This window comes from Eretmochelys imbricata, chromosome 18 (assembly GCF_965152235.1).
Source record: "Eretmochelys imbricata isolate rEreImb1 chromosome 18, rEreImb1.hap1, whole genome shotgun sequence".
Classification (NCBI taxonomy): domain Eukaryota; kingdom Metazoa; phylum Chordata; order Testudines; family Cheloniidae; genus Eretmochelys; species Eretmochelys imbricata.
The window spans coordinates 16,236,566-16,358,461 of NC_135589.1; the positions used below are offsets into that span (position 1 = coordinate 16,236,566).

The 121,896-nt window shown below is 47.0% G+C and overlaps 4 protein-coding genes across 16 annotated transcripts; 3 read left to right on the forward strand and 1 right to left on the reverse strand.

Moving 5' to 3' along the window:
* The first annotated feature begins 18,727 nt into the window (after nt 1-18,727).
* Nucleotides 18,728-84,741, forward strand: PUSL1 (pseudouridine synthase like 1). Of its 4 annotated transcripts, none has more exons than XM_077837348.1 (8): nt 18,728-19,019; nt 22,144-22,201; nt 37,646-37,833; nt 51,611-51,760; nt 54,371-54,544; nt 74,060-74,114; nt 82,249-82,411; nt 84,584-84,741. In XM_077837348.1, exons 2-8 carry the CDS (start codon nt 22,151-22,153, stop codon nt 84,613-84,615), a joined length of 813 nt encoding a protein of 270 aa, XP_077693474.1. In that variant the 5' UTR covers nt 18,728-19,019; nt 22,144-22,150; the 3' UTR covers nt 84,616-84,741. The 4 variants fall into 4 exon arrangements, with proteins under 4 accessions (XP_077693474.1, XP_077693472.1, XP_077693471.1 ...); XM_077837346.1 differs by lacking the exon at nt 18,728-19,019 and adding an exon at nt 19,025-19,169; XM_077837345.1 differs by lacking the exon at nt 18,728-19,019 and adding an exon at nt 19,040-19,208.
* A 143-nt stretch (nt 84,742-84,884) lies between these two features.
* Nucleotides 84,885-92,735, forward strand: LOC144276905 (lysophosphatidic acid receptor 6-like). Of its 8 annotated transcripts, none has more exons than XM_077837340.1 (4): nt 84,885-86,543; nt 86,666-86,755; nt 87,622-87,725; nt 90,412-92,735. In XM_077837340.1, exon 4 carries the CDS (start codon nt 90,577-90,579, stop codon nt 91,612-91,614), a length of 1,038 nt encoding a protein of 345 aa, XP_077693466.1. In that variant the 5' UTR covers nt 84,885-86,543; nt 86,666-86,755; nt 87,622-87,725; nt 90,412-90,576; the 3' UTR covers nt 91,615-92,735. The 8 variants fall into 8 exon arrangements, with proteins under 8 accessions (XP_077693466.1, XP_077693467.1, XP_077693461.1 ...); XM_077837341.1 differs by having other exon boundaries at nt 86,669-86,755; XM_077837335.1 differs by having other exon boundaries at nt 84,885-86,755.
* Nucleotides 92,736-92,787: 52 nt separating this feature from the next.
* INTS11 (integrator complex subunit 11) lies at nt 92,788-117,100 on the reverse strand. 3 transcript variants are annotated; one of them, XM_077837334.1, is made up of 18 exons: nt 117,084-117,100; nt 113,142-113,334; nt 111,757-111,854; nt 109,870-109,943; nt 108,382-108,610; nt 107,402-107,500; nt 107,265-107,299; nt 105,550-105,688; nt 103,664-103,728; nt 102,731-102,920; nt 99,655-99,738; nt 98,207-98,296; nt 97,339-97,501; nt 96,195-96,302; nt 95,424-95,485; nt 94,561-94,703; nt 93,994-94,123; nt 92,788-92,971 (listed from the first exon to the last, which is right to left on the reverse strand). In XM_077837334.1, exons 2-18 carry the CDS (start codon nt 113,167-113,169, stop codon nt 92,906-92,908), a joined length of 1,803 nt encoding a protein of 600 aa, XP_077693460.1. In that variant the 5' UTR covers nt 113,170-113,334; nt 117,084-117,100; the 3' UTR covers nt 92,788-92,905. The 3 variants fall into 3 exon arrangements, with proteins under 3 accessions (XP_077693460.1, XP_077693457.1, XP_077693459.1); XM_077837331.1 differs by lacking the exon at nt 117,084-117,100 and adding an exon at nt 116,618-116,686; XM_077837333.1 differs by lacking the exon at nt 117,084-117,100 and adding an exon at nt 116,588-116,605.
* CPTP (ceramide-1-phosphate transfer protein) lies at nt 116,739-121,536 on the forward strand. The gene is made up of 2 exons (XM_077837344.1): nt 116,739-117,109; nt 118,605-121,536. Exons 1-2 carry the CDS (start codon nt 116,739-116,741, stop codon nt 119,116-119,118), a joined length of 885 nt encoding a protein of 294 aa, XP_077693470.1. The 3' UTR covers nt 119,119-121,536.
* Nucleotides 121,537-121,896: the final 360 nt, after the last annotated feature.

The following is a 121,896-nucleotide window of genomic DNA, read 5'->3' on the forward strand; positions in this document are numbered from 1 at the left end:
ACGCACCACAAGCTCCCATGGCAGAGGCTGGAATCAGCCTCTGGAACTCTACTAGCTTCAAGGGAATTTATTCCAGCATTACGCTGGTGTGGTTGTCAGCAGCATCAGACCCACGGTCCTATTTAACCCCGTGAAGCCCACTGGGCTACAGAGAGGCTCTGATTTCAGTGGGAGCAAGAACAAGCCCAAGCTACGCATGAACGATGTTCTGCAAAATGAAGTTTCATTGAACCGTTGCTCTCTGTACACACTTGGCTTTCTGCAGTCCTTTGAGGGACAAAGACTGGAACTCGGAGCCTTTGCACGGTGCCAGGATAATGTGTAAAGTGTAATTATCAAGCCACGGAGCAGCCTCTAAAGCGGGATCACTGAAACACACATGGTTTCAATAGCAGAGATAAGTTAATTTCAGAGTCTCCCAAACTCATCACCTCTGGGTCTGATTAACCTCATCAGCTCTGGTTTTCACTGTTCCTCCTCCTCCTTCTTTTTCTCCCTCTTAGTAATCTCCATCTTCAAACTTGCAACCTGCTTATATTTCCTTGTTGCAGTTAGAAAGCTGGCTAGTTGCAAACTACCCCCACCCCCCCCATCCTGATCTTTGCTTTCTCTGTGGCTTTTGGCCATCCCATAAAACAAAGCTGACAGTTCCCAGATCTGTCACTCTCTGGAAAGCTTTCAGGGAAAGCAACCCAGCCTCATACCCTCAGCTTGCAATAGCCAAAGCTTGCGCTTTACAAAACCTCCTCCTGTGAAATCATTCAAACTGTGCAGCTCCCTCCTTGCACGTACATTACACCATCTGGTGGGACTTAGTTCCAGGGAAAACTAAGGAGAGAAGAATATCCCTGACACAAGAGACTGTCTTTGCTTGCTACATAGCCCAAGTGATCAATTAAATTCACCACATACATCCCAACCCACAGAAAGATATAACTGAGAGGGACAGCTACTAAAAACAAAACCACCCAGCTCCAGCTAACAGGCTGACCCAGAAGGCAACACCCTAGAATTAAGTCCAGTTCACACTTTAAACCTTGCTGATGTCTCCATCAATGTATGTGCTATTGCACACAAAACTCTTATGTTAAAAGAATGTTATTAAGATTGCAAAGTCAAATGTTCCAAAGTTAGGCAACATTAATTGTGGTATTTCCTATGTACCACACCATTAAACCCACAATCCCAGGCTCCCAGGAGAAGAAGTGAGTTTCATAGTTAAAGACCTTGCATTGCAAATGCCCTGCTCCCAGTCCTGGAGAGTTTAATCTCAAGCACTGGGAACAGAAGCCGCCCATGCGGATCTGGAGTGTTGGGATGTATTATGGGGTTCTTAGGTTATACAGGTCCTTGGGTCTAGCATGTTTGGGTACTTAAAATTTCAGAGACTTACAGAGGAAACAGCTTACAGAGCACTCGGGGTGAATCTCCATTTATAGAGCCAAATCCAAAGCTCCCTGCTGAGTTTTCACCCAGTCCTCACTCTAATGTCAATGGGATTTTGATTGAGTAAACACTGAACAAGGACCTCAGGATCTGGCCCATAATAATGTAGACTGAAGGCCTTTGTTTTTCCGGTGCATTCCAGGATGCAAATGGAAACTCTGAGGACAGTGAACCTCAGCAGAGACGAATGCTACCCTCATGTGCCAATGGTGGGGGGACACCACCTGACTGCACCAGATGAGAGTCCCAGTATGATCTATTGCGAATAAAATTCACCTGCCATGAGAACAGCTGAGCTGTGAAACAGCCTTCCTCGGAGAGGAAACCCTGAGGGTGGTGATGTTACATTTACTTTCCACACATCGCATGACCAGCACAAACATTGTAGCTGCCATAGAAGGTGGCAGGTGGAGGGAGACTACACCATTTTAACTAGAGATGGGCCCAAACATTAATGGTGGATCCAGATTCCCCAGGACCCAGAACAACGCTGGTAAAGGCCAGATCCAGGCCTGACTTTTACGACCCAGGTTTGTCTCTGATTCTGACTCCTTTGTAAAAGATCTCATGGAACAACTCTCTCTATAAGGTTGCAAGTCATGAGGCTGCTGGACTGCACCTCCAAGGTGCAACAGAGCCCCAATCCACAGAAGTTACCACTCTGTGGCTTCCAATGACCCCCTGGAAACATCAAGCATACATGCTATCTACGGGGTCCCATAGTATCTGAGTCCATAACAATCTTTAATATATTTATCTGCACAATGTCCCAGTGAGGCAGGGCAGTGCTAGTATCCCCAATCTACAGAGGGGAAACTGAGGCACAGAGAGGTTCTGTGACTTCCCCATGGTCACACAGGAAGCCTGTGTTGGGGCAGGGTTCTCCCAAGTCCCAGGTTAGTGCCCTAAGCACTGGACCATCCTTCATCTCATACCTAGGTAGGGCCAAATTCTATATGCCTGGCATGTACTGAACTTAAGAAATAGGTGTATGTATTTTGGGGCAGAATCTATCCCATAACCTATAACGCATAGATACAGTAACATGCATTGATACATACCTAGAAGTCAGGGCTGCCGAAAGTCCAGGTATTTTCTCTTACATGGCAAAAGTACTTCAGATCCTGAAGCAGTCCCTGCAGACCCTCCATGCACATACACAATTCCCATTAGGGGAACAAGAGTCATGCCCAGGCATCAACACGAGAACACAGGGTTCAGATGCACCACCGCTCCAGATGTGCTGCAAAACTCATTGCCTTGACAGGAGTCTCTCAAGGTTTGCAGCAATTGCTTGAGGTTGTGGAGTACTTTTGTCCTACACGACACCATAAACGTCAAAGACTGTGCAGAAACGTCAGTGAGTGCGGGATGCCCCTGCCCAGCCTCCTTTGCGGGGCTTCCCATAGGGGGCGCACTCTGCCTGTGTCCCAGCCACCGCACCAGCTCCCAGTTATTTTAGTAATGACGTTTCAAGGTGCTGGCTTTAAGTTACATGGTTTGGCTACCAGAGACCCACCTCTCTGTACCTTATCCCAGCAGTTGAGATCAGCTGGGGCACTCAAGTTACAATCCATGGATTTGAAATGCGTGCCGCTCTCCAAGGATTCTGGAATTTGGTCCGACAGAGCTAGCATTTATTGACTGATTGGCCATGCTCTTTACATCGGCTTTCTGGCCTGATGGGTGGAAAGGGGAAAGTTCGGAGGAAGGAGAATTTCTGTAGCTGATATTGTGACATTTTAGATTTTAATCATTTCTCCTGGGAGTTCAGCACCTGCAGCAGCCATAGGATCAGACCTTTCATAGAATCATAGAAAATCAGGGTTGGAAGGGACCTCAGGAGGTCATCTAGTCCAATCCCCTGCTCAAAGCAGGACCATTCCCCAACTAAATCACCTTTGCTTTGCCTTTGTCAATTTACATGCTAAGGGGATCACTGCTTTAGAGATGCAATGATAGCCAGATGGAAGAGAGAGGAGTTTAGATAGCCTCATGCTGCTTGTGTGAGGAAATCTCCTTCCTGAAAATACGCCAGCCAACAATGAAAACTTTATGAATTACACCCTGATTCTGGGTTGAGCTCTGTGCGGTTGGATCTCTTTGCAAGCATGAGCTCGTTGTACAATTGGCGGGCTTGTCTGTATATGAAACCTTGCACTGGTGTAACTCAATTAATTTAAAGTCAATGTAGGTCTTGTCTACAAACACATTTGAACTGCTTTTAGTTAAGCCAGTTTCAAACCCGCTTTGTGGCCCCTCATCTTTTTAAGTCAATTTAAACGAATCCAGAATAAACCTAGTTTAAACTGAAATAAGAGCATCCATGCGGTTTTTGGCGACGGTTTAACTAAACCAGGTGAAAATCATATCTTGAGGGAAATGGCTGTACCATTTACACCAGTGCAAACTCCTAATGTGCGCACACATAAATCGATTTAAACTACACTTATCCCAGTTACTCAAAACTGGTTTAATTTAGTAAATTACAACAGTAAGCGAGATCAGTGTAAGTGCAGTTTAAACCAATGTGCTCTGGTACAAAAAGACCCAGGTGTAGACCAGCCATTAATCTGCAGTAGCTTGCTACAGCGGGAGCTGACAATGATCAGTGCACTTGGGCAAGACTCTGAGATATCTGACCGCATCTTTTGCCTGATTGATTTTAACTCTCCTTTGTTTGGATACTTTTCGATACTTTTTGCAATAACGGTGGTGTTTCTCCTGCATTTGCACGGAGTTGGAGTGAGACGCATGATTCCCTTTTTTCTAAAGAGATCAGCAATAACACCCAGCCATGGCTGCAGACCGCCAAAGGAAACCCCTTAGCTTGTGCCCCAGTGCCATTGCCCGATGGCGCGGCTACTCTGGAGAATGTGCTGGTTTAGGAGCCTTAGCTTCAAAGCCTGCCAATGGATTGCAAAGCTTCAGGGAGGCGGAGAATGGCGTTCCTCAGAGCTGTGTGCATGGCATGGCAGATATGGGTATCCCGTATCCTGTTCTGAAAGAGAGCGCTGTGGCCTTCGTGGAATTTTTTCCCCCTTTCTCCCCAGTGCGGGTCCAGGGATTGGGTGGGTTTGGGGCGGAGTGGGTGGCCAGGGCCGAGGGAGATTGCCTCTTCCCTGTGGGTGAGATCCCCTTTTTAGGGGGTCTCTGGGGTAACTCCAGTGTGTACCGTGTGAGCACCCACTGTCCAGAGCTGCTGAGGAAGCACACCTCCAGCACATTCTCACAGTACCACAGACTAGTCTACAAGGGGGAAACCCTGACAACCCTGGCTAGAAACTACAGGGAACCTCCATCAGGGAACCTTAGATGCCTTGTGGGTCTTTCCTTCCCTGAACCCTCATGGGTTTTGCCCCAGGAAGGAGCAATCCTTCCCCTGGGTTCTTCTGTGGGCCTCCCAAAATTAAGGCCATACTTTGACACCTTTATTCACACTGAGTAGCACCTGGCTCAGCAAGTAGCCCCATTGACCTCGGTGGGATTATTCCCAGAGTAAGGTATTACTCAGCATGAGTAAGAGTGGCAGAATCTGGCCCTTAATACTCCAGCGGGAGTCCTGCCTCAGCAAGGACTGAATAAAGACTTGGTATGAGCCTCAAGATTTGGCAATAGATCTGTAGGTATCAATCCTAAAAAAAAGCCAGATCTGCCCCTTAGATGTGAACCCACAGATTCACAGCAAGCACAGAACTGGTCAGAGATGGTTACTTTATAAACCAGCACGGATGAGGGCGGTAATGGGGGCCTTCATTCATATAATCTCGACCCGGGGCCCATTTCCTCTTGAGCTTCCACTATTGACAGTAACGAGTCAGAAATCTCTTCCTGTATTTCACAGGCTACCGTATTAGTTAAGCAATAAAAGGCTCTGCATGCCAGATAGATGAAAGCGTTAGCATCTATTGGGGATTGCATGCAAATGCACTAAAAACTGGTCTTTCAAGGTAATTATGTTTGTTTACTGGAACTTGAGACTGTGCATGTCTCCACAAGATGCATAACAGGAACAAGGTTTACCCTCCAATCTATAGCTCTGTACATATTTCAGTGGGGGGAAAGCAGCAGCAGCAGCAAAAAGAAAAGTTTTTCCTCCCAGCAGATGGTCCCTATCAAGCATGAGGTGCCGGCCGAATGTTGCATTGAGTTGGTGGTGTGGAGCATTGTGAAGTATAATTGGATTTGATTGCCAAAGGAGGCTGGAAGCAGTTAGAAGCCTTATTATAGGATGCCTCATGATGTGGGTCTGTTCCGCGTACGTAGAGCTTCCAAGCAGCTGTTGTTTCTTCCCCTCATGTATGACCGTGAAAAAGATTTGCAGTGATTTAGGGGTCAGTGTTGAGGGCCATAAACCAGGTATAAAATGGAGCGTAATTGTCAGCAGAACTGGGGAGCAGAAACGTGCTTATGGGGTTAACACTAGGACACTATGGTGATGGTGTCCGGTAGGAACAGAACGATGGTCGTTTGGTTCAGATGCTGGAGTAGGAGACAGGAAATGTGTGTTAAATTCCTCTCTCTGCCACAGAGCCCATGTGTGACCTTGGGCAAGTCACTTAATCTCTCAGTTGCCCTCTCTGTAAAATGGGGATAATAAGCCTAGTTTTTGCCCACACCTTATCTATTTGGACTGTAAGCTTTTTAGCACAGGAGCTGTTTCTTAGGATGTGTTGGTGCAGCACATAGCACAATGGGGCCCGGATCCTCGTTGTATTGTAATACAAATAACGCATACTAGTAATCTAAGGACCTGGTTAGATAAATGGAAGGAGGAGGAAACGTGTCAAGCAGGGACTGTAGTCTAAACCCTAACCGGGTTTGGGGAGGGTTTGTTTCTTTTTACCCCAAGCTTGAGTATGTCACTGTCCTTTTTCATTTACTGAGGGTGACTAGAAGTTTACATCCATCAGTTATTCCCTTCTGGAACTGCAACAGCTCCCTTCCCTCTCCAAACATCTCTCTCTCTCTCTCTCACCCTCTCACTGCAACAAGCAGATTGTGTCCAGCCATGTGGGAAAAGACTTCGTAATTCCATGCTTAAACAACTGGCTCTCGATAAAGGTCCAGCAGGGTAGTCTGAGAGCCATTTTGTTTTTACAGACAGAGGGGAGCGGGCAGCAAGGATGCTGCCTGCATACTAAGAAACCTGGCCGAAAGCCCATACATGTTAAACTCTAAATAAATAAATAAACACATCAATCAGGCTTGACGTCACGCTGGAAAGGGTCACTGCCATGTGGAACAAGACATCTGGCCCATGAAGTCACTGCCCTGGAAAGATGCCACGGAACCATTCACAGGCTCTGCAGCATAATGGGACCCGATGAAAGCCGGAGGGAAAGTCCGCTGGGGTTGATTATTTGATGCTAGGTACATTCAGGTGAGAGGAACGAATCTCCCACGCACACTGCAAAACCTTTCCGTGCTTCTAGCCACACGAAAAACTCCTGAGTGTCGAATGCAAAGTAGGGGAGGGAACAGCACTGCCCCGTCATCTCACATTGGCTCAGGCTATTGCACCGTATGACTTGAGATTGCACGTTAGTAATAGGGTTTGGAACAACCGAGAACAGGGCCTAAACTTTCAGCTACATTTAAACTGTATTGGGGGAAAGAAACCTCTTTGTAAAATCCCCTTGAACACAAGCACACCACAGAACACAGGGAAATTCACACACACACACCCCCCCCCCATATCCATTTCCACACAGAAACACAAGTATTCTGAGCATCCACACCAATGGATTATTGCAGCCATTCTAACGAACCGCACATTCCACTGGGTTTTTTTTAAATGCATTTAAAGGGCAACACTCATTTTCATAAACGAAAAGCCCTTGCACAATGGGATAACTGAGAATCAGCTCCAGTGACTGTCCATCCTAACCCCTTGAGAACCTTGCTGTTTGCAGGCTTATTTCTGCACTAGTGTCCCACCCACCACATATTTGCCATCTATTGTCTTTCCAGGCTTCTGTCAGCACCGAAGTACAGTTTGAGAAGCAGCCGGAGGTTATTAGCCTTGGAGGGTCTGATCTTTCTATTACAACATCTATCCAGGATAGCAAGCTTCTGGTGCAATAGAGCATCAGTATCCATAACCCTGGAACCCTTTCCCCAGCCTGTACAATAGCCTGATTTCATTACAGTAGGACGAGGACGGAGTCTTTTGTTTTGAGAGCCTGGGATTCCTTGTAAGAATCCCCAAAGAGAATGAATTTGATCGGATAGAAAATTATTCCCTGTCTTTGGGATAGCTCCTCAGCAGAGAGAAATCTGCATTGTTCCACTGACACCAGTTTACACCAGCTGCAGCTGGGAGCCTTTCTTTGAATGATACATGCAGGAGGGAGCTAAAGCTTTTTAACAGCACGGGGAAGCAAAACGAACAGGGCAGAATGTACAGAACAAAAATCACCGCCATGGAATTCAGAGCCTAACCCTGCCGTGACAATAGCATTTGGCCATTTATCACCCAGACCTGGGGGCAAAGCTTATAACTAATTGAAAAATCTCATCCATCAGCCCAGCCATTGCCTGATTAAATGGGGCTCCCTATTGCAGATCATTCGGTTGGATTCTGTTAGTATAAATACTGCCGTTTATTTTCACCCTCTTCCAGAACCTTGGGGAGAAGGGCTGACTTCTTTTTTTTTCTTTTGATTGACAGAATTGTTTAGAAATTGTGAACTGGCTGGACCAAAGCCCAGAATAGGGTTATAGTAATTGAATCCTTTATGTGCCTTCTCTTTGTAAACCGTCCCCCCGCCCCCACCACACACACAGCAGACGACCTTGACAGTAAAAAAAAAAAATCATTAAGAAAAAAATGAACGGAAAGGTTTTTGGTTTTGGTTCTGAACTCTGGTTAATTACCTCCCATTGGAGTTACAAGGCTAACCATGCGAGCTGTTCTTTGTCTGACAAAACTGGATTTCCATTGCCCAAGACTTCTATCCAGCCTCGGTTAGGGTCTCTGCCTGGATTTAGCCTGTGGTCAATCACAGAACTTGTCTGTATCGTTGGTGGGTGGACGATCAAAAGGCAACGTCTAGCCACAAGGAATCAGAGCCCTGCTTTGCCTTTGATCACAAGGCAGCTGGAGAGCTGACACGGATGCATCCCCAGATGCAGGGATGCGGAGGGGACCGTGGTCCCGAGGCACGCGTGCATCCCTTAGGGCTTTCTCATCCGCAGCCCCCAGCCATAGGGGCTGGAACTAGGGGTGCTGGAGGTGTGGCAGCACCCCCTGGTTTGAAGTGGTTTCCATTATTTACAGGGTTTACAGTTTGGCTCTCAGCACCCTCACTGTACAAATTGTTCCAGCGTCTATGCCCCCAACCCCCCTGATCTAACCCAGAAGACACCATCCTTACAATAAAGCCAACAATCTGCCTCGCGCTCGAGTCTTGCCCCTTCTCCCCCTCCATGTGCAGATACCCAGACACGCACACCCTCCCCGGATTACACAGGCCACTTTCACCCCCTCTCCCCCTAATGCGATTAGCTTTGCAGCGCCCCTCTGGCAGTCTTTCCGCGTCTCATCCCCCCTCTCCCTCCGCCGGCTGCTCATTTGCAGGGGCTGTGCCAAGGCAGAATGCAGTCTGAGGGAAACACATGGTCCTTATCAGGGTGGAAACGGGGAGTGGGGCTATGAATGACAGGACCCTATTACCTCCCACCCCATCCTCTTTGCAGCGTTTCTGCTGGAGCGCTGGGGAGTCTACGGACGGTCCAATGGGTTCTTTCCCCATCTCTCATTTTCTGCCCTTCCACGATGGCTTGGCTTGGCAAGGCAGGGCAGCATGCATCGCATGTGTGTGCCTGGCATCTGCACGCACCTAGCGCTGGAGATGGAGCCCAGCAGGGTCGAGGGCTGCTCCTCTCCCCTCCAGCCATCACCTTCCCCCCACCCTCCACCCACACACACACTGGGGCGCGGGGGGGGGAGATCCCTTACCGGAATCGGGGCGAATCCTTGATGCACTCCTCAAATTCCACCGTCATTTTCGCAGCTCAGCTCCAGGCACTTTTAATTGAGAAAGTTCATCTCCCGCAAGGAAAAACAACCCCCCCCCCACGCCACACACACACTGGATCCACTCTTCCAGCCACTGGTCGTCCCCCCCGGCTTCCTTCCCCCTGCGCGGCAGGGGCCCCCGGTTTCCTCCTGTCCGCTGCAGTCCAGTGGCTGAGTGGAGCCGGGAACAGGCACATGCAGGCTCCTTCCTCTGGACTCGCCTGTCACTGGCTGTGGAAGGAGGGAGCTCAGCAGCTCCAGCCCTGCTGGCCTGTCACTGCTCAGGGAGCGTTGCCAAACTGCGCAGCTGCAACCAGGCTCCTTCCTCCCCCAGCCTCCGCACAGGGTCGCCAGTTTTGGTTGGACCTGTTTCTGGAGGTTTCATCACATGACATAATCTTTACTTAAAGATGAATCGTTCCTTCCTGGAGACGCCGGGACAATCCTGGAGGGCTGGCAACCCTACCTGCGTATCGCTCCCCCATCCCCCGCATCCTACAGCCTTTGGGGCGCACGCTGAGCCCATGGGGAGCGCTGCGCCCTGGCCTTGCCTCTTGATCGGCATCAGAAACCTGTCTGCAGCCAGTCGCATCGCTCTGCCTCCCGATACTCCCATGCCGCTTGGCTTCTTCGTCGGCAAAGGCATCCAGCCAGGGACGGTCTGTTTGTACAGGACCACCAGAAAACTGCCCCGATGCAGTGGTTCTCAACCTTTTCTCAGTTGCAGACCCCTAGAAAATTTCGAATGGAGATGCAGACCCCTTTGGAAATCGTAGGCACAATTTGCGGACCCCCGGGAGTCCGCGGACCCCCAGTTGAAAACCGTTGTTCTATGGTAATGACAACATTTTTGCGGACCCCTTAGGCATAGTCTGCGGACCCCCAGGAGTTCACAGGTTAAAACAAATGCCTTGATGGATGACGCCACTGGTCCAATGTCTCGGATAGCAGCCTGAACCCCGTGCTTCAGAGGGAGCTGTAATCAGACCCCTCCAGAGAAATGCAGGGCTCCTGGAGCCCCACTTCTTCCCATTTCACTGTTTTTAGACAGCAGTGAAACCATTTGAGGGGCCTCTGGAGCTCCGGACCCCAGTAGCATTGTCCCCACTTTCTCCCCTCTTGTCAGCCCTCAAACACAACGGGCCACAGATCCCTATCAGGGAACCAGGACATCACTGCAATGTGAATATCAAATAATCAGCCTTGCTGTTAATTCACTTCCGTGGATTTACTCCTGATTTTCACCAGTATAACTGAGATCAGACTCTTGCCCTTGTGTTTATGGCAGGTTGGCATTTCTCTTCTCTTCTCAAAATGCTGCAGGGAAATAAAAATGTGACTCAAACAGCAACGGGCACGTTTAATGCATTTGTTATTATTTCTGGGCAGTGAGGGGTGGGAGTTTGAGGAGAAAGCTCAAGAAATATCTTGCTGCCCACCCACACTTTCCCACACGGTTTCTGTTTCCTGGTTCGAAATAAGCAGGGCTAGATTTTCAGAAACCCGGGGTTGCGTTTTGAAAAGGGGATGTGTTTGCAGACTTGCTCATGCAATGATCACCCCTCAGTTCATGTAATCCTGGTAACTGGGTGGTTAAATGACTAGCTGGACGTGTAACTAGCAATCTGCATATACCGTCGCCACCATTCATCTGCACAATAAAATATGCCAGGCCCTGTACAGTATACAAGGTCCACTCCTGCATTACTGATGCCAAAGGTAGCAGGATGAAGCTCAGAATTACTAAATCTAGTCTCTCATTTAAAAAATTCAGGGTTTGATGCTGCTCTCGGCCATCCTGGTGTGAATCAGGAGTAGCTCCAATGACATCAATGGAATTACACAGGCGTAAAGCCAATGAGAGAGCAGAATCAGCCCCGGGAGTCTATATGAATGGATGAAATTTTTCACAGATCAAGTTAATTTAATCTGGCATGGATAAACTGGAATACATGGGGTGTGCTTAATCTTTATCCTCACCCAGTTAAGCAGCACAGACAGCAGAAGCATGGGGAGCCTTTTCTACACAGCAAAGCAGCGAACCGTACAGATTGTGTCATTGTCACATCATGTCACGTTATCCCGATTTCAGATTTTTAAAACAATTACATTGTTTTTAGGTATAAATCTCCATATACCATATAAACAAATGTATCACAGACAATGTGGGCTTGAACCAAAAAACAAGAGCCAAATGACCCAAAGGGCTGGGGAAATTTGGATCCAAATCAAAACTTCATGAACAGGCTTTATCTCAGTAATGGGCCAAACCAAAAACTTGAGGGAATTCCGTCCCAGTTCTGTATGCAAACACTGCAGTGAAAACCTAACTCTAGACCAGTGGTTCCCAAACTGGGGTTCGTGAAATGTTACAGGGGGTTCTCGGGGAAAAAATTCCCTAATGGCAGACAGAGCTATCCCTAGGGACCTCGGACAGCCCAGGGCCAGCAGCCCAGAGCCCCTGGACTTCCAAGAGCTAAGCAGATCAAAGCAAGCATGTCTATCACACTGAGGAGATTTAACCTTCAGGACTCCTTATAAGAAATGGAAAGGGAGGTGGATATTTTTTGCTGTTTTTAAAAATTAAATAGGCAGCTAATATTGTTTTTAAAATTATTATGAAGAACAAGTTTCAGCTTTGTTGTAACGTGTGTTGTTTGCCTGGACTGCTCAAGACCTGAATGCTTGTGTAGGAGGAACTCCTTGAGTTGGCTTCTTAAATCCCTTCATGCTGTTTCACATCTGACACTCCTTGATGAAACATAGGAGCCTTGTCTTATAACAGGCTTATTCAAAGTGATACAAGCTACGAAAGTGAGATCTGGGAAGAGTGTTGCTGTTTTCATAATGTAATAAAAATACTGTAATGATAAATAATAATTAATAATAAATAGTGTGTAATAAGCATGTCATAAAAACAAATTTTATATTTCCAAGATCATTGTTTTTATAATTTATACTCAGGTAAAGGAGCAAATCCCTGGAAATATTCATTTTTAGGAGGGGATTTGCGAAACTTGACATTTTAGTGAAAGGGGTTCACAGGTTGTTAAAGTTTGGGAACGACTGATCTAGACAATGCTCATGTTTCTAACAGGCCTCTAAGACTCCGTTGGTCAGACAGAGGCAGGAGTACTGTACTGTAGGAAAAGGTCTGATTTATGTAACACAATCACTATACATTGCATGATTGCTAAGAGCTCACAGGAAGTTATAAGGCAAATCAAGACTTTTTACATTTTTAAAATTTTCTTTGGTGCATCCAGTGTTGAGAATGGCGGTGAGTGGCTGGTTATTGGGGGCCCCTTTCTAAAAGGGGGATTCATCAGTTTCATTATAACAGAGTCCAGATGCTACCAGTATAGTTGAAAGTTGGGCAGATTTTTCCATTTAAAAACTCTAATCTCAGTTCTGTATAGGAGGGCGATGGATTTGAATTGGTTTTATTTCTCCTACATACAGTCCTTGGTTATTACTGACCCAGGCTGTGGTTTTTACATCTTTTTGTAGTGTATTAATTCTGCACCTAGTTATTCCAGTGTTTGACACTTTAGAAATAGGTGTAATAATAAAAAAAAATAACAAAACCATGAGGACAATGAACACTAGCATGTAATATTTATTACCACCATCTTCTTCTATTTTTATCCACATAGTTATTTATTACGAACAAGTGGTAGCACAGAAGCAATTTATTATTATTTTTTTAAAGAAAGTTTAAAATGTTATTAACCCAGTCCTGCTTGAAATGCCTCTGTTGATTTCAACTGGGATTTTGGGCCCAGATGTGCAGTCAGGATCCATTACTTGAGGCCTGATTCTCAGCTAGACTGCCATACCACTGGAGAATTTACACCAGCTGAGAATTTGGTCTTGGCCTCCCCAGGCTCCCTGCCCCAAAAATTATTCTAAAACCAAACAGCCTCTTTCTGCAAATCCTTACTTATACAAATAGTCTGTTACTCCCATGAGTATCCTCCCTGACGTCAACGGGAATACTCATGTGACTAAAGACTACTCCCATTTGTAAGCATTGCTGCTTTAGCACCTGATCCTACAAACTCTTATGCATATAAATAACTTTTCTGCGAGGCTGCTCCCATGTGTAAAGCTACACTCGGGTTTGGGTGTTTGAAGAATTGGGGTGTTAACTTTTTTGACATCCTAATTTGACTTTAATGGGAGTTGGATTAGGCCCCATCTGAGTTAGGAGTTAGCCCTAAAGTGGACTAATTGCTCTTGTAAGTGAAACAAAGTAAAAAGCCCAACTCAGAGGTATTACTGTATCATGCTCATAAAGTAAATAATAACAACACTTAGCACTTAACGTGTTTTATGAATTTTCATCAGTCACATGCAAAGCAGAAGTCTGGCCTAGTGGATAGAGCACTAGACAGGCACTCAGGAGACCTGCATTCTGTTCCTCTCTCTGCCAAGGTGGGATTTGGGGGCAAATCATTTTGATTCTCTGTGCCTCACTTTCCCTCATTTGTAAAATGGAGATAACAATACTGACCTCCTTTGTAAAACACTTTGAGATCTATGGATGATAAGACCTAGGTAGCAGTAGTATTATGTTTACAATGGCAGGTAAGCATCATTATGTTCACTTAACAGATGGGAAAACTGAGGCACTGAGAATCAAAGTAATATTCCCAAAATTACACCATGGCAGAGACAGGAATAGGACCAGGGTCTCCTGTTTCTCAGCCCTGTGCCTTTATCCATTGGACAAAAGATAAAATCTTTAGCCGATCATGTGTATTACATTTTGTTTCATAAGATATTTTCCAATGTCATAGTGATGCAATTAAATAACACAATGGCATATTCTGCTGATGGCGTTTCTGTATTTCTAGTGATTACACGATTTAAAAAAAGAAAAAGATCATCCATGCCACCACCATTCCAAACATGCAAGGATGTTCACAGAAGAATGATGCCACATATAAGCAGAAGGACAAGCCTACTACCAATCTGGGTCTTTGCGATTAAGGATTACACCTCCATAAACGGGCACTGCAGGCGGTCTCTTTAATGTCACCCAGCTGTGCCCGCAGCACTGGTTTGAGGCTTATAGCTTACCTATGAATTTCCTTGCTTTGTGGGTTTATTATGGGGAAGGTAACAGAAATATAGGTAGCCCTAATGCTGCTCCCATGTGATTGGGGATTGTGATACAGCACTGCATGCATACGATAGTATGTTAATCTATGGTAATCCTTATACAGATATTAAATTGAAAATAGGTGCTAAACGTGTTTGCACTAATTAGAAGGGATTGCAGGGCCTACATTCCATGGAGAAAGGAGGATTCTGGTAATTAAGTTCTAAGTGCCTAAATGGCAGAACCTCAGCCTTGATTAATTCATTAGGGAGCCTAGCAGAGGAGATCATAGCTGATCTGTGTAACCCTGACCAGAAGGCATCACTATGGAAAACAGATATGTGATGTAATGGGTTAATGGAGCAACCATTCATCTCTGGAGAGCAAAAAGAAAGGTGCTCTGAAGTAATGTTAAAATTAGGGCTGTGAAGCGATTAAAAGAATTAATCGCGTGATTAATCTCACGGTTAATAATAGAATACCATTTATTTAAATATTTTTGGATGTTTCCTACATTTTCAAATATACTGATTTCAGTTACAACACAGAGTACAAAGTGTACAGTGCTCACTTTATATTTGTTTTTTATTACAAATATTTGCACTGCAAAAAACAAAAGAAATCGTATTTGTCAATTCACCTTATACAAGTACTGTAGTGCAATCTCTTGATCATGACAGGTTTCAGAGGAGCAGCCGTGTTAGTCTGTATCTGCAAAAAGAACAGGAGGACTTGTGGCACCTTAGAGTTCGTCTCTAAGGTGCCACAGGTACTCCTTTTCTTTTTCTAATGAAAGTTGTAGAATTATGTACAAAAAATATCTGCATTAAAAAATAGAACAATGTAAAACTTTAGATCCTACAAGTCCACTCAGTTCTACTTTTTGTTAAGCCAATTTCTAAGACAGACAAGTTTGTTTACATTTACTGGAGATGCTGCTGATTGCTTCTTATTTACAATGTCACCTGAAAGTGAGAACAGGCGTTCGCATGGCACTGTTGTAGCCGGCATCACAAGATATTTACGTGCCAGATGTGCTAAAGATTCATATGTCCCTTCATGCTTCAACCACTGTTCCAGAAGACATGCATCCATGCTGATGATGGGTTCTGCTCGATAATGATCCAAAGCAGAGCGGACCGACGCATGTTCATTTTCATCATCTGAGTCAAATGCCACCAGCAGGTTGATTTTCTTTTTTGGTGGTTCGGGTTCTGTAGTTTCCGCATCAGAGTGTTGCTCTTTAAAGACATCTGAAAGCATTCTCCACACCTTGTCCCTCTCAGATTTTGCAAGGCACTTCAGATTCTTAAGCCTTGGGTCGAGTGCTGTATCTATTCTCAGAAATCTCACATTGGTACCTTCTTTGCATTTTGTCAAATCTGCAGCGAAAGTGTTGTTAAAACAAACATGTGCTGAGTTATCATCCGAGACTGCTATAACATGAAGTATATGGCAGAATGCAGGTAAAACAGAACAGGAGACACACAGTTCTCCCCCAAGGAGTTCAGTCACAAATTTAATTAACACATTTTTTTAACAAGCATCATCAGCATGGAAGCATGTCCTCTGGAATGGTGGCCAAAGCATGAAGGGGCATATGAATGTTTAGCATATCTGGCATGTAAATACCTTGCAATGCTGGCTACAAAAGTGCCATGTGAACGCCTGCTCTCACTTTCAGGTGTCAATAAGAAGCAGTCAGCAGTATCTCCCGTGAATGTCAACAAACTTGTTTGTCTTCGTAATTGGCTGAACAAAAAGTAGAACTGACTGGACTTGTAGGCTCTAAAGTTTTACTTTGTTTTGTTTTTGAGTGCAGGTATGTAACAAAAAAAATCTACATTTGTAAGTTACACTTTCACAATAAAGAGATTGCTCTACAGTACTTGTATGGGAAGAACTGAAAAATACCATTTCTTTTGTTTCTCATTTTTACAGGGCCAATATTTGTAACAAAAAAGAATACTATAAAGTGAGCACTGTACCCATGGTAGTCTGTGTGGTAATAGAAATCAATGTATTTGAAAATGTAGAAAAACATCCAAAATATTTAATAAATCTCAGTTTGTATTCTATTGTTTAACAGTGCGATTCATTGTGATTATTTTTTTTAATCGCAGTTAATTTCTTGGCTAATCACGTGAGTTAACGGTGATTAATCGACAGCCCTAGTTAAAATCGATGCTGGTTTGAGAGCTGAGCCGTCGTCATGGGCCTGACTCTGCAACCTTTAGGCGGATCCTCAGTTGGTAAAACTGTTATAGCTCTTCCGAAGTCCACGGAGCTAGTGCAATTTACCCCAGCTGAGGATCTGCTCTGCCGAGTAGTTCTTATTCACAGGGGATGTTCCACTGAATTTAACAGAACTACTCACATGAATGGCACTGTGAATAAAGGCTACAGATTCACATCATATATTTTACCTAAATGCTGCTGCAAATCCATTGTGTACAGCTCTGTGAAGCCTGACTCCCTTTAGCTTGGGGTTTCCAGCTTGTATTTTTCATTAGTATTACCAATATATTGCCCTTCGGTAGCACCTCTCACCCAAAGAGCTCATGCTTCCCAAACAGCACAGCTGTGAGCTGGGAACGGTCATAATCTCCATCTTACAAATGGGGAAACTGAGGCGCGGCACTGACATTACTTGCCCACCCATACAGTCTGTCAGTGACAGAAATAGTACCTGCAAGCCCCTTCTCTAATCAATAGACCATGCACCCTTCCCAGAGCTGGGAGCAGAACCCAGGAGTGTATCTGACTCTCCAACCCTGTTCTAATCACTAGACTACACTTCCGTAGTGAGATGACACTGGTCAGTGGCAGATCTAGACGCAGTATAGAATGGTGCTAACAGGGGACCTTGCCAGCATGCAAGGGGAATGACATGTCTGCTCCCCACCCTACGCCCTGTTGAAGCACACTTTGTTGGGACTCTGGGCAGAAGGGGTTCAGTGGAGTTGACGGCATATATAGCAATGTCCCTTGCACAGCCTGGGTGATATTCACTCCTGTGTAGCAGGCCAGCCCAAAGCATGTGCTCTGTCAAGCCCCCAGAAGCCCTGTTTTGAGGACAGATCTGTCACTGGGTGAATTTCATAATTCCCACGGCTCGCCAAGGGGATTCTAGCACCAGGTCGTGCTGCTTTTGACAACACAAATTTCTGCGAGGTCCCGTCCCTGATGAATGCTATATAGTTGGCATAGCCAGGGCAGCCCGGCTCCTTTCGCTTTGGGTTTTAATAATGTATTTTGAGGGGCACGGATTGAAAAATGCACAGCTGGATGACAAATTATTGTTTTCCTGTTGCAGTCCACACTGTAGATTATTGTAAATGAATGGACTTTGAACCTAAAGGGTAACATTTTCAAAAGCTCCCAAGTCACTTGGGAGCCCAAACCTAATTTTTATAAGTGATTTAGGCATCACGGCTGCAGGCTGGATTCTCGAAGGTATGTGGGTGACCAGACAGCAAATGTAAAAAATCCGGACAGGGTGGGGAGTAATAGGGGCCTATATAAGAAAAAGACCCCAAAATCAGGACTGTTCCTATAAAATCGGGACATCTGGTCACCCTAAGCTCACCTCAATATTTTTGAGGATCTGTGCCTTAAATTCCTTTTGAAAGTGGGACTTAGGTGCGAAGTGACTTACCTGCTTTTGAAAATTCTGCCCAGAATTTCTTTCACTGTTTATGCGGTTTGCTTATTGTGTTTTTCACATTATTCCTCTTAGGTGGCGGGGCCATGTTGAGACAGGCTAGTCAGTTTCCCCTTGGGTTACACCAGGGTCCAGTCAATTCCACTTTCAAGCCCCCCCTGCAGCTGCCTGGGGTGCAAACTGCGGGGAAACATGACCCCCCCCCCAACTGGTTTCCCAAGCAAGTAAAATAAGGAATTTCAGCAAGGAAAGGGAGCATTTTTAAATGCACAAAAGCTACAGGCCGGGGCAGGCGAGACCCTTTAAAGGATGAACCTCGCTCGACCTTTAAAAAATAGATTTAAAAAAAAAAAAAATTACAAAGCCATTACACGTTTTATACCAAAGGCAAAACTTTACCTCGCTCCCTACCGCGGATTGCAACTGAGTCTAAAGCTCCTCCTCTTGCTCGGGGAAGGGGGTGGCTCTGGCTCGCCCAAAGTTGCAGGCGGCCGGCGGCGCCAGCGAGCTCTTTAGGCCCCCTGGAAGCTCGCTGCCTCCTGGGCACGTGCGCCCCTGGGGCTCCCCGGGCGCCGCCTGCAAACCGCGTGCCTGGAAAAAAAAAAAACCCCCCTGGAAGGGGCGCGCCCGGGGAGAGGAAGCGAGACTGGGGGGGCGATTCATTGCGGGGCGTCCCCGGGCAGAGCGGGCCGCTGCTCCAGCGGCCTGTGCCGAGGCTGGTTGCCGGAGCCGCCGTCCCGATCCCCCGGGCGAAGAGGAGGCTCGCTCTGAGCTCGCAGGTTTCCCCAGTGGGGCGCGGGGCTGTGTTGCTGAGCGCATTTCAATCCGGGTGGGGTGGGGGTGGGAACAGCTGCTACGCGAGCCTGAACCGAAAGCAGAGCTTTTAAATTAAAGCCTTCGCAAACAGAGATGCATTCCCCCAAAACTCGGTACTTAGTTTTCTTTCAGTACTTTGGGACTAACTATAGGTAGGTGGCGTGGTGGTGGTTTGCCCTTCCGGGGGGTGGGGTGGGGTGGGGAAAACGAATCCGGGATCTGTGCATTCTTAGCGCGGGGTGGAAGACAGCCAGAGGTCCTCATATTAGGGGATTTGTTTTCTGTGCGCAACTATAACCCCAGCCCCTGGGTGGGGTGGAGGGGAAGTGTCCCAGTTTTTCACACTTCCTGTCTGGTCACCATAAAGGGGGGGGAGGGAAGGAAACTACACACCAGTCTCCAAGGTAAATAATTCCTTGTATTTTTGGTAAATATTAATCCCATTATTGAATGCATAGGAATACATCTACTGGGGATTAGAAACTGGAACGAGGACAAATCGTTTGGGGTGGGGGAAATGTTGTCCTGGTTCCTTCCTCCCTCAAAGCCCAACTGGAGTGATGGGGGACGGGCCGACAACTCATTTCTATCCTTGGAGGATAGACGAAAGAGCCAGCTTCTGATCTCAGGTTTCAGAGTAACAGCCGTGTTAGTCTGTATTCGCAAAAAGAAAAGGAGTACTTGTGGCACCTTAGAGACTAACCAATTTATTTGAGCATGAGCTTTCGTGAGCTACATCTGATGAAGTGAGCTGTAGCTCACGAAAGCTCATGCTCAAATAAATTGGTTAGTCTCTAAGGTGCCACAAGTACTCCTTTTCTTCTGATCTCAGACAGGTGTAAATGCAGAGTAACTTCATTTGAATCCCTGGAGGTATTTCGGCCTGAGGCTCTGGTCCAGCAAGGAGCCCTGTGGGGGTTGACTCTGCACCACGAAGAACAGTTTGTAGATTGCATCAGAAGATGTGGGGCTTTTTTTACCCACAAAAGCTTATGACCAAATAAATCTGTTAGTTTTTAAGGTGTCAGTGGACTCCTTGTTGTTTTTGTGGATACAGACTAACACAGCAACCCCCCTGAAGTTTGTAAGTTGGGACTTATAGCAAAGTCACTTGGCCTCAAAGTTTTTGCGGGCCTAGCTTTGGTGGGTAGGAGTGTGACAATAAGAGGTATGCCAGCAGAAGCTCCAGTGGCGGTCAGCAGAAACCTCCTTTTTGCTGGTATGGTTGATTTTGTTTGGGGAACTGGTATACGCTATAAACAAACTCTTTTGCCAGCATTAGCTACAGGCAAACCCTTTCTAGTGTAGACAAGACCTTAATGTTTATAACTTTCAGGCTGTCGTTTCTACTTTGTCTCTAATGCGAGAATCAAAATCACTCACGTGAAGGTCAGTAACTGTTAGAATGACCCCTAGGTTTTGTCCCCTGTTTACTACACTGAGTAGAGTTATTTATTGCAGGGCTCTCGGTTTTCTCAGTGCTGCACAAGGTCCCTGCCTCAAGAAGTTTCTGAGCTGAAGCTCAAGTACTGCAAATGCACGTTCGCACGTGTGAGGTTACGTTCAGTCACACTGCTCACTCGCAATAGCATCTGCGGGGTTGGGACCTTATCCTGAAAGCCTTTACCTTGTGCAAATCGTCCCCAGAACTTCAGTGGGCTTGTCGTTATCATTAATTTTGACTGATGTGCAATTGCTCCAGCTGGGGGCCTTCCAGACACTTAGCAAGGGTGGCCTGTGCACTGTGACCCTGGCTCTTGAAGGTCAGAGCAGGAGAAGGATCTCAAGGAACTGTTATGAGGGCAATTTAGGAGAAACATAAGCGGTAGGAGGGAAAAGTAGCTGAGAATGGGGTTATGTAGAGGCTTAAAGGTGAGGACAGGTAGCTTGAACATGATATGGAAGGCTAGAGGGAAAATTGGGTGAGATTCAGAGAGGGGAGTGATGTGATCAGAACATTGTGGGAGGAAGCAAGGTGACTTTTGGCAGTATTTTGTGTGGACAGGATGGGGGAGCAAAGGTGGAAAAGCAGGAAGACCAAAGAGGAGGAAATCTCAGTAGCTAAGGACGGATCCTTGATGTGGCAGTTCCTATGTAGGTGGGATGAGGGCCTGGCTAGGGAACGAGGAGAAAGGGTGGATTGTGATTTCTGCAGTCTCAAACCTTTTTGAAAAGTAAAATAAATAAATTAAAGCTTTTAAAAATGTGAAGTGCTGAATGTGACCGTTTCCCTTCGTCCTTGAACGATGCAGAGAGAACCAAGGCAGATAAGCTTGTCTTTAGACACAGTAAAGGGGCCATTTAATTTTTGAGGGGAGAGTTTGAATGTTAGATATGCCACGTAATACATTTTGACAGCTGAGATTGCGTTATTTTGCTTTTCCTTTTTTCCCCTTGAGTGAGTCTCTAACTCTCGGCGAGACCTTCTATTAGGCAGACAATGAAAGGAGAATAGAGAAGGAATAACTGAAATAAGATATGCAAATGTCCTCTGTTGTTGAAACCATAGTCATAAATTCGTGTCTGCATCTGCGGCTTAAATATTGTTCTTTGCCTATAATCAGATTAGGCCATTATTATTAATGGGACAATTACTATAGCTAGAAGCCGCAAACTCCATCCTATGTGAATTGTTAAGAAGTCTTTGTAAAACTTTGATTCCTATTCGTGTGGCCTCAATACAGTACAACACTTAACAGCCCTTGAAGTCAGTGGGACATAACCATGTGCTTAATTGCTTTGCTAAATGAGGGCCTGACTAAATTAGCAGCATATAGTGGAAGGAAAACAGATATAATTTTACTTCTGTGTACAGTATTGGTGCCTGATTCGAAGCCCATTAAAGTCAGTGGCAGTCTATCTAAAATAGGTGAAAGGTAGCATTTGATCCTTAGTTAAGTTTTATATAAAGAATTCGCTGGATCTCAATCACAGTCGGTCACTTGACAAAGAAGCTGACGATCCTTATTTTGCTGTAGCCCAGGAACTCAGCCTAAGTGTGATGTTCCATCCTATGTTCAGCCATCGGCTGAAGGTTGGCGTTTACTGACCATTGCTAAGAACTGTTGTCTTTCTTTTGCTCTGCAGTGGTGTCATGGAGACATTGACTGATCAGCCTGTGCTCGGCGTCCAGAATTACTTGGAGGTAGGTACTTGGGGTGGCACTGACAGAAACTGAAAAGCTAAGGTTGCATTGTGGAACTACAGATGTTATAAGGGGGAACACTTGTCCTTGTAACTGACCACTTAGAATAATAATAATACCTGGCTCCTTGTACAGCACTTTTAGTCTGTAGATCTCAAAGCTCTTTACAAAAGAGTTCAGTATTATTATCCCCTTTTTAAAGATGGGGAAACAGAAGCACAGGGGGTGAAGTGTCTTGCCCAAGGTCACCCAGCAATTCAGTGGCATTGTTAAGGATTTGATCCAGGGCAAGTTTTTCATGCCTTTTCTTTGTTTTTTGAGGGGATGTGGGGGCCAGTCCTGCAAGCTGCTCTGCGTGGGCAGGCACTTGTCTAAAGGCAAGTTTCCCTTGGTTTCCCTTGAGATTTGATTTTAAACCGGTTTGGTTAAACTGGTGTCCATGTAGCGCTGGATTAGCTAAACCAGTTTAACCAAATGGGTGAAAGTTTGTGTGTAGACAAAACCTGGCTTATTACAGGACCTTGTGGCAGTCCTCCAGCTTTTTCTGTGCCCAGTTTTCCCGTCTGATAAAAGAGGTATTGAAACACTTTCCTCCCAGGGGCATGAGAGTTTTACTGGAAGGATGTTGGTAAAACATTCTCAGATCCTTGTATGGATGCAAAGCATTGTTATTTCCAAAGCCTGCAAATGCATTTGTTAAACTGGCGCCACATGCCAGAAGTTTTGCTGTGTTCCAAAGCGGTGTATTGAATAGCTTTTTGCTATTAACAAAAACTCAGTTATAACCATGGTACATTAAAATTAATGATTTGTGCTTAATTTGAGTGTAGACACCCGTAAGAATGGTGCACTTCGCCTGTTGTCCCAGAGATGCAATCATGAATGACTGGTTTAATCTTAATGTGTGTTCCTCATGGTCATTATTGTCTCAAAGGGGGCAGCACTGTCACTCAGCCGTTATTTTTCTGTAATTTCTGTTGGGAACATCTGGTTCTTAGATGACTTGTCTAATGTGCAGGAATTTTGTCTGATGTAGAAGAATTTTGCTAATCACCCTTATGTTGTTGAAGTTCATTCCTCTCCAGAGGGTCATATGACTGTCCTATCTAAGCAAAGCCATCAGAAATGTTTAATTAGCAGTGGATTCTTACCTCTCTCCTCCCACTAATTGACAGGTAGCGACAATCTCTCAGTTTCTACACAAGCAAAACCAAATGGCTTCAAATTGTAGAGACTTGGTACTGAGCTGGATTCTTCCTGGTAGAGCTATTAAAAGTGATCCTGTGTGTCTGCCTGTGTACTTACATAGCTCCCCTCACTGTACCTCACAAACGTTGTTAATTTATCCCTGCAAAACACCTGTGCCACAGTGGTGTTTTCCCCACTTTACAGATGGGAAGCTGAGGCCCAGAGAAATTAAGGAACGAATCCTCAAAGGTATTTAAGTACCTAACCTTCATGGATTTTAATGGGAGTTAGGTTCCTAAACACCTGATAATCCGGGTTTATGAGACTTGCCCACGGTCACACAGGGAGTCTGTTGCAGAGGATAGAATTGAATTTCGGGACCCTGAGTCTCGATACGGGGCATTAACCACAAGACAGTCTTCTTCTCTGCCTGGTCAAACTGGAACCAAAAGCTGGGCTTGTAAGAACAACTTTTCATAAAACTTAAAACCAGTAGAAATGGTTCTGAAAATTCCAGTGGAAACAGTTTTTGTTTTTTAAGCTAAACATTCCCCTGCAGAACTGCAATCCAAACATTACAGCATTGTGTTAGTGTGACACCCAAAGGTGAAATTGACTAGTAACTGTAAACAAAGGTGAGACAAGGAGGGAGAGGTAATATCTCTTACTGGCCCAACTTCTGTGGGTGAAAGAGAGAAGCTTTCAAGCTTACATAGAGTTTTTTGCTGTGTAAATGCAAAAGCTTCTCTCTCGCATCAACAGATGTTAGTCTAATAAAAGATTTTACCTCACTCACCTGGTCTTTCTAATATCCTGGGATTAATACAGCTACAGCAACGCTGCATGTAAATAAAAGTGAAATTGACTGGTTCGTTTTCATTGTCAAGATGACAAGAAATGCAAAAATGTAAGAAGGAAATTTGCCGTTAACATTTCTCTCCAGTTTTAATGCTCCGATATAACTATTAACACACATAAAGAAACCTTGCGGGGGTTTTAAATGATTTCTAATCTGAAAGCATCCCTTTTAATACACTGCATATGGGTTTGATCGTACAAACACCGTGAGTAGCGCCTGAGTTGTTCCATTAATTTCCAGGAGACCTCCCAAGGTGGTCAGGACTTCTCTCTGTATCAGTTGTTAACAGGATTGGGCCCTAACTGTGCAGTAGCAGTGAAAAAAGACCCATTCTTATGTCAGCCAGTAGAAAGTGGGTCACTAGTACAGGTTACAGAATGAATGCTCTGCACATCTAGGCATTTTTGTAATGTAATGCTAAGTTAATTACAATTCTGTATTGAGCGGCACATCTCTGAACACTGCTGGTGATTCCCATGTCCCCACGAGTGGCTGTAATTAAAAGGAGACTCTGCTGTCTTAATTTACTTCTTGCAGTCGGGGTAAGTTATAAGCTAAAGTGAAACACATGCCTGTTTATGTAAGAGATGAGATTTGAGCTGTCAGAGGTTACAGTCCAGCCACCTTGTGCTGCAGTGGACTGCGCTTGCTATCCAGAATGAGACTCTCGCACGACTGTTTCTAGTCACTTCTGAAGCAACAGAAATGATGTATGGTTCTCATAAGCTTTACTTCTGGAAAGATTATCCCCTGGCATGTTTCTGGGCTGGGTTTATGCTTGCCAGGAGCAGAGATTAAACCATACGTTTTATTCTAACACATCTAGGTTCTATATGATGTCTCCCCTCACGTTAGGATCTGAGCATAGTATTCTTAGAGCAGCATGTTTTCTTATCATCCCTATGGGTTTTAAGGACGGTGTGCTTGGCTCTGGGATAGTCTTAGCTCTTACCCACTCCTCCGAAGAGGAAAAGCAGGGCATGTTTGGGAGGTGTGTGCAGGATAGGGCTGTGTGCAGTTCAATAGATGGTGTGAACCCTTAGCACTGCATCGGTGCCCGAACATGGTGTCAGGCGGTGATGCACTTTTGGAGGTGCTGTCCTTTTAAGATGAGATGGTAAACGTTTATGGTCGCTGAAAAGAATGACTTGTGGCCATTCAAAGGTCACTCTTCCCATTTTGCATGGGTAGAATTGTGGACCTTGACGTCAGAGTTAAATTCAAGCCAGGTTAAGCAATGCCTACCTAAAAAAAAGACTCTTGGAGCTTCAGCTACCATGAAGTATTCTTTGCTTCCTGGCCAAACTGTTGTGCTGTGTTTCTATGTGCTCCTAAACAGCTGCCGTTTTTCAGAGTGGTCAGAGGCACCTGCATGTCAGTGATGGGTCAGATTACTCCTGGGGGAATTACGCACCACTGCACATGTGCAGAATTTATGTTCCCTGCAGATTTCTTTGCTTCCCCATCAGAAAGTCATTTTTCTGTGGGGAAGCAAAGGGAAGCCACAAGAGTGGTCATGCGACCTTCCCCAGCAGTATGTTTCGGGTTCCCGCGGCAGCTGGCAGAGAGAGAAATCTCTGTAGGGCAGGGGGAGGGACTGGGGAAGACCCGGCTGGTGGCTCCTACCCTGTGCCAGGCTCAGCTGATAGTCCTGGCTGGGCTGGGGAGGACAGGACTTCCTCTTCCCCTGCATGGCATCCGGGGCTGGGTTGCAAACTCCTCCTCCTCTCCCTCGCTTCCTGTACCCACTGCTCCTCACCTGCAGAGGGAGGGATCACTGCGCAGGGAGCTTCTCCCCTGACCACCCTGCATCCAGACCCCCTCATACCCAGACCCTCCCGCTGAGCCTCACACCTGCCACACCCAGAACCCCCCTGAGGAGCCCCACTCCCCTGCACTTGGACCACCCCGATGAGCCCCAACCGGCTGCACCTGGATCGCCACCCCACTGAGCCCCACTCCCCCAGCATCTGTCCCCCCCATGGGACCCCCCAGACCCACTGCCGAGCTCTGTCCCCCCACACTCAGACCTCCCCCATTGAGCCCCCCGCACCCAGACCCCCCAACAAGCCCCTGTGCATCCAGAACCCCAACTCACCTGGATCCCTCACTGAGTCACCCACACTCAGACGGCCCCATACAGAACCCTCTCAATCCACATCTGGATCCTCCTACACTAAGCCCCTCCACACTTGGATCCTGCCGGGCTGAGCCTGCGCACACCTGGATGTATCTGGCACTGAGGGGCAGGGCACTGGGGTGTTTCTGGGGCAGGCCCAGCCCTTGCGCTGTGTCAGGGTTGGGTGCAGCCTCATGGCTGAGTCTGTCCCCAGGGGGGAGCTGTGCAGTGATCTCCCACTTCTGTGCAGCCAGTGGCCTGTGCTCTCCAGTGCCATGCTGGAGCCTCCACGTTTATTTGACCAATAAATTTTGCATAATTTTAAAATATTGTGCACAGAATTTTTAATTTTTTGGCACAGAATGCCCTCAGAAGTAGTCAGATGGTTCCAGCATATAGACAAATCGAAGGTGCTTTGGGCTAGATAGCTCAATGGACTGTTTTGAGGCACGTGTTCTGAATTTGGTGGCAGTGTGGGGTTTTTTTGGAACTGGTTGACTTTTTAAAAAATTTGGTGCAATTACAAAATTTAAAAAAAAACTGCAGAAAAGGTTGAAATTTTTGCAAAAAAATAGTTTTTTGTTCAACTAACTTTAGTGCTGGTCAACTTATTAAAAATGTTGAAATTAGGATGAAGTTTGTAGTTTCACAAAGAACTGGACAAAAGCTGTTTTGGGGGAAAATGTTGCTTATTCTTCTCTCCTCCCTGCTCCCCTTTCCGCCACTCCCTGGTTTTTGTCCGTTCCCCCCCTGCCCCTCTCTATTTATTGTTGTTAGAGCAGCGGTTTCCCTTGTTTTACAGAGAGTTCCAGGCATAAGGAGCAGTAGAAAGGGTGTGAAATTGAGAGGACAGAGGGAGCAAAAGGGCATTGTGGGTGGTTGTTTGGGAGGAGATCTGACCATAAAAATTGAATCTGAAGGTAATGCCACACACAACAGCTCAGGCTGGAGATCTCTTATGTAATATACAGTCTGTATGCCCATATGATCTTGTTATTACTCAGCACTGGAATTGATTACTTATCATGAGCCCAGCAGCAAGCAGGTGCTGCTTTATCCTCTCTAGCCTCGGGACACACACCATTTGAAGGTCACATATTTGCCCACCAACCTCTCCTCGATACCCCCTGCGCCTGTGCGATTGAACATCTCATAGCAGCAGGCCAAGGTCCATAGACTCGGAGCGGGGTATTCTGTGGAGAGCAGTGAGGAGTTCACCTACCTCGACTGTAAGCAGGGTTCAAATGGTTGCAGCAAACTGGATGTTCTTTGGCGAACATGAACCCGGCATGAAGTGCGCGTCTTCCTTATAGATGCTAAACCATCTTTGTGCTGAGACAAAGTTCAGGATCTATCAAACCTGCATACTACCTGCATTGCTAGATGGGTCACAAATCCGGACACTCCTCAGGCAGACTTGGAGCGTTGAGGGGTATTCCATATACGCTGAGTATAAAGTGGTTTGTGTGCAACGATCTGGCCTTCCTTTGGTCGTTCGTCATGCCCAAAAGCGGTGTAGCGAACTTTTCAGCCAGGTTGTTGCAATGGACAAAAACCACCCAGCACACTGCTCTCGAACTTCCATCAATGTGCAAAGGGGTGCATGCCCTAATCGTACCTGGGCCTTCTGGAGGGCTGCCCCAGAGAATCATGGATTTATAGGATTGAGCCAGATCTAGGAACTTGATTGCACCATGCCCGGTGTGATGCCATCACTCGCGGTCACTCTGACTGACTGGTGCAATGTTCCTTAGAAGACTTTGCGTCTGTGTATTTGCCATGCTTGTTTTTCATGGTCTGTGTTGGCATTCATTCGGCACTCACTGCTGTGGTAGCCGAGGGCTATCTGCAATTCTGGTGGTGGGAGTTAGCGCCATCCGATAGCGGGGGCACTGGTCTGGGAATTGGGAGACTCAGGTTTTATACTCCGCTTTGCCACCCACCTGCTGCACGACCTTGAGCAAGTCACCTAATCTTAGCGCCTTGGGTAGTAAAATGAGGATAATGATTTCTCACATCCTTTGGCCAAGAGCTCTGAGATTTATGGAGGAAAAGTCCTGCCTAGTGGCTAAGAATCATAACTCTAATTGGGGATCTCGGCAACATTTATTCATATTGCTCATTGATTTATAAAGCACCATCTCCAGAGACTGTATCTGGAATGCTGCGTAAATGTTACATGGCGCTTGAAAGATAGAGAGTCCAGAAGGCTGTGTATCCCATTTACCCATCCTTGGCACAGTATAGCACTGTTTTCCCTCCCTGTCCCATGCTTGGGGCTTTGGATGAGCTCAGCAGTTGTTTTGCAACATTTGAGCGAGCAGCTTTTTGTTTTAACAAGCAAATGGGTAGAATGGGCAATTAAAAAAAAAAAAAAAGGGAGGGGGGAGAAAAAGTTAGATCAACATATTTGTTATTGTCATTTCATGGCATCGGCATTTTGATCTCCTCAGCTGCACACTGGCCAATTCGTGGATATGCTCGTTCCTTTCATGTGGTTGGATTGATGTCGGGCACTGCTGAGTCGGGTTGCATTTATGAGAACCACATGGGATGTCTTAAAGGAACATTAATGGAAAACTTCTGGAGTCTGTAGGAATTTGTCCCCTTTGCTTCACCTTCTTGCAACCTTGAACTCCGAAAGACTTGTTCTTCTTCGAGCGATTGCACATGTCTGTTCCACTGTAGGTGTTGGTGTGTTCCAATGCACAGTTATCGGAGAGTTTTTACCCTTAGCAGCACTGGTCAGGGCGGCCCGAGTGCCCTTTTCTGTCTCGTGCACATGGTGCAGCCATAAAGGGCTGAGCCACCCCAGGTCTCCTTCAGTCCTTCTGCCTGTGATGGTTGTTGGCGCTCCCTGTCCTTGCTTCTGCAAGGCTTTTCTCAAAACCTGTATCTAGTACCTGGGTATTGTGAGTGTCCTTTTAGTAGCTAGTTAGTTTGTTAAGGGAAAAAACTTGTTTTGTGTGGTTCTGGCACCCAGCTTGGGACTGGTACCGGAGATGTGCTGCGCTCTCCGGGTTTCGAGGCCGGCCGCTTCTCGAGAAGAAGCTTCATACTCATTGGACTCTGACGTGGGTTCCTATGTACCCCAACCCCTATGGACAAAAACAACCCAGCACACTGTGCTCTCGAACTTCCATCAACATGCCCTGATCCTACCTGGGCCTTCTGGAGGGCTGCCCAGAGAGTCATGGATTTGTAGGATTGAGCCAGATCTGGGAACTTGACTGCACCATGCCTGGTGTGATGCCATCACTCGTGGTCACTCTGACAGACTGGTGCTATGTTCCTTGGAAGACTATGCATCTGTGTATTTGCCATGCTTGTTTTTGATGGTCTTCTCCAGCACTGATGGGTACGGCGCCGCTTAGCTCTCGAGAAGAAGCTTCATACTCCTTGAACTCTGAAGTGGGTTCCTATGTACCCCAACCCCATCAGGAGAGAGAGGTCACCTGCCCGCCCTGGATTCCACCCCAGCAGGAAGCCTACAAGAGGGACCTTTGGGCTAGGCATAGCTGGGTCCAGGGCTGTACCCGTGGCCCTTTTGGAACCTTGGGGTCATCTCCCCTCCCCCACCCAGCCAAGGCAAGAGCATCCCTGCAGCCATCTCAGCTGGCTCCATCTGCCGGGCATCAGGAGAATTGTCACCACAAGCACCGTAGTGGTGGTACCAAGCAGAGTAGGGTTTCCTTTCATGAGCAGCTGCAAGAGGAGAAGGAACTAGACCAGCCCCTGGTTCCGCTGGCATCTTCTTCCTCGTCTCCAGAGGAGGAAATTGTGTCAGATCCTATTTCTCCACCTCGGGATGATTCTAAGACTCATCTGGAGCTTTTGCGGAGGATGGCTATAGCTCTTGATAGACTTGGGGGAGGTCTGGGAAAAATCTCACAAGCTGGGGGACAATTGAACATCTGCGGCTCCAGCTAAAATAGCCCCATTCATTGGGAGAGCTATCTTAGAGCCTACTGTGTGCACGTAGGTGGTTTTAGGTTGCCAAACTGTGCCTTAGACTCCTTCGGGGCTGGATGGTGGAGAAGTGCTCTTCTAGAGAGCACCACATAGACATGTTAATGTAAACTGCCCTCTCCTGGATGGAATCAGAATTGCTCAACTGTGTGCCATAGATCCTGTACTGCTAACTGAGATTCTCCTTCAGCTCAAGTAGCTGGGGACTGGTCCTTTGGAGCAGGAGGTTTTGATTCTATCCCCACTGTCACCATGAAGTTCACAAGTGGTCATGGCATGCACCTTAGTGACAATCCTGTACCCACAGATTTGTTAGTGTTCAGAGACCACCTGCATGAAACAGAGAGAAATATCAATTTTGCAGACTAAGCATACAGAGATAGATGATTATTTAATATGTTTGGCTTTTTTCCCCCCAGGAGATTAAAACTTTCTTTCTTGGTGAATATTTATTTAGCCTGCAACCCTTAAAAACTCATATCATTTCTAGGGATGGGTGCAAACCAAGACCCCAGATCTAAGCATCCCCCCGACTTCTCTAGAGTTTGGATCTAGATCTGAACACTGTGGCTTGGCCATGTCTCTTGTTGTTTCTTTATTAATATTGGCAAGATATATAGGACCTGATGCTGTAGCCCTTACACACAGGTAACCCCACTGTAAGTGCAGTTTAGAGGGACAAACCTCCAGTGTCGAGCCTGAGCCTTTTAATCCCCATACCCAAATGAGTAGCTGTTACTCATGCAAGTGGGCACCTGGACTTCAGTGGGATTACTTGCATAAGGAAGCACTGTTAGGATTTGCAGGATCAAGCCCATTTAGCGTTGCAGCTAGTAAACTGCACCCAGTTTGATCGCCTCTAAAATGCAATAAATGCAAATCCAATTTATACACTCCCAAGAAAACAGAGCCCCAAGCCCTGAGCTGTTGTTCGTTGCTTCTTCGTTGTATTTTTCTCCCTGGACTTACGTGCACTGTGGTGCTTGCTGTTTGGTTTGAATCGTCTCCCGAGTGTGCTGTTTCCCATCGTGCTGATGAACACTGCCCAGAACAAATCTTCCTGCACAAAGCTCTGCTTTGGCCAGCAGCTTTGTGCTATATCCAGATACTATTTTCCATGCAAGGGGGGGGCGGGGAACAGAGCAGCCCAGGACCGCGTGAGGCTGTTTCAGAACAAACTCCAAAGAAAAGAAGGTAGACCCAGGAATGAGTCATCTGTTGTCCCTGTTTGCGTTGGATTGCTCTCCCAGCGATGTGGGTGACGGGCTTTTAGACCCATTCTTCCAGGCCTAGTGAATGTCTCTACTGTATTCTCCTTGTTGCCACAAGAACTTGCATCCATCACACTAAGTACCGGGCCAGATCCTCAGCTGGTGTGAATCGGTGTCGCATTGTCTAAGTCTATGAGGCTGCTAATAGATACCAGAAGAGGATCAGGCCCCCTAATTTTAAAATGTACCCAGGTACTTCAGGAGGCGGCCGTGAGCCAGTGCAGCACATACTGCCTATATTGCGTCTCTGCACATTTGGTGCCGTATGGATGAAATTCGCTTCCGCATGCAGTTTGCCCGTGTACTTCTCTTTTGACCTTTAAAACCCATTTGAAAGCATCCATTTCCCGTCTCTCTAACCCGGCACAGTCAGAGAGGAAGCATTGTCCAGTGGTTAGAGCACAGAGCAAGATTCAGGAAGCTCAGATTCTACTCAGGGTGCTGCCATTCATTCTCTGTCTGGCTTTGGGCAGGTCACTTCACCGTCAGCGTGTTCCCCAGGGGATGAATGCTATTCTCCGATCTCACAGGGATGTCATTAGTTTGCAAAGCGCTGAAGGGGCCTGCAGGGTAGGTGCTCAGTGTTGTTTTTGCAGGGCTTACCCCAGTGTAACATCACTGGAATCAGGAGAGTTGCACCGTCGTAGCTGATAGAATTTGACCCTGCAGCCAGAGTTTCTGCTGTCTCTGTGATGTTCAGTACATACAGCATCACAGTTAGGCACGTTTCATGGTCAGGTGACTTCTGATGTCAGGGTTAGAGGTGAGACCTCATGTAACAAGCTTACCGTGGAGTTTTTCTAACGACTTGCCCTAGCTCACTGGTTCTCAAACTTATTGAGTGGGCCCCCTTCTTTGTGTCTGTAGCCAGTTAGCCCCTCCCATCTCCAGCCCAAGCCCCAACTTTAAAGCCATGTCCTGCTAGCCCGAGTCTCTGAAGACAGGCTGGGAGCGCTTGCTTCCCTGGGCTGTGTAGAGACACCCTCCCGGTCTGTTTTAACCTTTAAAGGGCAATTGGACCGGGGTCAGAGAGCTGAAAATCAGGTCTTTCTATAGGATGCAGCACTGCAGGTGATGTCTCTCTGTCGCCTCTTCTGCACGCAGAGATTTCCCTGGTTCTGCAAGACTCTGTCCTTCTTCTCTGGATCCTGCTGAACCTAGCAGGGATTCCTGTTTCCTGTCCCTTCAGGATATAATTCTGGCACTTAAGAGCAGACATTTTCATGCTGTTCTAAATGTGCAAGCGCTTAGCAAATGACCTGTCAGAAGAACAGCCCAGCTACCTGCAAGTGGTTCTTTTCATGCATCACAGCGTAGGCAGGAATTCAGGGTAAAGTGAAATCCTTGGATGTGTATCCAAGCTCAAGGAATACTGTTGGCTGGAGAGAACGCACACCAGAAAGTAAAGTCAAATAGAAAATTGACTGGATTTAGGTAAATGAGGCACCTCTGGCCTGTGCCAAGCCATCAAATGGCAGAGCACTCAGAAATGAACATCAGCTAAGGTGAGGATGCTTGGATGCAGTATGGGCTAAGAACCAGCCCCTGGGGACTACTAAGGCCTGATCCTCCTCTTACTTACACTGGAGTGATCAGGAGTAAGTCCATTCAAGTCAGCAAAGTTACTCTGGTGTGAAAACAGCACAACTGATGGGAGACCCCTCAATCCTAGACTCCAGTCCCAGCTGTACCAGCCACTTGCTGGGTGACCTTGGACAAGTTGCTTAATCCTTCTTCCTCAGTTTCCTCATTTGGATCTCTGAGATCATACCCAGGGGAGATATTTGGGAGGCTTAATTAATATCAGTAATGCCGGGGTGAGTTCCTCTGAAAAGCACTGTCCAAAGTGTTTTTATTTTATTATCAGGCTTTTACCTGAAATTACTAAAGAGTAAATAATGCATCTTTTCATAATTCAGTGCAGGTGATATTAGCAGATTAGCGTTGTGGAAATCAGGGGGAAACAAACCACCAGCTGCATATAGGCTCAAAGGACATCTGGATGGTCCAATTATGGCACACGCTCATAAGTGAAGGGGTCATTTGTGAGTTGCTCACAACTGGGGTCAGCAGTTCAGCAATGCTCCGCATTGGGGAGATTAATTAGGACGTGCTTTTCACTGAGCTATTAAAAAAGGAATCTGGTGCAGGAGTCACTTGTAATATCTATTAAAGACCATGTGGCCGCTCGGCTGGAGGGAAAATAGCTTTTAATAGCTCTGGTTTTGTTGTTGGTTATTCCTTGAATGTTCAGCACATAGATCCTTCAGTTTCCTCTCCAGAGAGTTCTGCATGGGAAGGATGCCTGCTGGATGGAGGCAGCTGTGAAAATAGCTTTTCTTTGTCCCTGTTGTCCAGTTCTGTGTCTCTGTGGGTTCATTGTTCCCCACGTGCCAGTCAGCCAGCCCTGCTTGGATCCTACAGTCCACTCTTCTTTTCCAGTCTATTCTCCAAAAAGAGAGAGCTCCTCCCAGGCCGAGGGGTGAGATCCAAACCTCAGCGCCTGGTTCTCACTGCAGTGCCGTTCAGACACTGGTTTGAAAGGGGCTGGAGAAGGGATGGGCTGGGCGTGGGGATCCCCCTGAGCCCAAGCAGATGCAAATCCGTACCAAGCCAAGCAGGGTGTTTCCCATGCTCTAGCCCGGCTCCCCAAGTGTGGATTCGCTGCGCTTCTCGTATGCCTGACGAAATCTGCTAAACCCAAACACGTCTTCCTGCAAGTTTGCTCTCTAAATGCAGCTTCAGTTTTACCATAAGTCTCTGGGCCACATGTCAAGGTCTGCTAAAGAAAACTGTTTAATTTCTGTCTGCTCCTCTCTGCTAAAGGGTAATAAATAAAGATTTTCACTGTTAATTGTAACCATATGTGAGCGCCAAAGAGAAGGACTAGGAAGAGAAAAAGCCTTGGGTGGGGTGTGTTCTGGTTCCCAGGCCTTCCCCCTGTAGCTCAGTTACATGTTTGCACTCCTCCCCATGCTTCATCACAGTATGTTTCTAAGAGTCCAGAATCCTCTCTGCTAAAATAGCAGGAGCCTGGAAGGCATTTCCGAGTGAGCGGCTAAAACTTTATTGACTCTCGGTACCAAATTGAAATCTAATAAAGATCACTGCTTGGTCTCCTCAAGGGGGAGGGGAGTGAGAGCCAATTGCTAGCCATTAATCTGGTTTTCTCCTTTATTTCTTTTTCAGCCCATCTTTCTGATCTCTCTCCCTCCCCCTCCATCCATGTCTTCCCTCCCTCCCTCCCCCCCCCCAGCTAACTGCCTTAGTCTCTCTCTAAGGGCCTGTGAACATGAGGCTGAAAGGTGTATTTGCACAACGAGATAGCGAACGTGTTTTGAAAACTCGAGCATATGTGGGACAAGTTGTGTTTTAAAATGTGTAAAGTCAGTCCTGGTGAACCCTAGGCTCCTACTCACTAACGTGTTAAAATAAAACCTGCCCTGTCTTCACTAGGGTTTTTAAGAAAACGTAATTCATCCTAGTGTGCGTGCAAACACACACACACACACACACACGCCTAATTAGCTGTAATAGAGTCTCTTAATTAGAGGACACCACATTAATGACTCATTTAGCAGAGTTTTTCTTTACTTTCCCAGCAGGGGGGCTGTGATATCGCACCTGTTTGTTTTTTTCCAGCCCTTTGTTATGGGGCAAAGGAGGAAAGCAAGGGAGGGGAACCCAGCTGTTGGGGAGGGGAGTGGAGGGGAATGGGAACTGAAATCCCTTTCAAAAGGTGTTTAATTCACTCTGGAAGCTGTGCCATGGTGCAGAACCTTGCAGATATTAAATTACTTCCACCACCCTTGGTTTAAAAATGGTGATTTTTAGTAGTATTGGGTGTAATTTTTAACTGTCCATCCTCTGCCTCCTCAAAAAAATCTCACTTCACAGCTGCAGTGTGATTCAAGGGCAGAATGGTGGCTCTAGTAAAATACAATCCTCTCTCTATAAATAATATATTGCCCACAGTCGTATTAATTTTAGTCTTGCTGGGACTAACGTCCCAGTAGCGTTAGCAGGACATCGCATCAATGCTAAGATGACTCTCACTAGGAAAGAAAGGCAGAATATTTAAACAGGAGCAGCCCAATTCTGTGTTATAGTCACATGTGTAACCAATGAAGAGAAGGGTGTGACTTGAGTCCGTATGGTTTATCCCGTCACTAGTATCCCTGCGTATATGTCCTTGCATCAGCTCCAACGCTACACGTGCGTATTAATGGGGAAGTGCCTGGATCCTTGGGTGTTAGTATTTATTCCTGAGACTAATGAAATGCAAGAGCTAGGTGCTGTGTTACTGTTAGTCTGATCTGCTGGCCCCTCCTCTGATCTTAATAACTGATGGAAGCCTATTGCTCCCTTTATGGGTGGGAGGAATCTTTGGCTTGAGATATTTTATTCAGCTAGTGTCTGCGCTGAAAATGAAAGGGTGAACCCTGCACCTGCTAAAGTCTGGTGGCAAACTGCAGTGGTGCTGGATCCATCTCTAGGTGCTGCTGATGTCTCTTGAGTGAATTGCTTCCATAATCTTTTAGGGGTGTGTGCACAGAGTCAGGCTAAGGTCAATAGCATTGTAAGGAGGCCTAGGGCAACCAGTGGTTTTCACCCTCTGGTGTGCAGACCCCTGAGGGTCCGCAAACTATGCCTAAGATTTCCAAAGGGGTCAGCACCTCCATTTGAAATATTTGAGGGGTCCACAAATGAGAAAAGGCTGTAAATGCAGTTACTCGCTCATCACAGGATAAGCTGCTGGGTTGCATTTAAACGCTGGGCGCGTCGACTGGCTGTCATGGCTAAGCTGTGACTTACAAATGGAGACAAGACAACGTTTTGCATTTTAAGGGTTGCTGAGAAGGGGGAGGAATGGATTTGCCCACCTGACCTGCCACTCTGCTAAATGCCATCTCTGCTCAGCCAATCACACGCCGTATGGCACGGTGAGAAGAGCCAGGGCTAGGGAAAATCTGGGACAGCCATATCTTGGTGGAAGATTGGATTTAGAATCTGGGTCACCCTAAAGGGGAAGTCACCTTAGAATCATTGAATATCAGGGTTGGAAGAGACCTCAGGAGGTCATCTAGTCCAACCCCCTGCTCAAAGCAGGACCAAACTTTACAAAACAACCAGCCAACCTACTCTTCTATTTTCTATTCTGTCTAGGTTTTTATACCATCCTCGTCACCACAGTGTCTGGGCACCTTCCAGTTGTGTATTAAACATTGTGACTAACATCTGTTGTATGTGATACCTTCTTCCCTGATGACAATTGTATGAAAAGCAACGACCTGCATCTACAGCGGTGACTAGGGATTTTGAGTGTCTCCATCTTTGGGTGTCCAGCCTAAGATGTCTTTTAAAGGAGCCTGATTCTCAGAGGGCAAACACTCCGCACTGTCTGAAAATCAGACCCCTTTATCGTGTCTCAAACTGGGCCCCAAAATCACCCCGTCATGTTTGAAAATTGGGTATTTTGTTGTTGTTGGCCTCAAAGAAACGAAAGCACCCACTGATCTGCTTTCTGCAAGGGGCTGAGGCCTCTGAATTGGACTCCTGTTGATTGTCCTTGGAAGCTGATGGACCCCAGCCCCTTGCAGAATGGATCCCTTGATGAGAACTGGGAAAACATCATTAAATATTTGCCAGTGACAGAGCTGTCTGGTTTTGTTTCCTGCTCAAATGATCGAAGGCCAGTACTTGGCATGAGTCATGGTGAATGTGTTGGGGGCTTGGAGTGAGGAGTTCTCTTTCCTCTGGTGTGTCACTATAAAAAAGAAGCTTCAAAGGAAGAAGCAGGTGAACTGATGCAGGAAGTTTCATTTACTGTACGTGCTCACATTAAATGTGTACGATTTGATGTTCTACCAGAGCAAAGGTCAGATCAGTGGGACCAGGCCTATAACCATGCTCCGCTTCTGCTCCCGTTGATTGCCATGGTGCAGGAGAAGGCACATGGGAGAGCCAAAGAACACAGCGTTGTGTTCTAATGCCTCCTTGCGAATCCCTTGCTCATTGTCCCTTCTCTTGGATTGCAGCGGGCGGCACAGAATCTCAGACCCGTCTCTCCCATCAAGTTCTACGTCTCCAGCCGAACGGACACCGGCGTCCATGCCCTCTGCAACTCCGCTCACCTAGACATCCAGAGAGCCGCCGGGAAGCCGCCTCTCCCTGAGAGCGTTATTGTCTCCGCCCTCAATTACTACTTGAAACCCGAACCAATCCGGTGAGTGGGGTGGAGGGACAAATCTCTCTCTGCGATTGCTGGCGAAGGTGCGATGAACTCCCCCGTATTTATCCACGGAATGGGTCTGACTCTCTTACACATCTCTGCAAGCTCTCCATCCGCGTCCACACATACAGTTTCCCCTGTCCCACCAGTGTGGTTTGGCAGTCAGGCAATCTCATCGTATCACAGTAATGGCACTTGGTGGAGAACCCTATAAGGGTTGAAATGAGGGAGATCCTGGGGGGATCCAGCTCCTGTAACTGCTACATTCAGGGCATGGTGAACCAGTGATGATGGTATGCCTGTAACTTCATATCCTTGATAGACAATCAAGGGGTTGTTCTACAGAAAGCTGCAGATTGCTCAGGTAGTCGAATTTAGCTCTTCATAAAAGCATTTCTTTGCCCGTATAACCAGCTTTAAATAAGATTGCTTCCAACAACGCAAAGACCTCTGAGCAAATAAACAGGATTTTCAGTTGCTCGCTAGCACCAGCCAGGCCCTCACCACTCCAGTGAGGTCAGCCCCATCCCTTCTCAATACGATCTCTTCTGCCACTTGACCTGGTTCAGAGAAGTTAAGTCAAAATTCCCAGTTTATTATTTTTGTAATAAAATACGATGCTCTGCTCAGTGATGCAGCTACACAATCCTTATGAGCTGATACCAGATTGGTGATAACTAGACCAAGGAGCATGTAACTGCAGAGTTGAGCACGATATAAGGATCTACATAGACTAGACTAGAATGTCTGACGTTTTGTCTCCTTTCCCTCTGCAGTTATTACTAGTTCTCATCGAATCACAAAATCAGCTTATTTTGGACAAAACCCAGGTCTAAACACCTGCTCCCACAGACCTGGCTGCTGGGAAAAATATGATAATTAAACCAAAAGCTTTTGTTGGGAAGTTGCATTTGTTATATAAGCAATTTGTAAGGTATATTGTGTGTTTGTGTTTCCAATGGGATGGGTGAACTTAATGTTCATCTGTTTCCTTCCTAAACTGTTGTGTGCTGTTACTGTGAGCTGTTAATAGTGCTATATTCCTCCTCTGAGGTGGGTGCATTTCAGTGATGAGTGAGTGAACGCTAAACGTGATGTTTACTTCCGTCTTTTTTTATTGTTTTGAATGCTTTGTGGAAAACAACCAAAAATCCTCTCCCAAATTGTGGCACCAACATGCTGTTTGCAGATCATCACTTTGCTTGTGTGCTTTAGCTCTCTACCATACCCACTATCTGTCTTGTCTGTTTCGATTGTAAACTTTTTGGGGGCCGGGATGATCTCTTTGTTAGTACAGCACCTAGCACCATGAGGTCCGCGTCTCACCTGGTCCCTAAGCGCTTTCATAAATAATAATCTACGTAAGTGCTTTACAATCCAAATTGGCATTAAGGAAAGCAGGTAGTTGGGTCAGTGCCTGAGACCTGAATGATAGATCCTTGATGTAAGATGCCCATTCATGGTGCTTACAAGGAACATGGCCTGCACCATCACGTGTCGCCACAACCCGCCTGCTGTCTGGTGGCGTGAAATTAAACAAAGGGACGCTTATGGAGGCGAATACTCTCCTGTCACAGAGCCAACGGGCTCGGGACAAAAAACAAATCCCCAACGCACCCTGTGAAAGGATTGTTGTTAAGCATAGCAACATTATTGTAAAGTGTCCCTCCCCCTCCCAGCGCCCCTGTTTGCTTTAAATCCTAATCTCCTCTTTGTATAGCAGGGCCCAACCCAAATGCCGACACAGCAAGGCCTGGGATTTGGGGGCTGACATCACAGTTGCATCTGATCTCGGCATTGCAGGGTAGAGAATCCAGTCGTCCGACATTGGGGGACTGCGCCAACCCTGGCTGTAAATTGTCAGCTCTGAGATATTTTTGCATGGGTGGTCGTGGATTTTTTTTGTTTTTTTTTTTAATGCCACTTTGTTTTCTCCCCTCCGTGTTGCCTGTCCGGTTTGGGAGAATCCCCAAATCAGCGTATGAAATACCATGTAGGGTCATGTCCTTTGGGGGGGGTGCTGAGCCAGCCCTAATAGCAAGACACCTCCGAAGCACAGGACACCCACAGCCTAGCCCAGTTGTTCTCAGACTTTTGTACTGGTGACCCCTTTCACACAGCAAGCCTCTGAGTGCGACCCCCCCCCCCCCGATAAATTAAAAACACTTCAAATATATTTAACACCATTATAAATGCTGGAGGCAAAGCGGGGTTTTGGATGGAGGCTGACCGTTCATGACCCCCCATGTAATAACCTTGCAACCCCCTGAGAGGTCCCGACCCCCAGCTTGAGAACCCCTGGCCTAGCCCATCTCTGCAGCACCCCAAAGAGAGAGCCATTTTTGTTATCGCAGCGGGAGTGAACACTGAGACAGATTAGGAAGCTTGGTTTAAATGTCCTGATCTCTCTCTTCCCCTCCCCCCCCCCGCCCCCCGCAAAGCTCTCTCAGGCTTTAACTGGTGTGTTGGGTGCTCAGCAACTCTGAAAGATTAGGCCCATTGTCAAAGGTGTTTAGGGGCCTAAAGATGCAGATAGACGTCTGGCGGGGTTTTGAGAAGCACCAAAGCCAGTTCAATGCCGAACGCCCATTGGCTTCAGTGGGAATTAAACGCCAAATATGCTTAGGGCCTTTTGTGACTTGCTCGGGTCCATGCACTGAGTCAGCATCCAGCCAGAGTCAGGCCGAGCTGCTGGTCCCCATGCATGTTCCGTGAGACCCTTTGGTGTGTTGACAGGTGGAACAAGGTGGAGGATTCGCTGAGTTGCCGGGACCCCAGAGTTCTCTCTCTGCTCTTGTTCTCTTCAGCACCATCTCCAGAGCGTTCTTCACGGCAGCGTCGTCACGGCTTTGCCGTTAGTGTTGCCCAGGACAGGCGTGGTGACACCCCTGGATGACAAGGGTCAGCGTGGGAGACTGCCCCGCTGTGCTCCTGCTTGGGAGCTGTCCTCCAGTATCCTAAATTCAGCCATGGTGCTCATGAGGGAATCCATGCTTGCTGCCATGGTGGCCGGGGTCCTACCCGCGCACAGTGAAAGCTTTCCCAGGGTCTGGAGCTGAGTGTTTGTAGCTCGCAGGGCAGCCTTCTTGGAATTCAGGTGCTCAGCACCCTTCAGGATCAATCCCTGCTCTGGTTTATTGCAACGTTTCCGGAGCTGGGTGACCAGGCTACTTTGCATTGAAATACAGTGGGGCCTTTTGTCTGAAGGCTCTCGACTGAGTGAATAAAAGGAGCAGCATCTGCAGCAGCTGTCTCGGAGCCAGCTGTGCGCTCTTATGTCTGAACAAGTGCCATGGTATCTGCTGGGCGGTATGGGAACGATTAAATACAGTCCTCGGAATTTGAGTTTCACGGACAGAGGAGATGCAGAGGGAGAAGGTGTTGTAAGAGACTTATTATTAAAGGGACAATCAACTTCAATTATTATTTTTAATTGACTAATTTCCTGAGGGATTACTGCTCCCCTGCTGATGTGTAGAAGGGTCTTTAGGGCAGGCTGAGGAGCGATCTCATTGAACATACTCCTGACACCCCCTCCCCCCCCTCCCCCCCCCACAATGCATCTTCCTTTTGCCTCTTCAGTGTTAGTTTTGCAGCTGCAGTTCTTTGGAGATGCCCTCTCCTGGTGCCTGGGAAAGGGAGTTCATCCACCAAGGTGCTGGTGAATAATGCCTCGGTGCTGGGGCTTGGGACAGGGAGCCCAACTGGCCCCCGGGAAGGAGTGAAGCTGGCTATAAAATGCTGGCAAATGCAGAGTAAACAAACTGGCCAAAAGAGAGATTTTCTGATCTCATTTGTTTAGCGTAATCTAAGGTGTAAATATTTAGGTCAGAGTTTTTCAGGGGGGATTGTGATTTTTTTGTTTTTGTTTTGTTTCAAGTTGATGGTGTCTCTTTAAGTGCAAAAAACTTAGTTTGCAAAGTCCATTAAGTTCCCTCAAAGCAAATGCTTCTGTGATGATTATTTAAAAAAAAATTCAGTCCCACAATCTCACTATTCAGAGGCAACCCTACAATAACAAACCAGGCTGTACAGCTCAGCACTCAGAGGCAACCCTACAATAACAAACCAGTGTTGACAAATGTAAGCTACTGTGTCCAGATACCCCGCTTAAAATACAGGAAAGAATCCTCGTGGTGGTGGTTTTGAGGTTTGGGGTTTTTTGATACTTGTGACACACAGCAAAGCAAAAATGAACTTGAGTTCATTGACAGTTAAGTTGCAAAGTAAAAAGCAGCAATAAGATAAAGTTTGACTCCCACTGGCAAGCCCCCTTGTATAGGTCTCAGCTGTACTGCCATCAGCAAGTGCATCACTGTAATTTCACTCGTTTAAGCCCTCAGCCAGATGGATTGGTAATGGCTGTGGTTACCATGTGGCCTTTGAATGCATAGTCAGAGGCCAGCGCATGAAGCCAGTATTTCACAAGCCAGCTGACGTTACATGTTTAACATCTGTGGGGAACTGTCCCTCGAAAGCTTTCACCTTGTACAACACATATAGAAAATGGCCTACACAGCTGTCTTGAGAGCTAGGAGAGGGTTTGTTTTCAGATGACTCTTTGGTTTAAAAAAGGCCATAAAATAGAATTTGGTTGTATATTTTCAGTCTTCGAACTTAACACAGTTTGGAAGTCAAAGAACTTCTGATCACTCCGACAGTAGGAAGGAACAGAGTATAAATGTGGAGGTCCCATATTTGGTTTCTTGCCTGTGTGGTCTAGTGGTGGGAGCAGTGGTTTGGAAGTCAGAACTCAGAGATACAAAGGCCAGAAGGGACAATTATACCATTTAGTCTGACCTGTATATCACAGATCACAGAATTTCATCCACTTCCTCCTGTGTTGAACCCAATAATTTGTCCACCCTATTCCTGGCTCTGCCACTGACTCATTGTGACTTGGGCAAGTCACTTAACTTCTCCATGCCTCCATTTCCCCTTGTGTCAAATGATTCCTCTTGGCTTCATTGGGGGTGGTTTTAGGCTTTGTTAATGTTTGCTTGGTGCTCCAAAATCCTCAGATGAAAGGTGCTCCAGAATTGCAAAGTATTCTTTTCTGAATTCGTTTGCAAAATCCCATGCAATTTTTCTTTCTAGCAAAACAAATTTGGTGTTGGCAGTCATCCAGTTTCAACATGAATCATGGTGGGTGGGTGAGTGAGGGACTGAATTCGATAAGGAAATAGCCCGTGGTGATGTGTTCCCACTGTGACTCTAACTAGCGAATTGTGGGGTTGGAGGTAAAGGTTTTAAAATCATGGCAAGTAAGTTGACAATGTCCTTGTGATTGATTATAGTCTGGGTTGATGGCTAATCATTACTGGGGGGAAAGGACGTGTAAGAAGAGCATTTTGCTTTTGTGACAGATGAGACAAGCATCGAGAAGTGGAGTTGGGGACCAAAAAATCTTCTGGTGTATATATGTGGCTGTGTTGGAAGTCAATGGCAATTCCTTTCACGCATCAGAGGGTGAAATTTGGCCCCACATGTGCTATAAATAAGAACTCTGAGAGTGATGAGGTGTAGGATGCCGATATGTTAATTGAATTGGGAGGCATGGAGTTTCTGAAAACATCTCCAGCTGTTGCATGAAGGCAGCAGGGTGAAAGAATTGGTTTTCAGTCCAGCAGGCTGCCAGAAGTTATGCTACCATAACCACTATTAACTAAAGGAAACCCAGAGGCTCACACAGAAGTTTACCGTGGTACTTCACACTTCTGTAATACCTTGAGATCTGAGGATCTGAACACCCTTTCCACGTCATCTCTGGGGGGGAGGTAGGGGATGTACAGGTATTACTTCACCACAGTGGAACATTGTGTTTAACAGCACAACACTATGGGGTAGGAAGTAAAGAACACAATACCTCTGTGAAACTGTAGCGAGGATTTAGGGAAGCAGAATGCAATTACTTGAGATGGAGTTTGGCCAGAATACCATTTATTTTTGCAGTATTATGACATTTTTAATGACCGTGAGTGGTCAGGATTTCGGTCTCTTCTGAATGACATGGCACAGTGACCTCTATGGCCAGACTGGGATATTGGTTCAATACTGACCTGGAGGGAAGAATGACACCATTCAGAACAGCCATTTATCCGATGTCTAACACACATTAAGAAAGTGTTGGCCTTTGTCTCCCTCTAGTGGCTGGTCTGCTGAAGGGGATAACAGCCTACTGCAGTTGCAAGCTAGTGGAGGTATTCCTTTAGCTCAGTAGGGGGCTCAATAGGGGGCCACACTTCTAGCACAGGACGTTTTAGGTTCAAACCCTGTTCCAGGTCTAAGGGATAGCTCTTCCATTTCTAGTACAAGGCCTTGGAAAGCCAGATGGCAATCTCCCTGTCAAACCTTTTTATGAGGCAAACTCTACTTCATACTCAATACATATCAAACTGTTGATTTATTTACCTCCTGATGGGTTAATAGATGTTGTGGAAATAAACGTGATGAACTAGAGATTTGATTTATAGCGTGGCCCTAGATTCTGTGCTGGGCTTTGGATGGAGAGGGGAGGCTGGTTTTGATGATCGTGATGAAAGCTCAGAGTTTTCTTCCTTCCAACCCATAAAGAAGCTCACGGTTTTATGTGCTGAGATTGGCATTAGACAGAAGATCCCGGTTAGAGAGCATCCAGTGAAAAGTTGGCAGTCGTATCCCGTGGAAGAGATAAGCTTTTCTCTTTCTGTATGGCCTGTTGGTCTGGTACAGTTGCAATGACTGACCCCTGGGACGGGGAATCTAACTTTATTTGGTCTTTAACCAGTGACAGTGTGGCTCTGATCGGTTAGAGGGTTTGGGTTTAGAGGAACTCGGGTTGGTGCTGCTTCCCCTTGCCTGTACTTTTCAAAACCGTCCGTCTGCTTCATATTAAGGAATTGGTGACGGGCATGAGACGGAGCGGACTCAGCAACCGCCACTCTCCCTCTGTCAATATTACTCTGCTGAAAAAAATTCCCTCCTAATGCTGAACAGAAAACTCAGCACTTTCATGTGGTTGAGATTGGGGAAGTGGGTGGGGGGGATGGTCTTTGTGAAAGCATATGATTGTCGATAGAGTTTGGAAGGGAAACAAGATTCCATGCTGGCTGGCTGCATTATCAGCAGTAATATCCTTCTGTAGAGCTCTCCCATATGCCATGTGATGGGCCTAATCTCTCATCTGATCTTCCCCTCCACAAAACTGGCTGCAGCTGCATCATCCCCAGATGATGCTCCACCAAAACCCACGCTCTGGAGCTGGAGACATGCGTGAGGAATTCCTAACCCATCGCAGAAGAGTTTTGAAACCCACCCTCTATCCCAGCGCATCCCTCCCCCCCTCTTCCTCCCCCTGCCACCTCCAACTCTCGCTTGTGCCTGCCCACAGTCTCGGCTAACCCTTGCACCTTGCTGCGCCCTGGGCAAAAACTCAGAGGACCTAAGGGCATTCTTGTGTTTGTATTCTGTGGCTCCTATCCATATGGCAGTGGTACCTTGCGCATTATCTGCTTTATAGGGATTTTACATGCCCAATGATCCTGTTATTCCCCAAAAGCTAGTCTGGTTGCAGTCCCTTAGCAACTGCCGCATCTCGACTCAGTCTTGCATTACTTTAGGGCTGCAAAGCACATTTTAAAGGATCTCGCCCACGCAGATCCAGTATGTACCACATAGATGGAGAAGATCTGTTAAAGACATCTCCTCTCCCCAGCGACTGTAGGATGGCTCCCCGCCGAATATTTGCTGGCATTTTGTCAGAGTGATGGAATCATGGCAGGAAAATTGACTTGTATTCCTTTTGTTTCTGGTTTCAGTTCCATATTTGCTTATTATTTGCTTCTGGATTAATGACAGACCTAGCAAAATAAACATTAATGTCAGATGAAAGTGAAGGAAGTCAAGTATTTGGTTCCCCCAGGGTGTTCGCAGGACCTGCTAATAAAATATTGCTTCCATACAGATTCTGTTGGGATCTTTAAGAATCACTTTTGCTTCCTCTGTATCACCAGTGGAAGGTAGTACCTCTCTGAATCAGAGCACAGGAGAACACAGCCAAGGCTTTCACAGTAACGAATGATTTTTGTACCATCCACTTGAGATGTGGGGTCTGGTTTTCAGACAGTGCTGAGCACCTGCCTTCTGAATATCGGGTCCCTTTACGGCATCTCAAGTGGATCCCCCACAAACTGAGGTGCTACCAATCACCAGTTACTCTTGAAAAACTTGGTCAGTGGGTTTGCCCCTCCCTCGTGGGAGGAGCGTCCCATAAACATCTACCAACGCCGCGCCCCCCCCCCCCCATTATCACTTTCAGAATTCTTCTCTGCCTTGGTGCCTCCAAACAACTTGACAATGGTTAGGCTTCTGGGGTGCGGAAACCACAGCCCAGTAATGCCTCATTGTTTCCTTGTGTTCCCCCTTCTGTTGACTTATATGTCGATTGTCCACCCACTGGAGCAGGGACTGTCCTTTTGTTCTGTGTTTGTACAGCGCCTAGCACAATGGGGTCCTTCTCTGTGGTGCTACGGTAATACAGATAAATAGTCATAATTCAGTTCCTGTCAGTAGGTGGAGTTCTCTTATCATGTGGGTTTAGCCTGTACCGATCATGCCTAAGCGCTGTATCCGGCAAACATCGCCAGGCACTGGGCCCAGGGCTGATCCTGCTCTACCAACCTCCTGCATAAAGTCCGATTGACTTCTGCAGGGCTCCCAAGCGGGTGTATAATTCCCTTTGCAGGGTCAGAGGCATAAGCAATAAAGGTGGGGTGTTGCAAATCAGTCACAAGTTTGCTTCGTGCACCGTAGACCGCACGTACACGGCAGGGTTCTGAGAAGGGCTCGCTGCTCGAGCTGCTTGAAATGTTCAGAAGTTTGGAATATTTTTGGGAAAAAACAAATTCATCTCCCCCACTCTTTCAAACCAGCTCTAGTTCCAGTCTGAAAGACAGACTTGGTAGAGAGGAGACAACTCACTCCTGGAAGGATGGGAGGGGTGGAAAGGAGCCAGGTTACAGGTCTATGATTTTGTGGTTACAAGAAGTACACTTATTTTGATGACTCCATCTTTTATGTCGTTGGAGAAATCCCAGCCTAGGTAACCAAGGGACCTAAATTCCTTTGGAAATCCCGACTTTGTCAGTGCCAAGCATGGTTTTTGCAGGCCGTGCTGCTGAAATGGGCTCTAGGAGTGACTGAAATGAAGCAAGGAGGGAAGCTGAGGGGACTACATTGTGGAAAGACATTCCCAGCTCTAAAAGGACTGTAGCTCTCACTACGCTGAGTGTGCGAGGCAGGAAATAATGTGTACACAGAAGAATCATGTGTGCATAAATATATTTCTTTTTTGAAAGAGCCGCTCTATTGGAGTGCATACAAGGGTGATTATTTCCTAATAAGTAGATGAGCATTGACGAGGAAGGCTCCAGGGGAACTGCATACTTGCAGAGTGTGTGTGTGCGGGGGGAATAAATGGAACATTTAATTATGGTACTGGGGTCAGATGAGGCTTGTTACAGGAAAACTGCATTGAGTCCTTCAGCTCCGTGATCCTTCCTGATCCACTCCATGGCAGTCGGGGAGAGGATCAGCGGGCACTCCAGCTGGCAAAACCCCCAGGGCACAAGAAAAATATTTGTAAATCCGTTTGTTGCTCAAATATTTGCTCTTGATAGGCACCTGGGTTTTTTAATGGCTGTTGATCTCATTCCTCCTCAGATGCCAGGTTCAGAGCACCCCATACCTAATGCAAAGGGCCCCTGGCACTGTAAGGACCCCTGCATTCCGCAGAGGGGCGGCCCACCTTGGTTAGAGTCACACCTGCCAGAAGAGGATAATGACCTTTCCCTTCCACACCTCGGCCTCTTCCAAAAGCCCATGGGGCAATATCCTTCAGCCTGTCCCTGCAGGATAACAAATCTGTGCTCAGCTGGACCAAGAGGGGAATTGAGTTCCAAGGCGAAGCATCCTTTGCGGGAAGCACTTCAGTATAACCTCTTGCCTCCAGTGGCTTAAATAGGTGGAAAGAAGTGGAGGAGCTAACAGGGTCGTGGGCACTGCTCCCTAAAGCCAGAGAGAGGAGGAGGAGCTGTATCCCTGCTTCCCCCCGCTGTAATCTGTGGCCCCCCTCTGTTTTAAACCAAGGTAGCCCCATCGCCATGGCAGCTTCTCACAGAGGCTCCTCTACCTGGATTAAAATAGAAAATAAGGGAGTGTAGGAAAGGGACAAGTTCTTCACCGGTGTAACGGCTCTGAAGTCCATGGAGCTGCGCCGGGGATAACTTTGTCCTAGCGCCCTTCCTCTGAATACACAAGAGCTTGTGATTTCGTGGAGGTCTCTTAAATGCAGTCCACGTGCTCATCTTCCTGGCTGCAGAATCAGTCTAAGAGGCAGCAACGTGCTCCCTGCATTTCCACCCGACTGCGGCAAAGTCGTGTCTGTCTTGGGGGGGTGGGGGAGTGACCTAGTTTCCTGCTATCTCCATCTGCTGCAGTGAGCTGAGTAACAGCCTTCAGAAAGAGCTAGCGAGGAGTGTGCTCCTTGGGTATCCAGGTGGGCCATGACTGGAAGGACCTTCCTTCTCAGGGCCCCGATTCAGGAAGGCACTCGAGTTCATGCTTGACTGTAAGCATGGGAGGGAACTCATTAAAGCCCCCAGGGAAGTGCTGTTTACCCCTTCACATAACATACAAACCAGGGGTCATCCAATTAAATTAATAGGCAGCAAGTTTAAAACAAACAAAAGGAAGTATTTCTTCTCACAGCGCACAGTCAGCCTGTGGAAGTCGAACTCCTTGCCAGGGGATGCTGTGAAGGCCAAAAGCAAAACTGGATTCATAAAAGAACTAGATAAGTTCATGGCGCGTAGGTCCATCAATGACTATTAGCCAAGATGGTCAGGGATGCAGTCTTATGCTCTGGGTGTCCCTAAGCCTTTGAGCCCCAGGCTACGCTACCGAGTTAGGTCAACGTAAGCTGCCTTACGTCAACCTAACTGTGGAGGTGTCTACGCTCCAATGCTCCTCCTGCCGCCTTAACTCGCTCGCTACGCTGATGGAACAAAATCGCCTCCAGGAGAGGCGGAGCTCTTCGGGCGACGTAGTTAGGGCGACACAGTGTCGATGCAGACACTGCATTGCTCATGGCGTCCTCGGTGACCTCCAGGAGGTGTCCCACCGTCACCGCTCTGGTAACCGGTTTGAACCCTGCTGTCCTGCAGCCAGCTATGCAGCTATACGCCCCTCCCCTTTTAACGCCCCGGGCACTTATGAAATGGCTCTTCCTGTTTGCTCGGTGTGGAGAGCTAACACAGGAACTGCCCAGCTGACCATGCCGGCGTCAGGCAGCAAACGCCCAGAGGAGGTGGATCTCCTGGGTATGTGGGGAGGGGAAGCTGTGCAGTCCCAGCTCCGCGCTAGCTGTAGGAAGTTCAACGTCTACCGCCAGATTGCTCGGGGCGTGGAGGAGGACTACGACAGGGACGCGCAGCAGGGCCGTGTAAAAATCAAGGAGCTGGGGCAGGCGTACCAGAAGGCCAGGGAGGCAAATAGCTGCTCTGTTGCGGAGCCACAAACGTGCCGCTCCTACGAGGAGCTGCACGCCGTCCTCGGCAGCAGCCCCACCTGCACGGTCAAGAGCCCCATGGATATTTTGTGGGGGGGCTGGAGTCACTGGCCCACTGGAATGAACTCTGAGGACGAGGAAATGGAGGCAGAGGAGGATGGGGACAGGTGACAGGGAGAGCCGGTGGTGTGAGGAGCCAGAATCTCTTTTTGACTCCTGAGCAGTCTAGCCAGTCCCAGCAGTCGAGCTCTGGTGAGCCTGATGCAGGGGAGGGAAGCTCTGGTAAGTCCTCCGTTTGCTTAAGTACAGCAGGGACACATCTGCCCATGTACGGCTTTTTTTAACCAGGCTAGATGAGGTCGTGAAATAACCAACACAGGGTCAGTTGCGATCTGCTTCTCATTCCCCTGTGCAGCGAGGCAGAGGGGGCCCTGGTGAACAGTTAATTTATGCACTCTGGGGTGACCCCGTGAATCCTCCATAGAGATCTCTAAGAAATTTTCCTGGAGCTAATCTGCAATCCTCTGCCGAAGGTTTCTTGGGAGGGCTGCTTTGTTTCTTTCCCTGTGGTAGGATGCTTCGCCATGGCACTCGGCAATTACTTCAGAAGGCACCGTTGCAGCATTCAGGCTAGCAGCATGCAGATCCAGTCTGCAGCCAGATGCATGCAGGAGCTGCTCCCTTACAGCCTTGGTTACCCTCAGTTTACTGCCTGTGGAAAATGGTACCAGTATTCAGAACAACAGCCCGATGTGGTCGTACTGATACCCCAGTGCCACCTCACCCCCACCCCTTCCCGGGCTGCCATCCTGCTCTCTGACTCCGAAGCGAAAGTGAGAAAGTTTTGCTGCAAATCTATCCATTATGTCCTGCACATTGCCCAGAGTCACAGTCCTTCATAGTAGGAGGCGATTGATGGCCCTGCACCTGTGCATCACAGCCACCCCCACGGTGGATTTCCCCACTCCAAACTGATTCGTAGCAGTCTGGCCAGCTTCCACACAGCGATCGCTACTTAGGATTCACCTTGTGGCTATAATCTTTGCATGAAAGTTAGTGTGGATGTGCTCAACCTGGGGTAAAATCCATCAACTCTAAGATTTATTCATTCGTTGCAGAGCTCTGCTGTGAAGGGACCTGGTGGGGGAGAGCATGGTTCTCTTGCCGTCATTCGTGTGATCTAGGCATGACAGTGGGAGTTGCAGGATAGTGGGGAAGGTGCAGAAAGATCTAATTTTTAAATCCACATCAGTAGCAACAGAGTTAATCATGATGTTCTATGTTTTGTGTAACATACTAGGGATACCAAAGAAACTGGTAAGTATATAGTGAATTCTTGCAAAAAAACCACAAAACAAACCCCATTATGCGTCCCTTGACATTTGCACCAGCCACTGAAGAGCTAGTGGCCCCGCTGTGGTTGATGCTAGCCATAATGTAGCATAATATAATATCTTACATTTGTATAGTACATTTTATCCCACAGCATTTCTGCAAACCGTGAACAAACTCCTGCTTGTCTTACTCCTGCAAAACTTTCTCTGACACACAAACCCACCCCCCTTAAGGGGAGAGAATACTTTATGCATATTTAGATGTATACCATTTTGCATTCCACATCTACTGCTAAGGCGGAATGGAGCAGCTGTTTAGCAGTGCTCAGCAACATATGAGTTTAAGATACACCCTTCAGTTGAAACTGAAATGGAAAGGGAATTAAGGGTGGCAGGAATTAATTACTCAGGTTGGAACCTAGGTCAGGACACCAAGGTTACCTCCCTGTTCTTGCAAAAAGAGCTCTGGGGTTGTTAATAACTGCAAGGGGTCAGAACCTCAGTTGTGTCTCATTCTAAAGATACCTTCTACAGTGACGCAGGCTTGCTTTTGTCTGGGAGTTAAAGGTATGCTAGAAGTGATGGCTAACACAGTCTAAAACTCTAGGGTGGGTAGTCGGGGTGTGTAGACTTTACCAAGTGCCAGCCAGTTGAGTTTAAGCATACAGTCTCCTTTTCTATCCTAATCAACACAAATCCACAGTGACCCCAAGTTCCATGCTAGAGCATTGGTTTGTTATCAGATCAAAGGGATGGGTGGTAACTAGGGAATCATCAGAGGAGCTTCCTAGAGAAGTCTGTTGTGTGTTTAATTCTGGAGGTCGCCAATCCAGGTAGTGACCAGGCTTAAACCAGTGGGTTAAAAAGGATCCCAACTTTTCTTTCCTAACAGCATTCTGAGTGCCTATCGGGTGTCTGATAACTTCCACGCACGCTTCTCTGCACTGTCAAGAACCTATGTTTATCGGCTGGTGACAGGCTGCTCTCACCATTCCCAAATACCGGTGTTTGAAAGGGATCTGTGCTGGGCTCCGAAGGGAGAGTAAGTTTATTTAATTAACCGAAGTTTTCAGGAAAATCCCCTTTTTTGGATTATGGAGATGTTTTTCTGTTTGTTTGTTTTTTGTTTTTTAAGTTTCAAAGTGAGTTAAACTAAGTGGAATTAAGTCCACTTTAATTCTGAATAATTTAATATGGTAATGGGTTTAATGTGGTTTAACTAATACACTTTAAATTCACACCATTAGTTAATTTGGATTCACTTTCCTGAGTGTTCCTGTGTAGACAAGCCCTAAATTTCCAGGTGTGAGACCAGATCCCCAGCCAGTGTAAGTCAGTTTTGTCGAATGAAGTCACTGGAACCACGCTGACTTACTGCCGCTGTGAATCTGGCTGTCCATCCTTTCTTCAGTGAGATCTGGGATAACTGCAATGGCCTAGCTGGCTTACAGCCAATAGCAGATCTGCAGTGATTGAGCCACAAAGGAGTGCATCTGTGACTGACGTTCTCTGCGCTGCCAAAGCCAGAAACTCGCAATGGAGCAAACTTTTTGCATCCTCTGTAGAGAGTGAGAAGCATCTAAAATGGAGACTTTTTTCTGTACAGCAAGTTAACTCTGACAATCTAGGGCACAGTTATCCAACAAGAAACAAATGTGCAGAAACCCATTACCTTGCAGATTTTAGAGTTACAGATAGTCTGCTCTGTACAGTCCCATCAAGCCTGACAGCTCAATGTTTTTTTTCTTGCCCCCGTTCGCAAATCCATATAATTCTTCTCCCTGGTCACATTCTACAATGCTGTGTGTTCAAATAATGAATGAACGCAGGTGCCAATCATTCATATGCAACCCTACAAAAACAAACCAGTCTGCGTCGCCCAGTGCTCGTAAACAATCTTGGAATAGCAAGCCAGTTGTTGCAGATTGGTACCTATGAAACAACCCTTTAGTAATATAGCGGCATACGTGCAATGGAGGATACAAATATTTTAGTAAAGAAACAGGATGTCAGTTTCAAGCTTTAAGATACTATAAATTGTTAGTTAAAGAATAAAACAATGTCAAGCTATCCTCATTCTTGTTTACTATCATATACTATCATAAATATACATTCAAGAATATTGGGGTTTTTGGAGTTTTTCCAATCACATTATAGTAAAACAGTTTTATAACTTCAAAGTCAGTTACAATAGTTTTATCACCACTAATGGAATAACTTGACATTTTTCATTACATGTATTCTTATAAAGCCAGCAAAACAATCACAAATGGTCCCAGCAGAGAAATCAAACTTATGTTGTCCTAATGGTAAATATGTGCGTTCTTTTTTGTGGGCTGAGGAGGGGGAAAACAACTTAAAACTGCAAAATTATATGTTGCACACACTATAAACCTTAATCTCAAGCTTTGTGAAATGACATGTAATTTAGCCCAGATGTTGCAGTTAATTTTCTCAAAGGACAATACCACACAGTGGGTAAAGACAGACTGTACCAAACGCTGAGTGGGGGGCAATTTACTAATTGGACTGATTCTTACTCTAACAAAATCCAGAAAGCAAATTCCCACTGATTTCAGTGGAAAGCAGCATCAGCCCTAAATCCGTAAATATATATTTTAAAGGGGACACTGTCAGTTTAAAAATCCCCAAACCAGATTCCTTTCTGTATTCCCAGTACCACCTTTAGAGCTAGTTGGGAAATCCTTTTTGTTCCTGTGAAAAATTTCCACAAAAATGGAAAACTGTTTTGAAGTTTTTCTTCAAAAGTGTTGGGGCTTTTGTTGAAAAACTGAAAATGTTCAGCCAAAAGCCACACCATTTTTGTGGGTTTCTGACAAAAAAAACCCCAACATTTAATCAAAAATGGACATTTCCTGTGGTGATTTCTGTTGGGAGGGAAGGACTCTCAAAAACAAACCCACCATTTTTTCCACAAAAAAACCTTAAAAGAAGATCTACCACCTTGAAACGTTTTGGGTTATTAAATGTGAATGGCAACTAGCAATCTTAACTTTACTTTTTGCCCTTTACACTATCTGTTCATTGAGAGTTTGCAGTGCCTTGAACTTGTGCTGTTGCCAGTTCCTCTTCCATCTCTAGTCCGTTACACCTGCGGGTTGGCTTGCTTGTAGCAGGCTATTCCAAATGCCTGGTTTAGGTAATTGTCCTTGTGTCTCTGCAATTTCCATTTTAATTTATCAGAACCTCATCCTCCAGGGAGGATTTTTAGTTTGTTTTTTTCAGGGCGGTAACTTTCATGCAGGTGATCAGAGGTTGCAGTCATGAGAGATCTAGAAGTTCTTTGATAGATACTGCCTTGCGTAAACCTTTGCAGTAGTAGGTCCCTTAGAGGTGAACAGAATTCACATCTGGATTAGGGTTTGGAACACCATGTGTTTTGGTTTGGGCCATTAAAAGTAGGGGGCCATTTGCAATATGGGAGTTCCCCACCCTCTACTCGCCCCTCTCAGTTTTTTTCTAGAGTGTCTGAATCTGGGGCTTGGACCTGGATACTTCTTGGAAATTTATTCTTCTCCCTCCCCCTCCCCCCGCCCAAAAGACATGGTTGTGCAGAACCTTCCCTTGCTTCCAGACCCCCCCCTCAGACCTTCCTTCTTGCTCTGATGTATCTCTCTCCATTTTGTTCCAGCCATTTGAATGTTCCTGCCATGCAGGAAGCAGCGGGTTCCCTCCTAGGGACCCATGACTTCAGCACCTTCCGCTCAGTCAGCTCTGAAAAGCCTTTCAAATCTCCCATTAAAACCCTGGCCCAGGCAGACGTCCGACCCTCTTCTGGCTTCATGTCACATCACTATGAATACAGGTAAGAACCCACGTGGCCCTCAGGCCTGTAAGGCACTTTGTTGATCATACACTTGATTGCCTACTGCTTCTGCTGAGAGACCACCAACTGCAGCTTGCCAATAGCCCACTGTTCTCTCCCCTTGCCAGCAGCCTAAGACTGGAAACTAAGGGGACTGAAAGCAGCAGCCCACGTGTGAGCAAGCCGAATAGACACACTGGCTGCCTGGCCCACCATGGAGTGTGGATCAGGCAGATGCAGTGACATGTTGTGTCATTCCTGCCCTCCCTGGTCAGTATCGAATGCCACATTGCCGGGAGCCATCAAACTTGACTTGACTCTGGCTCTTTGCATCCTCTGGTCTGCTAATGGAAGGACATGCGCTGTTCTCACCGGATGGAGCATTTCCCTAACTCCTCCTTGCCGTACAGCTGAGAAGGCAGAGAACCACTGGTTTACAGGGGATTAGCTTCAGTTTTTAAGGATCAAAGCCATCTTAAAAAAACTCTCCTTTCTGGTCAGTAATGTACCACTCATTAAGGTCAAGAATTGAAACTGGAGCACTGTGCCCATTCCTTGCGGCCTCTGTAAAGCTGTGCTGGATTGTTATTACTTCCGCATGAGTCTTGCTTGCATTAAGTATTTAGTGAATTAGCCATATTGCGTGTCCCTCTGCCAACTCCATCTCACTCGTAGGTTTAGAGTGGGGCACTTGAGCCAAACCTGTCTGTGAGATTCCCCAAGCGTCGCATGCAGATTTCTTCATCTCCAACTTTGGCCAAGATGACTGTGGAGCAAAATAAGGGACTGATCCTGTGTGGTGTAAGCTTCAGACATCGCTGCAGCATGCATGCCCTCCTTCATTGCTAGCTGTCCAGCCTTGCAGCCTGCAAGCGAGGTAGTTAAAGGGGGAGGCCCTGGCCATCTCCTAGCTTTGTGGTGACCCTTGTAGGCAAGGTGGCACAGGATGAGTACAGCAGGCTCACTTGCAGGGTGATCTGTTTTAGGCCACTGGGAAGGGTCAGCCAAGTGCTGAGATCCAAGCTTTAGAGCACTGAGAGATTTGGGTTTGTTCCATAAACCACGTTTTAAAAAACTGACGCCTTGAAAAGAGAAGAAAATGGAGATTTGTTTGCACCCATGCTCATAGAATAGTAAAAGATCAATGACTGTAGCTGTCCCATCTGGGTCAGACACTCTAAGCCACTCTATGGGTGTGATCCATACATGAGAGACCCAGGGAGGAGAAACAGGGTGTTTCTGGGTTGGTGTTGGCGTCTCAGTGGATGGCAGTCTCTCTTGCTATCATGGCACTGAACTGCCAGACTCTTGGTTGAGTGTAAGGCAGAGGCCATGGCCACTTGTGTTCATTAAACATTCCCTGGCATGTTTTCCCCAAAGTAGGGATTCTAGCCCTTGTCATCCTGATCTATTCCAGTTTAGACATTTTAAATTCTACCTCCATCAACCCCCAGCTCTGGGAGTGGCTCAGTCAAATAAAGCATGCCTCCTGTCCTCCCCAAGACTGGGATGCACTGTTAGCTGCTGCGTTCCACTCTAGAGGCAGCTGCATTTCATCGTGAGGAAGAAGGGATTCTCCTCTATTTAATTTGCAAAGGGGTGCGGGATTCATCGGGAGTTAATATGCCAGAGAAGTGCAAGAGGTGGTTGGTTTTTTTTTTTTAAACACACTTCGATCTGAACAGCAGGTCATTGGTAGGCATTGCCCTGGCTTGTTAGGATAAGTGAATAATCAATTGTTCTGGCGTGCGTGTCCAGAACAAAGCAGTCATCGTGATGGCCCTTTAAATGAAGAGAAATGGTGGGTCATGATGGAAAGACTCCTCCTCCCCCCCCCCCCCCCCGCTCTCCCCCCGCAAAGAAATCAGTGTTTATAGAGCTGAGCCATTGGGGGGAGAATACACATGTACGTTTTCCGGGCTAGGAAGCATCTTGGTAGTAAATCTGCGCCTACCTGATCTTAACTTTGGCCACCACACGCCACTGGGCAGCTGAATAAGCTGCCTTTCCAGGTAGTTCCTGGAGATAGATGGCAAGGGGGGAGACTGCTATGATAGCTGGCCTCTTGTGCATGGCAGCCTCCTTGCTGTCAGTCATGGGCCGCTGTTGCAGGAGGCAAAGAGCCTTCCTCCATCAGGGATGGACGGAGCTGAAGTTAAAACACCTCTTTGCTTCTGGGGCCCCCCGAACCTGTGTCCCGTACCCTGCTGCGTTCTGCCCAAGGGAGAAGTGGCAAGGAGGTGATGGCGCTGTGAAAAATCAGGTCGCCTTCCCATTAAAGGCATGTCCTCCTGACGATACTGGAGGTCTCTTCCTTTCAAAAAACCACCCCTCTGCGTAGCTAGTAATGCTTAGCCTTGAAGGAGGGCTTTGCCACAGTAGCTAATCAATCCCGTCAGCGCCCCCGGGGGGGAGGCGAGAATTACAGGTGAGGCAAGTGAGGCAGTCCAGTGATTTGGCCCAGGGTAAACCCAGGGCGAGTTAGGCAGAGCTGGGACTGGAACTTGGGAGCGGCTGACTTGGAGTTTCTTCTCTCGCTCCTAGCCACGGCTGCCTCCTGTTTATCCAGCTTGTGCAGCCTGGCTTTTCTGCACATTTCTGCTGGGACGTTTGCAGGCTCACCTCAACCAACAGGCCTGCAGTCTGCCCAAGGGTGGAGGGAGGAGCTAGGGGAAAGGGTAGAAGGCAGGTAAAAGGAGCCAGGAGAAGTGGTGATGGGGCAAGAAGGGGAGCTCCCTCTCCAATCTCGCTGCTCGATAATAAATTGCTCATAGTCCAGCAACCAAAGGAGGGGGCCAGAATTGCATCTTTACTGGCACAATCCATCCAAAGCCACCTGCCTGTCCATTGTGAAGTTATGGTATAGCTACTCGTTAGCGTGTGGAAACGATTGCCCGTGTTTATGGCACGTCTGGAGCCTGGGGGATCTGGAATTGGTAACCTAAGTGATCTGGCACATCAGGGAAAGAGAAGTGTGATTTGAACCCTTCTGAATTAGTATCCAGTATTACTGTATCCAGTAAATGGCCAGAGTGGTGCACGTCCTGCTTTTCATCAGTGCAGCGTGTCTAGGTGAGGGTTTGCAATGGAGTGACTGCAGCAGTCTAGCTACTCCAGTGCCAGTATCATAAATGTAGACAGGCCTGTTTTTAGTACCAGGGCTGTTTCTTGAAACCCATCAGTTCCTCTTTGAGGCAGAGCGAAATCTCCCTGCACTGAACCCAGCTCCAGGCAAAAAAACCCAGTGACTGCTAAGGAGAGTACTACCGGGGAAAGCAGTGGACTTGGCAGATCTTTCTCTCGTCACTGATCTACCAATTTGTGAATTTTTAACGTGGCTGGTTTTGTGTATTTGACTTTAATAGAATGCTGTTGATTTAAATGGTTTGGAAAGGGACTGTGCATTTTCTAGTTTATCTTGCTTCGTAAATCTGTGCCAAGCAGCTTGAGAGAGCCTTAAAGTGGCATCACACTAGTTGTTAGAGGAGCATTTCTGCTGAGTTCTGGCGACGCACAAAGACGGCTGTCTTATAGCGAGTCATTTTTACAGTGATGTAATGTTTTATTTATTTATTTATTTACTGAGCATACAGACTTGCGGCTTTCAAAGGTGCATGATTTCAATGGGATTTGGATGATTAATTCCCATAGATGCCTTTCAAATCCCAGCCTTAATTATTAAAATCTTGTTAAACCAAACCATTATTTTTCTGGTTTAGGGAATAAATATAGTTCTGGTTTTATTTATCCTTTGTATTAATCGCCTGGTTATAATTAATCAGATGTTCCCTCAGTGGGACAGTTGTCACTTATAAAACTCAGTATGCACCTTTCCCAAACCTGTGACTGACGGCCAATGTACCTGGAGCGTGTGCATTTCTTTACTGAAGTACCAGCAGGAAATCAGCTTGCAAAGAAAGGCCTGAGATTGCACGAACAGCATATAAATAGGTTTTAAAACTAATCTAAGAGGTTTATTTTATTTTTTTTCACTCTGGAGGGTGGGAAACAGTGCATGATAAACCATGATCTTTTAGTCAAATAATGCATCTTTTCTTCCTGCTTCTTTCTTCCCCCCCCAAATGAAAACCAAGCTTCTGAATTGACCCCTTGTCTGTGTAAAAGGGCAGCTGTTAAAACTGCTCCCTCCATCAAACTCACCGTTGCCTGGCAACAGTGGAAGTTAGGTTAATGTCCCATCAATACAAAGCACCCTTGAATGCTAAAGCCATGTTCAGGAACTTAGCCCCATCGCTGCTTCCTTGGGAGTAATTTTCCATCACCTGTTTCTCACTGAACATGTATTATTCGTTGCGAGGTGCTGAGTTGTGCCAAGTGAAAAGCCAGCCCAGAGTTTTGCTCGGAAGCAGAATGGTGTGTGATATTAACGAGGAGAAAGTTCCCCCTTATGGAAAAGTCTGATAGAATTTAACAGAGAACCAATCATTTCTCTAAGTTTGAGTCATCTGATATAACTTAATAGAGAATTCTATCCCTGCCATAAAATTCTATACGAAGGCTCTGAAAACTTTCAGAAAGAATCTCATCTTCCATTCAGCTCCATAGGTTTTTAGGGCAACCTCTGTAGACTGCTATTGGTTTCATCCTTAAGTCCTATTCGACTTTGCCATCAGAGATGCCACTTGCTGTGTCGATTTAGGAAGTCAGATTTCACAGGCAGTTCCAGCCCTAGACCCCAGCGAAATACGGCAAGATTTCAGCCTAGTCTTGATCAAAAATGCACTTTTTACATTCTTCTTTCAGAATAAAATTAAAACTCAGAGATCAGATAGGTCATGGGCTTGAACACCTTTATTAGCCCTGTTTTACAGATGGGAAAACTGAGGCAGAGAAGGGGAAGTAACTTGCCCAGGGTCATGCAGCGAAACAATGACAAAGCCAAGAACTGAATGCAAGTGTCCAAATACTTACTGTGGCCAGGCCCTCAGTTTTCCTTCTCCTTACATTGGGGTCCACGGTTATTGATCAGGGGTCTTAGAGAACTAGGGACAAAGAAATCCTGCCTGTGGTGCTGTATAAAATTAAGGGAGGCTGCATTAAATATATTAGCCTCGATTCAGAACACCTGCATAAGTGCTTTGCTGGATCAGGGCCTTAATCTGCTTAAAATTGTGTGTGCCGTGTGCATATGGGCAGAGCACGTACAACATCTACGTAGAGGGAAAGGAATGGCATGGGAAAGCGGTAGGATATTAACGTTTTCTGACGGGAGCAGAGTCTGGGGGGGTGGGAACTGAATGACACGTTGCAGCAGGATGTTATTGGTGATTTTCTTGGAAAGCATCCTCCCGACGTGGCGTGTTCTAACGCAGCGTTCTGCAGCCTTCAGCGTGCCCACCTCCCGTGCAGGCTGGCAGGTGATCTCAACCCCACTCTCCCCGTCTTGATCGCATGGTAGCTTTTCACCTTCCCAGATAGCCGAACCCTTCCCCACAAGCCTGTAGGTTCTGGGCAGGCCCAAACCGATGGGGAACCAACCTGAACAACACGCGTGCATTTCTCGCAGCCATACTTTACACACACACAGACCCCTTCTGCATAAGCACAGATGGTCCAAATCTTCATAGCTGCCCAGTCTGCCATTACTAATAATTTTGCAGGGGCGTGGGAACAGACCACAGAGCACTAACAGTCACTTGCACACAAAGGTCAGCTGTTAGGATTAGCAAAGGCAAATGTTGTCCCGAGTGGCAGTAGAAAGGAATTGAGGGAGGATTGGTGAATGGGGGAGCAGGGGCATTTAGGAACTCCCAGTGCATTGGATAGTTTCCATTCGCTCTCACGTGAATTCCAGCAGCACTTAAATACTGGTGAGTACTTATATTTATGAGTCTATAAATGTGCTGTTACATATGTACCCCCTCTATGCCCGGAATGGACTGGAGAGTGTTTTGCCTCTGGCCATGTCCCTTTGTAGAGTCCGCCACTGAACCGTGAATTTTCAAAACCACTTTTTCCAGAAATGAACCAGATTGGATCCGCCATAAAACAAAAATCTCCCCACGTTGGTAGGATGGTGTTGAGGTGTCCTTTGGAGGTTTTAAAATCCTGTTTTCAATGAGTCTTAGAAACCCTAAAACTTTTGGAAATCCAAGACTGGTATCCATTTCCAAAGCTAATATTTTTGTCTTCATCACATGGGCACTGGCTTGTTGTGGCAGGATCATGCTTTAGGGCAGGGTGGACATTTTGGTTGTTCTAGGGTTGCTCTTGAGTGCTATGCTGTGCATTCTGGGTTTTGATTTTATGGCTGTAGGAGAAGAACGTTGTTTCTGGTTTGTTATTGTAGGGCTGCTCCTGAGAGTCGGGCTGCAGACATGGATTTGTTGTTATAGGGTTGGGTGTGAATACTGGGTCTTCTGCCGTTTGAGGTGAGGGGATGGTGCAAAGGCACAAAGTATTCAAAGACGGCCAATAAAGAATAAAAGGGGTTTGCAAGCCTAAGTGAAATGTTGGGAGAACTAGCGTTGGTAGGATCCCCTTTAAGGAACATTGGTGATTATTCAAGTAGGTTTTAGAATCGGCGTGATCTCCAGGTTGCAAAAAGCAGTGGCTCTTTCTATCCAAGCAGCACGGATTTGACAAGGGAGAGGAATGCCTGCTTACCTAATGTCTGGACCAGAATCTCCATCTGGCCGTTTCCCCCGACTCTTGCACCGGCATGGGAACGCCTCTCTGTCTGCTGCTACATGCCTTCCTGACTGTTACAGATGGATTCCCTGTGCACGTCAGTTTCCTGATTTGCTTGCTCTGGCCTTTCCAGCAGCATGTGGACGTTGCGGTGTGGATTGCGGAATGATGAAAAGCATTCTGCAAAGTCGGTGGTGACCATATGACTTTCCCCAGTCAGCTCTGATGAAATCGCATTGTGGGTTTGATCTGGGTATTAGGAGAGGGTTTTTTTCTGTTCCCAGCAGGGAGCATTCCCAGAGTCAGCACTTTCTCTGCAGGCAGTTGAATTGTACCTTGTTTTATACCCTGTATCTCAGGTTGTAGTTATTGCTCTGTTTGTGAGCCATTGTGCATACGTGTATAAGAACCTACACCTAGCGCATCCAAAGGATCCTACAGCTCTTTACAAGCTTAGGAATCACTCATTCAAACTAGGCAGGGATTGCTCAGTGGCAGCCACCTCTGGGGTGGAACATGGCAGCTGTTTAACAGCTCACAGCAGTTTTCCACTTTTAATTTAGGAGTGGAAGTGGTGCTGAACGCACGCTCTAGCTGAAGTGACAGAAGAGTTTAAATAGGAGGAATGTAGGAACTGTGTCTTTTGACTGGGACACTGAGATTAAAAGCTGTTACCAAAAAAACCAACCACTCCCAACTTCGGTTTCACATCTTCCCTGAAAGATTGCTCCTCCTGCCATCCAGCAGTTTCCTAACACCCGTTTGGGGCACTGGTTCATTGCTGAATCTCTAGGGGAAAAATGCCACCTACTCCCAGACCCACACCAAGGACTGCCACCACAGTGAGCTGGGCTGGTTTAATTTGCAGTTGCCTGCCGACCACTGGCTTTGGATAGACTTTTCACAGCAGCTGCTCTAATGCAAAATGGCATCATTCAGCCCCGCAGGCTAACTGGGTTTGCAGAGAAGAGCCAGTAGCGTTGTGAGATCTGTACCAGAAGTTCTGAATTCCCATCTCCCCACTGGGACTGGTGCTCATCTCCTCGGTGAAGGGTAAGTGATGAATCAGGTAGATGTGAAAAGCCCCTTTATTCTTGTTGGATCCTGGAGGAAGATCACTGATGATCCTTGGGTTCTGGACAGGCCTCCTTGTGTCAGTTGGTAACTGCATCCAGTCAGTGGTGCTGATGCGGATGATCAGCCATGTGTCTGAAGAACATAATAGCAACTCTAACTGCAGTAGCTCTCTGCTGCAAGTGCACAGTGCATCATCGTGCTGCAAAATACCTGGGGCCTACCCTAGCACGCGGGAAGATGGGCGTTTCCTTTTGCATGACATTCAGCTGCCTGCCTGCAAAACCCCAGTTTAACTGCTGACCAAAACAGGCACTCAAGAGGTTTACATTCCAGATTCTTTGCAGGGCAGCCGGTTTCCTTAATCTGCGTCTGTGGCGTGCGTCTGTCTGAATTTGGGCTTTGTGGATATCAGTGCTGAACTCAGGCCACAAAGTTCCCATCCAGCTTTTCCCAAAACGGGGGGGGGGGGGCAGATTCACATTGGTCTCTGTGTTGACGCAAGGGATTCAGATGTTTCTGATGTTGCATTAACGGGTATAGAGTGGGGCAGTGGTTAGAGAAAGCAGTGAGGATACAGAGCACTTGGAATACAGCTGTGCCAGCTGTTGCTTGGTGCCAGATGCAGCCATCCCTGGGCAAGATCCCAGTGGAGTCTGGGCAAGGGCTACCAGGGTTGGCTGGGCTGACAGAGTTGCCAGGTAGGGGAGGGGGCAGAAGGTCAGCAAGGCAGAGGCAGGAGAAAAGGTCCGGTTGAAATTGGAAATGTAACCTGGAGAGCGTGGAGGGCTCTGCACCAGAACTGGTGGCCACCCAGCATGTTTAGCTGTTGTGCGCCACGGCACTAGACTTGCAACTTCCAAACCCAGTTATAGCACCACTAATGGCCTCCCATCTACGCTCCGGATGTTGCCAGGCCAGCGGCCCTGGGTTGTAATGGTCATGGGCCAAACACGCTGTTCTGTGCAAACCCCCTGATGATGCGGCACGTAGTTACAATGCACAGTGGGCCTGGCCAAGCAGCAAGACCAAATCCTGTTAGAACCCAGGGGCCCAGCTCTGTAAGCTCCTGTCCTGGCTGCAGTCCCTCTTGGGTTCAGGGAAGACAGTCACACTTTGCCCAACTTAATGCCAGAATCGCTTATTCCTCTCTCCCTCATACACTGGTTGCTTTTGTTCCTGTGAATCGCGCTAATTTCCACCCCCTTGTAGCTACAGTCCAAGATCTATAGTGACGCTACAAACCACTGAGTGCTGTAGCTTTGCCAGAGGCTCAGAGAGAGAGAGAGAGATGCGGGTCCTGAGAGCTTGGCAAAGCCCTGCTTTCTCTGGGGCGGGGGAAGGAATAGGGAGGGGGGGCAGACAGAGCATGGAACAACCTAATGCCATGAGGTTCCAGTTAGTAATTCATCCCGAAGCCTGGTCAGGTAACATCTAGCAAATTCGATTAGAAATCACACCCATAAAAAATTCCTTTTAATGATGCTGAACGCTGGGCGGGGATGGAGACAGAGGACGGGGCGTGGGAGGAGGAGGCAGATTTATAGTGAGCTGCAGCTTAGAGGAAAGCAAGGGAGTCTTATCTGCAAATGCCCCAGGGACGCCTGTAGCCAACATTGCGGAGGGTTGGTTAAGGGGGGAAGAGATTTGTTTTGTCTGCTAGCAGTGCTCCCCCTCCTTCCCCCGGCAATCCAATCTGGCTGGTTTCGAATTCCCTCCTCCCAGCCAAGCACAAAACCCTCCTCGCTGTGGACCCCGTAATGTAATATCCCCACCGAAACCCAGCTCCTCTGCCTTTTCCCAGGACGTGAAATTAAAACCAGAGGCAGGGAACTGTCCCCTGCTTCCAGCACTCACTGTGTCTGGGGTTCTTAGTAAGCAGTGCTGCGGGGTGGGGAGCTTACCAGGATGCTGCCTGTTTCCGGCACCTTGATAATTGTCTCTCCCTTAAAAGACGCTCGCAGCATGAGCAGAGGGATCCACAGAGTGAATCCCCCCAGAGACTAGGAGTTCTCAACCTTTTCCTTTCTGAGGCCCCCCGCAACATGCTATAAAAACTCCACGGCCCACCTGTGCCATAATAACTGGTTTTCTGTATATAAAAGCCGGGGCCGGCATTAGGGGGTAGCAAGCAAGGAAGTTGCCTGGGGTTCCGTGCCCCAAGGGCCCCTGCAAAGCTACATTGCTCAGGCTTTGGTTTCAGCCCCTGGCGACGGGGCTCAGAGCCCCAGGCGTCAGCCCCATGCGGTGGGGCTTCAGCTTTCTGCCCTGGGCCCTAGCAAGTCTAATGCTGACCCTGCTTGGAGGGCCCCCTGAAACCTGCTCGCGGCCCCGCAGGGGGCCCAGGGCCCCTGGTTGAGAACCACGGCCCTAGATCTGGTTAATAACTACAAGCCCCCAAGCCAGCAGACAATAATGACTATGTTCAGATTCTACCACCCCAGCTCACCTTGAGGAACACCTAATTGGCGAGTAGCCCATTGGTTAAGTTAAGGTGTCTAGTGCTTAATTAGCTCTTCTAAGTTCCCTCCCTCTTAACAGGAAGGAGCCCAGGTGGCTGGGGGACCAACCCCAACCTGCCAAAATGCTCTGGAGATGACATGATGAGCAGGACCTCAAATGGCATCTGGGGATACCAGGAGACCAGCCTCTCTCCTGGCATTTCAGCCTGGCGAATGCCAGCTACACGCTGGGAGGAGAAGAGAAAAGCAGCCAACCATAGTGTGTTTGACCCTTTGGGTTTGTGGACTTGCTCTTTGTATGACTGTAGCACCTAGATCCCCATTGTGCTAGGCACTGGACAAACATAGTGAGACAGTCCCTGCCCTGAATGGTTTGTTATCGAAGGCCCTGATTCACAAAAGCCCTTAAGCACGTTCTTAAATCCCATTGATAAGTTAAGCATGTGCTTAAGTTTTCTCCTGAATCAGGGCCAGAATAGACCAGACAGAGAAGAACAGTGCTATCACCCCATTGTACAGCCAGGGAGCAAGGGCACAGAGAGATGAAATGACTTGCCCAAGATCACATAGGAAACCCATGGCAGAGCTGGGCATTAAACCCAGATCACCTAATCAATAGGTCTCAAAGTGTAACTGTAAATGGAGACTTGTCATCAGACAGGGTCTGTTTCCAGTGGAACCCGCAGGGATTGGGTCTTGGCCCTTCGCTATTTAACGTTTTTATCAGTGACCTGGAAGAAAACACATAATCACTGATCAAGTTTGCCAGTGACACAAAAATCGGGGGAGTGGTAAATACTGGGGATGCCGGTTCACTGATACAGCGCAATCTGGATGGTTTGGTAAACTGAGTGCAAGCAAACAAATAACTGTATTAAAACACACAAAGGTATGTGTGGACATCTGAGAACAAAGAATGTTGGCCATACTAACAGGATGGGGCACTGTATCCTGGGAAGCAGGGACTTTGAAAAAGATTTGGGGCTCACGGTAGATAATCAGCTGAATGTGAGCTGCTAGTGTGACGCAGTGGCCAAAAGAGTTAATGGGATCCTGGGATGCATGAACAGGGGAATCTCCAGTAAGAGCAGAGAGGTGATTTTACTTCTGTATTTGGCACTATTGCTACCGCTGCTGGAATCCTGTGTCCAGTTCTGGTGCCCACAATTCAAGAAGGAGGTTGATAAACTGGAGAGGGCTCAAAGAAGAGCTGCAAGAATGATTAATGGATTAGAAAACCTGCTTTGTAGTGATAGACTCACGGAGCTCAATGCATTTAGTTTAACAAAGAGAAGGGTTACAGGGTGACTTCATTACAGTCTACAGGTGCCTACGTGGGGAACAAATACTTCATAACGGGCTCTTCAGTCTAGCAGAGAAAGTAGAACCCAATCCAAGGGCTAGAAGTTGAAGCTAGACAAATTCAGACTGGAAATAGGGCATACATTTGTAACAGTGAGAGTGATTAACCATTAGAACGATTTATCAAGGGCTGTGGTGGATTCTCCATCAGTGACCGTTTTTAAATCAAGGTGGGATGTGTTTCTAAAAGCTCGGCTCTCGGGATTGTTTGGGGGCAGGTCTCTGGCCTGTGCATTGCAGTGGGTCGGGCTGGGAGGATCCCGGTGGAAAACCTGAGTCCTGCTCCGGTGCATTAGCCACCAGCCCTTCCTTCGTCGGAACTTGTTCCCCCACCCCTGGGGCAGGCTGCGCGATCGCTGCACGTTAGCTGCCTTGCCAGCTCAGCGATGGCTTGCACTGAGCGCATCTTGTCAGTTCCCCAGCGCTTTTGCCTGGGCTTCCTTTTCCGCCTGCTAAGTGCTTTCTACTTTTAGCCTCTGTCGTTGAGACCTGATCCGTAACAGCATCAGAACACGCATCTCCCCACATCAGTCCGTGCTCGTCGGCTGAGCGTCCGCTGCCCGCAACACCGATGTAAGCGCTCCGACCGGCCCGGGGACTATGACTGTCTGGGGCGTATTCCCCCTCTGCCTTGCTAGCCCCAGTGCCGACCGAGCATGTGACATGTGCCCGGAGCCCAGTTTCTCCTGCTGGGACACAGGGATGGAGCCACCCATCAACAGAGGCAAGCTGCGGCAGTGGGAGTCGGACTCCTGGGTTCCTCCTGTCTGCTGCTGACGTGCTGGAGCTCATGTGCTGGCTTTGAGCGTATGAATGAGTGATGTCACCCTCTAGTGCTCTCCCCGCCTCCTCCACCGGGGACAGTATTACAGACCTAGTAGGACAAGCTGAGGGAGTTCTCCTTTAGCTCAAGTGTAAGAAGCCCATGGATCTGGAACGTAAAAAGTCTCCGACTGTCTTTTTGGAAAGAAGGGGAAGAAGTAGAGTTAAATCTGATCTGCTGGGGGCTCCTTAAATTCATTATCTTGGTGATATGATGCCCAGCTAATTATGTTTGAACTGTGGCTGAAGGAACTGCAGTCTTGCAGTGAGCAGCCTGGCTCTGCTTCCAGGTTTACGCTGGCAAATGTTATTTACTAAATGGCTCCAATTCATTAGGTAACGAGATTCTTCATTTGCAATTTCCTGCAGCGCGTGTTTTTGAAGAGCCCTTTGCTCTGGGTATTGAGAAGCATAAATGAAATGTAAATGTAACCTGCAGTAAACTAGCAATAGCTGCCTACCTGGTGGTAGTGGAAGCCAGTTCTTGTTTGGGAAGGAGCCTTATCTAGGGGTCAGAGCTGCTTTCCTCATCCTTTCTCTGCCAATAAGCGAAGCCGCGTTAGCGACCAGGCCAGACTGAGGGCTGGGTGCCCCTGAGCAGAAGGGAGAATGTGTCACGGGCAGCATTTCCCGACGGGACAGATGGGATTTCGTAGAGCAAAGGCTGAAATGAACGTTAGTCAGATCCCGTGGCACTGCCGTTTCCTGTTACCTCCTGGCCAGGCCCTTCCCTCTCCCCAGCCTGTTCAAACGGTGCCCTCCTCCTCTCCACCCTCCCTTGGCTCTATCCCTGCCCCTCCTTGGAATCCGTCCACTTACTGCAGTTGGTTGAAAGGTTGGCCATGTTTTTCATCAAAAATGTGACTGCCGATGGAGAGGGAAGGGACAGAAATGCCCCATTTCTCCTTCAGCTCTAGCGCTCGCTTCCTGTCTCCAGCATCTGTTGCTTCCCAGCCCCACGAGGCTCTGTGGAGTTGTACCTGAATTGCACAGGGACTTAGGAATTGCCAGGGTGAATCAGACAGTCCATCTCATCCTGTATCCTGGCTCAGCGGACAGAACCAGCTGTTTCAGCAGAAAGTGAAGGAAGCCCCCACCTGCTAGTGGACAGTTATGGAATAATCCAGTTGACCCCAGCTAAGTAGAGGTTGCCCGGAAGCTGGTGGGGTTTATATCCCAAGGAAGGTGAATAACAACGAAGCGATGTTGCACGTGGAATGGAAGGCCATGTTGGGTGGATCTCCGGTGTTCTCAGACAGTTGCACCATTTCCTAAAGGTGACCTGCAAAGAGTGGGAGAAATGGGTGTGTGCCGTCTTTATTTTTGCTGCTTCCTGGTGAATGAGGAAAGATCTGAAAGGTTTGTGGAAGGAAAAAACCCAACAACCTGGTGTATTTGTTACATTATGAATTCAGTTCTTTCCACTCTGTTTCCCTGAAAGACTCTTTGGATGACTGGGGAACTAGTCACAGACACCAAGCAGTTGAAAACTGATTAAATGGAAAGAGAGGGGGATTTTGATGTTCAAAACTGTTGTTTCAGCAACAACGAATAAATTCAGACACCTGCTAAACAGCTGGGGGAAAAGCTCTCTCGTTAAAGACGCAAACCCCAAGCTAATCGTATGGATCCAGTCACTGAACTAATCCATGTTTACTTCTCTAGCTCTTGTTAGAGCGGCCAATGAGATGGAAAGTTGGTGATGCTAATGCTCTAGAAGTTTTCTTTCTTTGTTGGGATTTACATATTTTTTGAAATAAACATTTTCTGTAATAAGCTTGTTTGAAACAAACAGATCTCCCAGGCCAGCCAACGTGCTGACAGTCTCTGGATGACTCTGGGCCGGCTGTCTACAGGGAGGCTACATCCCCAGCTCTCTTGACAGGTAGAAATTCTTTCTTGACATTTGGCTGCGAATGCATTTCATGGTTCAGCAGCTGACCCCGGTTTGGAAGAATGTTAATTTTTGCACCTAGGGCTTGTGCACTTGAGCAGTCCTGGAGGGGGCTGCAGAGAAGCAGGAAGGGCTGGCTCCGTCTATCCAAACACATGAAGCAGTGCCGCCTGGAGTACGCACTGTGTGTTCAGTTTATTAAGGAGGGCGATGAGAGCTTCCTCAAAGATGCCTTCTAGGAACTTCGGGCCGGACAGGTGCTCCATCTAGTCCAATATCCTGGTCGTGGTCAGTACCAGTTACATCAAAGATCCAGACCTTGCTATTGGCAATTGGTCTCTCAGCTGCTCCCAAGGAAAGTCTACTCCCAAACCACACAAGTGCGAGCTTCTGCCCCAGAGCCGGAGGCTTTATCCAGCTCTCGCCATCTTGCGTCTCAATTACTGCAACATCCTTTTCTCTGGAATTGACCAATGCAGTACTGTCGCACTCAGAGCCCTTCAGAGCCTGTCGCTTTGACCGTGTCGCCCCCTCTCTTTGCAACCCTGCATTGGCTTCTCCCTTCTCTAGTGTATCGAAAATATAAGCTGCTTGTCTTCGCTTTCAAGGTCCTTCACGGCCTTTCCCCATCTCTCATTCGCCGTCCCACCACCAGTCAGTCCAGGATCCCAGCCTCCATTGCCCACTTGCTGTCCCCTGTGCTGCCTCTCTTGCTGGAGTGGAGTTCCCTGTGAACATCCACAAAACTAATGAATTATCTTCTTTCAGAACCCTCCTTAAGACCCTCCTTTTCCGCGATGCCTACAAAAAAAACTTGACAGGTTAGGCTGCTGGTGTGCTGAGACCAAAGCCGGTCACGCTGACCACCACTGTCTCGTGGTTTTCTTGCACTCCCCTGTCAGTCTGTATCTAGCTTTTGTCTATTGTTTTATACGTAGATTATAAACCCTGTGGGACATGGGCTGTTGTTTTTTGTTCTGTGTTTGTACAGTGCCTAGCAAAATGGGGTCCTGGTCCATGACTAGGGATCCTAGGTATTGCAATACTGCTCCTACTAATTATCCTGCCAAAACTCTTGTTTGGTGTGTTTTTTAGTATGTACTATTCTAACTCTATCAATGCCTCATACCCATTTAATCCTGCTAAACTTCTTGGCATCGGTGACATCTTGTGGCAGTGAGTTCCACCAGCTAATTATGCATCATGTGGGGGAAAAAAAAATCTTTCCTTTTGATCAGGTTTGAATTGGCCGCTTTTCAAGTTCATTGACTGTCCCCTTGTCCTTGTATCGTCACATACGGGTCATGCTGGTTTCTGATCAATACGCCAAGTCCCATTCGTTATTTTGCATGCTTCGTTCGTGTCCCCCCTTAACGTATCCAACTCACTGCTGCACTAGTTCATTGCTAGCTGCAGAGCGAGCCACTGTCAGTGCAGCCGCCATCCTCGTTTCCCATCCCTGGCTCCGTTCAGGTGAACTTTTGGCCAAGGTCCAAGTGTCAGATTCCCCCCCAAAAAAGGAAGCCGCTCTGGGCTGCCATGGAAAAATTAGCTTCCGGCGGCTGAGTTGACTTCGGTGGTGTCATTATTAACCATCGACTCTCACCCCCCAATCCCCATTCCTTACAGATGCCTGGAGGAAAATTGCGCATAAGGGCTGCAATGCCTGCTGTTTAAATAATAGTGCCTCAATTAAGGCCCATTTTGCATCTCCTGGAGAAGAGCGGGTTGTGTGCATCCTCTTGGGAGATGTCTGCTCGGGTTACATCAGCCAAACGATCCTCATGACTCGACTCCCCCCCCCTCCTGAACAGAAGCTGCCTAATTACAGCAAATGCCAAAAGCAATCTTCATGTCAGTGGGAGAAGAGGCTGGTTTTGTGTGAATTTAGTGCTTCCGAAAGTAGCAGACGGATTGGCTTGGTGTGGTGGGGAGGTCAGCAGCCCTGGGTAGTTCAGATGCTGGGCAAGTTTCCTCCCCCTAGGTGTGCCTGGCTCCAGAACCCCGACCTAAAAATCCTTCCCTTGCCATTCCAGCTGGGAGGTCTCCGCCCAACTCTTCCAGTGCACTTTGTTCTCAGCCTGTATCCGTCACTGCTGATCCAGTTCTGAACGCTCACACAGCTCTGCCCCTGCAGCACCCCCTGCCGTTCCAGGCATCCTGTCTGCGCTTGGCTTGCCCCCATTTAGATTCAGCTCATTGGGGCAGTGCCCTGCCTGGGTATGTGCATCCTGCGTGGCTTTTGATTGGTTAAAGCACAGGTGAGGCTGGTGAGTTTTAACGAGGGGGAGCTGGCAAACTGGGCTATGCAGCCGTTGAGAATTGAATTGGAAATCGTTTGAGGAGGTTGTGGGCCTTTTAAATGGATCAGCTGGGACCACCCGGCAGGTGCAAATAAAAAGTGTTGATTTCCCGCTTGCTTTGGAGCCTCCTCGCCTGTGGGGCAGCACCTGTGTGGAGCAGCTCCAAGCCAGGCTGAGACACGTCATCCCCACGGAGCAGCCCAGAACCCTCCAGCCCCCTTGGCCAAGGTAATGCATCGGTGTAGAGCCACCCCAGAGCTGTCCAGCCCAGGCATGACAATCCCATAAGTGAACATAAAAACAGCCAGACTGGGTCAGACCAAAGGTCCATGCAGCCCAGTATCCTGTCTTCCAACAGAGGCCAATGCCAGGTGCCTCAAAGGGAATGAACAGAACAGGGAATCATCAAGTGATCCATCCCCTGTCGCCCATTCCCAGCCTCTGGCAAACGGAGGTGAGGGACACCATCCCTGCCCATCCTGGCTAATAGCCATTGATGGACCTATCCTCCATGAATGTATCTAGTTCTTTTTTGAACCCTGTTATGGTCTTGGCCTTCACAACATCCTCTGGCAAGGAGTTCCTCAGGTTGACTGTGCATTGTGTGAAGAAATACCTTCTTTTATTTGTTTTAAACCTGTGCTCCTGAAATTGACCACGTCTCCCCAGCAGCCGGACTACGCTGTAAATACCGAGTCCTGCTGAGAGCGCCTGGCCATCTCTTCCCCTCTGGCTCTTCCCCTCTGCTTTGTCCTTGAGCATTTTAGGGTCGTGCTACTCAGCGAGGGGCAAATTTCAGGCAGTCAGAACATGTTCCACCTGAAATGGCAGGAAAAGAATCTCTTGAAAGAACCCCCAGCACAACATCTGCTTCCTCGAAAGCTACATTAAAATCAGCAACCCTTCTGGGTCTCACAGGCTGGGAAGAAAAGGGGGGAATCTTAACCCTGATACAGGGAGGCTGCTGTCCTAGGGCAGAGTCAGATGAACGGGGATTCCACCCCTGTTTCACTGACCAATGGGGCTGCAGCCCCTACTGTGAACAGAGATTCGATTTGCACATGCGTGGCTTAACCTGCCCTTACGCGGTGACCGCTTCTCTGCTGCAGAGCAGCATTGCCTGGCTGTGCCGGGACAGTTGTGACCAGCCACAGGTACGAACGGCTGAAATCCCCAGTGGAGGCAAGGCCCCAGAAACCGCCACCATGCTGGCAGCAGCCCACGTGAGCCCACTATTCAATAATTACAATCGACAGTAGGATCCTCTGCAGCTGCCCCGGTCAGGAAATGTCTGCAACCTTTGGCTCATTGGGGATGGTGCAGGTAAACGTGATTTTTCCCTGGACTGCAGCGATGTCCTTATCTGTGCTAGTTACGTGGTCAGTCTGGGGGAGCTGAGAGTGGAAGGGCAGGGTTGAGGCTCATCGGCTTGTTCTGGTCGGGGCCAGAGCTGTAGTTAGTGTTTCAAACAGGTTGAGAATCTGTGGGGCAGTTTAGTGCATCCAGACCAAAAGGAATTAAGAAAAAAATCAGAAAACCAAAACTTCCCTGACGGGAGAGGTTATTAATTGCACTAAAACTGTGATCTGAACCCCTCTTCCCCAGCACCCCCCCTCCCCCAACGCCAGCCGAGGGCTATAGGCGTGTTCTACTTGGTAACCAGAAACCCGGTGGGCAGGTCGGGTGAGTGCCATCCAGGGAGCACTGAAACAGGGCCGGTGGTGTTTGATTCTCTCTTCTCCTCCCAAAGGCTTAAGAAGATTGAGTGGAATTGTTCCTCCTTAATCTTCTCTCCTGGAGCCTGTTTTAGTCTTTTGTTCCCACTCATGCTAGTTTAAACTGATTATTTTTTAGGTCACGGAGAGATTTAGGGAGAGGCTGAGGCTCAGTGCTGTCCGGTGTGGTGGCACAAAGATGAGTTGTCTTCTTGTGCTTGAGTTTTGGTGCCATTGAGAGCGAACAGGTGAATGGCAGAGCAGCGGGGGACCAAAACTTCCCAAGCACACCTCTGCTGATGCCCTGGAATCCTGACCCATAGCATCCCCTGCTGTGCCCCTCCTAGCTCCCCCAGCAGCTCTGCCGACGCTCCTCAGTCCTGACCCACAGCGCCTTTACCGTTCCACGGCTCTGCTGATGCTGCTCTGCCCAGACCCGCCGCACCCCCTGCTACCTCCCAGCTCTGCAGCTGCCCCCTCTTTCCAATCTGTCGCCGGGCAGAGAGAACCTGCCAGATGGGCCGCGTGATGCAGATGCCGAGGGCACAAAGGGAAGGACCATCCTGGCCTCTTCCTGTCCCCACCTGCGTTGGGCTAGCCACAGTGTGACTGACAGAGCTGTGTGTGGGTTGGGTGGAGAACGGCCTGGAGTTGATGCTGCTGTATAAACTACTTATAAGCTCCATGCAAGAAGCGAGCTGGGATGGTGAGGGAGAAAATTGCTTTGGGTATGGTGCAACGCATGTCCCGTGCAGCCCGTGTCCCGTGCAGCCCCGAGCTGCCCTGGCCTCTCTGGTGCCATCTGTCTTAGAAGCAGCATTTCAGCTTCCCCCATAAAGCTGCTCTGCCGTTTCCCTGACAAAGGCTGGTGTCTCCTTTGTTTCGGCCAGCGCTGTTTCTCTTACTCCAGGACTGTGAAATTTGCCTGTTTGCCTGTCCCTCGCAGATGTTTACAGCGAGTGGAGGGCTGGGGTGTGCTCACTGCATAACTGACTGTCTGCAAGTTCAGTTTAGTTCCCGCTGGAGAATCTGGGCTCCAGAGGAAGCTGTCACTGTTCTGATGTAAAGAGCCCTCCCTGATCCCCAACACTGAAGTGGAAACTTGGCTTCACAATGATTCGCCTGCCTGCCTGTAATTGACCAGTGATTTACGGTCCCTCCTGGGGCTGCGGGGGGCTGGTTTGAGAGAGACCATTTTTAAAACTGATCTTTTTTTTTTTTTTTTTTCCTAGGGGGCTGCAGTTTTGGGAGCTAGAATTCAAGAGCAGATCATTCCTCTACAGGCAGGTACGGTGTAGTGTCGCAATTGTGATAGTTCTATCCGCCTTCGGCCCCTTTCACCTGAGGATCTCAAAGCACCCCACCAGCACTAAGCAAACTTCCCTCCATCCTTGGGAGGTGTCTTCCCTATTTGACAGATGGGGAAACTGAGGCAAAGAGGTGCCATGACTGCTTCGGCCATGCAGTGAATCCATAGCAGAGCTGGGAATAGAACCTAGATGTTTTTATTTCCGCGTTTGGGCCAGTACAACCAGAACCTCTAAGTTTGTTCCTAAAATGACTGGAGGTTCCAGGTCATGTGGGTGGGAGTTCTAATTGTCTCCCAACTACCTTGTCTTATCCCTGTGGTGTGAGTGGCTGCAGCCAATAGCCAGGCAGTCTCACTCTGTGTTACGATGCCGAGCGTTGTGAGGACCGTCTGGAGTTTTCTCTTGCGTTTTGGATCATGAAATACTACATAGAACTATAGAAAGGAGAGATGGAAAAGCTCCATTACTCCATGTACTTCCTCTCCCAGGGAGATTATTCCCTACTGCAGGATTGTTCCCTGCTCTGCCCTGTTCTCTAGTTTTGTCCTGTCTGCTTTGAAATGATTCAGGAGTGGGGTTTTCACCACATATCCCCCCCTCCCGAGAGAGGCTGCTCCGCAGTTTAATGGAGCTCATTGTTCGGAAAGGATTGGCAGTTCTTCGTTGGTGGGTCTTAGCCCTGGTCACGTTCTGGCGGCAGCAAGCTGCAGAGAGAGGGCTGGTTGGTCTTTTTTTGTGGGATCAATAAGCAGCTCTTTTGGATTCCGTTCTGGTAGACCAGCTTTGTTTGCATCATGGGCCGAGCAGCTTTTTAGACTCCCTGGCCGTGGATGCCCAGCGACTGAGCAGTAGTGGGCTCGAAAGAGACCTTCAGGGCATGGGAAGGACTTAGGCCTGTTCCCGGGAAGGACAGTTTAGAGAGAGAGATTGTCTGTCTCCCTCCCGGTGAGTGTTTTAGGCATTAGACAGGAGGCCCCAGCCTCAGGCAGTGATATTCTGAGCCCCCCACGCTCCCATCTCTGCTCAACTATCTACTGCAGTCTGCTATGACAACCTCCCCCATCCCTGCAGAAACCCAGCTCCGCTTTGAACTGTGCACACCGACCTACCCGCAGGCGCAGTCAGGATGCGTTCGACAAGGGAAGCAGGGGTGGGCACCCCAGGAGAACTGTCACGAGGAGTGCAATGTGTTTGCCCCGGGAGGCTGAGGAGGAGGTGATCGGGGCGTGTGGCTATCCCAGATCCCTTGGGGGTAGCCTCCCTTTAAAGCCGGCAGACCTGAAACACTGAGGCATCGAAGTTAGATTCACACCAGGCAGTGACCTCTAGTGGGGAAAATTTAAAATAGTGCCAAGTACTCCTGGTTTTTGTTTTTGTTTTTTAAATAGTGCGTGTCCAGAAGGGTGGTTTCTTCACAGTCAGACCTGGGCTTGTTTTATCCATGCTGAAATGTAGGATCTTAGCAGGTAGAGAAGTAAAAGACCTAGCTGTCTTGAGCAGGGAAGATCCATAAAACAGATCAGTGCTGGGTTGGCCCATCAATCTGAAGGTTTTGAGACCGAACCCAAACCCCTATTTGCTAACAGCACTGGGAGCCGGCTGCTTTGATTGGATTAAGGCATTAGTGGGAAAGTGATGGTGCTTTGTCTTCATCTAAATAACTCCTCGCTCGTTTGACCTGTGCGTGGGTTTAACAAGGACAAACCTGATTAGCTGAGTTTACTCCACTGTAAATGCAACCTCCTGGATAATTGTTTCCTGCTCTTGTACAGTGCTGTGCTTAGGTCCCTGCAGGATTCGCTTTACATTTGTGTCTTCATTTTTCTTGTAAGGGCACAAACAGCCTAATAAAACAAATACAAATGGAACTCAGATGTTAGCCCCAGCCTTCCCTTCTGTGCGGGCAGAACCAATTGCACGTAAGGAAGTGGACTTGCGTTTGCACAACAGCTGTTTGCACAAGTAAGCGTGGCAGCTGGGCCTCTGTGTGTTTGATCTGACTCCCTCGGTCTGCGTTCATTGGTTGCTGGTAAAATCAGTTTGGTGCCCAAAATCCGAGGCTAGTGGGAAATCTGCAGAGACCCACGGGAGGTGATGAGATAGCAGTTGGTGGGCCTGTCCTGCAGGAGTAGCATGTTCTGTGGCCCAACTCCAAATGTCAGTGGGACTCCCCGTCCCTGCGATGTGTGACACAAAGGCTGTTGCGAGCATCTGGAAAACTAGACCTGGTGTCTCCCCTGAGCCTGCATGATAACTTTCCTCTCAGCGCCCGGGATACTAGACAGACAATCACAAAGCTCCAGCCGTCTTGAGGAGGGGTCTTGCGGGACCTCACCAAACACAATGCCCAGCTTGAAAGGCTGGTCGCCACTGAGCTGGATGGAATTACGTGTCGGGGGCTTTTGTGAATTGCAGACTTCTAGGAATGCTTGAGCCGTGAGCACAATGGATGAAGTCCCAATCACGTCAGTGACCCCCCACTGAACCGTCTCTCCTGCTGGTTGGCCCTGTTAGGAGCTGGCTGCCTGGTTTTGGAACCTGCTCCCATTCCTCGCCTCTTTCTCCCTTTATTTTCCTGGGGATCTTCAAGCCCTTTGCACATTAAACTTCTCAAGGGCAAATTGACTTGCCCACAGTCATGCCGTGAGCTGACCCCAGATCTCCTGGGTCCAGAACTTCCCCAGCTCTAACCACTAGACAGTGTCTTTGATAGTGACCGCAGAACAGCCCTTAACCCTAGAAATGGATCGCTAGCGAGGCTTGTGTGGGGAGTTTAAAGTGACATTTCATGACTGCAGCCTAACGGGAAAGCCACCGTGCAAACATGAAGTATGCAAAGGGCCAGGAGATAAATCTAGTTTCAGAATAAGCTCATCAATATACGAGGGAGGTGGAGGGCTGGGAGTTGATCATGCAGCCTAGCTAGCAAACTCGGCTGTGTATCCCTCTGACGAGATCAGTTGGTGATCCTGGGAGAGCAGCTAGGCTGCAAAGGTACCAGCTCAGAGGCTGCTAGACTCTGTTCCTGGAAATACTATCAGCAGAAAGGAGGTTTCCTCAGCCCTCTTCAGAAGGGAGGTGCTGAGTTTTTTCCTGGTGGCAAGAGGGAAGAAGGGTCAGGCAGTAGGCAGCCCTGAAAGCTGGCTTTTGGGAGGTGCTTGTGTCCTTTGCTGCTGCAGCATGATGCACTGCATAAAGGGCAGGAAGGAGCCTGGGCTTTTAGTTTTTGTTTCTCCTTTTTTTATTACATTAGCAGCTCAGGTTGTGTCTACTCTGCTTTTCCAAGCTTCTATGGTTGACTGTGGAGCTTAAAGGATTATGGGATCTTAACTCTCAAGAATGTGTACCCAGAGCAATTGAGAAGAGGTGGGATCTTTTTAGATGAGCTGTGATAGGAGCTCCTAGGACTACTACAATTCAAATACTAAATAATCATAGAATATCAGGGATAGAAGGGACCTCAGGAGGTCATCTAGTCCAACCCCCTGAATCATATAATCATAAACCCCCTTTAACTCAAACGCCTGCCAAACATGCGGGAGAAAAGACATTTTTGTTAAAGTTTAATCGTCCCCTTGCCCCTTCAGTTAAGGGCTGAGAAAGTCCCAACTCAAGGGTTTTGGCTTCTCCAGCAAAATCAGACTAGATATTCCTGATATTTCTGTTTTTCGTTATCGGGTGGCACCATAAAGAAGCTAAATAAATAAATAGGGTGCAAGCATAATTTTATTGCCACTTTTATAGGTCACCAAAAAAAGGAGGATCCCAATGGCTGGAAATTCCTGATGCAAAGTTATTAACTGTGATAGAATTCCAGTTTCTCTAGCAGTTTTCATCCCCAAATGCTCCCCTAACTATGTACACACAGCCAGCAGCCCTGTGATCTGCAATGCAGCCACCTCTGGGTTGGCAGGGAGCAGCTAGAGAACACCGTGTGTGACAGTGAGCGGGAAGACACCAGGGCAAACCGTGCTCTTGTGACAGATGTCCTAGGGTCTTTCATAGCCAGACCGGACCTTGGTTTTTAAGGGTTTGTACAAAAATCCTGTACACACTTGGCTACTTGCATTAGAGTTTGTGTGTGAAACCTCCGTTTGTCCTGCTCTGATTCTTGGGGGTGAAGGGAGGCAAGATATTTAAACTCTTCTGCTGAGATGGCTAAGAGAGAGAGCAGAGGCAGTAGCAAGCACAGAAGGCGGGGTGAGGCAGCTTTTCATGGCATGGATGCGGGAATCATTTTCCCCTTGAGTTCATGCGGGGGAAGGCTGTGGGGGAGCTGATTGGTTGCTGGGGAGGAGACAGCGACACAGCTGAGGACAGGCTGCCAATAATATAAAAGGGAACATGTAACTTTTTAGTGTGCTTTTTGCATAAAAGCAAAATGGAAGTGTCCCCTCCTGTGAGAGGCTGAACAGCGCTCCCCGCAACCTGCAGGGCAGGGACCCTGAGCAAAGGCTAGACAACGTCTAGCATATCTACAGTGCCTTCCTTCCCCCCCCAGACCCCTACTGGGCTAGCTTTGCCCTTGGAAAGGCAGCCAGGAGGAGCAAAGGGCCTTCTCCTTGAGAGGTCTGGAGCCCTCGCAGCACCTGCTGACTGTACTGTTTGGATTATGGCCCATGGCCACCCGCTCAGGCTCACATTCTCGTAACGAAGCGTTGGGATAATACTAGGGCCCTGGGCATGTGGAGAGCTCGGCTGCTGACTGGCTCCTTGCACCACCTACTTGTTAATTTCGTCCCTCTCTTATGGCTTGTCTTCTAGACTGTGAGTTCTTTGGGGCAGGGACTGCCATGTCCCACGGCCTGAGGGGAGCCACTCTGCAGTGCTCTGGGCCGGCCGGCCTGCCTGTGGGAGCAGAGCAGAGTGCTTTGGACGGGCCAACCTGGGGCTTTCCGGGGTGCCCACCTTGAGATGCCTTAAAAGGGCCTGACATTCGGAAAGCACTGAGCATCCCTCCGACAGGATCAGCTCCCCCCTGATTCTGCCCAAGGCCCTTGAAGGGACACCGGCTGATGCGATGGTAGTGCCCATGGGTGGACAGTCTCCGTTTTGGGCATTCCCTCTTGTGGGAGCTGTGAAATCCCGTCATCTCTGTTCTCCCGCTGCACTGTGTGCTTTGAACAGGATCCCCGCCGATGCCCACTCTCCTGGCCCCACCATTGCCTTGCCTGGAGGGGACACGGACCTGGCTGTTGCTGATGGTTTTGCTGCTTGTTTGCTAGCAGGGACAGCTGTCCAGCTCCTGTGTGTAACTAACTAGCTGCTGGGCAGTCGGTGCCTTGAAAAACACAACAATGGGTTTCACTTCCTAGCAGCCATATGGAAACCAAAGGCCATCCCATACCCTATCACAGCTGGCTTAAGGGAATTGAGGTGTTGGGCCTGATTATTCTGATTAATGATTTGTATTACCATCGTGCCCATGAGCCGCATTCGTGGACCAGGACCCCAGCGTGTACCAACACGGAAGAAAAAGACGGTCCTGCCCCAAAGAGCGTACAATCTATCAGAGCCTCTCTCCTAACGAGCGACCGCACATCCTGTGGGCAGACCTCATTCCTACATGCATCCTTGGTGCTCTAGTTTTTAGCTTTGCTTCTCCTGCATGTTGGTAGATGTGCGGAAGAGCTGTCAGGCTGTCAGGCCTGTGTTAATGCAGCCGCTGCAAGCGGGCGCTGGCTTCTGCCGCCTGAGCCAGGCAGCAGGCCGTGCACAGCCTGCGTGCAGAGATGCTCAGTGCCTCTGGCGTAGGAGGCTGCTCGGGACAGGAGGCACTGATGACTGCAAGTACCAGCGGTAGCCCTGCAGCACCTTCGGTCTCAGGGACAGAGAGGGAAAGGACAACTGTTAGCCTAGATGCTCAAGTGATGGGTGTGTTCTAAGTATGACTTCTCCGGTTCTCCCAGTGTGGACGAAATCAGCGAGTGGCGGGGGGGAGGTGTGATATGCAGATCGGAGGAGGTGTTTGAAATGTCAGATTGCTGGCTGCGGGGGCATTTCCTCTCATCTGACTCGCTTGTTTTTGGCTTTTTGAGAGAGAAACGAGCCCCCGAGTCTCCCCCGCCTGGAAACAAGGTTGGTTGCGTAACTTGAGTTTGAAAGCCCAGCTCTGTCGCATGCTTGTTAGTTTCCTACCGCAGAGGGATGTGTGGGCACTGCTGCTCCTCGCCTCCGCTCTGCTCGCTCTCTGCCCACGCGTGCGCTCCAGTTAGAGGCAGCGTTGCTTGTAGCAGAACGTTTCAGCGTCCCCAGTGCTCTCGGTGTCGTTGGGGGGGGGGCTCAGAATATAATGCAGAGGGCCCAAGAATTTGGTCTGCACTTCACCCCTCCTCCTTTGGCCACTGCAGGTCGCTGGGCTGATTTGTGTTACTGGTGGCAGCTGTCACGGCTGCCTGCAGTCCCCAGGCACCACTGAGCAGGGCAGACGCATGGAGCCGGCAAATCACAGCAGCGGTAGTGCAGCCGGGGCCACTGCCTATCACTGCAGCGCAGTGTCCTGCCCCCTGCAGGCTGGAGATGGGGGCAGCTGCTGGAGCTCACCAGGGCATTGGGGGAGCAGGGGCCATGCATGAGGGGGTGTCAGAAAGGCGGGGTCTCAGGGCATGTCTACACGGCCGTGTAAGCCCAGGGTTTGCATTCAGGCTCACCGCTAACCCCTCTTCCGTGTACACACACATCACTCTGTTCCAGGAGGCTCTAAGCCTGGGTTCAAGCCCTATTGCTTTGCAGTGTAGACACAGCCTCCCCTGGACTCATGTTCTGGGAGTATCCCACAGTCCCATGGGCTGACTTTTTGTCCTCTGAATGGTCATGCTTGGTGGACAGTCCAGTTTTCCCACACGGCCTGCCCCAAAGAGCGTACAATCTTTGGGGCAGGCCGTGAACGAAGGGCTAGAGCGGCCGCATTGTGGGAGGGCGCTAGGAAGTCTGGGATACGCCTGGCTGGACTCGGACCTGCATAATGCAATGTAGATGCTGGAGCCCCAGGTTGGGTTTCGACGATTCCTAACCTGGGGTTACGAATGGGTGTAGATGCTCAAGCCCTAAGGTAACAAACCCAGAGCAGGCTGACTCGCGTTCTGCTAACCCTGGGCTTGCGTTGAGGGTAGACACACCTTGGGAGTTAAAAGAGCAAGGCCAAGGGGTGCTTCTGGGAGATGTGGAAGCTCCAGGCTGCCATATCAAGTCCAGCCCAGGTCTGTATGGACAGAGAGTCAGGGCTCTTTGGGATGACTGGTCTTGGCCTGGTTCTCTTTGGTTATGTGTACACCGCACTAAAGCACGCACGGCTGACCTGCGTCTGCTGACTTGGGCACGCGAGGCTAGGCTGTGGGGCTGCACAATCGCAGTGTGGGCGTTCGGACTCAGGCTGCAGCCCGGGCTCCGAGGCCTCGTGACTGGGGGAGGTCCCAGACCCTGGGCTCCGGCTCGAGCCTGAACGTCTCCACTGAAATTTTACAGCCCTGTGAGCCCAAGTCAGCTGACGCAGGCCAGCCGCGGGTGTTTCACCTAGCGGGTCTGTGCCGTGATGGAGCCCCTGGGTTGGCATCTCAGTAAAGAAGCCCAGCATAGAATAGACCACGGAGCTTGGAATCTCCTCCAAGGGCCGGAGCCCCCTTAATTCCCACTCAGGTCCTCTCAGGAGACGCCCAGCCCTTTGGGTCCGGACAGAGGTACAGGGTTAGCTGGGATGAGTGATGGGAGCTTCCCCCAGCCAGTGGTGGCACTAAAAATACCTGCAGAAGAGGCCCCAGAGAGACAACACGTTCTTGCAGGGGCCGGTTTATCTCACCTTCCTTTGAGTAAGGGGCTTAATTTACCAGTCACCAGTGCTGGAATTTTCTCAGGCCACTTCTTCTCAACCAGTGTGTGTTGGCAGGACTCCTCCCAGGGTGACAGGGACCGGGCATGCTGCCTTGAACTGCAGGGCGTGAAGCATCACTCGATACCCTAATTCGCTGGCCTGGTAGTTATGGGACATTACATGCCCCTGGGCCCTGCTGGTTTACACTGAAAGCATCAGGTGCCGGGCAGAGGGTTTTCACATCTGCTTTTTGCAAGGGCAACGGTGGGGCGGTATTTCTAAGCCGGATTCTCTGTCGTTTCAGGTACGAAGGATGGCAGGGGCTCTGGTAGCAGTTGGCCAAGGCAGGCTGGCTCCTTATCGCATAAAGGAACTATTAGAGATCAGAGACCCGCTGGCTTATCCACTAAACTCCATGGCTCCGGCAGCTGGACTCTTCCTGAAATCTGTGGAGTACGATGAAGCTGGTAAGTGAATCCATGGACTTCCCGTCAGAGGGAACACTGAGCATCGCAAGGCTCCTTCAGTGCAGTCGGATCTGCCTCTGAAGGCAGCAGTAACCTGCCCCAGCCTTGCAATCAAGACCGTCTGCGCCATTATTCGTCTCACAGGCTATTTATAGCCACATGCCACTGAGTGCCGATGTCCTAATGGGCGCTCGCTGCAATGTGACATCATGTTTCCTGGTCAGTTTCCTCCACTGGTAAAACATTCATCATAAAGTTTGCAAAGGGCATTGAGATTCTTGGATGAACGGTGCTCTGTCGGTACAAATGAACTAATGAAGCCTCGTTATACCCACGTAAGCGTTATGGCCGTTCTGATGAGGAAACTGTGGCACAAGGAGGGGCAGCAGCTTGCTCGAGATCACAGAGCAAATGAGTGGCTGAGTGAAGTTGAGGATCCAATAATTCTGGCACCTGTTCCCCTGCTCTAACTACCTGACCCCTTCCCTCCCAGAGACAGGAACAGAACCCAGGGTTCGAGACTCTTAGTCTCTTGCACGTAACAAATAGAGCTACTACCCTCTTTAAATATTTCACAGCGGGCTGAGAAGGGTAGTGGGCGCCAGCCAAATATCCAGAATTTGCTCACATCTTCATTCCCACCTCTCACTGGACTGTTACTGCACAGAACCTGTAATGATAAGACCTGTTGCTTAACCTGTCCAGAACAGGAGATGGAAATCCAGGGGGTTCCTGTGAGCAGAGACATGGTAACTATTTTAAGCTGTTTATTTCAGGTACTGCTTCATGGAAGTGTCCCCGCCCCGCACGGCGCCCCCCCCACCCAAAAGGCAATCTCTCTCTCTCTCAGAAGATTATGAATTCATACAATCCAAAATTCATATCCCTTGTAGGGAGGGAGGATATTAATAAAAGCGATTTTATTGCAGGCAGAATATGATAAGATGATGTCTTGATGGGGGAAAGACTATCTTATTTCTAAATCGAATCCGTGTGGACACTAATCGACACTGTGTTAGTGTCCCATTAAAGGGAATCCATGAAATCTTTGCCGCAAACATGTGTACTTGCTTCTGATGAGATTAGCGATCCGCTCCAAGAGAGAAGGATGGGGACATTGAAATAATTCCTAGCTCACTCGCCAAGCAAGCCTTGCCGTAGTGACAAATGCGAGCCACCATTGTGAAATGATACAATAATCAAGTACCTAACGGAGCTACTTCGTCCATAGTGCTCTCAGCCCTTTAGAAAGACGTGTATTATTGCGGAGGATGGGGAGACTGAGGCACGGAGAGGCAAAACTGACTCACTCAAAGTCACATGGGCTCCGTGGCAGAAGCACTGGAGTAGAACCCAGGTATCCTGACAGCTACACAGCGCTGTGCCCTAGCTGGCCAGGTCAGGGTTGAGGGCACAAATGATGGAGGGTGGCGATATGGAGCAGCTTGTGTAACTGGTGATGCTGCGTAGACCCCCAAGCTGTCCCCAGGCACATGGCAGCTGCAATGAATAAACTAAACTCAGTTTACTTCTACAGGTGGGGTGGGGACAAACGGACTTCAGTGGTTCACTTTTTACTGGCTCTCTCTGGGGCCCCCATCTCCCTGGAGTGTCCTCCCTGTGAGCTGCTGCTTCTCCCTGCAGCTCATTGTAGAATCTTCCTCTCCTCATTAGCCAGCAATTCACCCAGGGCTCGGGTGAACTGGTAATGAAGGATCCTTAACAAACACAGAGCGTCCATCTCAGCTAGCCCCACCGGCCCTCCCTGGCCCGCTCCGTTGCAGCCAGGGCTTGCTAAAGCTGTCAAGGCTCCCCAAGGCTCTGTTAAACTGGGGTTAGGTTTCAATCCCCACAGCAGCAGAGGAGGCCTCCTTTGATTTTTCTTGGAGGTGCCAGAGCAGGACTCGGGGAACAAAGAACAACACAACCCGCCTGGAGACAAAGCAGAGCTCTTGGGCGGGCCTTGAAAACGCTGCAGCTTGTCGGTTTTGGCCCGTTCTAATGGCACTTCTCCCAAGAAGCACTGGCTGCCGAGCCACCCAGCCATCTGCCCACGTGTGTGGGGACGGAGCCCAGGCAGGAAATGAAGAAACACAGAAACTTAAGTGCTTTCAGGTGGGGCTGGGTTTTTCTTTCTTTCCACATCAATGTTTTCCCTTTTTCTCCTCGCAGACTTGGAGACAGAAGGTAACGCAGCAAAATAGCAGCCCTGTGAGACGTGCAGCCGTGCCTGAAAGAACTCGGTTGGTGGGGGCCGTGTCGCGGAGATTTCCGGAACTCGCTTTGTATGCTGATACGCAGCCGGGTCTCAATAAACCCCATTGATTGTGGCTAGAGGCATCTCCACATCATTTGTCCACGTGCCTAGAGGCTGCCCGGGTGGAAGGATTGGTAACTCTGGGCGACGGACAGCCGGTTGGTTTGCAGATTCTAGGCTACTTGGGTCATTCCACTGGATGCGCACTCACATACTGTCTTCCCCTCGCCCCCTGCCTCCTCCAACATACAGGGAAGGGACCTGTGTGTGGGGAGGGGCGTCACTTCCCCAAGGCACAGACAGAATGGGGTCAGACCACAGTAGGCAAACCTTTGTCTCCTCTCTACCCCTATTTTTAGTAATCCCTGTCCTCTTGCAGACCAGCAGGAGACACAGTCGTTTATGTATGGATCATGAAGGCCCAACTTGAATCGCGGGATGATTGTCAAATAATCGCAGCTGAGCTGCAGACAAGACATGGAAAATTGCGGAAGAGTAATTAATTGTGGTCATTTGGAAAAGCCAGAGAAGACCTATTTGTTTAAGAAAAGTTTGCTAGAACAAGTATTATGTTATGCTCGCAAATTTTTTTGATAATCTGACATTTTGCTGCAAGTGTATTACAGTTATTAATGCGCAGTGGTGACAGTGGGAGACCCAGCCGCCCGGGGCCGACAGCGGGGCAGCCCAGCTGCCGAGGGCTGGGGACTAGCAGCTGGGAGCTCCTGCTGTCAGCTGCCTGGCTGACAAAATTGCGGTGGAAGCTGAATTTGATGATGATACAAGAGGCAAATCAGAATCCAGCTTGCTCTTGGATCACTTCAGCATGCGAGCTGGTGCTGCGGATTGTTTTCTGCTCTTATCAGTGCACAAAGCACACGTGAATCAACACAGGAGCATGTCGGGATGGAGAACACGGGTGCCTTTTTTTTTTTTTTTTAAATCAGGATCATTTTTTGTGACACTTAAACCTTAAGTTTAGCCTATTTTATGACTAGGTCTGATACAATCAGCATCATATTGTGTGTTAATTGGCCTGGCTTGTGAATGGCACCGAAACACCAGCCGTCCTTGAGTGGGACTCTGTTTGCAAAGGCCCATGCTGCAGGCGGTTGAGCATTGACTTCACTGAGAGCTAAAAGTCAGACCGAGGTGTGCTGGAGGCTGGCCTGTTTTGCTGCGCATATTATGCAACAGTTCATTTTGGTGGCAAAAGTTTTTGGCAGAGAGACTGAAACAAGAGTTATTCTTATATAACATCATCTTGTTCTGCCTTTTGCTTTCTCTCTTTTAAAGCTTTGTGGTGTCTTATGGCTTGGTTGGTGCAAACTTCAGTGTCTTGTGGTTCTTCCCAAACGAAAGCAAACGTATCGCTCAGTGAAACACTAGTGCGTGGCCGGGTCCTGCTGCAAAAATCATCCTTAGTGCACAAAGAAAGTGCCTAATGTCAACTTTATTAATTAGCCCTTCCTCCTTATGTGCCAGTGTTGCAGTTATTGAGAAGGACCGGTGCAACTGGCCAGAGAGAGGGTCAGATTGTCAGTGACTGGGGGGGGGGTGGTTTTTCCCCCCTCCTTCCTCTGCAGTGTGTGGATGCAGGTGACCTGCCAAGATTATCAGGGTCTATCTCACTTACTCATTTCCCCGGCATTTGCAGCGACTCTGCGCATCGGTGCATCTTAGTCCCTCCCATTCTCTGCCTGTGGCACAAAGTCTAGGTTCCCGAGGGCTGTAATATTTGGTTTCCTTTTGGTTGCTGGGTGGTGGTGGTGGCTTGTGATATACAGGAAATGAGACTGAACTCTAAGACCCTGTGATAAGCTATCTCCTTGGCTGCAGAGCTGGTGTTCAGAGCCCTACAGTCTGCTCCTCAAGGTAAGAGGGTGCTTTTTGTTACTGGGGGGATACTAGATAGCCAGTAACCTATTCAGACAAATGAAAAATCCCATTTAATACTTAGTTGCGAGACTGTACAATGTGCATTAACTCTTTGACAGCAGGGTTGTGAGTTTGTGATGGCAAAATGAAGTATTTCATCCCCTTACGGTTTATCAGTAGAACCACTTCTTCCACCCGCTGAAGGAGAGGTAAGAATTTTCCACTTTATTCTCTCCCTTCGTGCCTAGCGGGTTGGTTCCTACTCACTTTCTAATCCCAGTTACACACGGGTGAGTTGGGAGCTGCATTCTTAGCACTAACAGTAACAACCACTGGCAATTCCAAGGAGCCCCGGAAAATGCCACACAGTCGGGAAGGTTAACGTCGGGGTCTCAGTAGGGGTGGTGCTGACTGCATCTGCTTGTATAGCTTTGGGCTCACCCTGTCATTATCCTAGAGACTGGACATATTGCAGAACAGTTAAGGGACCAGCTGTCATGTTGCTTTGGACTCACCTGGGTATCTGAGTGCCACATAGATACAGACACACAGGAAATCTGATGCTATAGATCAAATTTAGGCAACTGTTTCCCTGGAAAGGAGTTGACCAGTGGCCTAAACCTTCCCACATCATTGCCATTTCTCCTTACCAAGAAAAGCATTGGTTAAAATACAGAAAAAATCACAAGTGGAATGAATCTGATTTAGGCTCAGGCTAAAGTCAAGTACTAGCCCATGGTTTGGAAGCATTCGCATTCTCTGCTAAGGAGAGACCTAGGGCTGTGTAGTAGCTCAGGTGCCTGTCGCAGTTGTGAACTAACATGGGACTGTGCCTTTCACGAGCTGGTGCACGGAAAGACTGCCTTTCACGAGCTGGCAAAACTGAAACTCATCTCATTGTAGTTTCGCGTGACACATGCTGGGCAACGTTCTGTTCACCTACCCGCCGATTCAGAGTATGAACTGCAACTCTTGGCCTACCTCTGCACTTCCTGTGGTTTCTCTCTGCAGAGCAAGGTGGGAGGTTTTTGCTGTATGCTTTGCAATGTGACTTTATTCTGGTGCTTCACTTCAGACAGGAGAGCTCAGCATCAAGCCTCTGCTTTGTGAAGAGTCTTCACAGGATCCAGTGTGTTCGTTGCATTTTTCGCGTGAGATAAAATGGCCTGGGGATGGTGGGTGAGTTTTTGTTTCTTTCACTTCCCTTTCTTGATTTGTCATGAGACGCCGCGTGGTGCAAGACGAGGGCAATTGGCAGGCCAGGCTCTCTGGCTGTCCATCAATCCGGCCACAAGTGCAGGCTCTAAAATTACAGCCTCTCTACAGATGTTTTTACCAACCCCCCACCCCCACAGCTGCCATCTTGTTTCTCAACTTGGGTAAAACTAAAACCCTCTCATCATCTGTCTGTCCAATAGCTGAACGACCCAACTTAACTAGCTAGAGGATCTGGTGTTAGTTGGTCAGTTCTACGTTCAGAAGCTACCGCCTTATACAAGCACTTCTAAAGTAAAAACATCTAATCAGCATGATCCTTGGTTTAGCGTCTGGATTTTTTTAAAGGAATGCCACCATCTTAATACAAGCTGGAAAGCCCCTCTCCAAATTATCAGGCTGAGTTAGTTTTGCAACACCCATGGTAAATGTTTGAAAATAACCTACCATCTTATATGCTAATTTTTTATTTATTTATTGCTTTAAATATCTTGTTATGCTGTTACATCCTTCTACTTGGATGTAATCTGCATTGGACATTGCACTCTGACATTGGGAATGCATTTCTGGTGCTTTAAAAGGGATGCTGTCAAATCACAGTTTGACCTGAAATTTGAATTTTGTAAAAACAAGGGTTTATCCTGTGACTAGCAGAAATGTTTACATTACTAACAATGGAAACTTCTTTTCCAATCCAACAGACCTTTTCCTCTTCACTACCAGGTTTGCAAACCAGAACTTTTGCACCAGGGAGAGCTTGGCAAGTGAAACTCACAATGGTGTTTTTCATTATCCAAGCTGAAATGCAAGTAGTAAAATGGGTGCTGATAAATAGGGCAGAAAGAATTGGGGTTTTTAAAGGGATGTAGGCACTGGTCCTGCAAGCTGATTTACTAGCAGAATGGGGGCTGTAGGGTAATAGGAGAACCATCAGTAAACAATTTAGTTGATTTATAATAGGGAGAAGTTGACCGTACCTGGGGAACTGACGGGGAGAGTTTCGCTGCTACCTCTACCCGCTTGTGTATAATGAAGACACTTTGATTTATTTACTTCCGATGTGTATTGTGATGCTAAATTGTTTGTTTCGTAAAGAGCTGATGATGGAATGTCTTCAGTGTTATTTCTTCCCTCTCTGATCCTCATTTTGCTATAATTAATCCAAAGCAGGTTCACTTTAAGGGAGTGGAACATCTAAACTGAGTTACTCATCTTACCAGTTCTGAACTTAATGACTTCTCAATGTCCTCTTTCAGTGGGGCAGACCTGGTTTCTGATGTCTACTTAGATGGTGGCTTTAGCACAGCTGTGCAAGATTGTACTCACAGCAGACAACTAGAATATTAGTCACTGTTTTCATTGTGGTAATGCTGGGCATGTAGATTTTGTGCCTCGGCTAGTCATTTCTCAGCCCCAGACTGCTTGAGAAGTGAGAGTTTTTGAGATTTTCCTTTAACTTGAGTGGGTTGGTGTTGTCAGTTAAATATCTAAAAATGACACTTATGGGGGAAAAAACTTATATTTTCCTGCATGATGCTACCTCTGCTTCTTACGGACTTACTCAGTCTGCTCTGTCTGTCATTCGGTTAGTGGGCTGTAAAATTACTCTCTCTTTCCTCCTATTTCCTTTAGACAAAGTCTACAACCTATTCAAAACCCCACTGCTCACTTCATTTACTAGTATCCTCTCCACTCACACATCACCCTGGCTGTTCCTCAGATGGAGAATTAAATTTAAGATAGCTCCAAGACCATTGCAACCTCCTTGTCTGTGTGCATGAATCAGTACATTTGTTTTAGGCCTGCTGCAATTTCTTGGTTGTCCTTGTCAGGGACAGGGTCAAATCATAGAGTTGTCACTGGGTGTTTAGATCCTGCTCTGGTGAAATGTTCTGCCACAGTGTGGTTTTGCAGTTATTTCCCTTTCCCCCACTCTGTTATCTGAAAGACCCACACCAACAGATTGTGTAGTCAGACTTGCTGTTCACCCCGTCGTGCCAAAGTGAAACTATTTCCCCCCACCTCTCTAATCTGTTATAACAATCTTTGGTGCTTCTTGTAACAACAGGACAAGTGAGGGGACTGACTGTGCCCCTTTAATGTATAATGAATAGTAGCATCTACTTTACTAGGGCCTCCCACCAGAGGATCTCAAAGCACTTTACAAACACTGCATGAAACCTCACTCCATGGCGAGGTGGTATCCCAATTGTTTCAAGAGGTTATTTGTATTACAGTAGCAGCTACAGGCCCCAGCTGACATCCAAGCCCATGTGTGCTCGGCTTTGTACAGATACATCACAAGAAACAGCCCCTGCCCTGAAGAGCTTGCAGTCTAAGACAAAGGGTAGGAGGGGCAACAGGTATAGAGAGGTAAAATGACTTGCCTGAAACAGAAGTCAGGTCTGCTAGGCCCAGTTCAATGCTCAAATTCACACAACCACTCCTAAATTTAGATGCCTAATCTCTGAGAACTGGGGCTTGGCTTGCTCCTGTAACTGGTCTCCTCCAGCTGCCTGTTAAATGTAAACGAGTTGGGGGCTGCGGCTGCTGAATCTCAACCAGTCTCCTGTTTTAGGGGATATTTTTGATTGTAACTTGACAGAAAGGTCTTTCCTGACCACACTAATGCTTATTTTTATCTTATTAGGCTTACTGAGCGTAGAAGCTTTAGCTACATTTTTAACCAGAACTGGGTGATGTAACAACTTGAGTTCTCACAGAGAGCTCCTGGAGCTTTGGACGTGCTCATCTTTGGAAAGAAGAGACTGATCTAGGCTATCCCCACAGAACTTGTTCTCCTGCAACAGAAAGCATGGAAAACACTTCGTGTACCTTGGCCAGGGGACACTCTAATGCAACACTAGTTGAAGCAGACTTCCAGTACCATCTCTTCACTGTCATCTACAGCATTGTCTTTGTCCTGGGACTGCTAGAAAACATCTTAGCTCTCTACCTTTTGACCTGCAATGTCAAGCACACCTCGCACTCCATCTACCTCATCAACCTAGCTGTAGCAGATACCTTGTTCGTGTGTATATTGCCCTTTAAAATCCATTACCACCTGAACCAGAACAATTGGATCTTTGGAGACATGGCTTGTAGGATCACTGGGACCTTGTACTACATCAACATCTACCTCAGCATTGCCTTCTTCACCTGCATTTGCATGGATCGTTACATTGCCGTGCTGCACCCCTTCACCTACATCCGGATTAAAGTCACCCACTACATGACAGTGGTCACCAGCTTTTGGCTCACTGCTGCAAGCATCACGATCCCACTTATCCTTGGGGGGCCCCTTCACAACAAGGGCACAGGGAACAAGACTGCCTGCTTTGAGAACTTCTCGCTGACCAGCTGGACCCATCGCATGTTGCCCTACAATGTCTGTGCCTTGCTGTTTGGCTTTGTCATCCCGTTTGCCGTCATCCTCATCAGCTACCCTCTCATCGCCAAGCGGATCAACCACACCAGACACAGCATTCACAAGAAGAAGGCCTTGAGGACCATTTACCTCATCCTGCTCATCTGCATCCTATGCTTCCTTCCGTATCATCTCACTCACCTACTCCACTTCCTGATGAGGGTCCAGCTCATCCAAAGCTGCCGGTTTACTAACTTAATTTACAAAATGCGCCGGGTCACTTTGGCCCTGGTCAGTTTCAACTGCTGCCTGAACCCCATCCTGTACTACTTCACTTCTTCCAGCAAGCCATGGCGGCTTGGCCTCAAGTTCAGATCCAGATCCAAGGTTTACACCATCTGTGACAGAAAATTCAATGACTATCCTTGTAAAAGCAAGCCAGCAGTGAGACCACCAACACAGCAATTGAATGAATTGTCTTTTTAAAACAAGGTCAGTAAGTTATCCACCTGGACTCTGAGGAGGAGTATTCAGGTGCTGTATACGCATACTCTTTAGGGCAGGGATTATGAATTGAATTTGTTGGTGGTGTCAGTCCACTTCCTAGGAGACCACAGTCCGTTACAGCCCCTACCCCTCTCCAAAAGTCTGTTAATGGGCAAGGGTGGGCTCAGCAGACAAGAAGTTTTTCCCCCCTCAGCTCTAAAAACTGAAGTCCTATTTATACACAACACAGGCACATCTGCTAAAGGGTGTCAGGCAATATTTCAACTTCAATGTTACTTACTAAGCAGTACCAAAAAAAATCCTTTGTTTGGAAAGTGGTGACATTGTATGAAATATTTGACAAATTATCCGAACCAATGGACCTGCACCAGTATGGTTTGGTATACCGGATACTTGACTGAGTCATTCCATCATCTGCAGCCTTCTCAGGTATCCTTTATTTTAACTGCTATCGAGGCGGACTGGGACGCAGAGGGCTAGTTCTAATACCAGTTGCTTTGCAGGACATTGGCTTATGATTGAAGCTCTGCCCATCTATAAAATGGGAATAACCAAGCACCTCCCTGTTGTCCCATTATTTGCTGAACATTGTGAAAGTTATTAAGAGGAAGAACATCCCTCAGGTAGAAAGCGCTTTCTAAGAGACCCCTAGGGCATACAGAAGCTCCTCAGCTATTGTTCACAGCAGTGTATGCATATGTGGTTAACTACTTAAATATCATGCTTGTTTTAACCTCTTGGGCCTACTTTTAAGTTCTAACCCCCTATCAGTGTTCTGTACTGTTAAAGTTGACAGCTGACCCTATGTTCAATGCAGAAGCAACAAGATAATTGAATCATTTTGTTCACAAGCAGCTGAGTGAATTAAAATACTGTTAAGAGGAGCATCTTCCTGTGATGTTCTTATGTATGTTGAAAAAGCAAAGCACTGTCATCCAAATGTTCTTTTTAATATTACAAAAATAAATGAAGGGAAAGACTTTGAAAATCTCTTACCATGCTCTACAAGGAACTCCAGTCAAAGCTGCTCCAGGTAACTTGATGCAAACAGCTTGCGCAGTAATTGATATTTGTGACTGGCTTTGCCAGTGGGAGATAGCAGTGCTGCTAAAGCAAAATTTTGTCTGAAGTTTAATACTCTCTACTGCAGGATATTTTACAATAGACGTTTTATTTAAAAAAACAAGTATTTACATGCTCTGGATAATGTAAAAAACGGAGGTAAACCTGGAAGGCTTCTGAAGTTCCATTTTCCCCATTGCTGCGTCACTCAAGCTGTAGTTTGTGGCAGTCCCTTTTTCAATAGGGATGTAAGATAGCTGCCCAGTTCTTCATCCTGTACAGAGAAATAGGTCAGGTGGCAACACCCCCACTCCACTCTCTTTTAGGGCAGCAAATCAGAGCCTGCTGTTTTGACAGGCCTACACCTAAACTTAGTACTGTTTCTGAATTGGCAGTAACAATCTCCTGTTTGTCAAACAAGTCTGCTATTTTGGAAGAACAAAGTGTGAGGGGGCACTGAGACAACAGATGTCTTTTTTTTGCTTTGCTCTCAGGAAAACATTTCCCCTCTAAAGAAAATCCTTTTGAAATCCACAAAACCTAGGCACTAGAGAACTCTAGCCATGCAATTAAACACTAGTGCCTCTGCTGGGGTGAACTTTTTGCTAGTCACAACTCAAATTTTTCATACAACCCCCTACCCCAACCTCCACCCATTGCATCATATTGCTGATGGCTAAGGCCATCAATTTTAGGGTGGTTGATGATTTTGTTTCCAGTGCCCGCAGTGGGAGTAGACTCAGGAGATGGTGCTACCGGAAAGGTAGTTTTATTAGGGCTAAAACACTGGGGGAAAGCTTAAGGAAAGGAGGTGACTCTAGAGTTAGAGTGCTGGAGATTTACACCCCAGCTTGCCATGCACTAACAGGCCCTGGGGGCCTGCGGCTGCCCAATGAAAGTTTGAACCAGCAGGCTAAAGCACTGTAGAGCAGCCCCATACTAAGACAGCGTGTCTACACTGCAGCTGAGGTGTGAGATTCCCAGCTTGGACAGACGATCATGATAGCTCAGCATGAGCTAGTGCACTAAAAATAGCTGTGTGGATGTTGCAGCAGGGGTGGCTGCAGCTATGTCTGTGCTGCACATGGAAGGTGTAACTCCATGCGCAAGTGGCTCATGCTGGACTCAAACTCACTCAAAGATGGAGTAGCTCTTTTCTGTTCCCTCACTGCAATAACCCCCTTCTCTGGAAACTCATCCTTACAATTGCAACCCTCACCACAGGCCCACATTAGAACATAGCTAACCAGAGTCACTTTGTGAACGTGTGTCTTCTGAAGTGACATTTATTCTTACTTGGTATGTCCATGACACCAGCAAAACTTTGGTTCCTTGGTCCTCTGACTGTGCTGTGGCTTGGATCAGAATGGACTCCACCATGATAGATCCATCAGGGAGATGCTGAACAGAATAATCTTTCAGGACTCTAGGAAGATGGAAGGTACATTATGCATTCCTGCTCTGTACTGAAGTGGGCGTCTGACTACACAGACCTAGCTCCTACAATCAGTGCATCAGTACAGAGAACGCCTGCACCGCCCCAGCCACCGTCTGAGCCAATACCCGCCAGCCGAGGAGGGCAGAACAGGACTCATTCAAAGCCTGCTTATGCCTTTCTATATTAATCATTAGAAAGTCACATGGTCCCACAGGGCTTGATTTCTGGTTTGTCTGCATAAACCACTCCTGAGGGGCTGGGCCAGCAGTCTAGAGCAGAGGAATTATCTGTACATTTTAGTCACTGGAATCTCTACCAATAGTTTTTTTGTCACCTATTAACATTCCCCAGCTACGCACAGCTGCTTTGGAACAGCAAGGCCACCCTTGGAGCAGCAGCTGTTAAACAGCCTGTGGCATGCTTACCCCTTAAGGTGATTGTAGACTCGAAGCACCATCTCGTGCTCCTTGCGAGGATCCTGAATGTGGACACGGCAGGTAAAACGCAGCTGATGCTCCCCTAGCCCCAGTTCCTTCAGTGCCTGCTCAGGGGAGACCAAGCGGAAGCTCTGCCAAGGGAAAGGAGAAATCCATTAATCACAGGCTGCCATTCACATTAGCTCTATAGAGAGCTACCCAATAACAAAAAAAGGACTCTGGAGCAAAGGACAAACACATAGATTTCCTTGGGGCATGGACCATGCCTTTTTAAATGGCCTCGCACACTGTGGACAATGTCACAAACAACAGCCGCTAGCTAGATGTGTGTGTGTGTGTACACAGATTTATTTATACAAACACCTCTCTCCATCATACATTCCCTGTTTTCCAAACCTGCCTTCAAGCACAGCTGCTCTATGAATAAAAGTTGGCACAACCCACCTGTATGACAAGAGTGAGTTAGACTACAACCACTAGGTTAAGCATAAGATCTCTTGACCTGGACCAGAAGGTAAATGCATCCATAGTGTGGCAGCAGGAGGCAACAGCATGAGAAAAAGCAGAACTGTATTGGAAGTGGCTCTGTGGATTGGTTAGCTATGTCTCCAGTGTTCTCTTCCAGAGACAGAGAGCCATGCCTCTCGGTTGGTCTGATCTCTACCAACCTTGGTGGTTGAGAAGCTGGGAATTCTCATATACCTGGATCTCCTTCATAGCCCCACAACACTTCAGAGCGGTCACTGCTGAGCTGCTTCCAAGAAGCTAGGACTGTGCACAACACCTTTACTGTTAGCAGAGGCAAACAGAGGCCACAAGACAAGTACTAGAGTAATCTCCTTTTCACTTACATTATCCTTCATGATTAATGTGCCATGCATGAGCTTTGGCTTCTTGGAATCTGGTACGAGACCTAGAGTGGGACCAACCGAAAGGAAGCACAAAGTCATTAATGGTCTTGTGCTTATCTAACACCTTTTATACACACATAGTAAAACACTTTGGGATCTAACAGACTGCAGGGATGAGAAGAGGGCCTGAACTGCCAGCCCCTCAACTGAAATGCAGTAGGTTCAGTCTATGATCTTATAACCTTGGCAGAGACCTTTTACAAACAGTGTCTTAACCCAGTTAGCAATTCCCTGGGGATGGGGCAAATCAGGCTCAGCAACATTGACTTTCTCTCGATCTTGCAGCACACGTCGCTTCCTCGGTTTAGATAGAAGTTTGTGGGGATTAAAACCAGATTATCTTGTAATTCCAACAGGGGTGGAACTGGCCCACTGAAGCATGCATTTGTATCCATTAAGCAAACCTGACAGGTAATCTCTCTGCAGAGTGCATTAATGATGAATAGCAGGGCAGCCCCATTCTATGTGTGTCTGACTTTCCAGCATGGGGCTTTTAAAAAACAGTGAATACACTATGAATGGGGATAAATTGGCAGGTGAACTCTTCATCCCACTAGTGATGAAGCTCCATTATGTGGAAGATCACATAAATGTGTCCACAACATCCCCTTCTCACACATCCATGCATAACCTTACATTCAGCAGTAAAAACAAGCTGTACGAGAACTGCAGTGCCTGAAAGGGAAAAGTCATTGTTAACTGGTGTATTACCTATGGCAGTCTCTCTCTTCAACAATCCAAGGGAAATGTCCACTGGTATATTGGGGCTGGTGAACAATGTAGTGGTTTCTCCGTTTGCAGGCATGTAGCAGTTGACATCTGTATTAAAAGTAAACAATACTGGAGAAACGTCCATATAGAGCTTCTAACCCCAAAGGACTTTTTATACAGGAACTATCATTGCACCCATAGCTAGAGTGGAACACGGCGGGTGTTTAACAACAACCCTTTACAACAATTTGGGACAGGGACTAAGAACATTATACTCAACTGAAACTTGAAGGGGTAATGCAAATAGCCAGTATACTTGTTCTAAAGGGAATCTTGCCAAGCCACCAGAGTTAACACCCCTAAACGTGTGGTAAATTCCATGGGATCGTTAGTCACAAGTAGTCACGGCCTTTTTACATACTTTTCCCATGGAAGACAGCACAGATTCCCACAAAGGGAACAACGCTACTTAGTGAATCACCAGCAACACCTCATGCAGCAGCATGGGTTTCTTTTGGAGAACTCCCATCCAGCCTGAGTCTTGGAGAATTTGTGAGAGTTGGCAAGATCACAGGCTACAGCAAGACTGCCGCAGAACTTACAGCCATGATAAAAACAAGTTAATGCAAAAGTCACCTGCAACTGTTGGGAAAATGCACCCAATAAATAAGTATCCAGAGAGTGAAACACAATGGTCTCTTTGCTGATCATTCTCCACCTCGCCTTAGAGTCAGCTGCTTTCAAAAAAGGTTTTAGTTTTTCCTCTACTCTTGTTCACTGTAACTTAAGTCCGTAGTACAGAATTATAAACATGAAAGAACTTTTCCCCACCAGTCTCTGTTGGTTTTCGGAGTCCAAGAGACACAGCTTACAGAAATAAATCCCTGTTTATACATGCACACATACAATAACTCTCTATTTCTTCGACTGCACTGCATCTGATTGGTCCCTAAAGATCATTAAACCTGCAGCAGGGGCTTACTGCAAGCCATGCCATCTGGAGAGTCATCGAGCCAATCAAAACACGTTATTCAACTAGATTTCACATCCTGGCCAAAGTACATGAACTATAAAAATAATTAATCCTTCCCCCTTCCACGACGAATCCTCCCCAGCACCCTCTACACCCAAACAAGTCACATACGAAATTCCTGTTCAATTTTCTGCTTCAGGAACTCCATCTTCTTTGCTTCCCCGTGAACCAGAAGAACACTGCGTGGCTCGGCCTGGCGAATCAGCTGCATTATTCCCTTGGCATCAGCATGGGCACTAAAGGACATGTATTCTACCTGCATCTTCACCTCCAGCTGCAGGGAGCAAGGGGAGAAGCAAACAGAAGCAATCCCCCATCAATACTTGCTTTGCTTGTTCGCAACTTACAAGCCACGCAGTAACTAAACCAGAGCTCTCAGCGTCCACGTGTAACTGGAGTGAGCAAGACACCTACTTCAGAAAGTGGGACAATTGAGACAGCCAGATCCTTGATGTCAGGGGCAGTTGACAGCAGTCAGCTCCATACAAGGAAAGCAGTTAGTACCTTGCAGGATCAGACTTTATCATTCTGGATACACTAACTGTCTCAGCTTTGCCCAAAGAAAATCATCATGTAAGGATTTTAATTACCAGCTGCAATGTCCCTTCCAGCAGGAATCTATGTGACCGTTACCTCACTGAGTATAGGTGATTTATGTACTTTTCCATATAGAAGTAAACACCCATTAAAGCTTATGGGCACATCTACAGTGATTTCAGGCAGTAAGAGATTTATGGGGCAATTGTTCAGCCATTGCCCACGTAGCCAAACTCCTACCGACTGTAGTTGTGGGTCCACACGTGGAAGGATGGCCGCAGAATGCAAATCATTGTCAGTGCAACCAAAGGACCTAATTCAATCACGTCAGCTAAAATGTTACTTGGTACATCAACAGAGGGAGAGATTTTCACCGACACAGAGGGCAGTGCAATGTGCAAGTCCCCTGAAAGTCAGTGGTGCCCTTCCAAAATAAACTTACTATTTGTCTTCCTTCCATTTCTAGCTTCCGCTGTCCACTCAGGATCTTATGGCCCACAGTTCCTTGCACACAGTAACCTGGCATAATGACCTGGAAGGAATCCAGACAAATACGTAGCATTTGCACACTGAACGGAGCAACAGTAAATTGTTCTCTTGGGATAGAGCTAGCCACACAGCCACCTGTATGATGCTGATGGCAAGTTTCCATGGTTCTCGACCTGTATACCACAGCTCTTTGTTTAAATGCTACTGAATCTATTCTGTTCAATTATGCCCCTTAGCATCTTGTATGATAAAGACCCCCCGAGTATGGCACAAGCATTAAGATTAAATTTAAAAGGTGGCTTTTGTTAAAATTTGCACGCTACTAAATAAGGGTTATTACTAGTCATGGGTAAACAGACAGCTTTGAACAGATAAGCACAGCTGAAAATACATTTTCATAACAAACTCTTGCACCACTCATCCTTTCTGAGTCTACTGCCTACAATGCAACATTTTAATAGTCAGAAAAGCTCGAGCTAAAAGAACTGTACCCATGTCAGTTCCTCAGGAAATCCCTCTCTCCCCGACTATAAAGGCCTGGTTATCATTCAGTTTCATCGGATTCCTTCAAAATTAAGGCTTCTTTAAAAGATCTTCAAAATATTTAGTAAAAAAATATAAAAAGCGGTTCCAGTCTCAAACCTGAGGAATGTCACCTTATGAGTTTCAAAGGTCACCGTCAGCCTTTTGTGCACAGAAACTCTCTCAGTGGGATATTTTATATCCTTATCAAGACCACCAGAGCAGGCTGGCTTTCAGAGCGTGGCTCCGTGAGAAACGCTCAGAGTTCCACAGCTATTCACCATCAATGATTTTCATAGCCAGTGTTCCCTGTGTAAAAACTGACCCGCATGGATACTTGATAAGGTGGTCCCACTGAAATAAATGGACCAGTGTGTCCCCACGCATGGATCACAGGCAGCATGTTAGGAGTCAATACTAATTTTTTTCCCCTAATTGAAGCACAATGTGGTATCTAACATAGGTCAACTTAAGTCTGGAGTGTAGACATGCCATCAGAACTGATAGCGTCATGTTCATGCACAGTAATTAAACCTTGATTTTATCAAGCTGCATCTGTTCCTCAAAGGGTGAATCCTTGTCCAGCAGAGACAAATCCTGGCCCCAGCGAAGCCAATGGCTAAACATCCACTAATTTCAGGGCCTGGAGTTGGTCCAAATGCAATATGCCAGTCATAAAAAGCATTTTTTAATTATGCTTTAATTAAATAAGGTCAGTCAGTGGTTATTACTAACTGATGACTCATTTAGATAACAGCCGATAAAGGAAAGATACATGCAAAAGACTCTGCCATTATAGGCAGAGTTTATTTCTAAAACGACTGGACTGTAGCCCCACACATCAATATGAGGCATCATTCAAGTCACAGAATTTCTTACCATGTTCTTTTCATTCCCTGCCCATTTCCTGAAGATCTGAAGGGACTGTCCGGCATGAAGCATACCTGGGGTTGCAAATACAACCTAGGTTTCAAAACAAGAGTGTTAGGTGCTGCCACACAGAGATTCATTTTTCCTAATGACTAAAAAGCAGGTTTCCCAGATTATGGAGAGAGCACATAAGAACAGAACCCAGAAAGTTCCATCCATGAATCTATATAGTACCAAATAATATACAGTACTGTTTATACTCATTGCAGCTGTGGGGTTGGGGGGGGGGGGAGGGAGGGAGAGGCAGAGGTAATTTTTTCCAACTGTGCCTTATTTTCATATAATAAGATCTCCATAATTTTCCATAAAACAAAATACTTCAGAATTCACATTTCCTAATAAACCCTTCAAGAGTTTTTATTAGCCTGTAGTGCCGTGATGGTTTCTGAGCGATCTACTGGTATGTAACTAGAACAGGAATCTGTCAAAATCAACAGCAACAATGCAACATTTATTTGTTTTTAAAGGGTCACTGTCATGAGTTTAATTTAAAGGGATTGGTTATAAGAACTATAGATTGGATCAGTGCAGAGGAATGCACTTAACAGATCTGCCATTTGTAGATTAATTTTCTAATTACAAGAGGAAAAGGAGGACTTGTGGCACCTTAGAGACTAACACATTTATTTGAGCATAAGCTTTCGTGAGCTACAGCTCACTTCATCGGATGCATTCAGTGGAAAATACAGTGGGGAGATTTATATACACAGAGAACATGAAACAATGGGTGTTACCATACACACTGTAACCAGAGTGATCACTTAAGGTGAGCTATTAACAGCGGGAGAGCGGCGGGGAGGGGCGGGGGGGTTATAGTCAAGGTGGGCCATTTCCAGCAGTTGACAAGAATGTCTGAGGAACAGTGGGGCGGGGAGATAAACATGGGGAAATAGTTTTATTTTTGGCCACTATGGATGTAGAAGCCCTCTACATCAACATTCCACACAAAGATGGACTACAAGCCGTCAGGAACAGTATCCCCGATAATGTCGCAGCAAACCTGGTGGCTGAACTTTGTGACTTTGTCCTCACCCATAACTATTTCACATTTGGGTACAATGTATACTTTCAAATCAGCAGCACTGCTATGGGTACCCGCATGGCCTCACAGTATGGCAACATTTTTATGGCTGGCTTAGAACAACGCTTCCTCAGCTCTCGTCCCCTAATGCCCCTACTCTACTTGTGCTACATTGATGACATCTTCATCATCTAGACCCGTGGAAAAGAAGCCCTTGAGGAATTCCACCATGATTTCAACAATTTCCATCCCACCATCAACCTCAGCCTGGACCAGTCCACACAAGAGATCTACTTCCTGGATACTACAGTGCTAATAAGCGATGGTCACATAAACACCACCCTATACCGGACACCTACTGACCGCTATTCCTACCTACATGCCTCCAGCTTTCATCCAGACCACACCACACGATCCATTGTCTACAGCCAAGCTCTATGATACAACCGCATTTGCTCCAACCCCTCAGACAGAGACAAACACCTACAAGATCTCTATCAAGCATTCTTACAACTACAATACCCACCTGCGGAAGTGAAGAAACAGATTGACAGAGCCAGAAGAGTACCCAGAAGTCACCTACTACAGGACAGACCCAACAAAGAAAATAACAGAACGCCACTAGCCATCACCTTCAGCCCCCAACTAAAACCTCTCCAACGCATCATCAAGGATCTACAACCTATCCTGAAGGACGACCCATCACTCTCACAGATCTTGGGAGACAGGCCAGTCCTTGCTTACAGACAGCCCCCCAACCTGAAGCAAATTCTCACCAGCAACCACACACCACACAACAGAACCACTAACTCGGGAACCTATCCTTGCAACAAAGCCCGCTGCCAACTGTGTCCACATATCTATTCAGGGGACACCATCACAGGGCCTAATCACATCAGCCACAATATCAGAGACTCGTTCACCTGCACATCTACCAGTGTGATATATGCCATCATGTGCCAGCAATGCCCCTCTGCCATGTACATTGGTCAAACTGGACAGTCTCTACGTAAAAGAATAAATGGACACAAATCAGACATCAAGAATTAAAACATTCAAAAACCAGTTGGAGAGCACTTCAATCTCTCTGGTCACTCGATTACAGATCTAAAAGTGGCAATACTTCAACAAAAAAACCTTCAAAAACAGACTCCAACAAGAGACTGCTGAATTGGAATTAATTTGCAAACTGGATACAATTAACTTAGGCTTGAAGAGAGACTGGGAGTGGATGGGTCTTTACACAAGTAAAACTATTTCCCCATGTTTATCCCCCCCGCCCCACTGTTCCTCAGATGTTCATGTCAACTGCTGGAAATGGCCCACCTTGATTATAACTACAAAAGGTTCCCCCTGCCCCCCCACTCTCCTGCTCATAATAGCTCACCTTAAGTGATCACATTGGTTGCAGTGTGTATGGTAACACCCATTGTTTTATGTTCTCTATGTATATAAATCTCCCCACTGTATTTTCCACTGAATGCATCTGATGAAGTCAGCTGTAGCTCACAAAAGCTTATGCTCAAATAAATTTGTTAGTCTCTAAGGTGCCACAAGTCCTCTCTTTCTTTTTGTGAATATAGACTAACACAGCTGCTACTCTGAAACCTGTACTTACAAGAAGGTAGGTCTTGTAGTATGTTTATTCCTTTTATTATGTTTAAGACAAAAGCTTCATTATTGCTGCATATGATTGGATTTATTAGTGCAAAAAAATGTATATTCAACAGGGATTTGGGTGTAGAGTCCCAGGTCTGCCATAGGCACTTCTTATGTGATACTGGGCAAATTACTTCATCTCTTTAGGCCTCAGTTTCCCATCTGTAAAATGGGGATAACAGTAATTCGCTATCTCAGAGAGGTGTTGTGAAAAATACATTGACAATTGTGAGGAGCTCAGATGCTATGTAAATTGTGCACTGTCCTTAACCCAGGCAAAAAACAGCACTAAAGCATCTCCTATCAATGCACATCAATCCTATCATGTTCTTAACCTCCACGTACCATTGGCCCAGGGTTATCGGCAAAGGCCCTGTCAAATGCCTTGATGTGTTTGAATTCGAACATGTTTCTCTGGACAAAAGTTTTCCGGATCTTCTGATTGGTCCATGTGATGAAGAGCTTGTAGTAGTGATTGGCCTTCTCAGTCAGCCCCATGGAGAAGTAAATTGGGGCCTTCAGGTTCATTCTTTCCCTTTGGGGAGAGAGAAAAGTCAGTCAGCCAGCTGTCGTTGCTTAAGTGGGATCCTGGCAAAAATCCCTCAGGCGCTCCCCTTTGTGTGCCAAGAATCAGTCTAGGGACTTAAGATTTCTATGCATATACTTACCTGGGGAAGTAATAAGCCAATATCACTGCTATGTCACAGTAATGTTAGATAATCCAATTCTCATTGTCAACTGCTCCAGACTTATCTAATCAATTATGAATGTTAAACATGATGCTAAGGGGTATAATTAAGAGTAAGGCATCTTTAGATTATCATGTACATGTTCCAACCCAGACACAGCCTCTCCTTTTTGATCTTTACCATGACGATGTTCATAGAAAAAACTCAATATTTTATTCAGGCCATCCAAAAAAAGTTACTTGTCCTGAGCATGGAGAGTTTTGCAAGGCCAGAGGGATGGCATGAAATAAGGAAAGGGAAAATTTAGACTGAGTGTCTGGGGGCAAGGTGAGGAATGTCTCAAAAGAGCAAGATATTTTAGAGTAGTGTCCAAGTGGTGGAGGGACAAAAGCATTAGAAAAATATACTACAGGGAGCAATCCAACACTAGCCAGCATGGGCAGATACAGACTAGAGACAGAGAGATGAATGTAAGACTATCCATGACAAGACAGACACCACAGAATCCTGGAAAAAATGAGCACTAAGTGTATGGGGGGGAAGGGGAATAGATATAGGTTTTAAATGGAAAACCTGAGGCTGTTCTTACCAGAAAGTTTCCAGTAAGATGCAGAGTTCCTGGGCACGTCCCAGAGCAAAAACCGGGATAAGAACCTGCAGTTGAAGTGCAGAGTTAGACTATATACTGCGAAACACTGTGCAAAAATTACATGCCCCACTAGTGCCCACAAACACCTGCACTTGCTCACAACGGGTGTACATTCAATTTTGCAGATGAACTCCATGTGCCCTCCTTTCCAGACTCTCCCCATAGAGGGCCGATCTTCCTGATGCTGCTTTTTATTTCCCTATTCATCATTTGTTCTTAATGGAGAGGAGATATTGCACTTATACTGAAAGCAACATCCCAGGCTCCCTGGATTCTTGCAATATAACAGGGAACACGCTTTGTGGAGACTTAGGGAGCCACATTGTTCTGTTTAGCACTGCAAGGAAGTTTCCAATAAAATACTGTAAATAAAAACAAAACCACATTTTTGGCATTGTCTATGGAAAATTACATTGTGCCAAGCATCTTAACTGCCTAGGCCGCACTGGAGCAGTTATGTCCTAGCAGTAACTTATTTAGCCCTCCAGGGGACAAGGAGCGTGAGAGTCCAACATAGAACGTACACACAGCTGCCTCCTTGGAGAGTTTTCACACACGTCGTTTCATGTCTCTAATATTTTCTTCTGTCAAACTGTTCACTGATGCTTGCTGCCAACTGGCAGCACCTTACATTACTGATTTGTTTTCCAGATTCAGTGACAACTTCATACTTAAGAAATCATCAGCTAGTTCTAAGAGGAGTCTCTAGGTGGGAGATCTATCTGTATGCCACCTCTGTTCTCAGAGGACTCACTTTTTCCTTCCATAAGCAGATCCAGATTTCTCCCTCACTGGGAACAGAACAATAAATGAATGAAGTATATGACCAAAGTCACTGGGGATGAACTAATGTACCTTTTAACCAAGACAACACCATTAAAACTGTAAACATGTGACTGCCATACAGACTGCACCTCCCATTTTATCAGTGATTAATTTAATCCAAACCTCAGGAATTAAGGGCCACATCCTCATGAAAATCAGCATAGTTCCATTACTTGAGAATCCAGTGACTTGACCACTGGGATCTGGCTCTAAATTATTTGTTTTAATGCAGATACAACATCCATCTTTAAGTAGGACTGCTTTTAAGGCACATTTTATTGGGAAACTTCTCTCACTGGCTACAGAAAGTTGGCTTTTAATTAACAAGAGGGGGGCAATGACCAAAATTCTGAATGAACAAGAAACAAACAAGTGCCTAAGGAAGACACACAAAAATCACAAAAGCCAACTACAGTTAAAAATTGCATTAAGATGTTATTGACATTATAAGCACTGCTATGTGCCATGTGCTTTGGTGGTCACGTAGACAAGACGACCAGTTGTTTATTTCAAATTGACGTGATTAGAAAAGATCTGAACAAATAAAAGGGGGAAAGCTACATGCAGTGCATTCAAACATTTTTAAAATGTTTCAGAAGGGGATGTAGGTAGGTTAATACTTCTCATATATTTGGGGTTTTACAGCAAAAATCTGCTCAGCGTCTAATAGTGGGGCACGGAATACAGAACACAGAATGCACACGTCTGTGTTTCAGGCATGACTGTCTCTGTAACGTTGAACGACAAGAGTTCAGATTGTAACCTGGCATTTCCTTTCCACTAGAAAAGCAAGAACACCCACTTAATACCCTGCCCTTTCTAGCACAGGTTAGCAATAAAACCAACCACCAAATTTGCTTGGTGGAGCAACAGAGCTGTCGTCATGCTGTGTAAGAAGGCAGCTCAAATATTAGCAATAATACAGCCCTACTGACCCACCGGATGCGCATGCTTTCTACAGACTGGGAAAGACCCCAATTAGCTTATGCCGCATACCATACCTTCCCTCCTCTCTCTACACTTTCATGGACCTTCTTCAGGAAGTCCCTCTCTCTGCAGCGTTTGGAGTCTCTGATAGTTGTGGCATAGGTGGATTCGCTGATTAATAAATCCGGACGACACTTATCAATCCAGGCAGCTCTAAAAACAGAGAGCGACAATCTAATAGATAATATATAGCACCTTAATATAGGGATAATGATGGTCCTTATCCACCTTTTATAGATGGGAAAACTAAGGCCCAGAAATCTCAGAATCATAGGACTGGAAGGGGTCTTGAGGGGTCATTTAGTCCAGTCCCCTGCACTCATGGCAGGACTAAGTATTATCTAGACCATTCCTGACAGGTGTTTGTCTAACCCGCTCTTAAAAACCTCCAAACCTAAGCAATTTTATTCCAGTGCTTAGCTACCCAGACAGTTAGGAAGTTTTTCCTAATGTTCAATCTAAACCTTCGTTGCTGGAGTTTAAGCCCATTGCTTCTTGTTGTATCCTCAGAGGTTACGAAAAACAATTTTTCTCCCTCCTTCTTGTAACAGCCTTTTACATACTTGAAAATTGTTATGTCCCCTCTCAGTCTTCTCCTTTTCAGACTAAACAAACCCAATTTTTTCCAATCTTCTCTCACAGGTCATGTTTTCTAGACCTTTAATCATCTTTGTTGCTCTTCTCTGGACTCTCTCCAATTTGTCCATGTTTCCTGAAATGTGGTGCCCAGAACTGGACACAACACTCCAGTTGAGGCCTTATCAGCGCGGAGTAGAGCGGAAGAATTACTTCTCGTGTCTTGCTTACAATACTCCTGCTAAAACATCCCAGAATGAGGTTTGGTTTTTTTGCAACAGCGTTACACTGTTGACTCATTTATCTTATGGTCCACTATGACCCCCAGATCCCTTTCCGCAGTACTCCTTCCTAGGCAGTCATTTCCCATTTTGTATGTGTGCAACTGATTGAAATTGAATAAGGACAAATGCAAAGTATTCCATATAGGAAGGAACATCCTGTTTACTTCAGACCATTTCTCCAGTTTGTCCAGATTACCGTGCAGTGACTTGCTCAAGGTCACACAGGAAGTTAGTAGCAGAGCCAGGAATCCTAACTTCACTGAACCACACTGTAACGGTCTTTTGCTAAATGAATCCAGTGCACAATATGGAAACTAACACTACAGATTTTTGAGACACAAGTTGTCATTTACTTGCTGATGACTAATTTAAGAGGTTTCATTTTATTAAAGATCAGCAACATTTAAAATCTTTCATACACATAAATATACTTCTCCTTTAGCATTGATACAACATTTATTACTGCAAGTCAAAAACAAAACATGTCTCACTACAAATTTATAGCATTTGATCTGAACTATGTTAGAAAGCTAACACCTATAAAAGATGCTATGACAGGAAAACATTTAAACCCAATTATTGTGCAGTCTTAAAAAGGGGATTAACATGATCATACACCAGAGAAAAGAATAATACTGCAGAAGTGCATTCAGAGTCTATCTTGAGGAATTATTTTAAACCTATTTAGTTCCATAATTGAAAACAGCATTTATCTTCCCAAGAGAGAAGGCACTAAGTGACCGAGTCTTTTATCCAAGAACACAGAATCAACACTAATAAACTCCCATACATTAACAGGAGTTGCAGGTTAAGATCTCCCGTGTATGGATCACACACATTAAAATTCAGTCTCTCTGCTTCCTACTTACCCTAAGTGTCTGTCTGGCGTCATGTTATAATCACCCTAATGGAAGAAAAGAAAACCCATTTACTACCTGAAAGATTATTGGACACATACCATACAAAGGAGATGTATAGGTCTATAAATATTTATCTGTATACTCACAGTATATACCACAGACTCAGAACCAACTTTAATCTGGAACATGGCTGCTCCCAGCACATGGCCAGCATAGTACGCCTTGATTTCCAGCTCATCATCTACCTACATAGACAAAACCATTTAGCCAATTTTAGACGACATCTCTCTCAGTGGTTAAAGAGAATTCATGATTTAGGAATTATAAGCACTGATGGCAGCTGATTTTATTACTCTGTTTCTTCACTGCTAATTTTCTGATCCCTTCCCAAATACAATTGTCCTCTTCCCACTCCCTGTGTTTGAGAGGCAGCATCCTCTATACCACACTCCTGCTAGAGGAAACCATAGAGAAGAACCAACTTCAGGTGCAGTACCCTGAACAAATAAGGGATTTGATTACCCCTGAAGTGCCTCAGAATCCACAGACTGCAAGACAAATGCACTAGCTCCTGAGAATCTTCAATAGCAGCCACTAAAAGGACTCTGGGTAATCTCTGTCTCACCTTCTTCCTATTTTGTATTGTGTCTCTGCCTCCCTGCTTTCTCTTGTTTCTGGATCTCCACCCTGGTCTCTTGCTTGTTTCTTTTATATGCACTTTGGTCTTTCCACCTATTTTTGCTCTTTGCTAGGTGAGGAACAACAATCCTCCACTCCCTTTATACATGGAAGGGCTGCAGAGGAAACTGACTAGTCCTTCTCCTTCTGTATCAAGCTCCTTAGAGCACACAGCTGGCTGCAAAGGGAAACTGACAAGAAACACAATATCTTAAAAGTTTAAAGTGAAAGTGCTCCTTAGCAGGGTCAGGGGTATGAGGAGAGGAGATTAAGATTCCTGGGCTCCTTTCCCTGCTCTGCCACTGACTCTCTGTCTGACCTTGGGCACATCACTTAACCTTTTTGTGGCTCAGGCACTACAGAAGAGTAGCAATAGAAGACCCTGTACTCTCCTCTTCAACAGTCCAACTGATTTATTCCAAGAGTTCCCCAGGGTGACTCATTTTACCTGAACTGTCTGGTGAAGGTGGACAGCTACCACTTTTTTCATACAATCTTTAATCATTTGGGAAGTGAAGAAGTTGCTCTCCCCTTTCTTATCCACAGTAATTTTCCTGTAATCCTCCAGCAGGATGGGGCAGATGGCCTTGGTGGGGTGCGTCATGTATATGGGTCCATCATAGCCAACCATTTCGCTGAAATACGGTAAAGCTCCACAGTGGTCCAAATGAAAGTGGCTGTGAAGGAACACCCAGAATGAAAGAGACATCCCACAGGCACTTAGTTAGATGTTTACTGCTGTCACCTAACACACAGATCTTGTGAACACGCGTTAGTTCATGTAAAGTGCTGAGAGATCCTTGCATGAAGCAGAAGTGCAATCTAATCTTTGCAGTATAGAACTGCAAGCCATTAAGGATGACTAGTTTATTAATGTAGGAGGGGAAAGTGGAAGAATTATTTTCCAGTGCTTTCCTCTTCTGCATCTGAATTATAAGACGGGAGCAAGTTTTCATAGAATCATAGAATATCAGGGTTGGAAGGGACCTCAGGAGGTCATCTAGTCCAACCCCCTGCTCAAAGCAGGGCCAATCCCCAATTAAATGATCCCAGCCAGGGCTTTGTCAAGCCTGACCTTAAAAACTTCTACAGAAGGAGATTCTACCACCTCCCTAGGTAATGCATTCCAGTGTTTCACCACCCTCCTAGTGAAAAAGTTTTTCCTAATATCCAACCTAACCCTCCTCCACTGCAACTTGAGACCATTACTCCTTGTCCTGTCCCCTTCTACCACTGAGAATAGTCTAGAACCATCCTCTCTGGAACCACCTCTCAGGTAGTTGAAAGCAGCTATCAAATCCCCCCTCATTCTTCTCTTCTGCAGACTAAACAATCCCAGTTCCCTCAGCCTCTCCTCATAAGTCAGGTGTTCCAGACCCCTAATCATTTTTGTTGCCCTTTGCTGGACTCTCTCCAATTTATCCACATCCTTCTTGTAGTGTGGGGCCCAAAACTGGACACAGTACTCCAGATGAGGCCTCACCAGTGTTGATAGAGGGGAACGATCACGTCCCTCGATCTGCTCGCTATGCCCCTACTTATACATCCCAAAATGCCATTGGCCTTCTTGGCAACAAGGGCACACTGCTGACTCATATCCAGCTTCTCGTCCACTATCACCCCTAGGTCCTTTTCTGCAGAACTGCTGCCTACCCATTCGGTCCCTAGTCTGTAGCGGTGCATTGGGTTCTTCCGTCCTAAGTGCAGGACCTGCACTTATCCTTATTGAACCTCATCAGATTTCTTTTGGCCCAATCCTCCAATTTATCTAGGTCCCTCTGTATCCTCCTATCCCTGCCCTCCAGCATATCTACCACTCCTCCTAGTTTAGTATCATCCGCAAATTTGCTGAGAGTGCAATCCACACCATCCTCCAGATCATTTATGAAAATATTGAACAAAACCGGCCCCAGGACCGACCCCTGATGATTCTTACCTGATGATTACACAGTCTAGAAAGTCAGTCAGCCTTCCATTCTGGGTAATGTATGAAAAATCAGGAAAGCGTCTCTAAAGGACACAAAAGCATGTTATCAAATATTAAACAAAACTGGTTACTGAATTCAAAACATGACATTAAACAAATGTCAGCCGCCCATGTAGCTTTAGGAATGCACTGTGATCTTATTACAGGGCAGAACTCCAGCGGGACAACAGGGAATGCTGGTGTCACCAATAAAGTGGATCGCTACAGGCTAAACCCCATAAAAGAGATGAGTGCGGAGAGTGCCAAGAAGGAGGAGGAGAAAACTGCCAATGGGACAGTTTATTAGAACATTGCAAATAAGTAATTACGTTATCGTCAAAGAAGAAAGATAGCTAATCCATTTTATCCTCACCAAAATGCTCATTTGTAGGTTTCAGACCTCTTCATAGAGTTCTGCTAAAGTTGGTAGTTTGCTCTGTGCTGTGTTTTATGAATTCTGTTATCTGCACACAAGAATTAAGCTTACTCCTCTCTCTCTTAGAAGCCATCAATATTCAGGCATCGTGAGCCAAAACAACAGAGTCAGGAGGAAAAACCAACCACCACAATGCATCACTCTATATCCAGCAAAGCATACATGCTGCAGGTCTTGGTTTGGGTCCCATCAACTGGCTGGTAACAAAGCTCATCCCAGTACCAAACTAATGATGGGTTTTATGTTTTAAGCCAGGGGTGGGCAAACTTTTTGGACATCGGGGTTCCAAAACTGTATGGAGGGCCGGGTAAGGAAGACTGTGCCTCCCCTAACCCTGACTGCCCCCCTCAGAATACCCCACCCATCCAACCCCGCCTGCTCCTTGTCCCCAGACTGCAACCCCCTGCCCCTAACCCCCCCCCCCCCCCGGGACTCCACCCCCTATCCAACCCACCCTGCTCCCTGTCCCCTGACTGCCCCGCCCCCTATCCACACCCCCGCCCCCTGAAAGGCGCCCTGGAACTCCACCCCCATCCAACCCTCCCTCTAAAGCCCCCTTCAGAATGTGGCCCTGCGAACATGGGCGGAGGACTCAAGAGCAGCACGGGCAGCCACGCAGCTGGAGAGAAGCAGCAGTTTCCCTTTCAAAGCAGCACCTCTCTCTGGCCGGCTGCGCAGCCGCCCGGTGCTCCTCCTGAGTCCTCCGCTCGTGTTCGCCATGCTCCCACCAACCGCCTGCTCCCCTGAGGCTGCAGGTGAGCCTCCCTTCCTGCTCTCCCCTGCCCCCGCAGTGCAGCCCCCTCCCGTGCTGGCGGCGTGCTGCACTGAGGCTGTGGGGGAGGAAGAACAGCAAGGGAGGGGCCGGGGACTAGGCTCCCCGGCCAGGAGCTCAGGAGCCGGGCAGGACGGTCCCGTGGGCCAGACGTGGCCCGCGGGCCGTAGTTTGCCCACCTCTGTTTTAAGCACACAGGAAGCCTCCTGCCACTTAAAGTGAAATGACACTGAAATGCAGGATCCACTGCCCTGCTGATCCTCTTTTTAAAGTTTTCAGGCAGCTCACACACCACCTGGGGGCTGGGAGGTGGAACTACAGAATACAAACATATATGGGGAAGAGGGGACATATAGTCCCCACACAGGAACTCAGAATTGCCAGAGGGAATATTGGTCCATCAAGCGTGGCACTACAATTCCAGCAGCGGTTAATACCTAAGGTTTCAGAGGAAAGTGAGTCCTCACCTAAGAGTGCACCAAGACGTTGTGCTGGATTCTTCAAACAATTTCTAAATGAAGCTGGTACAGCTGGCCAAGTAGGTTATGTAGCTTAGGCACCCACAGAACCAGAAGTAATACTGGAAAAGGCGGGGCAGATAAACCTTAAAGAATCTGCACATAGCATTCAGTCTTTCTGCAATACTTACATCGTCATTATAGCCCATGTGCATCCCGCAGTCTAGCATGACATTTTTCCCTGCAATAGACACAAGGATGCAGCTCCGGCCCACATCCTGGCCAGCCCCTGGAGCAAGAGACAAACAAAGGAAGCTGCATCACCTGTCTATGTAACCTCTTAAATCTTGAGAAGGATATAAACATTTGAAGCTCTGGGAAAAACACTGACTAGATAAACATCAACATCCGTATTAAAAGAGGCAAGTATCATGAACCTCATTTTAGAAAGGAGGAAATTCAGGTGCCGACTGGGGAAATGACTTGCCCAATGGCACACAGTTAATCGTTGGCAGGGCTGGATTTGAAATCTGGAGTTCCCCTCCTGTAGTCACTCCTCTGTGCCACAGGGTCTCATCTTTCGGTGAAAGTGCAGCTCTCCATTTAGCACCCAGCTTGTCAGTTTCAGACCAAAAGACACACATTAGCAAACAGCATTTCTGCCGATATATTTAAGGAGATGCCATCAAATGGCTTATCACTAAGACTGTTATCATCTTTCAGGAACATCCTCTGTATGCAGACTACACACAGAGACAGAGCTACACAAAGTAACAGCAGCTGTTTTTGAATTTGTGTACTCCACAGAACAATGATCCCCACTCTTTCTACAGCAAGTTTGAATAAGCTAACATTCTTCACACACTATGCTAATATGTATGCTGAAGCAAGACCACAAAGGAAACAAGAGGCGCACAGCATAATCCAGCTTCAGTAAAAACATTTTTGGGATGGGCAGAAAACAGTGTTTGCCAAATTCAAAAGGACAACAAGAAATAATATTTTGCACGTATCTAGCTATTTCTATCTACGAGGCAGCTTATAAATATTAATTAATCCTTTTAACATCGAAAAGCAAGGTTAGCAACATCTCTTTCTGTCTTCATGTTTGCAAAGCAAGATTAAGATTACCTAAAGAGAGGAGTCAAATCTGAATGCTAGTTATACAAATGTAACACAGTAACATATAAGTAACGTAACATAGATAGAAGTATAAGATAGGGCAGGGATCGGCAACCTTTGGCACACAGCCCATCAGTGAAATCCGCTGGCCGGCCGGGATGGTTTGTTTACCTGCAGCATCCGCAGGTTCGGCCGATCGTAGCTCCCACTGGCCGCGGTTCGCTGTTCCAGCCAACAAAGGCCGCGGGAAGTGGATTGCCAATCCCTTAAAACCATAACAAGCTATTCTATCCCAAAACATGGAAAGAGGCACAAATCTCCTGCTGTCTGTATTGGAGTTATTTCTACATTTCTATATTAGTTATTTCTAACTAATTTTAATTCCTTTAAGGCTCTGTCACAGCATCCAAACCTTTTCTACCTATTTCAGCTCCATCTTGTGGTTTGAACTTACCCAAGGGAGTGACTTTTATTTCAGGCATTTTAAGCAGAGAAGAACTCTTTGAACCTTAGCTGTACAGCAGGCTATTTCAGAGATACCATAACTGGGTACTAAAAACAAGAGAAGATCCAGCCTTTCTTCAAACCACTGATCTGTTTATTTACTAATATCACAGAGAAGAGTTCAGCTGGGGCCCCATGGCTTCCTAGACGGAGACAAGGATACAGACAAGAAAAGAGTCAGCTAACTCGGCACATTATTAGTGTCATCTAAAAATGCATGCCTGTTTCCAATATAGTCAAGGCTAACGTTCCCCAAAAACATAAACTGGTTTCCTTAACCCTAACATTATTACAGTGTTTTATAGTCACTCAGTCCAAGATTGATTGGGCCATAGAGGCTGAATCCTTCTCTCTGTCGTTAGAGAGATTCAGCCCAGGTGAGAGGGGATGCACATTGGCATGGCTGTATGTGGGAAGCCTGACTGCTGCTGATCCTGAAGTACCTGATCTGCGGACAGAGTGAGGTCTTCAGCCTCCTGGACTCTTGAGCAAGGACTAAGTTCATTAATTTATTAATGAACTGCAGACAAACTCCCTATTACAGCCTTGATTTTGAAGTGGGAGTTAGTTTTAAAAAATTAGGACTCTCATCCTCTGCATCCCTTTCCCAATGCAAACTGCTATTAATTCAAAGAGGAGAATGAACTTAGTTCAATTAACTTCAAAGTTGGGAAATAACAAAACCCCTTAAATTGTGTGAATACAATTAGCACATTCTTTAGCTCTGCTTCTGGGATTCCAGAGCAGTATGTATTTTATAGGTTTCAGAGTAACAGCCGTGTTAGTCTGTATTCGCAAAAAGAAAAGGAGTACTTGTGGCATCTTAGAGACTAACCAATTTATTTGAGCATAAGCTTTCATGAGCTACAGCTCACTTCATTGGATGCATACTGTGGAAAGTGTATAAGATCTTTTTATATACACACAAAGCATGAAAAAATACCTCCTCTCACCCCACTCTCCTGCTGGTAATAGCTTATCTAAAGTGATCACTCTCCTTACAATGTGTATGATAATCAAGTTGAGCCATTTCCAGGGGCACTGCTATGGGTACCCGCATGGCCCCACAGTATGCCAACATTTTTATGGCTGGCTTAGAACAACGCTTCCTCAGCTCTCGTCCCCTAACGCCCCTACTCTACTTCCGCTATATTGATGACATCTTCATCATCTGGACCCATGGAAAAGAAGCCCTTGAGGAATTCCACCATGATTTCAACAATTGCCATCCCACCATCAACCTCAGCCTGGTCCAGTCCACACAAGAGATCCACTTCCTGGACACTACAGTGCTAATAAACAATGGTCACATAAACACCACCCTATACCGGAAATCTACTGACCGCTATTCCTACCTACATGCCTCCAGCTTTCACCCTGACCACACCACACAATCCATTGTCTACAGCCAAGCTCTGCGATACAACCACATTTGCTCCAACCCCTCAGACAGAGACAAACACCTACAAGATCTCTATCAAGCATTCTTACAACTACAATACCCACCTGCAGAAGTGAAGAAACAGATTGATAGAGCCAGAAGAGTTCCCAGAAGTCACCTACTACAGCACAGGCCTAACAAAGAAAATAACAGAACGCCACTAGCTGTCACCTTCAGCCCCCAACTAAAACCCCTCCAACGCATTATTAAGGATCTACAACCTATCCTGAAGGATGACCCAACACTCTCACAAATCTTGGGAGACAGGCCAGTCCTTGCCTACAGACAGCCCCCCAACCTGAAGCAAGTACTCACCAGCAACCACATACCACACAACAGAACCACTAACCCAGGAACCTATCCTTGCAACAAAGCCCGTTGCCAACTGTGCCCACATATCTATTCAGGGGACACCATCACAGGGCCTAATCACATCAGCCACACTATCAGAGGCTCGTTCACCTGCACATCCACCAATGTGATATATGCCATCATGTGCCAGCAATGCCCCTCTGCCATGTACATTGGTCAAACTGGACAGTCTCTACGTAAAAGAATAAATGGACACAAATCAAATGTCAAGAATTACAACATTCATAAACCAGTCGGAGAACACTTCAATCTCTCTGGTCACGCGATTACAGACATGAAAGTTGCTATATTACAACAAAAAAACTTCAAATCCAGACTCCAGCGAGAAACTGTTGAATTGGAATTCATTTGCAAATTGAATACAATTAACTTAGGCTTGAATAGAGACTGGGAGTGGCTAAGTCATTATGCAAGGTAACCTATTTCCCCTTGTTTTTTCCTTACCCCCCCTCTCCCTCAGACGTTCTTGTTAAACCCTGGATTTGTGCTGGAAATGGCCCACCTTGATTATCATACACATTGTAAGGAAAGGGGTCACTTTAGATAAGTTATTACCAGCAGGAGAGTGGGGTGGGAGGAGGTATTTTTTCATGCTTTGTGTGTATATAAAAAGATCTTCTACACTTTCCACAGTATGCATCCGATGAAGTGAGCTGTAGCTCACGAAAGCTTATGCTCAAATAAATTGGTTAGTCTCTAAGGTGCCACAAGTACTCCTTTTCTTTTTATGTATTTTATAAATCACCACGGGAAGTTGTCAGGTTGTGTTATCACTATCAATGTTCCCTCAAATTTTTGACAGGCCGTGTGCAGAAAAAAATTCTTCAGTGCAAATTTTTGTGCACACGGTGTTTCGCCGTGTGCGCAGGGTTTAGGATCCTAGGGTTTAGGAAAAAAACAAACATTTTTTTGTTTTGATGATAATTTTCCCATCAGCAGTAGTGATCACTGTTCCCTCTAAGCTGTGCGTGTGTCCACACGCACACAGATCCTAAACCCCGCGCACAGCTTAGAGGGAACAGTGATCACTACCGCCGATGGGAAAATTATCATCAAAACAAACAAAAAAATGTTAAGTCAAAATCAAAATATTTAGAAAAAGTTGTTTTTTTAAGCGTCAAAAACAACCACCAAATGAAGTGTTTTCACAAAGTTGAAATATCCTGAAACAACATAAAAACATCCCTTTTTTCAGAAATACAAAGTCCTGATTTTTTTTTTGTTTGTTTCAAAAGAACTTTTCGGAACAATATATTATTTATATAAAAACCGTTTTAAAAAGGTTTAGAAGGTTAGGATCCGAAAAAGTGATCAAAACAAAACGTCCCAGTTAACCCCCAGCACGGCAGCCCCCCCCCCCACCAACTCTCCCCCCCCCCTCAGCACGGCAGCCCCCCCCAGCACAGCAGCCCCTCCTCAACACTGCAACCTCCCCCTCACTGGCCCCCCAGCACGGCGGGCCCCCCCCCACTGACCCCCCAGCACGGCGGCCCCCCCCACTGACCCCCCAGCACGGCGGCCCCTGCTCAACACTGCAACCTCCCGCCCACTGACCCCGCAGCAGGGCCCCCCCCCGCGCTCACTCCCAGCCCGCGGCTCCCAAACGGACTCACATCGCTCTTGCTTCTAGCAGGCCCGCTTTCCCGGGGACATCTGCGCATGCGCGGCAACCCTAAACTAAGACCCGCCCTCTGCCTTGGAGGGGTGGTCCCTGCCCTATCACGTGACGCAGGCATGGCCTCTCACCACATCCCCAGCGAGCGCCAGCCAATGGCCAGCGGCTATCAGCCTCCCGCAACCACCCCCCCAATAAGCCGACTTGCGATGGGCCAGGGTAATGCGCTGCCCGGAGAGGAAGACGGTGAATGGCTAGAGCGGGAGCCTCGGGCGTCGATTGGCTGCGGCGGGAAGGGGCGGGGCAGCAGTCGGGAAGGCGGAAGCAACTGGCTGAGGGGAGCCGGGGGGAGTCTCTGGCGGTTCAACATGGCGGAGGGGGCGGAGACGTTCTCCCTGAGGGAAGTGCTGGTGGCGTTCACAGCCTGCGTCAGCGAGCAGCGGGAAGTCCGCGTGGACCCGTACCTGGCGGGCTGGAAAGGCCTGGTCCGGTAAGGCTGGGGCGGCGGGGGGCTCCTGGGCTGCGACTGGCCTCAGCCGGCCCGAGACCCGCCCCCGGGCCGGGAGGGGTCAGCGGCCGCCCGCGAGGCCCCGCCCCGGTTTTTAATTGACAGGGGTGCTCGGCAGCCGAGTTGGCCGGCAGCGGCTGGGGGGCGCCATCTTGCAGCGTGCACTGCCCCGCCCGTCGCGGTCACGCGGCAGAGGCGGTGTAAGGCCCATCCGGAGCCCTGGGCGTGGCCGCCCGGCCCGTTGACCCCCCCCCCCCCCCCCCCGTGGCGGGCCTAGAGCCTCTGCCACAGCGCTGCGCGGGCCGGGGCGGGGGGGGCGGAGCAAAGCTTCCAAGCGCTTCAGCGTCACAGCGCGGGGCTGCAGGAGGCCCCTGAGAAAGAAGCAGGAGGTGAACCGGGCCGAGGACAAAGGGCTGAGCACTGAGGAAGGGTGATGGGGCACCGTAAAGCGGGGTCAGGTAACTAGCGGCGGGCGCCCAGGCCCCTGGGGCGGGGCAGGGGTGCCCTCGCGCGCCATCCGCCTTGAAGAGGAGTTCATGGTAACGCCGAAGCTTGTGTCCGTCCCCAACACCCGTTGGTCCAAGGAAAGATAGTCCCTCAGCCGCCTTGTGTCTCTGATGTCACCCTCCTACACGCTTTACAGGAGTTTAAGGCCCAGCACCTGCCTCAGCCCCGCCCCTTGTGCTCTACCTACAGGTGAAGCATAATTAGACATGACGCAATTCAATTTTGAATTTTAAATCATAGATAAATATGCTTCAAACTAATAAAGTTTATCCATTTAAATTTTTTCAGTTGCACAAAATTATGGGGGGGGGGGAGATCAGACAGTTCAGTGATTATAGACATTGAGATTCAAAAAGCCGAAACTTTATAACTTAAATTGTCAACATCGTATGTCAAAACACACAACGTCACTAACCTTACATCAAACTAAGTTCTTAAGCAACATTTTTTTTTTTTGCTTTGCCTATACGTAAACTTTGACGGTCGCTGAAAATATTTTTCATCAGTTTGTGTGTGTACAGTGAAGTCAATGTTTATCAATAAACGTTTACTAATAAAAACCTAATCCTTCCAAGCTTAACACTGAAACGCTGCCTCTTGATCGTCCCTGAAAAGGTAGCTGACTCGTCCTAGGCACAAAGTGGCTGTTAGAATGTAATCTACTATATAGTTAACCAGTTTTGCTTTATATTACCAACACTTGACTCCGCTACTGTCTTGTTTGTAAGCCTGTTCCAATTATTTACAACATTACCTGTAATAAAAATGACAACCACCTTATTCTTCCATGTATTCCATCTTAGATTTAAGTTCAATCTATGTTCACCAGTTCTGGTCTGTCCAATAATTTCTGATATAAATTAAGACTGATCTAACTCTTAACCACTTAAGTAAGGTCACCATTTCAGTATCATTTCTCAAGCTCCCTTACTCTGTTACATAACACAATTGATTTTTGTTTTGAATGTAGGTTTCTGAACTGCCTGGGCACAATTTTCTCCTTCATTTCTAAAGATGCAGTGACCAAAATAGAAATAATAGAGAATTACCGTAATAGTGACCAGCGAGAAAAGTACTTGACCGTTCAATCCATGGTGGAGTATGAGTTGGCTAATGGCCTGGTTGATCTCCAAAAGCGATCTGACTCAGGCTGCAGAACCTTGTTGCGCCTCCACCGAGCCCTTCACTGGCTGCAGATGTTCTTGGAAGGATTGAGGACTGGCAAGGACAACTCCAAAACCTCTGTGATCTGCTCAGAAACATACAATGCTTCCTTGGCTAACTATCATCCCTGGATTATTCGCAAGGCTGCTGGGGTGGCTTTTTGTGCCTTACCCACTCGAAATACATTCCTTGAAACCATGAATGTGGGCACAGCTGAAGAGGCTGTGGCTATGCTGGGGGATGCTTTGCCCTATATCTGTGAAGTCTATAAAATCACAGAGGAGCTCTATGCCCAGCACAAACTGCTTGACCTCCCCTAGTGTAGGGGATGTTTGATTAGAATATCTCACTATTGTAATTGCTGAAAGAGTTCACTGTATTGGGGGGGGGGGGCACTCATGTAAATAAGTGGTTATTTGCACTAAAGACTGGATTCTCTTCCTCCCTCTCCCCCTACCCTGCCATCTCCAATAGGTCTCTAGTAGAGCCCATAAATAATTTGATTGATACTCTTTGGCCTTTTAAAAGAGCTGACTTAATTCTTGGCTCCCCTTTTATTAGAAGAAATTTGGAATAAAAACATTCCAAAGCCCATGTTAGCTTGTTTAAACTTAAAGGATTTATCTCTCTCCTCTGCACTGAATTCCTTTTTCAAAACTTTATCAGGTCTTTATTTGTAAAAGCCAAACAAAGCCCCCACCCACAAGTGATCACTTAATCTTTGTAGCTCCAATGCCTTTAAACAAAAGTAGTGAGGGATCACCCTTTGTCCCACTCATGGGATAATGCTAAAATTCAGCTAAACTAGGGTCGGAACCTCTCGCTGGGGTATTATAGGGCCTGTGTACAGATGACACTCATTGCCATTCAACCACTTGTTCTCTGTTTAGGTTAACAAGGTGATGTGTGTTACAGGGCCTGGAATTTTGGTTTTGCTGCACTGCAATGCAGGACCCTTGAAATTATGCTGCTTTCTTACAACAGAGTGAGCAATTGATTGCAGACCATCTTCATGGCAGCTAGTCATCACTTGCACTGGATAACACTTCCTGCCCAGTCTTCTCCCACTCATCCTCACAAAAACTAAATGGTGTGGAGGTGTGGTATAAGGATATGTTCCCCCTCCCCCATTTTTGTGTGGTGCTGTTGAGACAGGAAGACCCTTTGTTATTTTCTCCCTCTTCCCCCGCCCTCCCCCAAGTTTTGCTGCTTGGCATCGTGCCTTTTGGGGGTGGGAAATAATCTTGAGTGCAGACTGCACAGTACTGAATCACAGAATAATTCAGAGCTTTATGGAAGTTGAGGCTACAGGTACAGAAACTACCCACAGAGTAGACTTTAGGAAATAAAGGGAATGCTGAAACCCTAGAGAAATGAAGTCCTGCTGGCTGGGTGGGGTACTTATGATTTGTGCTATACATAAAATCAGTGTTTGCTGAAGCTTAATGCCTTCCAGTCCAAATCAATCATAAGCTTTAAAAGGAGGGTAAATCTTCATGCAAGTGGTAAGTGTAAAATTGTTTTAGCAAGAATTCCTATATATGTTGTATATATAATAGGTGTATACATAGGAAGAGGGATGCAAGCTGGTTATAAAATAATGAATTGTACTTTGAGATATTTTCAAAATTTATCTTTCACAACAGTGCATGGATATTTCAGAAAGAGCCCTAATATTACTGCTGTAAAACTATTTTAAGACAACGTTCACACCTCTCACACTGTGCCCCTTTACATTTTATTAACATTAATAAAGTGATCTAGATAATTGGAGGCATTTAAATGGCCAATAAGGCCACAGTGCTGAAATTGAGTATTACCTCATGGGTTTGGACCTAGCTAGCCACACTACTCTCCCTTAAATTACGTTAATAACTTGCCTCTAAAGAGTGGTGTTGTACAGGAATGCCTGCCTTTCTCAGGTCTTTGAAGGCATGTGATCTTGGGTCTCGTACATTCAGGGCATATTGAACCCAATAATGAGTGGTTGCTTAATTAGTCATTTGGCTAGTGATCAGAAATGAGACCAAATAAATTTAACAGCAGATTCTAAACTCTCAGCTGCAACATGCATCTCTAGATCCTGCAGATCAGAATCTGTGCATAGAGTATTTCTTAGCTTGAGGATCAGGAAAGGAGGGTTTTCCCCCATCTGATCCAAGGATAGATGTTTACCCACAGTGATTAAAAGGTATTTATGCCTCTAGTTTAGCTCTGCGAAATGTGCCATTTTCCTTCCATGTTAAGATATTAATTTAGAAAAGCCCCTTTTAAATTTACTGTAACTTTAAAAATGCTGTTTACACACAATGCCATGGGGTAGCTCCCCCACATATTAAGACAGTTCAGGTAACTCAGTGTTCCAATGTCTAATAAATACTTGCTGGTTTTTGTTTTATTTTAGCTAAATGAGTTTTCTTTCTGGTCAGATGTTCTTGATATTTCATCTAAAATGTCATGTTGCATATTTTGCGTATGATCAATTTCATAAAATATTTTAAAGTATGTCGCACTACATATGGTGTGAAAAAGCTGCATGTATCGTAAGTAACATTTGCGTAATGCCTTTGTTCCAAGGGTTTAATATAAAGAGGGAAACGTGAAAACTGTTTATCTGTTCTCCACCAGTATGTCCAAGCTAAATACTATTCTTATATGATCAAAGCTGTAATACTTGATTTGCAATTTCCAACAAGTGGTTTTTCAATTAAAAAGTCACTTATCAGTGGAAAACCTGAGTTTGCTTTGTTTCTACTAATCTGTTGGTCCTGTTTTTTTTTTCAAATGGGGGTTATATATATGATGGCTAGATTCCACAGGGTGGTACATACACTCAAAATCTACACCTTTCTACCAGCACCCTGCAATCCGTGTGGCATCTTTAGCAAATTCCTATGCATATGCATTGTTTAGTGATGCTTCTCCAAATTCTGAGGTTCCTCTTCTCTCCCTGCTCTGGCCAAGTTCAAAATCCTAGCCTCTATCCCTTACTGCTCATTAAGACCGGGGTCCTACAAACTGCTCTGGGGGGTTGTAAGCTGCTTTGCACAGAAGGCCTCTGCATGGTATAAGGGCCCAGCCATGCAGAGCAGCTGGCA

Coding starts and splice junctions, on each gene's coding strand:
- PUSL1 (XM_077837345.1), top strand. CDS start 19,150: ATGCATTCCCCCAAAACTCGGTACTTAGTTTTCTTTCAGTACTTTGGG. Junction 19,209..22,143: donor TACTTTGGGACTAACTATAG/GTAGGTGGCGTG, acceptor TTTGCTCTGCAG/TGGTGTCATGGAGACATTGA. Junction 82,412..84,583: donor TGTGGAGTACGATGAAGCTG/GTAAGTGAATCC, acceptor TTCTCCTCGCAG/ACTTGGAGACAGAAGGTAAC.
- LOC144276905 (XM_077837336.1), top strand. CDS start 90,577: ATGGAAAACACTTCGTGTACCTTGGCCAGGGGACACTCTAATGCAACA.
- INTS11 (XM_077837334.1), bottom strand. CDS start 113,169: ATGCCTGAAATAAAAGTCACTCCCTTGG. Junction 102,921..103,663: donor ATCTTACTGGAAACTTTCTG/GTAAGAACAGCC, acceptor CTCTCCCCAAAG/GGAAAGAATGAACCTGAAGG. Junction 94,124..94,560: donor GTCTACAATCACCTTAAGGG/GTAAGCATGCCA, acceptor CCATCTTCCTAG/AGTCCTGAAAGATTATTCTG.
- CPTP (XM_077837344.1), top strand. CDS start 116,739: ATGGCCTCTCACCACATCCCCAGCGAGCGCCAGCCAATGGCCAGCGGC. Junction 117,110..118,604: donor GGCTGGAAAGGCCTGGTCCG/GTAAGGCTGGGG, acceptor TTTTGAATGTAG/GTTTCTGAACTGCCTGGGCA.